At 38.4% G+C, this 108,946-nt stretch overlaps 4 protein-coding genes, 1 long non-coding RNA gene and 1 other non-coding gene across 10 annotated transcripts; 4 read left to right on the top strand and 2 right to left on the bottom strand.

Annotated features, from left to right (window-relative positions):
* Positions 1-8,479: 8,479 nt before the first annotated feature.
* Positions 8,480-10,994, bottom strand: LOC113273491. 5 transcript variants are annotated; one of them, XR_003322432.1, is made up of 5 exons: positions 10,755-10,994; positions 10,509-10,575; positions 9,418-9,502; positions 8,979-9,311; positions 8,480-8,751 (listed from the first exon to the last, which is right to left on the bottom strand). It is a non-coding gene; the product is annotated as an uncharacterized LOC113273491 (long non-coding RNA). The 5 variants fall into 5 exon arrangements; XR_003322431.1 differs by having other exon boundaries at positions 10,480-10,575; XR_003322430.1 differs by having other exon boundaries at positions 10,509-10,611.
* A 26,630-nt stretch (positions 10,995-37,624) lies between these two features.
* LOC113274686 (kinetochore protein NDC80 homolog) lies at positions 37,625-40,868 on the top strand. Its single transcript, XM_026524081.1, has 4 exons — positions 37,625-38,929; positions 39,589-39,832; positions 40,217-40,363; positions 40,450-40,868. The coding sequence occupies exons 1-4, from the start codon at positions 37,752-37,754 to the stop codon at positions 40,684-40,686; spliced, it is 1,806 nt and encodes a 601-aa protein (XP_026379866.1). The 5' UTR covers positions 37,625-37,751; the 3' UTR covers positions 40,687-40,868.
* A 16,264-nt stretch (positions 40,869-57,132) lies between these two features.
* Positions 57,133-71,162, top strand: LOC113271918 (pyruvate kinase 2, cytosolic-like). The gene is made up of 5 exons (XM_026521842.1): positions 57,133-57,186; positions 58,366-58,521; positions 58,746-58,823; positions 59,043-59,122; positions 70,964-71,162. Exons 2-5 carry the CDS (start codon positions 58,369-58,371, stop codon positions 71,160-71,162), a joined length of 510 nt encoding a protein of 169 aa, XP_026377627.1. The 5' UTR covers positions 57,133-57,186; positions 58,366-58,368.
* A 6,786-nt stretch (positions 71,163-77,948) lies between these two features.
* TRNAN-GUU lies at positions 77,949-78,022 on the top strand. Its single transcript has one exon. It is a non-coding gene; the product is annotated as a tRNA-Asn (tRNA).
* A 564-nt stretch (positions 78,023-78,586) lies between these two features.
* Positions 78,587-80,686, top strand: LOC113271919 (L-type lectin-domain containing receptor kinase IV.1-like). Its single transcript, XM_026521843.1, has one exon. The coding sequence runs from the start codon at positions 78,587-78,589 to the stop codon at positions 80,684-80,686; it is 2,100 nt and encodes a 699-aa protein (XP_026377628.1).
* Positions 80,687-93,766: 13,080 nt separating this feature from the next.
* On the bottom strand, positions 93,767-94,509 carry LOC113271920. Its single transcript, XM_026521844.1, has 3 exons — positions 94,432-94,509; positions 93,917-94,323; positions 93,767-93,828 (listed from the first exon to the last, which is right to left on the bottom strand). Exons 1-3 carry the CDS (start codon positions 94,467-94,469, stop codon positions 93,767-93,769), a joined length of 507 nt encoding a protein of 168 aa, XP_026377629.1. The 5' UTR covers positions 94,470-94,509.
* Positions 94,510-108,946: the final 14,437 nt, after the last annotated feature.

The following is a 108,946-nucleotide window of genomic DNA, read 5'->3' on the forward strand; positions in this document are numbered from 1 at the left end:
TAGTGTATTGGAGAAAAATCATCAATTTAGTTAACCATGCAGAATTTTTTTGAAGTAGATCGACAATTAAAAAACACGGAAGTAGCTCATAGGCGTAAAACACAAGCAGAAAAGGCAGTTGGGTAGTATGAGGTTTGCACTTCATTGGATTTTCTTCTCCTTCTTCCTCTGTTTTTTCTTCTTCTAGATGTAGCCTCTTATTTAGTGTATAATTGGTTTGACTTCAGGCTGAAGCCATAATTATTGGTCAACATTTTAGCAGGAAGGACAATGAAGATAAGTTGCAAAAGCCACGGTAAGAAATAAGCATGCAGGTACTGACCGAATATGAGAATTATATGGAATTTTCATTAGGATAAGGTCCAATAGTTTCTCAACCAAAGAAGAAGGATGATATCATGATAGATATTTTTCTATTTATATTATACCAGACCGATTTTTCTTCTTCTCGAATGGGTTTTCTCAATCAAACTAATAGTCTTTATGAATATTATAGAACGAACATATGTAATTATCAGAAAAAAAAACATATGTAATTGTGATGGTAATAACTTCTTTTTATTTTATTTTATTTTGTAAGGGTAATCCTTCTCTTGACTTTGAAGAATAATACAGTTAAATAATGGATGATATACGATCATTACTAATTTAAGAAATTACAGATGAATGAAATTCTGTTCTAAAGAATTCTTACAATTGTTCTTTATTTGTTAAATTGTATTTGTTTTTTATGAGGATATTTTAGACTATGGATATTTTACGATTAATTTTTCTTATGTCATTGCAATATGATTTAAAAAAAATATATTTGTTGTTTTATAATTACAAACATAAGTTATTTGTTTCTCGTGAAGTTATTCTATATGGAACCAAAGAATTTTATATGATTTAAAAAAAAAGTTATTTGCTCTTAAAATACTTTTTTTTTCCGCCGCAGACTTACCAATTTGGCTCAAATAGGCTGAACCCGTGCAACGCACGGGCGCAAAACTAGTTCAATAAAATACAGAATTTCGAGTGAACTTATGCTTTGTAATCTAAAATGACCCACTGGCTAAAAAATCGGCCTTAGACTCTGATTTAGGCGGTTCTCATATTTTTGGGATTTGTAAATTTTATTGCATAAAAGACTAACGCATCAAATAGTTTAATTGTAAGTTATATGGCTATCGAATTCCAGATGGCCCAGAATCCAATCAATCATATGTAATGTTCTCTGACAAATCTTTTTTCTTTGTTTGAATAATCATGCAAAAATTTCGTCAAACCAATCACACATTTAAAATAAAAAAAATCAAAAACATTTGATACTTGTGAAAGCTTGATTCTGGCTGAAGTTCTGAACGAAGACACATAAAAAACAAAAGAAAGGTTAAAGTTTTGTTTCCCATCTCTTGCCGAGTTCATATGAATGATGGATCAGATGATAAAAGGACAGGCGAATGAAGTGTTACAAAATCAATAAATATTAGTGAACAATGATTCTTTTAGTTGTTGCACTGTTCCTATAGTACACCGAATACTAATATTTTAGGTCAGGCCTATCAAAGTATAAATACCCATCTTCTCATAAATAATTATTTGTCTCACTCAAGCAAACAATTACGTCGAATTTGGCTCATTGAACCAATTACTTCGGATTTTATATAATCCACTGCCTAAGGGAAGAAACTATGAGATGTTGGAGAAAACTAAATACCTTACTGGAATAATCGAATTTGTTCTCTTGTTAAACAAGAACTTGAATAATAGAATTTGTTCTCCTGTTAAACGATAACATGATAGGTGCACATACTACGTACCAGGTGTGGTTAACTTTTCTTGACGATCTTTTTCCCGCTATGTGTATGCTTTTGTTATACTTTCCGAGCAATCCCTAAGAAAACTGAAATTGCTGAAAGTTGCGCATATTTTTTTGTCCGAACCTCTAACTCAAGTTCTTATTTTTTCCCCTTAAAAAGATGATATTGACAATTAACAATTGCTCGTAGCTTTTCGTCATATACCTTCCTACCAAGTTATTTTTTTTTATTAAGATAATTTATTAGAAAAGAGAAGAATGTACGGGAGGAAACTTACATACCTTCCGACCAAGTTATATTTCAATTTTTCATCAATATAATTAATACTTTATGGAAATTGATTGTTGCGTGTACTTTTCGTCCGAGCGTCCAACCAAGTTCGTTTTTTTCCTTATCAGAATATTGTTGATTATTAATAGTTGCACATATCTTTTTGTAATTCCTCCAGTAAAAAAAAATTAATTTACCTAATAAAATGATGTTGATTATTGATAGTTGCTCATAGTTTTTTGTTATATTTTCAAACCAAGTTATTTTTTATCAGAATAATAGGGCGATAGAATTCACAGTTGTCCTGTCAACTAAGCTAACTTTCTTATTAAAAAAATAGATAGTTTCCCGTATCAATTGATAAAGTACACATAGATGATATTGTTGTTTTTTTTTTTGAGGAGAAAGGTTAATTGCATAGATGATATTGTTATTCATAGTTGTATGTATCTTTTGTTATACCAGCCATTGGCGTCCAATTTTGGGAAACAACGATGTTTACTATATATTGTATGTGTTTTATGGGAGTCGATGATGTTTACTTATTTGGCGTCACAACATTGATATCCAAATAAGACAGTTGCAATACGATTTGCTCAAAGTAGAACTGCTATTTAGAGGAGTAACTTTATAACTTGGCTCCGCAAGAATAAGATCCACCACATTAAAAGTAAGACTATCAGCCCGAAATCTTAGTAATCATTGTTCACTGTCAAGAATACGTTAAATCCGGCAAATCCTAGAAGCAACGGCGCAATGCTGCCATCATATAATTGAAGTAGAACGAAAATTGAAAAAATAAAAATTCACATCTACTCAGATCACTCGGTACTACTTGTTACCAATGTAATACCTATAATAACTTAGAAAATCAATAAGGCAACCCATATGGAAGTTTTAAACCGTACATAAATTTCCATTGGCAGCTAAATTCTTATGTCACTTTACTGACAATATGTCTTCCGCTAACAACCAACCTGCACTTCTTGAAGACTTAGTAATCCACGTTTTTACGTACTGTTACCCTGTCACAGAGACTCTAGATTTTTATGTATACAGATTTATTTATTTTTAATTTTTATTATTTAGGAATGCAAAGTTTTATATTAACCATTTGAAACAATCAAATGTAAGCCGTCGATCTTAAGTGTACATAGTACAATTAAGTATTAGGTATAAAGGAAGTGTAGATAGTACAAATAAGTATTAGCTTGTTCAGATTCATCTTCAACAAGAGAGATTTAGAACATCCGAATTGGTTTGGATTTACAAGATTTTTCCCAAAATACTCCATTTTTTCGGAGCTTATTGAAAAAGACAATTAGTTTAAATAGTTGGAATTGATCCCAGTTCACACCATCAATCATCACCACAATTTATATAAAAAATTGAATATCTTTACGGTTCATGTCTCTTTCTCTTTGCAATTTACTTACAATTGATGTCGTCATTTGTATTCGTATTTTGAGTGTCTAGTATTTTTTTATTTTTAATAACCTTGTGCGCAATCATATAATCACTTTTTTGGTTGATTGAATTGAAATGTGAATTCCATGAATAAAATAAAATAAAATATATTCAGGTTGTTAGTTAGAATAAGACGTATTTAGTCATACATAGATTACCACAACAAAGAAATAGGTTCATTATTGTTTTGAGTTATCCTACTAGATTAATTTGAAGGAAAAATTGCACTTTCATTTTTTCATCTTTTAACTAATATACACCGAATTAATAAAGTGAAAGTATCACTTTTATCACTTTATTCTAACGCAAAGAGTATTGGTTTCTTCTTTTATCTAGTACACATGAATTAGATTGTGAATGATCAAGCAAATGTGGTGTTGCAAACTACGGTTCAATAAGCATCAATTAACGTGATATACTTTTGTTTTTTAAGTGAACTGGGTTATATATAAACACATGTCATATTCTTGTGTCGGTTAAGTAAGCAATTATGTTGATGTTTTATTTATTTTTTGGGTAAAGGGAAAACGGTGAGATGTTAGAGGAAATAAGAACACTTATTCATGGGTCAAAAATCAAGTTCAAGGAAGATTTATCGTTGTAAACAGAATCATGGTTACAATAGCTTTATAGATTCTAATAAATGAGATTGGAGGTTTACATGGTAATCTAATCTGTTTGTTTCCTATATTACTGTCACCCAACGTCCAACCAGGAAGATGAGATAACACTTAGAAAAACAAGACGAGGTATGACGTAAAAATTAAACTTAAGGTATAAATTAAACTACATGTTATTTTGAATGGGCTTTTGAGTTTACCCCTAAACGAATTAGTGATCGAGCATTCCCTAAATTATTAATATTAGCAATTCCCCACCTAAGATAGAACTTATTCCAAAAATACCCTTACTATACATGTGTGAGAATCAAGTTGGTCCAATCATTGTATAGTAAATTTGAATTTCCCCTTAAATTGTAAGCTTTGGATGAGATATTTGGATTTAATGTATTTTTAATCAATAAAGAATGCAAATATTAGTAAAAATCAAGCTGGTCCAAAGACTTTGCTTCAAATTCTGACCAAACCTATAGTCACTCTAGAAAAAAAAAAGTTTGCAGAGTGTTTATCGTCTCTTAATTGGAGTTATTCTTTTTATTGAGAAAATACGAATGTATACATTTTAATTGAGAAAATAAAATAAGATTGTTTTTATTTTAATTTTGATAAATCAAAAATAAAACAAGCTGGAGAATTAAAAATTCGAATCAAGATGACTAGTCTTACTGCAAATGACTCAACTTTAGTTGGGCATTTAAAAAACCATTAGCCCAACTATCTTTCAGCATTAAATCGTCAGAAAATCAACTGAAATTAAGACCTATAATTGGGTCGCTAATACAAAAAGTAAGACCTATAATTGGTAATTTTGACTTTTGGTTTTAACTTATTTTTTTTGGACTATGATTAATAAATGCATGGGAGAAACCTTGTTTTAGACATGGTCAAGGTGAATGTCAAGTTTTCGACATTCACCTTGACTATGTGAGGCTATCCTAGTAAGCTTTTGCTTACTAAAATTAATACAAATATATTAAATAATCATTTTTAGTTCTAATAAAAATTTTAAGTTTCTAAAAATAAAAAATGTAATTAATCCATAAAAAATCACAACACAACACGATTGGAGATTAGATATCTTTTTCTTCTAAATTTAAGGAGAAAATGGTATGAGGATATCTTATTTGTGTTGCCACGTAGGAAACACACAACCACCGTTTGAGAAGATAGTAAATATCTCATTTCCAAGTTTTTCTCCGTTTTAATTTCTATATAACTAACTGACTTTTTAACCGATTTTTTGGATCAAGTAATTTATGATAATTACATAACGCACACGTGTTGCGTTTTGATTAGGGTGGACAGAGCTAACCATTCGATAAGTTGGATTGCAAATAATTTTCCGATATTTACATCATTATCTCATCCGAAAAAATATAGAGACACAAGTAAAGCTAAAATTGCAGGAGAGTACCAAATTAAATTCGATGCTAACGTAATACAGAAACCGCCATTAGCATCATCGATACCTTCATCATCATCTGCCGTGCCGGAATCCGCTTTCTCCGGTAGTCTCAGCAAGCGGCCGTAAGAACAATCAGTTTCAACTAAAGCAGAAGTAGCAGTATCATACAAATCACTATCGTCATCATCATAATCATAAGTGTAATCACTTGTACCTAACCCTTTCTCCTGCTCCTCTTCAAAGGTTCTCGTCCTTGTTTCACTGTTAATTGCATCAACAACAAAAACATATTTTCTTGGGCCGGTTCTGCTGAGAGACATCACTTACCTAGAGAATTAATTAGGTATTAGGAGTTGCGAAAGAAAAAAAAAAAACTTAAAAAGAAGATTTTGAAACGACTTCACTCTTCTTAAATAAACAAACAACTTTCCTAATTCTACTCGAATAAGTACTACTAGGTTAAAATCACACGCTCTAAAAACTTGTCCAACAAAAACAGGCCCCGGCCGGGTCCTACCCCGTCAAATTCGAGCCATCGGGAATTGATGATGAAAATCCAGACCCAGAATTCATTGACGACCACGGAGATGATAATGAATAGTTATTGATCTCATCATACTGTGTTGCAGATCTACTGTATAATTTTGAGCATCACTTACACAATAGTGCAACTTCTCTATAAAATATAACGGAATGCTCCAAAATTTACTGATTAGAAGCCTCGTTATTGATCATCTGAATCGGAACTAAAGAAGTTCTTTAGAGAGGACAAGATTAATTATCGAACGACATTGAGAGTCAAGAATGGTGACTACTTCCCATTTGGAAATATCTAATACATGGTGGGTGGAGTAGGGTCCTGCTAGATTTTGTAAAGCACATATATCAAAATAGTTTCGTATCCCATTCATTCATTCATTCAATCTGCCTCTTATACAAGATATACAACCCTAGAGTTCGACCTTACAATGGACTGTCCATAATAGTTGAACCATTGGACTGTCCATCACAGTGGAATCATTGGACTGTCTATAACAATGGTGATAACTGTGAACTGAGACTGTGGTCTTGGGTCTCAAACTGAGACTGTGAAGATGGGTCTCGAGCCCATAAATCTAACTCTCCTAATACCCTCCCTCAAGACGGAGCATGGAGGTCACACATGCCCATCTTGGACATAAGAAACTGAAACTGAGCTTTCCCTATAGATTTAGTAAAAATGTCCGCCAATTGCACTGTTGTAGGAGTGTAAGAAGGCGTAATAAGCTTCTGCACGATAGCATCTCTAACCAGATGACAATCAACTTCAATATGCTTTGTTCGTTCATGAAAAACTGGATTCTGAGCAATATACAAATCCAATTGACTATCACAGAGAAGACGCATTCCATGTGGATGATGAACTCCCAAATCACCCAGTAATTTTTTCAACCATTTTAATTCACACGTCGCCGCTGCCATAGATCTATATTCCGCTTCAGCTGACGAATGAGAAACAATATGTTGCTTCTTAGTTTTCCAGGATATTGGAGAATACCCAAGAAGAACAAACCAACCCGTCAACGAGCGTCTAGTTAAGGGACAACCAGCCCAATCAGAGTCACACCATCCTTTCAAATTAAGACCACTATCAGAGCGCAACAGAATTCCTTGCCCAGGATTCTTCTTCAAATATCGAACCACACGAAGAGCTGCTTCCCAATGTGCTATTCTCGGCAGTTGCATGAACTGAGACAAAATATGAACAGAATATGCTAGGTCTGGCCGAGTCACGGACAAATAGATTAAACGCCCAATCAATCTTCGATATTTTTCCACATCCGTGAAAAAATCTCCTTTGTCCAAAGAAAGACGGTGATTAGTTTCCATTGGAAATTCTGCAGGTTTTGCACCTAATAAACCTGCTTCCATGATGATATCCAACGCATATTTGCGTTGACACATATAAAAACCTTGTGCACTCCGTGCCACCTCCAAACCCAGAAAATACTTCAATTTTCCCAAATCTTTCATCTTGAAGCATTGTCCCAAGTAACGTTTGAATTGATCAAGCGCAACCAAATCATTACCCGCAACAATCAAATCATCCACATAGAACAAAACATTAAGTTGGGTTTTTCCCTTAGTCATGATAAAAAGAGAATAATCAGAATATGATTGCCGAAACCCATAATTCTTCAAAGCTGCAGACAATTTTGCAAACCAACACCGAGGTGCCTGCTTTAAACCATATAAAGATTTTTTCATCCTACACACCATATTAGACTTACCTTGAGAAAATCCAGGTGGTATTTTCATATACACTTCTTCTTCCAAGTCTCCATGAAGAAATGCATTATGTACCACTACAAGAAAGTTGGTCTATTGCAGCACCCTCTTCATGTGTCAAGAACCCACTATTTATGTGGAAAAAGCCTTTTGCCACATAAAAACCTTTTTCCACACCGTGTGGCAACAACCTATGTGACAAAAAGTTAATGCCACATCTATAATATACTGCGGAAAAAGCTGAGTTTTATGCCACACCAAATGGTGAGGCAATAACTTGAGGCAAAAAGGTATTTTCTAATTTAATTATTCTTTTATTTTATTCTAAAAATTTGTTGCCACACCGACTTGTGAGGCAATAGACCAAGGCAAAAATGAGATTATTTTATTTAATTATATTTGATATTTGATTTTATTTTGTTTGCAAAATACTTTTCCACACCATTTACTGTTGCAAGCCTGCGAGAGCTACATGTGGCAAAAATGTATTCACAAGTTTATAACCATTGTTTTCTAGAAAATTTTATATGCCGCTATTCCCATATTAATTCATACACAGTATAATAATTACAATAAAATTAAGCATTTCATTCAGAAAAATAAATTGATTCACAACAAATCTTTTCATATACAAAATTTGATTCAAAACCAAAACACAGAATTTGATTCAAAACCAAAAACTCCAAGTCTGTTATAGGGTATAATGAATTCCAATTTTAACAAAATGTAGAAGAAAAAACCTGCCACGAGAGGTGGTGCAAAATAGGTAACTCTGTATCATCCAATGCATGACCCAAACGTGAAGAGGAATAGACTTCAATATTAGCTTCATTTGAAAGTAAATAACCTTTATACTTCAGCCTAGATCAATTCCATGATAAATTCCTCCAGCCTTCCATTCTTAGGCCCTGCATTGCTGCTAAATAAATCAAAACAAACACCACGGAAAAAGAACATCAGTTCTTCAAGAAATGGTAGAGAATCATCATGTCTAATGGAAGCTTGAGTTGTAAAAGAAATATCTTACTACGTGTAGAGAAGTATCATACTAACTTACCGATAATTAAGACCATACAGTAATTTCACATGTTTGTTTAATAGATTGTCCAAATTTTATGAATTAAAAATCAAGGAAGAGATACTTACATATAGTTTGAGATCTATACGGCCGCTCCCCAGGTCTACAGAGTTGCTTCTTGGATCAGTAAGGATGTTGCCTGGATCAATTGAGCTGCTCCAAAGGTCTGTAAGGCTGATACCAAGGTGAAAATAGTTTCTTCCAAGGTATGAAGTACTAATCTGAAGGTCATGAGAGTTGCCTCGGTGTTAAAAATTTCTCTGGCCTGGAGCACAATCTGACAAACACCAACATTTGGTTTTCAACATATCTTAGCCTCCTTATCACGTGCTTTCGTTCGTCTCGCCCATTCTGCATTTTCTTCTCTCATTTGCCAGCCCAGATTGTTCCCTCATTTGAACCTATGTATATCAGAATTTTTTTAGGTTAAAGGATCTGATCTTCTATGAGTAAGAAGTCCATGCACTTCACTAATGATGTTTTCATTACATTAGAGTCGATACGTACTATGTAGCCTTGTGAAATTGGGCATGAAGATTTTCTGCTGGCTTTATTCACCATCGGTTGGTGGGTTCCGTCCATTCTCTTGAGCCTGTACAAATTTTATCACATACTATGATATATGGTAATTTAAAGCAAACTCTATATGAAAAACTACATAAAAAAATTCTGACAAAACCTTATGGTGTAGCATTATCAAAGCCTTAGAGAATAAAATTTTCATACCACTTTTGAGAGAATAGTGACGAAGTAGTGATGCTGAATGACATTTGACAAGATGTAACAGCAAGATAAGTTTGGTTCAATCCATGTCAAATTTACTGATATAGTTAATCAGTTATATCTAATAGCAGTACACAACATTTCCTCCAAATACAATGTGGTCTTGCAAATAAAGCTTTGACACAGATCCAAGTAAGAAGAAGCATAAACAAAAGGAAAAACCGTCTGCAAAAATTACCATCTCTACATTTGTGTTCAAATTGCCTATATAAGTTGATAAAACACAAAAATCATGAATCACACAATTTTATCAGATACAACTAAAAACAAAAGTTTTAAGAATTTGAAGCTTAAGTCATCCATGCTGACTAGAGTAAGTAATCATACTAATTGTTTCAAACACAACGATATCTCTAGCTAATGTGATTGGAGTTCCTTGAAATAACAGTTCTCACATGACCAATATAAATTTAGGAATGCGTACCCAAAATTGTATTTAAATCTAGTTCTACATTCAAAATAAGCACGAGTGAAACCAGTATTGATTGTCCAAAACACTATTCTTGAATAAACAGATATTACAGGAATGGCAAAACAAGGCACTAGGTCTGTCTCACCTCTAGTGACAAGAGTCATATGGATAAAAAGCCTAACTTGAATCATATCATACAATGTAGACAAATTACTTTCAATCTTTTTATATACAATCATACAAAAATTCAAATGACAAACAGAAGGATGATCAATCAAATCTACCAAAACAGGGAGGAACATTACACGGCTTCCAAAAATCTAGTACAATGGAAATATAATGAATTGAAAAAATCAGAGTGATTGAAAACCAACCTGTGGACTATTGTAACAAATTGGGTTACCTTATTTCCCCTGTTACGGCTAAAGTTTACATCCGATTCTTCAATCTCATAGTGGTTTGATTACGGCCTTGAGGGAAAAAATCAAAGGCAAAGGCGCAAAGCCCTATTTCAGATCCCATAAATTTAGGGGAAAAGCTAAAACAATGTTAAAAACATAAATGACAAAACCCTAATTTCGCAACAAGATTAACAATGTTCTTAAGCTCAAAACGAATCATCTACAGATAAAACTAAAATATCAATTACCTTGATTACGAAATTTGTTTCTTAGGGTTTCGATAAAGATGGAATTGCAGGCTTCGATCGATGGAGAAAAAAACAAATTGGTTTACGCAAAACAGGTCTGAGAATTGATTGGTTGCTGGTTATGAATGAAAAAAACTAAGTTCTGGTTAAGTTGCAGATCCAGAAAAAGAAAAAGAGTGGAGGTAACGGGGGTTTTCGTTGTCGAGAATCAGGGATGTATTGGACTTAGGTTTTTCCGCTAGGGAGGCACGCCATCCACGTAAACAACTACTTTTCATTTCTTTCCCAATTTAACTACCAAAAATAAAAATAAATTATTAAAAACAATATAATAAATATATTTTCAGACTCAAAATTTTTATAAATTTATTATCAATATTTTTTACCACATGTATGTGGCAAGAACTATAGTTATTTCCGCATCACTAAATTATTTGAGGCAAGAACTGAACTTTTGCCTCAATTTATCCTAGATGTGGCTAAAGGTCTAGGCTAATTCCACACTTGTGTTGCAGTGAGGTTAGAAGTCACCTATTGCCGCATTATATATGAAAGTGTAGCAAAGAAGTGCGGCAAAAGACTCCTTTTCTTGTAGTGTACATCCATCTGATGTACTTCCCAATTCTGAATTGCTGCCACAGCTAGGAAAGTCCCACTGTCGTCATTTTCGCCACTGGTGCAAATGTCTCATTGTAATCCAACCCTTCTACTTGATGATTCCCAAAGATCACCAGTCTAGCTTTGAGCCGCACCAACTGTCCATTCTCATCATACTTCTCTGTGTAAATCCATTTACTACCAAGAGCTTTCTTTCCCGGCGGTAATTCTTCTAATTCCCATGTTCCTTGTTCTTCCAAAGCTCGTATTTCTTCTGCCATTGCCTTACGCCATCCTGGATACTTCATGGCTTCTTTGAAATTTTTAGGCGCAGACCCAGCAGTAATTGCTGCAAGAAACTTTTTATGAACTGTAGAGAATTTATCACAACTAACATAATATGTCAAAGGATACGGCGTACCTGAGGATGACGATTGTGGAGAGTGAGCATGAGATGGACTATTTTGTCGTACAGTGTGCATTACAAAACCTTTTAGCCTACTAGACGGAATCTTCTGTCTCCTTCCTTTACCCATACTAGCATCCGTCACTTCCTTCGAGACCATAGGGTTCTCAGTAATATATTCTGGGTTCTCAGTATTATCTGCAGGGTTCTCAGTAATGTCTTCCGGGTTCTCAGTAATGTTTTCTGGGTTCGCAGTAATACCTTCCTGGTTCCCAGTAATATATTCTGGGTTCGCAGTATTGTCTTCTGGGTTCTCAGTAATGTATATTGGGTTCTCAGTAATATCTTCTGGGTTCTCTTGCTGCACTATTTCTTCATCATCACTCCAACACACGTCATTATTAGCCTGAACTGTCTCAGTTGGCTGATCAGGTACCCTAGATATGTAAGGAAACTGATGTTCATGAAACTCTACATCCCTTGAAACTAAAAATTGTCTCTTGTCTAAGTCATATAATTGCCATGCCTTCTTCCCAAAAGGATAACCCAGAAAGACGCATCTTCTTCCTCGACTTGCAAACTTATCCCCTTTGCTACTTTGATCATGCGCATAACACAAGCAACCAAATACTTTCAACTGACTATATGGTGCCGGTTTCCCAAATAGAACTTCATATGGAGTTTTGTTATTTAGAACCGGTGTAGGCGTACGATTAATCAAATACGCTGCTGTCAAAGCACATTCTCCCCAAAATCTGATCGGTAAATTTGCTTGAAACCTCAAAGCTCTTGCCACATTCATTATGTGCTGATGTTTTCTCTCAACTCTTCCATTTTGTTGAGGTGTTCCTACACAGGATGTCTCAAAAACTATTCCATTAGTCTTAAAGTAGCCACGCAATGCATTAAATTCGGTTCCATTATCACTTCTGACAATTTTGATTTCTTTACCAAATTGACGTTTCACAAGCGCAATAAAGTTAAGAAATATTGTTGCAACCTCAGTTTTGCTTTGAATTAAATAAATCCACACACCTCTTGAAAAATCATCTACTATTGTCAAAAAATATTGTGCTCCAGAAGACGAGCACGTCTTATAAGGACCCCATAAATCTATATGAACCAAATCAAAACTACAACTGGATTTGCTCAAACTACTAGCAAAACTACTTCTACGATGTTTTGCACGTGGACAAATATCACACGCATCATTATTTTTCTTCAATAATCTACCCAGACCTGGTAACTGTTGTAACACTTTCTCTGATGGATGTCCCAATCGCTGATGCCACAGCTCATACGTATCTTCACTCACCGTAAGCACTTTAACTGGAGGCACACCACAGAACATATATAGTCCACCTCGTCGCTCACCCACTCCAATCACCTTCCTCGTCAACCGGTCCTGTATAAGACATAAAGTGTTAGTACATTGAACATTACATACTACCTCATCAATGAGTTGTGTAACCGAAATCAAGTTACAAGTTATCTGTGGCACATAAAGCACATTGTCCAATCTCAAACCACCAGGAAAAATAACTGTTCCTATTTTCTCAGAGTGAGCATATTTTCCGTCCGGCAGTCCCACTGAACATGCTTTAATATCTTTTACATTTATCATATCATCTCTTTTACACGTGACATGATTTGTAGCTCCTGTGTCTATAATCCAGGATGTTTGATTTGTCTTACCTTGGAGTTGGGAACTGATTTTTCTTGAATTTAAATATTCAAGAACCTGCTGAACTTGACTTGCAGTCACGCCTGTCAGTCCTGATGCATCTCCTGAAGATCCAGTGGCAGGATGAGATGATGCTGTTGCTCCCGAGATGTTCAAATTATGCGCACGTATATTGTCTTGTCCTCTACCTCCTCTGCTGTTCACAAAACCGGCACCAGCACGTCCTCTACCACCATCTCTACCACCAGTTCGGCCTCCTCGACCATATCCTCTTCCACCTCTTTGTCTGTCACCCCACCATTCCGGGTATCCAATCAGCTGAAAACACCCTTCCTGTGAGTGCCCTTCTCGGCTACAATGCTTGCAAAATTTGTTAGGATCATACATATTATTGTATGGACGCTGATCTGACTGAACCTTGAACGCCATAATATTTTCCTGTGTCTGAGACGACACAACTACTTCCCCCAATTTTAGACGTTCCGAATTAACCACAGCTTGATAAGACACATCTATAGATGGCAGTGGTTCTCTTGCCAGTAATTGTTCACGTAGGGAGCTATACATGGTATCCAAACCAATCAAAAAATAGTGTAAGAAATCTTCTTCTCTCAACGTACTAACCTGTGTTGCAATGTTACACGTGCACTGGCCACAGCTACACTTTGGTATCTTCATGTACGTCACCATCTCATCCCATATCTTGTTCAATCTCCCATAGTACACTGCAACCTCCTCAGTTTTCTTCTGTTTGCATTCACTTAAGGCAACTTTCAACTGGCAGATCCGAGTTCCACTTACAACACAAAATCTCCTCTTCAAGTGCATCCATAACATGCTCGCATCATCATAATCCCCCAACGTTGATCTAATATTTGTCTCCAATGTATTGCTGATCCAAGAGACCAGGATCGAATGCACTGCAATCCACTCCTCTAACTCCTCAGGTTCTGTTGGTTCTTTGATGGTTCCATCAACAAAACCAAATTTTCGTTTGGCTATCAATGATCTTCTCACTGCTCTAGCCCATTCATCATAGTTTGCTCCCTTTAATACAACAGGTGTGATGATAATCCCTGGTCCATCACTTGATCCCAGATGATATTCTGGTTTCTTCTTTTGCATGTTGTTTTCTACCTCTTTTCCTCTTTTAGATGATTCTGTATCATCCGCCATGGTTACTGTTCTAGGGTTTATTCGTGTTAATCAACTCTGGCTCGTGATGCCATGCTAGATTTTGTAAAGCACATATATCAAAATAGTTTCGTATCCCATTCATTCATTCAATCTGCCTCTTATACAAGATATACAACCCTAGAGTTCGACCTTACAATGGACTGTCCATAACAGTTGAACCATTGGACTGTCCATCACAGTGGAATCATTGGACTGTCTATAACAGTGGTGATAACTGTGAACTGAGACTATGGTCTTGGGTCTCAAACTGAGACTGTGAAGATGGGTCTCGAGCCCATAAATCTAACTCTCCTAATAGGTCCCTACCGCCACAAGTGTTTGCCAATTTTGAGGATAGAATGATAGATGGCTGCTTACAGGCTACCACTCACTTGACTACAGCACTACACTTTTACCAAAAAATGCTGTGAAGCCAAAACTGGAGCGCAGATGGCTACATGGGTATTATCTGTAGAGGTTTTGGCACATGTACATCCAAATTAAAGTGTCGATTGGTGTCATTGGCATTATATTTAGTATAGTTCAGGTTTAATGAGTCAAGTGGAATATGGTGTCCAATGACACTGTAAAACAATGTAATACGTACGGAGCTGTACCGACAGGGTAGAAAAGATGAAGATTTTGTATTATCAAAAACTTAAGATTATAATTTATTTCTCTAAGGCTAAATAGGGAGAAACCCAAAAACGAATTTACACCAAAATAATATCTTTCCTAGCTAACATATAATCTCACCATCTATAGAATATATGTACAAATATGCATATCTACTAATACTCCCTCTCAAGTTGGAGCATGGAGATCACGAATGCCCAACTAGCGAATAAGCAGCTCAAACTGAGGACGTCCAAGAGTTTTAGTGAAAATGTCTACAAGCTGAGCGGTTGTGCGAACATGAGAAGTAACAACAACGCCGGATTGAATTTGATCGCGTGCATAATGACAATCAATCTCAATATGTTTGGTGCGTTCATGAAAAGCAGGATTAGCAGCAATATGAAGTGCAGATTGACTATCACAGTAAATGCGCATAGGCTGAGAGTGAAACACACCTAGAGATTTCAATAATTCCTTTAGCCACGTGAGCTCACTACAAGTATGAGCCATGGAACGGTACTCGGCCTCAGCAGAAGAACGAGATACAGTATGTTGCTTCTTTGTCTTCCATGATATATGTATAGCCTCCCAAAAAAATAAAGTAACCGGTAAGCGAATGACGACTAAGAGGACAAGAGGCCCAATTAACAGAGTCACAATAAGCAGTAAGTTGAAGAACACTATCCTTTCGTAAAACAATCCCTTGACCAAGATGGCCCTTCAGATAATGAAGAACTCGGAGAGCAGCTTCTGAATGAGACACCCGAGGAGTCTGCATAAATTGAGCCAATATATGCACCGAGTAACACAATTCAGGATGCGTAATAGTCAAATAAATCAAGCATCCAATAAACCGACGATACTGGGATGAATTAGAATACAGAGGTCCATCATCAAGAGCTAAATGATGATGTTGATCGATGGGTGAAGTAGTTGGTTTGGCTCCAAGAAGTCCAATCTCAGACATAATATCTAATATGTATTTCCATTGAGATAAAAACAATCCATCAGCTCCTCGAGACATTTCAATGCCAAGAAAATACTTGAGATTTCCCAAATATTTCATATGAAAACAACGGCTTAAATATGCTTTAAAAGCAGTAATAGCAACAGAATTGTTCCCAACAATAATCATCCACATAGACAAGCACATTAATAGAGTTCTCACCTCATCGTAGGGTAAATAGAGAATAATCAACATAAGATTGTACAAAGTCAAAAGTCTTAAGAGCACCTGCAAGCTTAGCAAACCAATTACGAGGAGCTTGACGAAGACCATATAGATATTTATGGAATCGACACACTTTACCAGAAGAACTAATCGAATATCCTGGAATAAGTTGCATATATACTTCTTCATCAAGGTCCCCATTTTGTAGTCGAATATCCTGGAGATTTATGTACCCCTTCAAATGCTCGGTGCCTATTGCGCTCCATATTAGTGTTGATTTTCATCGTTTGAATGATGCAAAAATTCCTCAAAGCATTCTGACACTAAAAGGGGATCACAATTAGCGAAACAATTATATTGACTTTTTACATTTCATTGGAAAAGGAAAAAAACTTCAAATGTTGGAACAAACTTAACTCACTTACTTGTAAGTTGTAACTACAAAAATCGAGGTGTTTTTACTCCAATTTCATAAAATTATCCTTTTATCTTATGGATTTTTTCTTAATTGAACGCAAACATTAACGTTTTTTATGATTAATAGCGGCTGGTTCCAAACTATTTTGGTTGTTGTAAGTAAAATTCTGTAAGGCAAGGCGAAGATTTTCTATAGGCATTTATTGACACCACTCCTTTCAAGGCTCAAATATGCATTGGTTAGCTCTATAAAATTACATCCCAGAAAAGGATAAGATAATCACAACACTGGGACAACAAGCAATTTAATTCAATAAATTGGATAAAATCGACAGACATTATCTCATTCGGAAAATATACAGAGATACAAGTAAAACTAAAAATATAAGGAGAAATATGGAATCATATTCGATGTAAACATATCACATAAACAACAATTAGCAACAACGACAACATCAGCTGCTCTGACGTTGTCCGTGTCCTCCGAGAGTCGCAATGTTCTACTGAAAAAACTCAATTTTATTAAACATATGCAGGTTCAATTACTTGTTTAACCAAAATATAAGAGTAACTTTAATGGGCATGACAAATTGGCTAATTTGTCTATTATACACTTACAGTGGGACGGATAACAATTAAAATCGATGGAAAAATCCCGGCTAAAAAGTTTTATCCATCGTGTTTCAAGTTGAATCGATAAACCGGCTTAAGTCAAGACGGTCGTCTCAATTTGAGACAATACTCTATTTTAAAACAAAACAAAAACTGTAAAGTTAGTGAAAATTTAATCTTCTATACATTTTTATTAAATTTATGTTTTGAGAAATAGGTCCCATTTGATATTATAAAAATATCTTTTAATATTAAAAACGGTACCACAAGTTAAAGAAAAATATTCGTTTACACAGTAAAGTTGTTTGGCAAGTTAAATTTGCCTACTACTTTGAAAAATCACACTTGCCCGTCCGCGTGGCCCAACAAATGCTGAAAATTTGCCATGCTTATAAGAAGTATACCCTTTTCAGAATTACTTGTCTCGCTTGGCTTCATCAGGAACCCCTAAATCTCAGGAAACTCCACCAAGCGCTATTAGCCGTCAGTCCATACATTTTGTACCATTTAGTCCACCAGGTCCAACAATTATAGCCCATACTGAAATTTAGGCCACCAAGTAAAACTGCTGCCGCTTGATTAAATTATATCAGGAACACCGACTCGTACAGCTTCCAAACCTAAAACCTTAGATACTTCCATGTCACTGACCAACTAACCAATTGGCCGTATGCTTTACCATGATAAATGGAACTTATCTTCTAGATATATATACTAACTCATTTTAAACCATGATATGTGTCTCAACACTAACGCGCGTCTCTCTTTAAAAGTCACGAACTTATGGCGATGTATATATAATTTGAATACAAATTGCTAGCCTCACATTGAAAGTTAGGCCAAAAACTTGAATTCTAGAGCTCCTGGTCCCCGACCAATAAGAATTAAGGATTTTAAGAAATTTACGAAATCATACAAAACCCTAATCTTCATCCGCCACTTTTCCTCTCCCATTTCTCCGTTACTTTCTTTCTTTCTCATGAAATCCTACACAGCCAGCAGAATCCATATTCTAGCAAGTTCTCTTAAAACAAGAAAACTTAAATCTCAACGGGTTTACGATAACAATCATGACAATATGTAGTCAACTCAGTGGAGTTTTTCTTGATTCTGATTTTTTTTATTGTTTGGTGAAGGTACTACTAGTAACGGAACCGAGATCTAGCTATTCGTGATTGTTTTTGGAATCAATATTTGACATTGAAGGATTGGCACAAGCAAACATATAAGGATTGGCATAGTTTTAGAAACGGCGACGTAACTCATTACACAGGTGATTTATCAGTAGTCATATATCCATTTAATTAATCTCTTTTGTCGTGGACTGAAGTAGTATTGTACTATAATTTCTTTTGTCATCTGTAATGCTATTCGCTGTTATTTCGTGTATATAGATGTGATGGAATACTGCTATTCGTGTATTAATTTAACTCTAGCTGAAATCTCCTCGGCTAGAGTTACGCTCTGGGGAGATGCTGGCGAGAGGAAACAACAAAAACCAATCAAAGAAATGTTTTTCAAATCAAATTGCATTAAACTATCAAAAAAACTAACCGGAGAAATACTTATGCAGGTATAAGCTAGAATTGCGAATACAAGATGAGTCTGGAACGGGAACATTTGTTATCATAGGATCTGTTACTGACGTTCTATCTGATGACAATGAAAGGGTCTCAATGTTTATGCGTATTAATGCGCTGATGGGGAAGGTATATATACCCTTCCCTCAAAATAAAAATTAAAAAACTTAAAATCAAAAAACAAAACATATCCCACATTTCCATCTTCACCTCTTATTAATCTCTTTTAAGGTTAGGGCTTTGAAACCAAAATATTCCCTACTCCCTTTCAAATTCTAGATTTTCCCCACTCCCTTTTAAATTCTCTTCTCCTTCTCTGCCAGCTCCTCACTTTGAAAACGATTATTTTTTTTTAACATTCGGGAGTAATGAAGATCATGTCGGAAGTGATGAAGATCATGTCGGAAGTGATGAAGACCATGCCGGAAGTGATGAAGACCATTTCAGAAGTGATGAAGACCATGCCGATATAGATGAAGACCATGCCGGAAGTGATGAAGACCATGCCGGAAATATTTTTTTTTACATCGCTGGAAGTGATGAAGACCATGCCGGAATTGATGAACACCATGCCGGAAAATGGTGCCGACATGCTTGGTAACTAACATTCAACGCCGTAACTTGATGGCAGCATGCTCGATAAAAATATATCAATGCCGGTATTCAAGTGAAAAAAAACAAGTTTCTGGATACTTTACATCATATGACGGCATAGAAATTTAAGCATCATACCATGCCGGTAGCAGTACCTGCATGCTCGAAAATCAACTAACTGTGCCGGCAGTGGACTGATTAAAAGCAAAAAAATAGGTTTTGAAGATTTCCAACAAATGCCAGCATGGTTTTTTCCAACAAATGCCGGACTCCCCCGGATAGTGGCAAACATTTATGAAAATTTTCAACAAACGCCGGCATGGTTTTTTCGGTTGAATACAATGCCAGCACCGAGTTATTTCAGCTGCAACAACGGTGGATTCAAAGAAAAAAAATCAAATTTTCAACCTCTTAGCAGCAATTCTCTCTTCACAATCATCCTCCATTTTCACCAAAAAAAATTCTCTCTCAAATATTTTTCCCTCATTCTACTCTCACCTCACTCACCCAAATTCAAATAAAAATACACACTAATCATTTAACAAAAATTCTTGATTTTACTAATTATTATTACCCATTAAACCTAATTAGTGAGGGGTAGATTAGGAATTAAAAAATAATTAGATAAGGGATGACCCTGATTTGATATTTGGATCCAGTTTATGTCTTTTTCCTCTATCCCCAATTAGTTTTGATGAAGGGTAATATGATTCTTTTACATGTTGACACGGTGCACAAAATATTAATTATATTATTGGTCTACTGGTATAAATATTTTTGCTCAGAAATATCTCGCTCAAAGAAACAATTATATTCGGATTTTTTATATATCACGGGGAATTGAAAATCCGTGAGATGTTGGAGCAAACTGAATTCTGTCATTACGGACAATTATTCATTTCTCAAGTTTAAGAGAAACACAGTGGGGTATATTGGATTTTGTTAAATGTAATTCTTTAAGAATGTGTTTGTTTGCAATTTGATCAGTATAATGATTAAAGGGAAAAGTTTGTATTAATGGAAAAACAAAGACCCAAATACAAACAATGTTAGGGCTACTACATATTCATGAGCAGGTCCCAATTATTGATCCATATGCAGGACTGGAGTACTTTTTTAAAAATATCATAATCACAAGACCACAAAACGAAGATCTGTTTCACAAGCTCTAATAGTTTCAGATGATTAACTTGCATCTAGCTCCGAAAAGGCGATTGTTTCCCTCATTCCCTATGAACCAAATCACTGCATAGTGAGGATGTTCCTCCCCTCTTTACCTCTTCTTTTTAGCTCGTTGCAAATTTAAGCATCAAACAAATAAAGCAAAGTTCCAATAACTGGCCAAGCTATTCTGAAAGTGAAAGCCTTAATAAAGTAAGACCAAACCTCTCAAAGGAAAAAGTGTAGTGAAGTAGCGTATGATCCGCAGGATATGGCCTTGTTAATACTAGGGTAAGGCTGAAAAGGCATTGTTTATTGTATGTTGTTATTCATTGGCTAGTTAAATTAATTACATCGGAGACATTTCATGGACAATTAGATTACTAGAGCCACGCGCGGTACTGATCAATCGAATTTAACCACAAAATTCAAGAGAAATAGAAAAGAGAATAAGAAAATTCAAACACCCAGCACCATGCATTTTAATTCACCATCTGATTATAGCATAAATTGCAGAATAGTAGAAATTAAATCAGCCATCAGCATCCTCAACAACGTCATCACCGATTCACCTACTATGCCGTTATGCTCTCTCCGAGACCGAGAGACTCTCATCTCTCATCGTTCCTCGGTGAAAACAATCAGTTTCAAAGAAGCTTCGGAGGGAATTTAATTTGGGTAAGATGTTGCAGTTTGAGTTTTTATGCATGTGCTCTTGACCAAGAAGGGATTCTAGCTTCCAGAACAATACCAAAACCGGTAGGCAGAAATCTCATGCCTGTATACAGAAAACGGCCTTGTTTTTTTCCAAAGCATTCCATTTTTTTTTTTTTTTTTTTTTTAAAGCACTTTTGTAACATGGTGGTACTGCTGAAGTTGGTGGTATATTGGAGAAAATGGTCCGCTGGAACCAATGATTATGTGAAGGCACTACGGCCATTAACTTTTCTTTTTTTATTTATTTTAATCATCTGGTTTTTGTGAAGGTTTGAGTCTGGATGTATATATTGAACTGAGGTCTTAGATGAACAACCAAATCAAGTCTGCAGATTGTTTTACTTGTTTGTGTAGGGTAGCAAATGCGGATTTATTGGTTCGTATAAATACCCCTCACTCCTCAGTATCGGCAAAATGAATACAATTATGTTTAAAGTTTAATGTTTCATGGGGAATGGAAAAAAAAATGAAATGTTGGAGCAGACTAAACACACTTACAGGTACCTCAAAGATAAGGTGGTGGTTCATTTTTAAATTTAAGAGCATTCTGGTGATAAGTGTCTTAAAGATTTTGCTTAACAAAACTCGTGAATCGTTAGGGAATTCTTGTATTGTTATCTTGCTCGTCTTTGACATGATTTATATGCGGATGAATATTTAAAGAATTGTTGTATTGTTATTTTGCTGTCTTTGACATGATTTAAACGGGGATACCAAAGTTAACAAAGTGATACACCCATAATTTGCACACAAAATTGGTTAAAAAGACCAAAATCGATAATTCCTGGGTGAAATAGATATTTAGATTTTAAATGGACAAAAATGTAAAAATAGACAGGATGTAATCAGTTTCATCCTGCCCATTTTCAAATACTTTTTCTTATTTTTAATTTACACAGGATGTATCCAGTTTCATTCTTCCTATTTTTTAAAATTTGTTAAAATATATTTGTCTTGTATGTAATAGTATCAATCCCGCTATAATCGGTATCAGCTTGATAAACCATAGAAGTATGTTCAAGAAGTTATCCTGTGTAAATTTTGAATCAATATATAAAGATTTATTAATTTATCCCTACCTTTTTGATGGCTTACCTTTGCGTAAACGGCCATGTTATTTTTTGCCTCGTTGGTTCAAGGCTCAAGTTCTTTATTTGTGCCGACACAGTTGATAAGTAAGAAGTTAGATCAACATGCCGTAATAAATTTATCTTAATTCGGTACTCTTTATTTTGTGTTACAATTTTATCTACCATTCAATAAATTGGTAAAAGTTAACAAAATTTTCTCATCCTAAAAAATACAGAATTACGAGTAAAACAATAAAAGCGGAAGAGTAAGAAAATAAATTATATAAACCACCCTCGGAGTCATCGTCATCGTCAACATCATCTGCCATGCCGTTATCTGCTTTCTCCGGGAAGCTCACCGTTTCTCTGTTAAAACAATCAGTTTCAGCCAAAGGAGAAGTAGCAGTGTCAGCCAAATCATTATCGTCATCATCGTAATCATCGGTGTAATCACTTGTACTTAATTTTTTCTCCCCATCATCTTCCGAGAGTTTCATCCTTCTTTCACTGTTATTTGCATCAACAACAAAAACAGATTTTCTTGGGCCGGTTCTGCTAAGAGCCATTACTACCTAAAAAATAAATTCGGAACTGCAAAAGAAGGAAACAAAAATTATCGAAGAATTAAAAGACTCAATTTTAGAAGTGAGCAAGGACTCTTCTTATATAAACCCCCCAACTTTCCCAATTCTACTCAAATAAGAACCAGAAATATCACGAATCTTAAAAAAATTGTCCAGCAAAAGCAGGCCCCCGGTAACAACCGATGATGGAGATCCAGACCCAGAACTCATTGACGACGATGATTATAGCTAGTGAACACTTATGGTTCTCATCATATAGTGTTGCAGTTCTTCTGCGTAATTTGTCTCATCAGCACTAACACAGTAGTACAACAACGTTCTCCGTAGAATTTCAGAACTCGTAACTCTCAAATAATAAGATTATCAAGTTACACTCTTCAAAAGCCTTGTTGATCATCTGAATTAGGACTAAAGAAATTTTTTACAAAGAAGATAAGTTGAAACAGTTGAGAGTAAACAATGGTAAATTGCTAACCACTTCCCACTTGGAAGTATCTACTATCATAATCACATGGTGGGTGGAGTGGACTCCCTACCAGGCCACCACCACCAAGTTTGCCAGTTTTGAGGATGGATAGCTACAGCCTACCTCGCAGTACCTCTCAGTTTTGGTAAATATCTACTATAACCAAAAACACTCAATATTAGTGTTTACACATCATTGGAATGGCACAAATTTCTTCAAACCAATCACACAAGAAACGGCTTAAATCATTTGGTTTCCATGAAAGTTTGATCGGTTTATCCCCGAACTCAAAACACAAAAGTGACTAAAAGTAAAGGGATAAACTAGATTAGTTTTTAGTTTCTTTGTTAATCTAGTACATATGAATTAAGCGACAAGCAATACAAGCAAATGAAGTGTTGCAAACTCGAATCTAATGAACATTATGGTCATCTTAGTTAATAAATACATGGCTTTTCTTGTTATTGAATCGACTACGGCTATGTACCTTTTGGGAAAAGGAGAAGGTGTGAGATGTTGGAGCAAACTAAATACAACTATTCAGACATCCTAGACCAGGAGTTTTATGGGTGTAAATTGAAGTATTATAGTGTCTTTAAAGAAAAATTATGTTCTCAACTTTTAGCTTTAGAAGATAGATTTTACTGGTATTAGGAGATTTACGGTGAAGTATTTTGCTAGTTAGGAAAGATATTATTTTGTGTTAATACCCACTAAAATTTTTTGGGGTTTTCTCCTATTTAGTCTTAGAGCTTCTCCAATGGTTATTGTGTGTGCTTCCTATGTGGAAACACAAATAAGACATCCCGATGTGTTTTTCCTTAAAATTAGGGAGAAATTTTTTTTTCATCTCCAACGTTATTGCAAGTAACCTCTTCATTTAATTAGTATAATTTTTATTTTCCATAATTAAGAGTTTGCTAAAACTAAATGACCATTGGAGAATGTCAATTTAATTAATTAATGGTCAGTTAATATATTAAAGCCAATTTAATTAATTAAAAGCTGACTAGGATGGTTGACAATGTCAAGGGGAATGTCTAAAACTTGACATTCTCCTTGACATTGTCTACCCAAAGTCATCTATACATTGGTTTAAGACATCATGGTTGGAGAATTATTTTAGAAAAAATGGATGTGTATTTATGTGGATTTTGACATTTATCTCCACGACATGCCATTGGAGAAACTCTTAGAGAAACCATTTTGTAATCTCAAGCTTTTGATAATACAAAATCTTTATGATTCTCTATATTGTCGTTTCATGGCATCTGAGCTAGAAAATACTGAATATATTTTTAATTTTAAAATCAGAAATTTGTGTTGAAGATTAACACCATGATTGTTATAGCTAATTTAGCGATCACAACCACTAATACTAGTGGAGGGTTTCTATCGTCACAAGATCGACTGGGTCTTGCTAATACTCTTACCGATACCCAATGAGAATCCATTGTAAAAATGCTTAGAACTTCAAATAATGATTCGAAGGAGAAGATTTCTGGTAAATGGATACTTGTTACAGGGGCTTCACGACATATGACAGGAAGTAAAGAATTTTTATTTAAGACTCATGAAATAAGTTTTTCTTCCGTAAAGCTTCCGAATGGCACATACTCTCATGCTCAGTGGGAAGGCACAGTGGTGTTTGAAAATAATATGAAATTATTCCATGTTTTATTCGTTCCTGATCTCCACTGCAATTTGATTTCTTTAGCATGTTTAATTAAGGATTTAAAATATATTGTCACTTTAACTGATAAGTTATGTGTGATACAGGACCGTACTACGAGGATAGTGATTGGTGTGGATGCGGAACGAGACGGGGTCTATATCTTCCACAGTGGAACAATCATTACGGCAAATCAAGTTTTTGCTAAAGAAGATTATTGTTTGTGGCATAGACGTTTAGGTCATGCGTCTAATAAGGTTATTTCTTTACTTCCGGGTACGAATAAAGCTAATTGTCAGATTAATGAACCGTGTGATATTTTCTTTAGAGCTAAGCAAACTCGGACTACTTTTCCTGTTAGTGAGAATAAAGCTGATGATTTCTTCGATTTAATTCATTGTGATGTGTGGGTTCCTTATCGTGCTCCATCTTCTTGTGGTGCACATTATTTTCTTACCATTGTCGATGATTATTCTCATTGTGTTTGGGTTTATTTGATGGCACATAAAACTGAGGTGGTGCAGAATATTCAGAATTTTTGTGTCATGTGTAAGACGCAATTTGATAAACAAGTTAAGAAGGTGCCCAGTGATAATGGTACGGAATTTCTTCTATTAATTTCATTCTTTATTAAACAGGGTATAGAATTTCAAACTTCATGCGTGGACGCGCCTCAGCAAAATGGACGAGTTGAACGTAAACATCGTCATATACTGAATGTGGCGCGTGCTTTACGATTTCAAGCCAATTTACCTCTTCGGTTTTGGGGTGAATGTATCTTAACTGCTGCTTATATTATTAATAGCACGCCTACTCCCTTGCTCAATGGGAGAACTCCGTATGAATTGTTACATAAGAAGCCTCTTATTTATAATCTTATTCGGGTATTTGGATGTTTGTGCTATGAAAGTATTGTGCCTCATGACCTTAATAAGGTTAATCCACGAAGTCGGATATGTATTTTTGTTGGGTATCCTTTTGGAAAAAAAGGTTGGCGGTTGTTTGATTTGGAGACAAAACAATTTTTTGTATTTCGTGATGTAGTTTTCTTTGAAAATAAATTTCCTTACGTGGTTGTTTCTTCGGATAATAATGATGAAGGTACCAATAATAAATTTGGGGTGGATGACTGGTTAGTGATTTCGGCAGAACAATCCAGTATTTTAGCGCCTGACAGTCCTCGAACACCAGCCACTGTGAAACAGGGAAGTAAGGAGTGTGTGTCAGTAATACTGAATAGAGAAATCAAATCTACTAGTGTGTTAGCTGCGTCAGAAGACAGTACTCCACAGAGCAGCAGTTCAAGAGACGGTTCGTCTAATAATCCTTCATAGCACGTGACAGGTGGGAGTTCTCCACTGAGCTCGAAAAAGAAGTCACAGAAAGGGCAGGCATTTTGAACAAAACTGGCATCCAACAGTTAAACGGGACAGAAATTCTCGAGAAAGAAATAAGTGCAGGTGGGGTTTCATCCCCTAGAATGCTGATTGATAACGGTTGATGGTGTTTTTTAGCTTAGGGTTAAAATCGTAAAACTGTACAACTGACATGACGTCACTATGACCATTAGAACATTTATTGAATCAATCAGCATGCCTACGCAAGAATTACCGGGATACCTTTTTTTAATGGGTCATGTTCTACGGCAGAACCATTAACATCGACTGATATCATCTACCCAAACCCTAATTCTCATGCTACCGCGCCAAGGCATGCCAACTATGCCAGCCGCACCACAATGGAAAACCATGCCAGCCACATCTCCGCGCCAAGGCATGCCGACCATGCCAGCCACATCTCCGCGCCAAGGCATGCCGACCATGCCAGCCGCACCACTTTGCCAATGGAAAACCATGCCAGCCACATCTCTGCGCCAAGGCATTCCAACCATGCCAGCCGCACCACTATGCCGATGGAAAACCATGCAAGCCACATCTCCGCGCTAAGGCATGCCAACCATGCCATCCTCAACACTGTGCCGATGGAAAAACCATGCCAGCCACATCTCCGCGCCAAGGCATGCCAGCCGCACCACTGTGCCAACGGAAAACCCTGCCAGCCACGTCTACCGCGCCAAAGCATGCCAAACGCACCTTGCCTTGGCCCTCCATGCGCCAATGGCATGCCAAACCCTTGGCCCTCCATGCGCCAATGGCATGCCAAACCCTTGGCCCCACCATGCCAAGCCAACCGCACCTTGTCTTGGCCCCAACCATGCTAGCCGCACCATTTCTCCAATGGCATGCCAAACCCTTGGCCCCACCATGCCAAGCCAACGCACCTTTCCTTAGCCCCAACCATGCTAGCCGCACCATGCGCCAATAGAATGCCAAACTCTTGGCTCCACCATGCCAAGCCAACCACACCTTGCCTTGGACCCACCATGCTAAGCCGTCCTTGCCAAACCCTTGGCCCCACTATGCCAAGCCGTCCGCGCCATTTTGCCTTGGCCCCACCATGCCAAGACAATCGCACCTTTCCTTGGCCCCACCATGCCAAGCCGTCCGTTCCAAACCCTTGGCCCCACCATGCCAAGACGTCCGCGCCATTTTTTCCTAGGCCACCATGCCAAGAAAACCGCACCTTGCCTTAGCCCCACCATGCCGCGGCCTTCCCTATGCGGCTACCAAAAAAGAAGACGTGCGACGATCAACGACCACCCTTCAATTCTAGATGCAAATCCTAGCCGTCCAAGGTCGCCAAACAACGCATGGTGACCTTTGGCCCAAAACCCTAGTTTTGGCCACGCTAAACCGCGACAAGGCATGCCATGCCACATGTGCTAATGGCATGCCAACCACCTTGTCGCGCCACACCATGCCGGCCTTCCATATGCGGCTACTAAAAACGAAGGCGTGCGACGATCAACGGCCACCCTTCAATCCTAGATACAAATCCTAGCCGTCCAAGGTCGCCAAACAACGCATGGTAACCTTTGTCCCAAAACCCTAGTTTTGGCCACGCCAAACCGCGCCAAGGCATGCCATGCCACATGTGCTAATGGCATGCCAACCACCTTGTCGCGCCATGCCATGTCGGCCTTCCCTATGCGGCTACCAAAAACGAAGGCCTGCAACAATCAACAACCACTTTTTCATCTAAGGTGCAAATCTTAGCCGTCCAAGGTTACCACCTAACGCATGGAAACCTTTGGCCCTAGTTTGGTCGCGCCTAAACAAAGCCAAAACCCTAACTTTTGGCCGCGCCTAAACTTGGCCATATTAAAGCCATACTAATCATTCTTTCATGCCACTGGCTACCAAACGAAGGGTTGCAATAATCAACGGCTACCTTTCCTCGTAAGATGCAAAATCTCGACCGTCGAAGGTCACCCCCGAGCCGGCAAGTCTCCCAAGATCAACTTGCCAGACAACAACAACGTGCTACATGTTTTCCATGAAAACACTCGAGACATCAAAGCATGTCACAAACTGGGGAATGCTCATTGGGTATTGGTTTGGCGGTTTACAACATGCGGCGTACACTACGCCCGTTATATGAAAGTGTCATAAGGATGAGGCGGTTAGTAAATACATGAGTAATGGTGAAACGCTTTCTTTTATGGAACATCAATTCCAGGCGTTACCGGTTACCACCTCCTCCCATTTACTCACTCGTTTTCCATTTCTTAATGAGATCAGAGTACGTTTCATTTCGACTTGTATAAATAAGCATTACCTATTTCCATCGAACAACAAGTTCAGGTTAGGAGCATACAACACTCAGAAAACATTTGCTAGCTTTCCATTTGTTAGCTTTCCACTTTCTGATACAAGTCGTAGAAAACAACTATTCTGGTCTCAACACTTCCTTCGCTTCCCTCCCCAAAACCAACCCTTCTCCTTCACTTTGTGACCGAAGAAAATATGGAACGACCATTTCTTGGTTTAAATAAGGATTTGTACAGATTGATCTCTCGAATCTAAAGTACTCCTTTGAAGTACATTGTTTAGGGTTTAAATTCGTCTCTCATCCACACACCCGAAATTACCAAAATCAGCAGAAACCGTTTTCACCCTCAAACAATTGGCGACCACGGTGGGAGATTGATATTTCGGTCACGACGTCAGTTTTCAATCCTCGATCTCATACCTCGACCCAGACGTCAGGACAGTAGAATCAAACGATCATCTTAGGACTCGACCACTCAGCTACCAGGCAGCTCGATTACCAGTCGTAACATGACAAGGGACGACTGGGGACTTCCGATGGGTTAGAAGCAAACGATCCGACCAGAAATCGGCAGAACGACAAGGAATGACTGGGGACTTTCCATAGTCACGGTGATGTTTCCTAGTAAACTCAGTATTACATCCGGGAGATTCCTTTTTCACCAGAAGATCCTAAAAACCGAGTAAGTCTTGCTAGAAAAAATACATGGTCTACTACCTCAAGTCTTCACAGGGGGAATAAAAACCAATAGCCATATTTTCCCGTGCTTGATGCTTTCTACTACCGCACAACATTCACAATTCCATGACTCTCCCGGGGTACTCATGACACTTATGTTCATAACCAAAACATCATTATTCCAACACGATTCATTCTAAATAATGATTCAAAACCCTCAGGGTAACATTTGTCTACCAACCCAAAAATCCTGGAAATCAAAACCATAAACTAGGCGTTTCATTTTCCTTTCAAAAAAAAAAAAAAAAACCCTAAAATAAGAAGTTCAGAAGACAGAAATACGTTCAAGGAAAGTTTTTCAACAATGTCTTGCTCTTATTGGGGAAAGCCTCCTTCGTTCTTTGGAGAGCCTCCCTCTTCAACTTCAGCTTCCTGGACAACTTTTCGACTTTCGCTTCCTGCTTCTTCACCGTATCCGCGGAAGGACTTTCGACTGTTTCGGCCAGAAACTTTTCAACCTCAGAGAGACCTTCGACGAACCAAGGAACATTGAACTCGAAGTTTACACACACGTCACGATGAAACCTCCATCTCGAGACTACATCCTCAGAAACAATATGACTAGTCACGTTGCGCATGTCGTCAATCGAAGACAAAGCTTCCTCCACACGCTTAACCAACGCAAATCGACTAGTAATTTTCTGGTTTGTGGCGATATGTCCATAGCTTTCCCATATCTTGGTGTATAGTGCCGCATGTGTGGCACGCTAAATCCCCCGATTAACACATGATCTGGATGAGGAACCAGGTATGGAGGATTGAAAGTGGCGCCCGCGACTGCATCAGCGACCAGCAAGGGGTTCTTAACGACAATTGCACCTGCGGCCACTGTAGTACTCTCCATTTTCTGAGCCACAACGATGTTTTCATCTCGATCAACATCCATTTCAAGGTCACCCGGTGTGGCTGCCACAGTTGGAGACAAAGTTGTATCTCCGCCAGTCTCCATCTCAGAGCCATCTTCAGAAACGGCTTCTCCCTGTGATATCACGGATTAGATATTTTCCAAAGAGAAAGGGATATAGAAGAAAAAAACATGCGGGAGGCTCACTGATTCTCTTTCAGACTGACTAGAGGAAGATTCAACACTGCTGTCGGAAGAACTACTCTCTCCATCACTTGACTCTGAACTTTCATCCTTCTATGATTCCCCATCACCATGGATAGGCTCAGCACCGCCACCCTCCGTCTCGAGAAACGATGTTTTCTGACTAATTGCAAGTTTGGTAAAGGCGTTCACGCTGCTGAGACCCTACGCAAGATACAAAGATGAATACTCAGAAAAGAAACAAGGATATACGCGATCTAACTAAAATCAAGAGGAAAATCATACGTACCCGCATATTAGACGAACTGAAAGTCGGTAGGGCCGTCGAAACTGACTGGGAACCATCTGCACGACTTTTAGATCTTCGCTCCTTCACTTGGGGACTACTTGCATTCGGGCTAACGGATTTTCGCTTGGGAAAACAAGGAGTCCTCATCAGTGGATGCGCCGCTAAAACCGCAGGTTAAGGCTTACCACGACGGTTTTCTGCCACATCATTCGCGAATCCACGGAAAACGAGAAACTCATCCTGCCAAAATATGTTATATTTGGAGGTTGTTGGTGGATTTCGTTCCGCAAGCAGGAAAGAGAGATTTTTAGCCGACACAAGAATAGTAGCATCGAGAACAGTTGGCAACGAGACTTCTGGAACAATCGGCTGACGAACAAGTGGAACCCCTTGGTCAAAACCCATATGCCGAGCCTCCCTATCGATATTGTAAGAGACTGCTTTGCAATATCCTCGAAAGAAAGACGGCACATGACTGGGTGTGCATCTTCGCATGAACACCATCTCTCCAACACTCATATCCTCTTTATCAGAAGACAAAGACATGCTCGGAGCAGGAGAAAATGTACTGATCTGAGTTATGGACGCATGCACCAGAGCCCATTGAAGAAAATTGACCGTGTGCGAGTTGTCAAGGAATCCAACCAGGTTCGAACCAATCTTTGGGCGCCTATTCGAAGTACAACCAACGGTTTTTTAGCATACCTTTCGAAGTGCTCCCATAGCCAAGCTTGGAGAAAGAAGACATGAATATACGAATCCACTTTCGTGTATCCATTTGAAGCGCACATATCCGCGACCAGCTGATCCAACTGTGTGTACAGAGAACCAAGAAACAAGCCGTCAATAGGGAGAACGACACCTTTTGCTAATTTTATGAAAAACTTGATAGGTTCCTGTCTTATCTCCTTCTTACCCGAGCCGTCATCGAAAACATCTCTGGATAACCAAATATCCAAGAACGCCGCGACATGAAGCGTACTATTCTTCTAATTCGGCTCCAACTCATCAGGAAACCACTGAGACACCCACCAGCCATAGAAGCACCTCGTCTCGTTTTCTTTCCGAACGAATCCATTTTATTTCGGAACCATAACGGCGCACATTTCTTCTTCATCTGCAGACAATTTGACATCGAGATTTCCTATTACGGGAAGGTTCAGCAACACGGCCATGCTCTCTAAGGAGATAGTCATTTCACCCCACCTGCATATGGAAGTGAGTGTCTGGAAACCATCTGGAAATAAAAGCAACCAAGCCTGAAATATTTTTCCTAATTTGAAGCTCTGCGGAAGCCACGATAGCATCAATTATCTGCGCCTTGGTCAAACTGGCTTTTACCCATTCCTGGCTCATCATAAATCGCATCCATTTCTCAAAGGGACGCAACAGACACACAGAGATTTTAAAGTCAATATGAGAATCTTGATACTATTTCCTCTGAAGAAAAAACCTTATTACACCTCCTGGCCGAACCGACGTGCCTCTCCTTCACTTTCCGGACCAGTCAGAAGAATCAACACATACTTGGGATGATTTTCCTAATCGTGGAGGATGTTGTAAAGAACTCATCATCTATGTTTGGATTGGTATTGCCAACATCATTCGGTGCGGCAGAACTTTTCTAAAATGACATCCTTCGAAAATTCTTTCACGCTACTTCCACCTTCGAAATAACTACAATGGAATAATATGAAGATAAATTATTACGGAAAGTGCATGGAAATTATTTTATCAGACATAGGAGATCCATCCTGGACGCAAGACAATTTGTTTCAAAGTCATAATGCGCATAGGGAAAAATGGGGACTGATAGACCCTGCATCACCACCTCATGCCAAGGCCGTACCCTTCAGCGGGAAATTTGCGCCCGAGCGAGGAGGAGCGCCCCACCACGGGAACCATACACATGGCCACACCAGGAAAAGAGGAGTAAACCCTAGAAGCTAGGTTCTCAGGGAAGGGAATGACAATTACCAGCTCATGCATGCCTACTTTGCACGGTAGTTCAGGCGGCCAACAACACTACTGTACCTAAATGTTACTACAAGTTCGTGCAAAGCATACCTACGGCTAGGATTCATACCAACGCAGAAGCACAATATTTCTACAAGTTCATGAAAAGGTACGCCTACAGCTAGGGTTTGCACTAACACAAAAAAAACAACAAGAAAAGCAAGTTAAAGAGGAAGTGTTGGGAGACATACCTGGGATTCGCTCGTCCGCTTTACTGTTACCACACGGCCAGAATAAAAAAAATATAGGTGTGAAATAAAAGGAGAGGCCGACCCTCCTTTTATAGGCGTGATACTTGGGAGTTTGAATAAGGAAAGGACTTCCTATTTCATTCAAGTAAGGAAAAGAGGCAACCGGGTCCACGAAGACAAATCACCATGCCAAGACCGTCTGTGCTATTTCCTTGACCCCACCACGCCAAGTCGTCCGCCATGCTTTCCTCACCAGGACAACGCCATTGCGTTGGCCCCACCACATGCCAAGACGTCCGCGCATGCTTTGCCTCACCAAACCGCGCCTTACCTTGGCCCCACCATGCCAAGCCGTTCACGTCTTGACTTTCCGCACCAACACCAACAACTCGCAAGCCCGCATCATGATGTTCCCTAACCCAGCCAAGGTGATGCATTGCCATACTAAGCCGACGATCTTCATCTCACCACTTCACGGTCTACACCACGAATAGAATTTACGTAAGGCCGCCAAACACGAGGATCATGGACTCTTCTTACCTCTCAAAAAAGGTTAGTCGGACCTTCCTGACCATCTTTGCATGACTTTTCGTTTCGATTTTTATCCTTGCTTGTCACCATCTTATGCTTACCTCACAACAATGCTCTTGTTCCGAGCTAAGCATGGGACTTAATGTTGATGGTGGTTTTTATCTTAGGGTTAAAATCATAAAAATATACAACTGACATGACGTCACTATGACCATTAGCACATTTATTGAATCTATCAGCATGCCTACACAAGAATTACCGGGGTACCTTTTTTTTATGGGTCATGTTCCATGACAGAACTATTAACATTGAATGACATCATCTATGCCAAACCCTAATTCTCATGCTACCGCGCCAAGGCATGCCAACCATGCCAGCTGCACCACTGTGCCAATGGCAAACCATGTAAGCCACATCTCCACACCTAGGCATGCCAACCATGCCAGCCGCACCATTGTGCCAATGTCAAACCATGCCAACCATGCCAGTCGCAGCACTGTGTCGATGACAAACCATGCTAGCCACATCTCTGCACCAAGGCATGCCAACCATGCCAGCCGTACCACTGTGCCGATGGAAAACCATGCCACCCACATCTCCGCGCCAAGGCATGCCAAACATGCCAGCCGCACCACTGTGCGAATGGCAAACCATGCCAGCCACGTCTACCGCGCCAAAACATACCAGCCATGCTAGCCGCACCATGCGCCAATGGCATGCCAAACCCTTGGCCCCACCATGCCAAGCCAACCACACCTTGCCTTGGCCCCAACCATGCTAGCCGCACCATGCGCCAATGGCATGCCAAACCCTTGGCCCCACCATGACAAGCCAACCGCACCTTTCCTTGGCCCCAACAATGCTAGCCGCACCATGCGCCAATGGCATGCCAAACCCTTGGCCCACCATGCCAAGCCAACCGCACCTTGCCTTGGCCCAAACCATGCTAGCCGCACCATGTGCCAACGGCATGCCAACCACCTTTCCGCGCCATACCATGCTGGCCTTCCCTATGCGGCTACCAAAAACGAAGGCATGCAACAATCAACGACCACTTTTTCATCTAAGGTGCAGATCTTAGCCTTCCAAGGTTACCAGCTAATGCATGGAAACCTTTGGACCTAGTTTGGTCGCGCCTAAACAAAGACAAAACCCTAACTTTTGTCCGCGCCTAAATTAGGCCATATTAAAGGCATACTGACCATGCTTTCATGCCACTGGCTACCAAACGAAGGGTTACAATAATCAACGACTACCTTTCGTCTTAAGATGCAAAATCTCGACCGTCAAAGGTCACCACCGAACCGGCAAGTCTCCCAAGCTCAACTTTCCATACAACAACAACGTGCTACATGGTTTTCATGGAAACACTCGAGACATCAACGCATGTTACAAACTGGGGGGATGCTCATTGGGTATTGGTTTGGCGGTTTACAGCGTGCGGCGTACACTACGCCCGTTATAAGAAAGTTTCATAAGGATGAGGCGGTTAGTAAATACAGGGAGTAATGGTGAAACGCTTTATTTTATGGAACATCAATTCCAGGCGTTACCGGTTACCACCTCCTCCCGTTTACTCACCCGTTTTCCATTTCTTAATGAGACCAGAGTACGTTTCACTTCCACTTGTATGAATAGGCATTACCTATTTCCACTGAACAACAAGTTCAGGTCAGGAGCATACAACACTCAGAAAACATTTGCTAGGTTTCCATCTGTTAGCTTCCTACTTTCTGATACAAGTCGTAGAAAACAATTACTCTTCCAGAATCAACTATTCTGGTCTCAACACTTTCTTCGCTTCCCTCCCCAAAACCAACCCTTCTCCTTCACTTTGTGACCGATGCAAGTCTGGAATGACCATTTCTTGGTTTAGGCCGGATTTATACATATTAATCACTCGAATCTAAAGTACTCCCTTGTAGTACATTGTTTAGGATTTAAATTCGTTTCTCATCCACACACCCGAAATTACCAAAATCAGCAGAAACCTTTTTCACCCTCAAACAATAACTCACGTGGATATTTTGTGAGTAAGTCACATAATGAGAGAGTTTTAGCAAGTGGAGAAAGTAATAACGGGCTCTACACAGAACAAGACGAGACAACAACTTCTGTTTCACAAAAAATTATCTCACATGAAGTTACACAGACCGAGTCAGAAAGTGCTTCACATGGTAATATTCGGCCTTCTGACAACTTGTTATTAGAAGATATACTACCTACTACAGAAATTCATATACGTTTCAGTGATACTTCTGACACAGATGTTAGACGAAGTGTTCGGTCCCGTGTTCCTAATACTCGACTAAGGGATTATGTATGCAATACTATTGAAGCAATAGACCCTGGCTCCTCCATTCCTCATTCGTCAACGTCTTCAGGTACGCCTTATCGCATAATTAATTATGTGTCTTGTGCAAAATTTTATGCTAATCATACTCGTTTTTTGGCGGAAATTACTACTATTATAGAACTTACTAGTTATGCTGAAGTTGTTCGTCTTCCCGTTTGGCGTGTATCTATGTCTGAGGAAATCAGTGCTCTTGATAAGAATGACACGCTATCTGTTACGTATCTTCCTTCAAGGAAGAAATCTATTGGTTGTAAATGGGTTTACAAAATTAAATATAATTCTGATGGTACTGTCGAGCGGTATAAGGCTCGCTTGGTTGTTTTTGGTAATAGACAAGTTGAAGGGGTGGATTATCATGGAACATTTGCTCTCGTAGATAAAATGGTTTATGTCACAACATTTTTAGCTGTTGCAGTTGCTCGTGATTTGGAGTTCCACCAAATGGATGTTCACAATACCTTTCTACATGGGGATCTTGATGAGGAAGTATATATGCAACTTCCTCCTGGATATTCGACTAATCTCCTGATAAGGTGTGTCGACTCCATAAATATTTGTATGGTCTTCGTCAAGCTCCTCGTAATTGGTTTGCTAAGATTGCAGGTGCTCTTATGGCATTTTTGTTTGTACAGTCTTATGCTGACTACTCTCTATTTACCCTACGACGAGGTGAAAATTCTATTAACGTGCTTGTCTATGTTGATGATTTAATTATTGCTGGGAACAATTCCGCTGCTATTACTCATTTCAAAACATATTTAAGCCGTTGTTTTCATATGAAAGACTTGGGAAACCTCAAGTATTTTCTTGGATTGAAATATCTCGGGGAGCTGGTGGACTGTTTTTATCTCAAAGAAAATATACATTGGACATTTTGTCTGAGACTGTACTTCTTGGAGCCAAACCAGCTACTTCTCCCATTGATCAACATCATCGCTTAGCTCTTGATGATGACCCTCTGTATTTTCATTCATCCCAGTATCGTTGGCTTATCGGACGCTTGATTTATTTTACTATTACGCGTCCTGAATTGTTTTACTCGGTGCATGTATTGGCTCAATTTATGCAGTCCCCTCGGGTGTGTCATTGGGAAGCTGCTCTTCGATTTCTTCGTTATCTAAAGGGTCATCCTGGTCAAGGGATTATTTTACGCAAGGATAGTGCTCTTCAACTTACTGCTTATTGTGATTCTGATTGGGCCGCCTGCCATCTTAATCGTCGTTCACTTACTGGTTACTTTATTTGTGAAGTTGAAACAGTTGACACCCATCATGTGCAATTTTACGTGATGTTTGAAAAAAGTTCCCATGGGCAATTGGGCATGGTATTTCTTGTCGATGGGTGCTATACTGCTATAACTTACACAAAAGTAAATATCAAAGAAAATATCCTACTCGGAATCGAATCGGTGACGTGTTGACTTGTTTCACAGGTGTCGGTCAGTAGAGTCGGACACAAATTTCAAAATTTCGACCACTTTCCCATCTATCCTGTTCCCCCTTTTTGCTTCTCCGAAATTTGAAAAACATTCCCAATTTTTCTCCGCTCCTTCGTTTTACCATAAACCCTAGAACCCCAAAATCCTTCCTCACAAAATCCCTGAACCCCAAATCTCATCCAAATACAGAGAGATGATGAGAGGAACAGGAAGAGGAGGAAGAGGCGGAGGAGGAAGAAGACCAAAAATCGAACCAGCACCACCGCCACCACAACAACAACACAGACCATCAATTATCAGCTACAACACCAACCCTAGAGATTCCGATGCAAGTTTCTCAAGCATCAACAACGGAAATCACCGCCGCACTGGTTCCTCCACCGGTGGTCGCAACTATGATTTACCGATTAATGATAAACGATTTCAAAATCAAGCCCTAAAGCGCATAAATGCTTATCTCTTATCTCATTCAACTTCAATTTATCTCAAACCACCACTTCCTTCGGCTAAAGATATCACTGATTGTATTCGATTCCTCTTCCTTCGTCTCAGTTATACTGATTCGGCTTCGGATTTGACAGTCAAAATCGATGAAGATCTTCCAATTTTATTGGATTTTATGAGTTGTCCTTTTAAGATTACTAAATCGGCTTTGAAAGCACCAGGTACTCCTCATTCTTGGCCTAATTTATGTGCTGTGATTCATTGGTTGGTTGAAATTTGTGTTTATAGTGATCATGTTAATTCGTCGAATTCGACTTCGACATCCACTGGTATGAGATGTAATAAATTGCTTGATTATGCGTTGAGAAGTTATGAGCATTTTATTGCTGGTGATGATGATTTGGTTGATCAATTGGATAATGAGTTTAGAGAGAAATTGGAGTTGGAGAGAGGATCTGTTGAGAATACGGTGAAAGAATTGCAGGATGAGATTGTTTCTCTTGAGAGGAAAATTGAGGGGTTGAGGTCGAAGCCGTCGGCTAGAGACGCTCTTGAGAAGGAGAAAGCAATGTTGGAAGATGATGTTAAGAAATTTAATGTGATTATTAATGGGCTTAGTAGTGGAATTGAAACGTTGGAGAATGGAATTAAGGAAAAAGAGAAGGAATTGGAGGCCAAGTATGTAGAACATCGGAGAATTTGTGAGGAGAATGAGGAGTTGAAGAAGACTATTGATGCACAGACGGTGAATATGAGAGATGCAGATAGGATGAAGAGGGAGTTACACGCTGTTGAGAGAGATATTGCAGAGGCTGAGGAGGCTAAAAATATGTGGGAAGAGAAGTCGTGGGATCTTGACTCAAAGATTAGTTACACGTTCAAGGAGCTTGTGAATCTCTCTATCGAATGCAATCAGGCTATCAGGAGGTGACATTCTTATGCTATTTTAGATTGTTATTTATTTACCGAGATGCATTTACTTGAAATTTACTAATGAATTTTGCACTGACCCAAACCTCAGCAGATTTCAACTTCGTCACTGTCGTAAAGATTCTTAGGTGTTTATGTCTTTGGTATCTTCGCTAAAGTAACTGAAATCTGTTAACCCAATAGGCTGGTTAACATTTTTATGGTTCAATTGTGTCTGGATGAATACTTTCATATGATATAAGTTGCTCCTGAAACCTTGTGGAGCTATTATTTTCTATGCCCTGCATATTTGGGACCATAATTATGGTTGTCATTTTTTCGAAGTTTTAAGGGGTTGGTAAACATATTTAAGTTAATTTTTTGTTCATTCAGGCTCGAAGATTTAAATTGTGTACTCTTTTAGGTTAACTGTTCCACTTATAGTTAACTGTTACTCATGCTCTGAGTTCAGTATCTCTGCTTCACTAACTTTCTGGGTTCAATGGTTCAAGTAAGGTTGACTTTATACGTGATATGTGAATTAGCTAATTAGGGGAAATGTCAGATACTCTTACCTTCCTTGCAACTTTTTACCCCTTTCTATGTTTACCTCTCTCTGATATTTCCAATAGTTAGGAATTTGAGTTCATGACTGATATCATCCTAATATTTTTCAGGTTAAAGCTTGAAAATGAATTCCAGTATGTGCTAAATCCCAAAGGATCCACTCCTGCGGATGTCATGGGGATTGACTACAAAACTCTCAAAGTTGCACTCACTGCTTTAACGGACGACATTAAAAAGAACTCTGTTGCAAAGTTGGAGGAGCAGATTTCCCTGCAACAACAGTGGACTGAAAATTCTATGAAACTTGAGGCTAAAAGAATTCTCCTTGCAGAGCTTCAGTCCAAGATCGACGCGGTACGTGCTCTATGCCGCATGGCGTGCTTGTTCATTTTACTGCATATTTCTTCGTTATACCCAATAAGTTGTTAGTTGTCCCCTGGATGAGCTTCTATAACAACAACAACCAAGCCTTTAATCCCAAACAAGTTGGGTAGGCTAGAAATGAAACCCATGTCAAAGTTACTATGGGTTTCATTTCACAAGAGAACGGCTGAAATTCAGTCGTTGGCTCGCCACGCCTATCACGACCCCCCTCCTCTATCCTGGCTGGGGACAGGCTATGCAGAAAATACTACAAAGGCATAGTTCCAGATGGGCTTCTATCGCTGTAACTATTTTTCTTTGGCGGTTGATGAGATATCCGATTAGTACAGCTGACATGTTAAGTTGTCATTACAGCTGGAATCCCAGCTAAGCATGATGAAGAAGGAAACAGAAGAGTTCACGATGAAGTGTAATATGGAAGGTAAAAGAATGATAGAAGATTTTGAAAGAGAGACACATAATGTCGAGATTATGGAAAAAGAAGCTGAAGAATATGTGAAGGTATGTACTGACTACATTCTGACTCACGCTAAGGTAAAGACGCAATAAAAACTATTTCCTAATCATCTTAAATTTTTTGTCAGCAGCTCTCGAACTTGAAGTTAGAAGAAACTATTAAACAACAAGAAGAAGAAATCCAGGCATGTGCTCGTGAATTGCTGGCGCTTGTCGATTCTGTTTCAAAGTACAAAGAGTCTATGGAGTCGATAATTTCAGAAATGAAGACAGGTCTTTCTGAAACTGCTGAAGCTGTAGAAACTTCTTTCAGAGGTTCATTACCAGCTAATTTTGATACCTTCAGTGACCTAGTCAACCTACAATGACAAGGATATTGGGGCGTTCTGTAGCTTTAGGCACTAATTATTAGTTGAATAGTCAAGTCTGTATGGGTTAACATGCTTTTGTACAAGTTTTCTTTATGTTTTGGACCTCTGGACATGTCAACTTCTTTCCATCAAGCAGATGTCATTCCTGTTGCATTACATGATTGACTTCCCTCTTTTTAGCTTGTTCTCATGACAACGGGCAACTTATGGTGGATTGTGTTTTGGAACATTTTTTTTTTCTTTTTACGAGTTGCTTCTGATGACTGCTCTCAGACTTAAAAGACTGATATAGGTTGTGGGATTAGTCAACAGAATTGGCTGCTTAGCTTAGCCTTCTGACAAAACTACAATAGCTAAAAATGTTGTTGGGCAATTCAGGGACGGACTTTGGCGTAGTTCTACTCATCCCCTTGGGCCTCTTCTCGTGCTGTCGCACAACATAAGTTTCAAAAGGTGAAAACTACTGTCAAACCCATTTCTTTAAACTTTTCCACCCACAAACCCAGCGTCAAAAAATTTCACGCGCGCACCCATTTTAGGTAAAAAAATTATTTATAGACCCATAATTGTTAAAACCTCCGCTTTTCGTCTTTTTGATTCTTCAGATTTTTTTTCTCTGATCTCGGTGCAGAGAAACAGAAGTTACCGTACAACCGAACTAGTTAGGGTAACAAATTGATTTAGGGTTCTATATATTGCATGTTGTCCAAGAAAAACTCAAGATCTGTTTAATAAAGAGTGATTTTTGTGCTATTTTTAACTATTCTGAATCGTTGGAGAAGCAGGCATGTTTTCTCTTTAACTATTCTCCCTTTTTTATGATTTTTGTTTCATCCATATTGATGTCATCAATTTTATATCAATATTATATTTCTGGTTCGATTTTTGTGTTTTTAGGTTTTTGTTGATTTTTTTCTTTTTCTTATTTTTATGAATTTTAGTTCCTGGAAGGCGTTGCGTGGGGGCAAGTGATTTTGTTGGTAATTCAATTCTAAAGGGTTCAATTCAAGTGGTTCATAAGGGTGATCAATTTGGAAAAGACGGGATCTGTTGGTAATCTGAAATTGACGCCTTGCTAGAGTCACATTCCTTAATATTATTTGTTCCTGTGCTCGTGTTGGTGCTCTCTACGAAGGGAGAATGACTATTAAATAAATGGAATCCAGTTTCTTATTGGTTAATAAAGAGTGCCCTATTGGATGATGTACATGAAACTTGGAAGCATTTGTGATTCTTATATTTCCAGTAGAATTTATACGATGGTATTACATGGGGTACTATTTGAAGCCAATTTTGTTGTTCAGTGGAATGTGGGCAGCCAAATGAGGTTATCTTTTTGGTTTTATTAACAACTTGTTCACATGCAGGTTTGATCCATAATGGCCACAAATTGTTTGAATAATTGAGTTTGTGGATTGGTCGTCGCCTTAAATGGAACATTAAGTTTACTAGCATGAACAGATGCTAGAAGAAGCTAAAAGGTCACTAACTCCAATTGTACCTGACGTCAGCGAATGGGAAGCTCTGCTAAAGTCTTGCACAAATCCACTAGAAGTCTAAGATTGGGGAAATGTATCATGGTAATTTGTGATTTATTATTGCTGTATTTGTTTTGTATTTTACGGTGGAGTGTGCAATCATTAATTTTGAAGTTTTGACAATTAAATTCGCAGAATGCTCAAGATAATGAGTATCCAGACGGGGTGGGACCATCATTAGAATTTGTGATGACTTTTACTGACATAACAACTACTAGTTTCAGATGTCGGATGTTGAAATTAAAACTGGGAATCCTAAAACTTCACCGAATCATGAAGGAGTACAAGTCAGATGAGAAAATTGATGGCGGAATATACGAGTTTTCAGTCACGCTTTTGATCAAATTGCAATTTACTTGGATAAAACTTGAACTCAATTGTAAATAGTGGAATTTGTTTTACATTAGGAAAGTATTTTGTATTCGTATAGTTGAATAATCTGTTATGCATCTATGGAATTGGTTGCATAACCTATTATGCATCTACAAAATTTATTGCATAACTTGTTATGCAGTCCAGAAAACGGTTGCATAGCACGTTATGCATCAACTTTTTCGTCACTATTGAAACCAACAAAAATAAAGACCGCATTACTTGTCATGCACCTACAATAATATCTACATAACATGTTATGCAGTCGTGAAAATTGATGCATAACCTGTTATGCATCCGAAAATATGGCTGCATAATGCATTATGCATCGAGAAATTTGTTGCACAATCTTTTATGCATCGAGAAAATTGATGCATAACATGTTACGCATCCGAAAATATGTTTGCATAATGCATTATGCATCAATTTTTTTATGTACGCGCTAAAATCAACCAAAATAATGGCTGCATAATTTGTTATGCAGTCGAGAAAATGGTTGCATAATTCGTTATGCGTCTGCAGAATGTGTTATGCATCTTTTTTGGTGGCTGCTTCGAAATTTTTCCTAAAATGATGATCACCTCCGATTTTTTCGTGAAAAGCAAATATTTGATATTGTTGTTTGTACTCGTTGCGTAGCTTTCTTAAAAAGATTTTCAACGATATAAAATTTGTAAAATTTTAAGGCGCGGATTTTTAAATATGTTATATCCAAGTTGCGTTGCCAATTATACCCCTGATGCACAACTCGTCATGCGGATGCGTAATCCGTCATGCGGACATTTTTAATAATTTCATATAGTTATGGGTGTCACAGAAATAATTAAGGGTGTCAACGTACCTAAAATTGATTATGGACCTGACAATGAAAATATTTTTTTTTTTGAGCCTGCGCTTAATTTCCCCTTTCCAAAGCCTCTTTTCGACTCGTAATTGTCTTTCAGAACTTAACTTCTCTACTCCAAAAACTTCTCCTCCTCTCTTGAGCTCGACCTCTTTTTTGGCCGACGGAAAGAATATTTGCAACTCTCTCTGTAAGGTAAGCTAGGGTTACCTTCTCAATTCACCTACTTTCATTTGACGAGTACGAATTTGTTAATCAATGTGTTTTTTTTTTCTTTTTACCATGTGTTTTTATGTGCCCGTGTATGAACATGCTAATCGTTTGATTGTACGTTGGGCTTCACGGATTTCTTAGCTTTCTTCTTCCAGTCGTAGTTTCCTTTGACTTTGAGTAAGCTGCTAATGACAAGGAAGCAGTGAACAGCACAGGCTTATGATTTCGAGTATGCTTGACGTTGTTTCATGCCAAATTTCTCTAACTTTCAAATTTCACTTTTGTAAAACAAAACAAGAAAAACATGACAATTTCGATAAACTTATTTGAAGAATTGCGGCTTAGTGACTGCCCAATGCTAAAAAGTGGGAATGTTATAAATACTCTTTATTTTTGTTCACCTTGCACAAATGTCCTCGAGGGGTAAAAAATATTCTCTCCGTTTCACAAAAATAGTCCGGTTTGACTTTGTCAAGATATTAAGAAGATCATTGTAGTTTACATGTCTACCCTCAAGTACTTGCCTAATTTAGTTCAATTAAAATGTTAATAATAAAAACTTCCAAAAATTGATATGGAAATTGTAAATAGGAAATAAAAAAAATAAAATTAAAACATATCCCATTTTTGCAAAAAATAAAAGAGATGAAAAGAATATAGAGATAAAAAGATTATATACTTATGGAGGATAAACTTTATAAGGAATTTAATTTGGAACCATATATATTGTCTTTTAAAAGGAATGTAGAATTAATGTGTTTTCTTAATTATATAGATTTTTAGATTGGATCCCATTAATTTTTTTTTATAAATATAAAAGGTTTAAGGGTATATTTGAGAGATCATTGAAAAATACGTCCATAAACAGAAGTTGGACACAATTTTGAAACAAACCAAAATGGAATAGAGGACGGTCTTTCAGAAACAGAGGGAGTAACATTTTTGGAGTCAACTTGAGAAAGTTGTTTCCACTTTTTGGAAGCAACTTGTATAAAGTTGTGTCCACTTTTGGAAGCAACTTGTGCTAGTTGTGTCCACTTCTGTAAGCAACTTGTGCTAGTTGCTTCCACTTTTCAGAAGGTAGGGGTATTTTTAGAAATTCAATAAGGACATATTTTAAGGTACGGATTTTGAGGGATATTTAAACAATGTTCCATGCTAAAAAGCATGTTTTTTTTATTTTGCACGTATGCATGCCACCACTTATCCACGTTTATTCACCCCACTTTGGGTGGTCAATCCACCGGTGATTAGGACTGCATGGCGTGTGCCCTAGCACCAATAGTGATTAGGGTCTCGGGTTTTACGCCTGGTTTTTTAACCCCTTCATAAGCCGATTCCAAACGCATGAAAGCTGGCTTTGAGAACGCAATTTTACAATCTCGTTGTGCTCTCAGTAAGCCTTTCTTCTTCTCCAATTTTATTGGGTCTATTTTGCTAAAGGAAAGATTCTCAAGTAACTTTGAAGGTAACCTAGGGTTACCTTCTCAATCCTTATTATCTGCTTTCGTTTGTACTTTTTTTCGTTTGGTTGATTCATATATATATATATATCAATACTTCTTAATATAAAGGACAATGTTGCGGCTGATGTGTCGCAACCAAATTTGATGTTGAGTTTTCTTAAAATTTAGAACGCCACGTGAGCAGCATCGTCTGCAATTAACTCCACAAAAGGATATGTCTTTTCGTTACAAACTCATTATTACCTAACAGAATATATGAAGAGACTCGACCATATATAACTGTCAGTTTCCAGAGTATACGACTCTTCATAATGCATAACGCGACTCTTCATGGTGCATAAATATGCTTCATGAACGAGCACTAAACGATCAAACTGATACCATCCAATAAAAAATAAACAGTTCTTCTTCACTTCCATAGGGGAAGTACTACTTCAATGATTTGTTTTGTTGCGATAATAATCGAATGAATTGATGGAATTCCAGAAGTAGGTGGTAGAAGAAAAAAATGAAATTTCATGCACAGGCTCTTTTGAAGCGCTGATTCTCTCAAACGGACATTTAAAAGTCATCATGATCGAAGAGGTAATAACTTCAAATTTAAGTCTCCTTTTGATCAGATTCTTTTCTTACCCCAAATTCGGAAACACGTTTTCTTTTGGCTTTTAGTTTTTGCTCTTTTAAAATGTCATTTCTGTTCACTCGCAGAATCATCCGTTGGAAAGACGAAAGGCAAATACGTGGTGTAAAACAGAAGGAGTACCTTATGTAACAGCAGCTACAGAAAAATAGCAGACACGACATTGTTGTGTCCTTGGTAGGCAAAACAACAGATCTTCAGGAGAAAATTCAGGTACCAATTCACGACATTGTTGCATTAACTATGGCTTTTGAACTGCTTTAGAAAGAACAGCACGATCGTGTATATTAGATACAATATCATGATTTGGCGCAAATATTTGTTTGGATTATGTAATGATGAAGAATGCCCCAGTATGCTTAGAAGAACGGAATGTTCTTCATCTGTTTATTGAGATATCTGCAGAGACAGGTGAAAATTTTCAATGAACTCTTACAGGTATAGTTCTTTATATGATCTGCATGGGTAAGTAAGAGTAATTTAAAGATGGCTGACGTTGTTTTCTCCATTGTTAGAACACGGGCATCCAACTCAAAACCAATTGGTTACCCCTCACGTGTAGCCTCGTAGGGTCTAACACGTGGACAATAAATCGGGTGACGCGGATTATAGGTGCGGTCAATGACTCGACACAAATAGCCTGCTCTGATATCATGTTAAAGTTTGCGGGCATCCAACTCAAAACCAATTGGCAATAAGTTGAGCGGTCCTAAGAGATTATAAACCGAATGATCTTAATTGCCCATACAATATGGGACTAATAATCTCAACATTCATTACCGTCTCTCTATTATTTCCGCAGGAAATCGCTAAAAAACTAACAAGGGTCACTTCAATTTCAGAGTTTCTGATGGCAAAGCAGTTGTTATTTGTAAAGTTACGTCTCTTGGTTAAAGGTTGTTACCCGATGAGAAGATGCGTCTTTTCAAACCTAGGTTGTGCAATAAAATTGAAAAACTTACAAAAAAAAAGAACAAAAAAGGCATTGATAGTTCCTTTTACGCCTCTCAGAGGAAGTTTATCTTCCAATAGGTTTCTTCAAGTTTGGCTAATTACGGGTGATTTACCGAACCAGGAAGAACAACACGAAATGATGCGTTTAAGGGAAGTGAACTAAGGAACTGAAGTTTGCGATGCACTATCTACAAACGTTTGCGTTTAAGGGAAGTCAAAAAATCAGGGTTTGGAATTGCACTCTGATACGTGGTTAAGCATTCGGTTATAGCTTTGTTTGTTTGTTTTTTTTTGCGTAAGTTTGAAGAAAATTCCTCTCAAGGTATAGAGATTTTTCGCTCCTATGATTCCACGAGAGTATCTAAATTTCCGTTGGAATTAGTTCAAATGGGTAGGAAATTAGTGGTCACTCTTTGAGAAGCAAACAAATTGTTTCATCAAATTCTTAATTATCAAGCCATGCTTCACCAACAGTTGTCTCTGTTGGGTGCAATAATCAAAAACAAAGAAAAATCAAATAATCAAAAAGTTATTGATACTTAACTCCTTTATAGTGGAAGTGATTGCTTTGACGAAACGAACAAGTTCCCCATATCTCCGCAACAACAACAGGGCAAAATTTTGGAAAACAGAGTGAGTCGCGTGTTCAAAATATTTTCCTTTGGGGGTCTCTCTAAAATATAGAGAATCCCCTTGGGGGTCTCTCTAAAATATAGAGAAACCCCTTTACCATATAGGGGTCCCTCTAGAATATAGAGCAACCCCTTTTTTCCATACATTTACAAAAGAAGTGAATTTGTTTATATAATTGACAAACTCAAGTTAAGAAGAGCTCCTCCCCTATGTGGGACTAAAAATCTTATATAGTCTCTTAAAAACAACTAAAGAGTGGAAACTCCACTACGTGGGACTAATAAATTTTCATTTACAAAAGAAACACTAAATTAAAATCTTTAAAAAGTATTTTTATTAATCGTTTTTCCAACAATCCCCCACATGAATGAAAACTCAATAAAACGTGAAAAACACAGATAGATCTTGGTAAATCAACAACCCAATCTCACGACCCGAACTGACTGAACAGACAGACAGACCGTGCATGTTGAATTCATACTAGCCATTTCAACGTCCTCTCCTTCACACATTAGTGTGTTGATCCCAGGGTCATACTATGGATTGCATAAATCATAATAGTATAGAGCGCTTTCATCTTTAGTTTCTCACAAGTGAGACTAAAGGTTTCTTTCACCAAAGTGAAAAATCACGAACTAGTGAATCCTTAGTGACCCTTAGGTCCTAAGAACTAGTAATACCAAGACCATAAAAACAACATAAAACTCATTTTCTCAAAATGAATTAAAAATAGATAAAACGAGAAACAGGAAATACCACTATAGGCAGAGGTGTCCATGAGGTCTGGAACCTTTGATTAGTGAGAGATTATCGGAACTACTTGCTAGATAGTGAACGCGATGTCTTGAACTGCTAGCGTTTGGTGTAATCCGCGATAATAACCACGCATGATATCTCCAAGGTTGCTGCCAAGCTCGTGCCGTTGTGTCCGTTTTCGCCCTGGACTTATCCTGTTTCTCAGAATGCTCTAGAGAATCAGCTCATATTCTCATAGGAAGCGACCCACTTCCCCATTCAGATAGGTGATATCCATCAAGAGTGTTTACTGCTACACCCCACTTCAATCTTAAATTGAAACTATAGGACTCATTAAGACTTATTAAAAAGTCATCTTCCACATGCAGTCACACTATCACGTCTACACCATAGGGAAGGGACAGAGAATGAAAATCTCTGATAGTGTTTACCATTACCCACCACAAATTAGTTTCTCATTCGAAACCTTGATCATGGGATCTCCAGTCAGCAAGGTTGAGTATCCTTCATGGTAAGTTTAATATATGAGCTTAAGCCCCAACCCCCTCGATGCATTTTTAACTATCTCTTTGTACAAACCTTTCGTCAAAGGTTGCGCGAAATTATCCTTGGACTTTAGACAATCAATGGAAATAACGCCGATTGAGATAGTTATTACTTAGATTTAACTATTATAGCTTGGCTAACACAATGTATAGATATAGCTGGCACAGGCCTATGCCAGAGAGGAATGTCTTCTAAAAAGCATCTTAGGCACTCGGCCCCCTCTCGTGCTTTATCTAACGCAATATTCTCAGATTCCATAATGAATTGAGCAATTATGTTTGTCTGAAAAACTTCCAGAAACAAACCCTCTTGCTAGAGTGAAAACATATCCACTCGTAGACTTAGACTCCTCTGAGTCAACTATCCAGTTTGCATCACAAAGTACCTCAAGGACAACAAGATACCTTTCATAAATAAACAAAAGGTAATAGAGTATTTTAGGTACCATAATACTCTATTAAGCGCATCCCAATGCTCTTGTTCTGGACTACAAGTATATATACTTAACTTACTCAGAATATAGGTAATGTCTGGACTCTTACAGTTCACTAAATTCATCATACATCCTATAACTCTTGAGTATTCAAGTTAAGATATTCCATTACTCTTATTTTTTTCGAATCTACAAGAAGAATCGTACGGAGTAAGGCATGCTTACAATCAGACTGATTGTATCTCATAAGCACATATTCAACACAATGAGAATGACTAAGACTATAAATGTTAGATTATCTTCTAATTCTGATCCTTATGATTACATCAATAAGGTCTAAGTCTTTCAAGTCAACGTTCTCATTCAACATATGTTTTAGTGGAATTAATTACATCTACGTTTATATCAAGTATAAGCATATCATCAATATACAAGCATACAATCACATAGGCATCCTTAACAAGTTACTTGCAAATATACTTGTCAGATTCATTACCTTAAATCCACTACTCATTATCACATGATCAAATTATCATGTCACTGTTTACGTGCTTATTTGAAAACAATAAAAGATTTGTTCAACTTGCAATCTTTGTCTTCACAACCTTTCACTACAAAGTCCTCAGGTTGGTCTATGTAAATTTCTTTATCTAATTCACGGCTTTATAAAATTTGTATCAACATCCACCTGATGTATCTCTAAGTTGTTTATGGCAGTAATAACAATTAGCATCTCAACGGAACTAATTCTTGTCACAGGCGAATTATCAAGGAAATGTACACCTACTTTTAGTTTATATCCTTTAGATATCAACCTAGCCTCATAATTTTTCCACAGTTTCATCTACCTTACGTTTCCTCTGAAAGACTCATTTACATCCTATGGTCTTACTCCCCGGAGGTAAACTAGCATGATCCCAAGTCTGGTTCAGACGGACTTAGTCCATTTCACTAAATGAAGCTTCTTAGCAGAGTGGGGTTTCGGTAAATGTTATGGACGAAGCTATATTTTTGGGTCCTATATTTTAGGTTTAGGGATGGAAACCTTAGCCAAACACCCACACACTTTGAAGTATGCATAATAAGGTTGTCTACCTTTCCACAGTTCATATGGAGTTTTATCTGATCCTTTAAAAGGTACTCTGTTCAGGATATAGCAGGCTGAGAGGACAGCTTCCCCCCACAAGTTCGAAGGTAATCCTGAACTAATTAACATGGCATCATCCTTAAGGGTACGGTTCTTACGTTCAGCTACACCACTCGACTGAGGTGAATAAGGGGGTAACTTCGTGTATTATGCCATGTTTTACACAGAAATCTCCTTTCGGAATTTTTACTCACCACCACGGTCAGACCTAATGGTTTTAATGGTAGTATTCATTTGGTTTTCAACTTCAATTTTATACATCTTAAAGGCTTCTAAGGCATCATCCTTACCTCTAAGCAAATATATATGACAATACCTAGTACAGTCGTCTATAAAAGTAATAAACCATTTCTTACCACCTCTAGTTTGAACCGGATTCATGTCAACTAGGTTCGAGTGAATTAATTCTAAGGGTTTAGAATTTCTATGAACATTTTGCTAAAAGGTTTTCTATCATATTTTGATTCTACGCGAATTTAACTTTTGTGTTCAATATCCAAATTAAATTTGGGTACGTAGCCTATGCTATCCAGTTTATGCATTGACTTATAATTTACATGTCAAAGTCACAAAAAAAAGCACAAGAATCAACTATGTTCATTTTATCAGATTTTTTTTAAGCTTATAAAGACCCTAAGTCTTATAACCGTCGCCTAAAAAATCACTGCCTTAGTTACAACAAGTTTTCTAAATTCACTTAAGATCTTCAATCTTTTACCATCTACAACATAAAAAGATACAAGATTCTTGCATATGCCCGGAACATGAAAACTTCATTCAATGTGAGAATATTACAGATATGAGCTTCTGCTCGACCTTTTCCTTTTATGCAACCTCTGTTGCAGATGAGTTACTCATATAGAGTTTCTCGACATCCCCTATCCTCTAATAGGAGGTGAACAGGTCTCTGTTTCAGCATACATGCTTAGTGGCTCCAAAGTCCACCCTTCAATATCTCTCACATTGGTTATTAAAATAGCTTCCGACATCATGACACTGAACTCGTTCTAGTTTGTTTCAACTAAATTAGCATTAACTTACTACTTATTAAGGTTTTTACGTTGTCTACAATTTACTGCCATATGGCTAGGAATTTACAAACATAAAAATCACCCTTAATTAAAGTAATGCTAGATTCAGGTTTACAAAACATACCTTTATTATGAAGACCACGCTTAGTATTGCGTTCGATGCTCTCACCTTTGCCATCTTTGAAAGATTTGTTTCCAACCACATGCGGCTATTAGCCATGTCCCTCGGAGATGACACCTTTATTCACAAATCACAATTCCAAATCAGAAAGTAAAATATGAGTTTTGAAGATAACATCTAGATATAAAACTTCGTTTGAATCAGCGTTTCAAAAAACTCATGGTTACCCCACAAAAATTAATTTAGTTAACAACAAATTTCTGCTCGTCAGAATTTTTCAGAAACGTTTTTCTGTTTTGTAAAATATCAAAAAATTATTTTTACAACTCCAAAAATTCTGAAATTTTAAGCGGGTAACTATCAGGATGTCTACTACGTTGTGCCAAAAGGGGTCATCGAAATTCCTTCTATGTTGAGAGATAAATTTGAAACTCTACAGCTGACCAAAAATTCGTTTTTTGTTTTTCACTCCACAATTAACATCCATGATTCACAAGACCAACCATTTACGATTATTACAAATAGCTAATGTCTTAAGATTGTTGGGTGCAATAATCAAAAACAAAGAAAAATCAAATAATCAAAAAGTTATTGATACTTAGCTCCTTTATCGTGGAAGTGATTGCTTTGACGAAACGAACAAGCTCCCCATATCTCCGCAACAGGGCAAAACTTTGGAAAACAGAGTGAGTCGCGTGTTCAACATGCTGTCCTTAAGACATTAGCGTCCGGCTACACTCAAGAGTGATGCTATAGCCCTCACAGGACGGATATCTCCAGGATAAAACACCCTAATACACCTACTACTAGCATATGTAGTAGATGCTCAACTTGAGCTTGGCAACTCCGAAAAAACATTAAGGAAAATCGCGAATGCTAAAGAAAGCAAAACAAAATATTTTCCTTTGGGGTCTCTCTAAAATATAGAGAATCCTCTTGGGGGTCTCTCTAAAATATAGAGTAACCCTTTACCATATAGGGGTCCCTTTAGAATATAGAGCAACCCCTTTTTTCCATACATTTACAAAAGAAGTGAATTTGTTTATATAATTGACAAACTCAAGTTAAGAAGAGCTCCTCCCCTATGTGGGATTAAAAATCTTATATAGTCTCTTAAAAACAATTAAAGAGTGGAAACTCCACTATGTGGGACTAATAAATTTTCATTCACAAAAGAAACACTAAATTAAAATTTTTAAAAAATATTTTTATTAATCATTTTTCCAACAGTCTCCATTATTTGGTGAACTTATTTGAGTTTCTTATACAGGAGAAACTGAGAAAGAAATGTGGGAATATATGTTCAGTAACAGATTAACATGAGATGATGTCCCTTTGAATTAGTTGAAATTCTTGGAAGTGGTTCCAGAGTTTTGTACGTTTATTTTTGCATCGCGGGGTGGTCTCCATTCTTCTCCACCGAATTTACAAAAATTTTAGAAGTTTTTCTGCTTTGTTTTGTTAAAATAATCGTTTTATGCTTGATTTTCATCAGAAAAGACGAGACCAATGGATTGGATTTCATCAGCAGCCACAACTCTTAATTACAGAAATACTTTATTTCTCAAGGAAAATCGTCTCACAGATGTTGTTAAAATCTTAGAAGTTCTTCTGCTTTGTTTTGTTAAAATAATCGTTTTATGCTTGATTTTCATCAGAAAAGACGCAACCAATGGATTGGATTTCATCAGCAAACACAACTCTTAATTACATAAATACTTTATTTCTCAAGGAAAATCCTCTCACATATGTTGTGATTATTTGTTAACATTAATGCAGTTTTTTTCTTTTGTGCAACGTCAAAAGTTGGAATCGTTTTATGGAAATCACGTTTTCGGACGTGAGTCTCAAGAATGGGAAAAGTAAAATTTTATTTGAATGCACGCTAAGAATGTAAAGGGAGACAAAAATGGTGACTGACTGAGTATGTTTGAATGTGTAATGAACTAAGAACGTCGGCTCTTGAAGCTTCTGAAAAGTGGTAAGAATTGGATCATAAACTGTATTATCTCTTCCTATTTCTTTTCCTTTCTTTCCCTTTCTTGGTGATGGAAGCTATTGGTCGTCCATTTTCCAAAGTGATTGTTGATTTTATCTAATTTCTTCCAACAAAGAAAGTGAACTCATGCCTGACGGTAGTTTTCGTAATCTTCTTGATGGTTGTTGGCGGGTTGTGCTTTAAGCTATAAAGCTGACATGCACACCAAGTTACTTCCTTTTGATTATTGTCTATGTGTTACATTTCCATTATGGTCTCATTTCACACTTTTCAGAAGTCTTATTATTAGAAAGGCGGAGAGAAACAAAAAGCTCCGTAGCAATCTAAGAAAACATTAAGATATGATTTGTAAGTCAAGCCAACAATCTATTATAATTGGGCATCAATGTACATTAAGAAATATTTTACGAGTAACGTATAGTTTTCATCCTCTTTTAGCAATTGACATCAATCATATCTTCTTTTGATTCAGTTAATTAACATTTTTGTTTCATTCCGTTAATGAACTTGCCCGTCCATTTGGACGGGTTTACATAACTTGTATATATATATATATGCAGCGATCGGGAGTTGATTCTACCAATTGTGTTTTTTTTTTTCCTTTTTGAAAATTTGGTTATATTAAAAAGAATGAAAATATGTACATAGATACAAAAGAAAAGAAGGATAAGAAGATGCTCCTCTCTTTCAAAAGACCAGAATAATTATACAAATTACTGTTCATGAATATTTTCTTGTTTCTAGATACTTTTTGTTGGATTTAGTCGGTCATGAGAAGTTTGACTTTTGTTCAAACTCTACCTTGTATAAGTTGTTCCAAAAGTTGAGGAACTTAGGGTCCAAGTTAGCAAACCTTGTTTCTAAAGTTAAGGTTTCTTAAGGGCTAAGTTGGTGTTCTCTATATATATATGATTAGAATTGTAGGTTTGTAGAAATCCAACCTAGAAGAGTGGTAAATCTTTGTGCTTAGGATTTTGGTCTCTTTGTTAGAGAGGATCGTGTGCCACCGTGGAGGTCAATATCGTTGTGAGAGAAAAGCTTGTAGAGAGAGGATTTTGGTGCTCTAGTGTTTAGGGTTTGAGTCTTTGCCCTAAACCTAGTTTCTAGTGTTTCCATGTTTCTCCTCTGTTACTAGCAGCTATGAAGACGGTGTAGAACAGAAGACATGAGGCTGGTTAGAGAGTTGGTTTCTATGGTTTCTTCGATGGTGTTCTCGGGTATGTCTTGTTAACTCTTTAGTCTTGTCTTGGTTTGCGGAAAGAGCATGTAATGGTCTTTGATTTAATGGAAATTTTTCTGGTGGTGTTGGCCGTGGATGTAGCTTGTAAAGGTGAACCACGTATATCTTGTGTTGTGGTTGTGTGTGTTTCTTTATCTTCTGTCTCTTTCTTATAATTTCTCTCATGTTTTGTTCAAATCACCAATTTCCCTTTGTGATCCTGATTTCCGCTGCGCTCAGGGTGCCAATTTTCCTAACAATTGGTATCAGAGCCATTGGATGGGATTGTGTGATTAAACATGGAATTGACCGATGATTTATTGTTCGGTGGAGAAATATGTTTTGAAGATGATGTTTCAACCCGTGCTTCCACAAAGATGGATTTGTGATGTGATTTAAAAATCCGAGGTTCAACTTGGTAGAAGTGCATGTTTTTCGTTTGGTTTTATGACGTAGTATGGGATACAAAATAAAGCGGAATGAGGTGGAATACATATATACTTCTTGAAGAGTGTTAGTAATCATACACTACAAAGAATGGGTTACAAAGTTTGAAGAAAGGATGGGGTTGTGAGGTCTCATGTAGAAGCAAGTCCAGCAAACGCTTCGAAGTTATGCACGAGATGTTATAGATTTATGTTCATAAGTCTATGTTAAAGTATTCTTGATGGCTTGCACGTAATATCAAGAATGTGCCCGATCTCGAAAGCATGTACCACGGTAATATGGGCATTCACACGGTATATATTCTGAGCGAGTAAGTTGGGTGTGATGGTGGTAAAAGTATGTCAGATTGCTGATGGCTTTGGGAATCGCTCAAAGGATTAAGCATGTTAATCACGGTGGAGATGTCTGATGGTTTGTTTCAGATACACGGTAATCATGACATGTGCTGGAGTATGATATTGAAGCTAATTCTTCCTTTCTGGATTAGATTTCAATATGTTTTTAGCTTACTGATTAGCTGGAGCTAATGGTGATTCTTCTGGATGGTTCTTTTGGTGATCAATGGTGGAGTCTGTGCAAGGATTCGTTGATAGTGACTAAAGATTTTCGTGGTATTTGTGAAACATGATCAATTTCACAAGTCTTCTTCTGAAGAACCTGATTTGAAGACTTTTATCAGTGTCATGTGTTTTGGTCGAAGAGATGGTTCGATGAAGATGGAAGTTCGGGTTTGAACTTAAAAAAATAATTATACGGGTATATAGAGATGGTGAATAACTCTGGTGAAAGACGAAGGTGATTTCCCGTGATTGTCTCATGCTTGAAAGCATGATCCGAGGTGGAGAATTGTTGGATTTAGTCGGTCATGAGAAGTTTGACTTTTGTTCAAAAGTTTAGGAACTTAGGGGCCAAGTTAGGAAACCTTGTTCCTAAAGTTAAGGTTTCTTAAGGGCTAAGTTTTTGTTTTCTATATATATGATTAGAATTGTAGGTTTGTAGAAATCCAACCTAGAAGAGTGGTAAATCCTTGTGCTTAGGATTTTGGTATCTTTGTTAGGGAGGATCGTGTGCTACTGTGGAGGTCAATATCGTTGTGAGAGAATTTTGGTGCTCTAGTATTTAGGGTTTGGGTCTTTGCCCTAAACCTAGTTTCTAGTGTTTCCATGTTTCTCCTCTGTTACTAGCAGCTATGAAGACGGTGTAGAAGAGAAGACATGAGGCTGGTTAGAGAGATGGTTTCTATGGTTTCTTCGATGGTGTTCTCGGATATGTCTTGTTAACTCTTTAGTCTTGTCTTGGATTGCGGAAAGAGCATGTAATGGTCTTTGATTTAATGGAAGTTTTTTTGGTGGTGTTGGCCGTTGATGTAGCCTGTAAAGGTGAACCACGTATATCTTGTGTTGTGGTTGTGTGTGTTTCTTTATCTTCTGTCTCTTTCTTATAATTTCTCTCATGTTTGGTTCAAATCACCATTGCCCTTTGTGATCCTGATTTCCGCTCCGCTCGGGGTGCCAATTTTCCCAACACTTTTATGTGCATGTTTATGAAATTTCATCTTGTATGGTTGTTGATGAGCACGTAATGTTTTTTCCTTTAAATTCTATATACAGATGCAGATCTTTATAAAAAATCGGCAATACCATCACCTTCAACGTTGATAGTTCAGACACTGTTGAGAGCCTTAAATCTAAGATTCAAGAGAGGGATGGAATTCCGGCAGACCTTGAAATATGTTTGGTTTACGGCTCAAAATACTTGTACGATTGAAAAAATCTAGCCGACTATAAAATCAAGAAGTAGGAATTACCAATAGGTACCATTATAGTGTTCTTAGTTAGTGGCAGGTCCACCCATTAAAGCCCAATAATCAAAGGTCCATAATTAAAAGAAAACATGAAAATGGACCAAATTTTTTAAGCCCGGGTCCTGCACACGTGTGGAACATATGAGGACGTATTTTTAAATACCGAAAACAACCTTAAGTATATAAAGCAGTAACCAAATCCATTTCTTCTTCATTTCTCGATCTATTCTTCATCTTCTTCTTCATTTTCTCATTTGTGGTTCGGTGAAAAGCTCCGGCTATGAAGATCTTCTGAGGTGTTGATCAATTCGTGAATTCAAAATAAGATTAATCGGTAGGTTCACTTCCTTACTGTTGGTATAGTTTAGGTTTTCATTTTTCCTTTCTTCTTCAAAAGCTAATTTTAATTTAGGTTTTTTTCTTCTCGGATTAGAGAAATTTTTATGTTTATAGCAAAATCTAATGTTTAGGTATTAGATCTGATGTTGATTCGGTTATATTCAAAGTTTTGTCATTGTTTTTGGATTCTATCAGCGTTTTTTAATTGATTTTTGGGTTCGATCCATGAGTACGTATATGTAATACTGAAATATTTGTTTTGATTCTGAGGTATTTCATAAGTTGATTTACCTATACTGATCTTTATTTTAAGTTTTTTATTGATTCTATCTTAATCTTAGATCCAAATCTCTTGATTTCATGGGAAAAAGAATTCAAAATTCAGATTTTAAGGTTCCGAAAAGAGGAATTAAATTCAGTTTTTGTGTGTTTATGATCTTCATGCTTGATTCGTTAATTTTTTACTTCAATTTTGGTAAAAATACTTTAGATCTAGATAGATAGTGATGTTTTATGTTCATTTCATTATTAGATCTGATGTTTTAACTCGGTTTTGTTGGTCTTTGGTTTTTTTTTAGTTTGCTTTTGTGTATTAATCATCAGTACATATACGATGTACTGAAGGTTTTTGATGAAAATAGTCCAGATCTAGTTATAAAATCATGTTTTACGTTTGTTTCGTTTGTAGATCTAGAATTTTAGTTTCATTTTGTTGGATTTTGGTTTGGTTTCAGTTTAGTTTTATGTATTAACCATCAGTACGTATATGACGTACTGATTTTTCTGTGTTTACTATGCTTCTATATGTTTGGTTTCAGTTTTTGCTTGTGTATTAAACATCAGTACGTATATGACGTACTGTTTTTATGAATCTTGATCGTAATTATTCGATTTTTTGGTTAGATTTTGATGGTTTTAGCTTATTTGAACTCTCAATTTGATTTTCTAGTTATTTTATTTCTTTATTTTCTCAAAATCATACTAATCATACTTGTTAAGAGTACTAAGAAGCTCTGTGTTGTAAGTTTTGTTGATTTGAATTGGATTGTTTAAGGAATTGTCATGATCTTCGTTGTTGTTGCAGTTTTTGAATCGTTTTTTTGGAATTGCTATTATGGATTATAGAGTGAAAATTGATAATAAATGTGCATATCTTGTTGTTCACTTGTTTCAGGTTATGCTAGATACAATAGGCCCTGAATTGCAAGTTCTTAATAAAAGTGAAAAATCGATTGCACTGAAGGCTGAATCATCGGTTGTTTTGACTCCGGATCAAGATAAAGAAGCAACTTCAGATGTATTTCCAATCAATTATGATGGATTAGCAAAGGTGTGATGAAATTTTGGTTAAATCATAGTGTAATTTCAGTTTGGGCTTGGGAATTGTTGTCACATAATTCGAATATGTTTGCGTTCTGTTGATGTATATCGTAAAATTGGAAAACAATGATTAGGAAGAAGGATGACAGTGTAGATGTTCCCTTGAACCTTCCAATTGTTATCTTTGCGATACCTGTGTGACTATGTTATCCTAAGCTATATGATTCTGTGCAGGCAGTAAAGAAAGGAGACACCATCTTTCTAGGTCAATACCTGTTCACAGGAAGTGAAACTACATCAGTTTGGCTTGAGGTACGGCACTGAACTCTGACATTTGGAGGATTCATCAATTCTTTTTTACAGGCAGTTGATTTTTATTTCATGAATGCGCAGTACGTATAAGGCGTACTGATAGAAACTTCTTTTGATTCTGTTTTATTCAGAGTTTTGTCACTTTTTTTTGTTTGATCCATGAGTACGTATGCGCAATACTGAAATATGTGCTAATTTATTTATAATTGATTCTAACAGATATGTACTTTACCTGGAAGCGGTGCAGCAGATATGTACTCGAATTGTAAGCAGCGGATATATACTCGAATTTGTAAGCAGTGCGACAGATATGTACTCAGATTTGTAAGCAGTGCGGCATATATGTACTCAAATTTGTTAGCATATATGTACTCGAATTTGTGAGCAGTGTGCCAGATATGTACTCAAATTTGTAAGCAGTGTAGACACACACGTTTGGTAGTAGGGGGTATTATGGTCATTTCTATTTTTTTATTAATTTTAGACCTCCGGATAAAAAAAAATTCTGGTTGGACCTTACTATAAATAACTACATGGGCTTTGGACCAATCAACAAATTTTCCAATCAAGAATGAGTCCACTATTCATCTCGTGAGCCTTCGTCTACTCTCTTGCACTACTACTCCTAAGAAGACATCCGCATCTATAATTCATGAAAACAAAACAGTAGATTCTCAAAATTGAAATCTGATGGTTGTTATCGAAGCTAAGAGTCATATTCATTCATGGGAAGGAGTAGGAGCAGCCATGAGTGAAAGATTCAAGTTTGCAGGTGATTTCCATCTCCAACCAGTTTCATCTACTCGGTCTCTATTCTACGTTTAGAACAATAAAGAACAAGAGTATTTGTTTAAGCAAGAACCATGGGTTTTTGAAAACAATAAGTTCCAGTTTGTCAGATGGTCCTCTAGCATGAACCTACTCTCAACAGCCGATATGCTAAAACGACAAGAGGTAGCGGCCACTAACTCAGGAAAGAAAAGCAAACGAGACCTGGCTAGGAAGCCCAGAAAGCAAACAAGATTGCAAAGCTGAAAAAGGCCTTGCTAGTTTAATTGGTAATTTAATGTTTAGATTATATGTATATTTTAATGAATATTAAATGTTTGTGCCACGACTCTGAATTCATCTAATCTATCTAGATTATTTGTTTATTCATCTAATCTATCTAGATTATTTGTTTTTCTTTTGTTAAAGTAGAATTTAAAGTTGAAACCTGCGACCTTTAACTATAAGATAGATTAATCTTTTAGAAAAGCGGATTATAGAGAATGCAAGATGACTGTAAGTTTAGTGTTCCTTACTAAACAAGCGGATTGTAGGTATATGATAGCGTCAAATTATGAAGTTTCCATACTAGTATTTGTGCATTAACTAGAGATTTTGAGGTGGTGAGGCGCTATGCCTGTGACTCCTAGGGGAGCACCTTACAACATAGCTGCATGTAGGTGTAAATAATCCACAGGTCCAGGTGGAGCAATCCTAGATAGTGAAGCATCGATAACAAACGAAGTGTGAAACACTAAATCATCTTATTTGACCTTGGCGCGAGAAAAGAGACACCAAGGGAACTCGTGAAGACAATACGTGTAAAGATCGGAAGTGACTGAAGAGATAGCCATCGAGTACAAGAGCAATAAATGCACTGACGAAGTAGTTGAGAAGATAAGAAGAATCTGGTCGAAGTAAGACTCGTTCAAACATATCAAGGGCGACATCGACAACACTCATTAAGCAGACGACGCCGGACAAGGGGACATCAGGAGAAGGTATTACTAGGCTCGTCCCAGAATCTCGGACGGAACCTTACTCTTGACCCTAGAAGGGTATCAAGAAATATGTACCAAAACTTACACTATAACTTAGATGTATCATCACTTACGACTATAAATAGAGAGCTGTGTAGAGAGTTAAAGGGTAAGTAATCAGTGAGGGAGGAGAGAACACCAAGAGCTTAAGAGTGAGAATCGTGAGTTTGTTATAAGATACATCCTTTGTAACCTTGAATCAAGTAATTAATAAGATCATCCCTCTACCCCCGTGGATGTAGGTAATCATACCGAAACACGTATATCTTGTGTTCTTGTGCTTCTCTTGCTTGTTACTTCATTAGGAGTGTGTATGTGTATATTTAGATGTAGTTGTAGGATTTTCCACATCTACATTCTGGCGTCGATTAAGGGGAACGTGTAACATCTTGTGATACCTTGCATCAAAACCATTAAAGAGAGATTCAAAAGCTCCTAAAACATCTTTTAATGTTAGTTGACGCTAAATGAAAGACTCTTGTGGTTGAGGCATTTCAGTTAGTAGATGAGTCTTTTAAAGCAACTTTTCCTTCAAAACTTGGATCTGTTACATTCACTTTTATTTAATCTTCGTTGAGTTTGTAGAATCCTCATTTAGAATTAACGAATCTCGTCAACAGTCTGAACTGTTTTGCTCTTGATGAAAAAAGGTTCTCGTCGCCTGTTAAACAAAATTCTTCTCGACTTCGAGCTAAACAAACTTGTGACCTTAGTTGTTCTGAAAACATTTTTATTATGTCAAAATCCTTGAAACAGTTTTGATTAAGATTTCAGGTTTGAGTTATGGTTGGTTGTGTTTTCTTTTATGACTAAAACGAGTGGTTAGAAAGATTCAAAGCTCCCAAAAGAATCATCTTTGATGCTTGGTATAAGCTAGAAAAAACTTCATCTCGCTGGTCTTGTCACGTCGTGGGTTACTTAATCACAATAGTAGCAGCATAAAAACCAACTCAAAATCATTGAGTTAGGGTTTTCAAAAGCTATGGCTAGAAAGGGTACGATGAGCACTTTGACGATAGTATCATCTTAATCCTATCACAAGATCCTTACAACGTCATCACAAAGCCAAAAGGAAGAGAAATTCGTTTGGGAAACCTGTGTTGTGGAGACACCGAAAAAACGATTGACAGAAGTCAACACCACAAACCTTAGCCAAGAAAGAAAAAATTTCAAACGTACGGACGATTAATGATTTCTGGCACGAAGAATGTTAGTACAAATAATGATTAATGCATACGAAAGTACCGAAAGCGATATAACAAAACAATATTTCAAAAGATTGTCTTATTAGTCAAAACAACCTTTTTTGATGAGTTCAGCACGTTGAAGTAAAGAGGAATCGTACTTGGTTGAACTTTTTCTTTTTCTAAAATTCAGAAGTGCTGCACTTCGTCCTTAGCTTTTTCGAAAACAGTCCAAAGTAAGGTGTTGTCTATTTTTCTGACGTAGGTCTGGAGGGCGAGCCGAAGAGTATCAATCATACCCGAGCCGATGGCAAGTACTTCTAGGACGGGAAGGATCCTGAGGAATCGAAATGTAATAGGAACTAGCGCGCAGGAAGTAGTAACGGACTCTCGACAACAAAACAGTCGACATCATCAACAAGAAGAATCCCGGGAACCGGGTGGAGGTATGGTAACTGTTAATGAGGATGTCGACCTAAGTAAAGACGATGATCTTACCCCGAGAGAAATAAGGATCCACCCGAGCCAAATGAGACCAGGGGAGATGATAGACGGAATGACTGCATCAGACACATAGGAAGACGAGAAAGCACGAATGATACGAGAGGACCATAGACGAGCTAGGCAACGTGCAGAATATCGGATGGCTTTGGAACAAGAAGGGGAGAGGCTTAGGTGAGTGCATATAGAATTGGGCAACACAATCCGAGACATCCCACCAATCACAACCTCTCCCCCCGTGGCTCCTCCTGTGACACCACCAGTACCACCACCCAACATGGTAGGGAACTAGGCAAATGGTCATTCCAGTCACGAGAGCACCGAACCGACACTGCTAGCAATTCTGGCCAATCAGAGAAGACAGGAAGACATGATGAGGGAACTACGGAGAAGGAACCTGGAACTAGAGAACGAAAACTATCAACTTCGGAACCAGAGGTCTGGGTGACGAGGGTCATCGATCCGAGGAGCTTCCAGCAGTCACGCCCGATCAGGACGAACCCGAACTTCGCCCCTGGTCCGAGGATGCATACCCGACCCTAACCGAGCATGAAGCGGGTATGGTCCTCCCGGGAATTCCTTGCCTGATAGAGAAGTGCGTAATGGGAGACCTGAGGCGGCAACTGAGGCTAAACTCAAGCAACTTGAGGAGATGGTTAAGAAATTGGCTGGAGACGACGAGGACGACAAGTTGGCAGAGGTCATTAGCGAATCACAAAAAACTCTCTTCACCAAGGAGCTTGAACGAGCACCGTTTCCTCCACAGTGTACACTCCTAATCTGTCTCACACAGACAAGTCTATCAAAAGATCAATCTGTCTCCCACAGAAAAACCCTAAAGTTTTTGTTCCGTCTTTTGATAATAATCAAGGCGACCAGGAACCAATTGATAATCCGGTCTTATATTACCGAAGAACAACCAAGATTAATCAATCACCTCACAACAATCTTAATCATATGGTAGCGAAACAAGATATCGTGGAATCATAAACGATGAGACGAAGATGTTTGTGATTACTTTTATATCTTGCCTATCGGAGAACTCGCACGATCTCAAGCCAATCAATATCGGTCTGGGTTCACAATCCCAATGAAGTCTTTAAGTCGTTAACCTGGTTTTATAAGAAGAAAACCAAAGGTTAAAGGAGAAACGACTCTAGTACGCAAACTAGTATCACACGTAAGGTGTGGGGATTAGTTTTGCACAATACTAGATGTCTCCTTTATATAGCCTTTCAAATCAGGATTTTGCCTTAGTTACAAGGAAATCAATATTCACCGTTAGATGAAACCCTGATTTAGATTCAAGCTAATATTTTTCAACCGTTAGTTCGAAAACTTAGCTTGTCATACACAAATGACTGTACGCTTCTAGGTTTGTTAACCGCACCCAAACGTGTACATTGTTTGTTCAACCATGTTCTTCTTCACCATAACTAGTTCAATTGACTCAAATGAACTAGTTAAGAGAGTTGTTCAATTGCAAGGAAATCTTATGTAACTACATAAGACATAATTGAAGCAAATATGATTTGATTCACTAGAATCGGTTCATGAACTTTAATAGCCATGTTTTGCACGTGCATTCCTTAGTCTTTTAAGATTAACTTCAGAAATCATCTTTAGATATATAACCTTCTCAAGTTCGTAGACTAGGTTCGCAGAATTGAGACACCGGATAGATTTTACAAACTCCAGCAGAAATTCTCGGGTTCGAGAACTTCTCCGGTTCGCGGACTGGGTTCGCGGACTTGGCTCACGCAAGTATTTTGTCAACTCCAGCAGAAATTCTCGGTTTTGAGAATCGCGGACTGAGTTCGCGGACTTGGCACTTTCCATACTTCCGGTTCTCTTGATCAACAAAGTTTGAAAACTTCGGTTCAAGGAATTCATTGGTTATGTAATCTAAACTATCATTCCAATCATTGAAACATTCTTAGAGGACGTTATATAGTAGTTACACTATTTCTCGTCAAAGCAATTTTCAAAGTGATTGAAACATTCATGGCTTTCGTCACTAGGTAAAGATAAACTTGGTCGAAGCAAAAATCTTACCAACACATATTTCGAGATATAGATAGGCTAGGTATACTCGGCTCGAAATACCAAATGTGTATAATCTAGTTTATATATATAACATACGACTTTTGTCTCAAAGAGTAGGAGATAAAATAGATAGACTTTTGAGTGACAGATAAGTTCAAGTCTCCACATACCTTTTTGTCGAGAAGTTCCACCGGTTCCTTGAATATATCTTCTACTTGTATGATGAATCGCCATAAAGTCCTTGAGCTCAACTTCACTTACTATCCTAGTCCGAGACTTAGCTATAAGAGACCAGAAATCAAGACTTATAGTTTTGATCACTAACATTGACAAACATGCTTGAGATAGCAACACATGCGAGTTTGACCAATCAGTGCTCTAACAATCTCCCCCTTTGTCAATTTTAGTGACAAAACTATCAATACATATGGAATACAAAAAAGATATTGAAAGATTAGTAGCTCCTATTCCACATGTCTAATCTTCAACATTCCTCAAAATATTCGTCATTTCCAAGTACTCTAATGATCCCAAAGACTGTAAGTTTAGCATCACCGTTGTTGAAGATCTGTAGCTATAACAATGAGAAAGCATCGGTCTCGATCATTGTTATACAGTGTCATAGTATTATTACGCAGTGTCAAAGTCCAATTGTATCACAACTTCAACAATAATACTATGGTGATATGTATCACTCCCCCTTAGTCAATATTCTATCTCACATGAAAACCACTCCCCCTTGCACAATGATCCGAAAACCATATGTATTTGTAGTGTGAACTACATATTAATTTCCCCCCTTTTTGTCAATAAAATTGGCAAAGGTACAAAAACGGGATCATAATGAAATTTCCGTAAGAGACATTTCATGACTGAGAGAAAGAAACACACATCATCTTATTTAGATGCAATCATATAGCCGAAGATAACAGCATTCATCAAGGAGTTTAAAGATACAAGATAACCCCTCTAAAATTCCACAGCCGCACACCCCTCAAGATATGACCGTTAAGCACAAGTTCAAAAGAACTCTCCCCCATTAGATGTCATTCCCGAAAGAACAACAACGAGCGACCTTAATTTCAAGAGAAAACAAGGATTTTTATTGGACTCCAAAACCATGAGAATGATTTTTATATCCAAAACTCAATAAAACTATTCATAAATAAACCCATGAATAATTTAATCGGAATTTATAATTAAAATAAACACAAAAGTGATCAATTTAATTCATTGTGCTCAACATAAGTAAACTTACGGAGCAACGACTAAGATAACCATACAAGAGAGTGATTGGCTTAATCGTTCATATACTCAACACAAGAGAACTTGTGGAGTAATAACTAAATAACCAAGAAGATGATTAATTTAGTTCTAAATGCTCAACATAACGTACCTTACGGAACAACCAACCAAGCTAATCAAGAATAATAAACTTAGTTGTATCGTGCTCAACATAAGATACATCACAGAGCCTCACGGTAATACAAAAAGGATGGATCAATGAAGATCAATACCGTGGAATACTCAAGGATTCATTCTTTTGCACAAGAATATACAATAGCAATAATCCTTGGATACAAAAGATTTTAACCTATGTTCCGTCAAACATTGACAATATAGGCTTAACTTTTGTATATGTCAAAAGTCTATTCATTCTTAAACCAATACATGAATTCCGATCGTGAACGACTTTACTTTTGACAAAATATGGGACAAGACGTAAACACAAGAATCCCATAACAAGTTGCAATATAACAAATCATAAATATTGCAAAACATCATCCTCCAACTAGTTTCAGAATTTAAACCAAAAAACCTAAAAAAAAAGAAGATGAAAAAAATAGCTGTGTGTAGTCACAATCATTGTTATTCAAAGCACTAGTTATTCTTACAACTAAGCCAAACAGAAGACTTCCTAGGAAACAATATCTTTGAGAAATTATTTATCATTCACGAACTCCTTGTCGTCAAAAACGATTGGTACATAAGGTTCGTGAAGATAAGAGTTAATATCAACAAACTTTATTAGCTGATGATGTCGAACAAGGGCTTTCTGAATTTCCAAAGATCTTAAAACGCAATCCTTAATATCACGAATCTCCTTTCTTACTTCCTTCAACTCCTCAAGAACATCGAAAAACTTCTGAGAGTTAGAAGGGACAGCCCTTGGCTTTCTTGTATTCCTCCCTTTTCTTTTCAAGGACGAAATTACTGGAGATTTTTCTTTTTCCTTGATTGATGGCTTAATAATCATGTTGACATCCTTTCCATCTAAAGAAATGATGCTTATGAGAACAACTATAACCAACTGATATTTGTGATTGGAATTCACAATCTCAACAAGCAGTCTTGAAATAAAAAGAATATCAAAGAGGAAAAAGGAATGTAGGGTTCGAAACCTTTAAACAGGTTCGTGGACGTCCAACTCTAAACCCTATAAAGAGTAGAATTGTAGAAAGTAACCCTTCCTTTTTTTTTGATAGACAGAAAAGAAGAAACCTAAGAAAAATTTTCCTAAAGCTTGTGCGTTCACAACCTTGTCTCTTTTGAACAGGCACATGAGACAAGATTTACCAAACAACACAATTAATTTGTGTTGTGGTAAACAACAGTTTGTCCACCAATTTCCTCTTGAGAGGAATCCTCTGAATTATGTCTATCAAAACGATTTGACCATGCCTTCTTCTCTAATGGTCTTGTTTTGTCTTTAGAAACTAACTTCTTAGACGAAGATAAAATCCTACATGCCTCAACGGTCTTCTGAGCAAGTTTAAGCTTCCTTGCTAGATGATTTGCTCTCCGTTGAGGTTTTTTGGCGTGCCTCAATTGATGTTTGTACTTGTAATATCTTGATAGTTCATGACCCTTCTGAGAACAAAACGAGCACGTCAAACTTGGATAATGATCAGGCATCTGTGGTGCAACTGCAGCTAAACACAAGGTAGATCCTGAAACATTACATACAGAGTTTCCAAAGAATGGGTCAATTGATTCTTCCAGCTTGATTGGCTTCTCATCTTCACCGAAACCATCAAGATTGATATATGTATTGCTACAGTTATCAAAATCAATGTTTTCACATAGAAGACCGATACTTGATTTCCTATCTTCATGAGAATCATAGTTCTCAGACATCTCATCAAGTGTTACAACAAGAACTTTGTTCCCAGTGTATTTTCTACGATTTGGGCACTCATTTGCAAAATGAGCAAAACCTTTACACTTAAAGCACTGTGGAATATCCTCGTCATCAGCGTCGTCAGCATCCCTGTTTTTAGGAGGGACGCGATTGTGAGGTTTATCTAACGACCGAGGTTTGTCTCTTGAAAACAGTTTACTTCTCTTCAATAGAAGATCCCTAAACTGTCTTGTGATAACGGAGACTGATTTTTCAAGATCTTCATCTGAAAAATAACCCTCAGACTGATCATCCTTAGAGACATAAACACTTTTACTCTTATCAAGTAATTTAGTGTTCTTCTGCACTTTAAAGGCAACATCCTTTCCGATTTTGGATGTATGCTCATGATAAAAGATCTTTATCTTTCCGACCAATGTATTTCTGGAAAGATTATCGAGGTTATTTCCCTCAACGATGGCATGCTTCTTAGACTCGTATCTAGATGGCAGCGATCTGATAATTTTCAACACAACTTCCTTTTCAGGAATAGTCTGACCCAATGCAAAAGATGCATTAACAATTTCAGATACTTTGTGATTAAACTCATCAAATGTATCTTCACCTGCCATACGAAGGTTGAATTAAGGTTTTGAGGCCTAGCTTCCTTTTCACTGGAGTTACCTTCAAATACGGTTCCTAAGATATCCCAATCATCTTTAGACCTAGTGCAATTAGACACATGGTGCAGAAGATTTGGGGTAATGGCATTCAAACCGTCGGAGTTTTGCTTTGCAGTAAGTATCTCGGCAGGGATGTATTCACAAATATTCTTGGGAACGTTTACATCTCCAATTGCCACAATGGGAGCATCATAGCCATTAACAACATATACCCATGATTGAAATCACGTGCTTGAAGGAAAGCTCGCATAACAATTTTCCACCATATGTAATTAGATCCATCGAAGACTGGTGGTACGGTAATAAAGATAGCACCTCTGTCCATAGAGTCAGATCGCTAAAAACATAGACTTGTAAGGTCTTGAACGTGTTTGCCTTCTCTGATACCAATTGAAAAAGCGGAGGTCTAACAACACCACCCAATATTTCTCTTAGCAATCTGTATGGACTAACTCCAAAACACTTTCTAGAGAATCAACTAAACAGTCAGACTCAATCTAGGTAAAAGTATCTCAAGGAGTTAATATCTCTCTCTTGTTTTGATTTACTCAAACTAATAGAAATCAGCGAGTCTATAATCAAACACAAGGAATAACTTGGACGGTACCAAAGACCAATGTCCAAGGATCAATCAATATCAATCAACAACCAAAGGTCGGATTTCCAATTGATTGATTCAAGCGCACAACATGTATTATTTTAATTATATAAGCAAATATAATGCGGAAATAGAAATAACACAGACACCAGAATTTTGTTAACGAGGAAACCGTAAATGCAGAAAAACCCCGGGACCTATTCCAGATTGAATACACACTGTATTAAGCCGCTACAGACACTAGCCTACTCCAAGCTAACTTCGGACTGGACTATAGTTGAACCCCAATCAGTCTCCCACTGATCCAAGGTACAGTTGTACTCCCTACACCTTCGATCCCAGCAGGATACTGCGTACTTGATTCCCTTAGCTGATCTCACCGACAACTAAGACCACAGACTTTTATAATAACCAAATCTGTCTCACACAGAAAAGTCTATCAAAAGATCAATCTGTCTCCCACAAAAAAACCCTAAAGGTTTTGTTCCGTCTTTTGATAATAATCAAGGCGACCAGGAACCAATTGATAATCCGGTCTTATATTCCCGAAGAACAGTCTAGATTAATCAATCACTTCACAACAATATTAATAGTATGGTAGCTAAACAAGATGTCGTGGAATCACAAACGATGAGACGAATATGTTTGTGATTACTTTTATATCTTGCCTATCGGAGAACTCTCACGATCTCTAGCCAATCAATATAATTGTACTATTACGATAGAAGATGCAAGATCAGATCACACAACTACGATAAAAGTAGTATCGGTCTGGCTTCACAATACTAATGAAGTCCTTAAGTCGTTAACCTGGTTTTACAAGAAGAAAACCAAAGGTTAAAGGAGAAACGACTCTAGTACGCAAACTAGTATCACATGTAAGGTGTGGGGATTAGTTTTGCACAATACTAGATGTCTCCTTTATATAGCCTTTCAAATCAGGGTTTTTCCTTAGTTACAAAGCAATCAATATTCACCGTTAGATGAAAACCTGATTTAGATTCAAGCTAATATTTCTCAACCGTTAGATCGAAAACATAGCTTGTCATACACAAATGACTGTACGCTTCTAGGTTTTTTAACCGCACCCGAACATGTACATTGTTGGTTCAACAATAGTCTGCCCAAAGAGGTTAACCATATGAGCGTTTCATACCAACCATGTTCTTCTTCACCTTAACTAGTTCAATTGACTCAAATAAACTAGTTAAGAGAGTTTTTCAATTGCTAGGAAATCTTATGTAACTACACAAGGCACAATTGAAGCAAAGATGATTTGATTCACTTGAATCGGTTCATGAACTTTAATAGCCACGGTTTGCAAATGCATTCCTTAGTATTTTAAGATTAAGTTCAGAAATCATCTTTAGATATATAACCTTCTGAAGTTCGCAGACTAGGTTCGCGGACTTAAGACACCGGATAGAGTTTACAAACTCCAGCAGAAATTCTCGGATTCGAGAACTTTGCCGGTTCGTGGACTGGGTTCGCGGACTTGGCTCACGCAAGTAGTTTGTCAACTCCAGCAGAAATTCTCGGGTTTGAGAACTTCGGCAGTTCGCGGACTGAGTTCGTGGACTTGGCACTTGACATACTTTCGGTTCTCTTGATCAACAAAGTTCGAAAACTTCGGTTCAAGGAATCCATTGGTTATGTAGTCTAAACTCTCATTCCAATCATTGAAACATTCTTAGAGGACGTTATATAGTTGTTACACTATTTCTCGTCAAAGCAATTTTCAAAGCGATTGAAACATTCATGACTTTCGTCACTAGGTAAAGATAAACTTGGTCGAAGCGAAAAGGTTACCAACACATATTTCGAGATATAGATTGGCGAGATATACTCGGCTAGAAATACCAAATGTTTATAATGTATTCTATATATATAACATATGACTTTTATCTCAAAGAGTAGGAGATAGAATAGATAGACTTTTGAGTGACAGATAAGTTCAAGTCTCCACATACCTTTTTGTCGAGAAGTTCCACCGGTTCCTTGAGTAGATCTTCTACTTGTATGATGAATCTTCATGAAGTCCTTGAGCTCAACTACACTTACTATCCTAGTCCGAGACTTAGCTATAAGAGACTAGAAATCAAGACTTATAGTTTTGATCACTAACATTGACAAACATGCTTGAGATAGCAACGCATGCGAGTTTGACCGAGCAGTGCTCTAACAATATCTAACGGACAGATGGAGGAAGTTGTGTACCGATATCGGGAAGGTACCTGTCGACCAACAGATCTTTGGGTTCGAAAATTCATTAGGAAAGTCTGACCCCATTTGGATAGCAATGTACACTGAGAAACCACAAACATTAAGGGAGATGAGGAAGATGCAAGACCATTACATCGCATTAGATGAGATACAAGAGCAGGATAGAGGAGTATAAGAAGCCAGCGCGTCGGTGGAGCCGGTCCCCCGAGAAGACCCAAAGCGATCAGAAAAAAGGCCGATGGCACCACAACAAGGCTCGAGAAAGAAGGAATGGGTCGATAAAGGAAAAAAGCCTCGTCACGAACCAAAAACGTACACGCCTCTGAACGCACCATTGGAGGAAATTTTCAAGGAGGTAGAAAAGCATAATGACATCAGATACCCGAAGACTAGGGGAATCCAGTTTGACGAGACAAGAAACCATCCCGAGTTTTGCCATTACCATCAGTACCGAGGGCACTCGACTAACAATTGCAGAGAGGTAAAAGACATTATACAACATTTGATCCGAGATGGGTACTTACGACAACGCCGACGTCTACCCATCCAGGCGCTCCCGTGCATCACGTGAGGATCGACCTAGGAACTCAGTTCACCTGAAATACCATTTCACACTCGGCAACCCAAAGGTTCAACTTAGGGACCTTCATTACTTCTAGAATCCACAAGAGAGATCGGGCGGGAAAAGAGATCCTTAGTTTAGCAAAACATTTGCCTATAAAACCCTGGATGATGCAACCGATCACCTACTCAGCAAAAGACGTCCCTTCAAACAGCCAAGCGCATGGATATCTCCTAGTAGTCACCTTGCTCATCGAGGAATGAGGGGTGAAAAGGATATTGATGGACAGTGGGAGATCAGTCGAGGTCCTATTTTACGACACATTTAATATGATAGAGCTATCTGATGACATTTTAATCCCTTCAACTTATCGTATCTACGGCTTCAACGGTACAATGACCGTGCTGAAGGGGGAAGTCACTCTTAGAGTTTCGGATGGACAGGGATATTGGGACACATTCACCACATTTTGTGTAGTAGATGTCGTATACCCCTATGAGGTAATTCTCGGCAGACCTTGGATCGTGGGTATCAAAGGGGTGGCATCGGAATACCATGATAAATTAAGGTTCCCATCTTACCGAGGGGTTGTGGAAGTATTAGGCGATCCCCAGGATACAAGACAATGTATGTAGTTGGATATTCAACAAAATGAAGAAAGGAGGTCAAGACAGCGCCGAGAAAAGAACAAAGCTAAGGAAGCTAAATCAGCGGAATAGTTGGAGAAGGGACTCTGACAAGCCATTGCGTCCTACAAAATAGTAGAGCAAGAAATTTTATAGCAATCAAAGGAGGTGACGTCGGTCGAAGAATCAAAGACCAATTTCTAGGCCTTAGAGACTACCCGACAAATCAACTTAGGGACCGAGGAGGAACCTAAGTTAGTGAAAATTGGAACCTTACTATCAGACGAACAAACATAACAACTAATAACCTTGTTAAAGGAACACTTGGATGTGTTTTTCCGGGCAAGTAACAAGAAAAAAACTAACTGGCGACGCAGCACCCCATCAAAGAAAATTGTTAAAAAGGATGAGGATGTTCAAACGAATTACAACCCAACATAAGGAGCACAATAGTGGCGCAGCACTACAAAAGACCTACCTATCCCTTCGGCGGAACTGATCCCGAACCATCTTTAATAGCAGCAGCAGCGGCTCGCTTCTTGTCCATGACCGCCTTCACACCTTATTTCACCTTGGAGACAAGCTCAGTATTAAACCTCTCCTTCTCGGCAGCAAGATCCCAAGTCAGTTGAGTCGATGTCGCCTCAGCAGTAGCTACATTCCCGGGCAATTGGGATTCCCTCGTCCTCAGCCGAAAAGTCTCTTCCTCCAAAGACTTCACTTTACCTTGTTCAACTACAGATGAGAAAAGACGGTTAATAACAGGGGCACTAACATCATAACATCAAAATGAAAACAAATATAACATATCACAACCAACAATACCTTCAAGCAAGGGAAAAAAAACTTTAACGGTTTCCTCGGACTTAAGTAAACTACACTCGAGGGCCTAGATCTTAGCAGTTAACTCGTTATAGTGATGTTTATTGAACTCATTGGAGGGGAAATGTTTTTTGTGGTCGCTCAAACTAGCCTTATGTCGATCATGAGCCAACTGCAGGCCCGACAACTGAGCCTGAACCCACTCCAAATTTCGGGACACCTCATCAACTTGTCGAAGTTTCTCCCTTAATTTTTGGTTAGACCTCTCAGCAGCATCTTTCTCTTTCAGTATCTGCTTACGATCAACATGTAAATCCCTAACCTGAAGTGTCAACCTACCACACTGACTTTCCAAGTTGTCAGCCAAAAACGTTTTATCGACAACAATCCCTTGGGCTCGAGACAAATTCATCCGAAGATTGTCTATTTCTTCTGGAACATACTCAAATCTCTGATATCGAAGTATCTCATCTCGAAGTTGCTCGAGATCGGCCTTCTGACGATCTATCTTATCGTCCTTATTCACGATTCTTTGGAGGAAATTGTCAACATGACTCAGCTCAATATCAAGTTTTCTATTTAACAAACGATATTCAGAAGCTGCATCGGCATCTATGCTAGACATCTCGGCTAACAAGATAATACTAAATTCAGGATATTGGAACTACGGAATCAATCATAGCTACTTAACTTTTGAATAAATACCTTGGGTCTCGGCCAGTCGTTTCTCTAACTCTCGGGCTCGCTCCTGCTCTTTCTTTAATTGGAGACGAAGACTCTCCTTTTCTGCTAGCTCCCTTCGCCTAAGAGCAACATCCAACAAATCCCTATTAGTAGCCTGAAAACATTATGAGCATTAACAACCATTCCACGTTATAAATGAACGGTTAAAGAAAAACAACTCTCCATCTGATCAAAAGTTCCCTTCAGACCAACAGAGTACAAAGACATGGCATTGATCGTCTGATCATCGGACAGAGAGGCAAAGTCGGGAGAAGTGAGAGCCCCTAGATAATTGCACTTCGGAACCGAGATAGTAAAGAAGGTAGTCCCACCGAGATCGGGGAGGAAATAAGAGGAGGAATATTTTCCAACAACTCGCCCTCAGGGACAACATTTTCTTCACCAGCACCAGACTTTTCTCTCGGCGTCGGATCCTCTTTCTCGCCCACACCACCAGTACTGTACTCCTCATCAAAAAGATATTCATCATCATCACCATCAGAAACAAGAAGCACAACACCATCGGCGAGGGTGACACTTCTACCATCAGATTGTTGTGGCATAACCTCCCCTGGGGAAGATTCATCGCCCTTCGATTCTTTTCCCTTCGCATTAGTCTTACCACTTACAACGGTAGAAGAAACATCAGAAGATTTCTGAGGCAACTTCCTCAGAAAATGAGACAAGGGAAGCCGATTGCCGGGGTCTTCACCATCAGTCGCCGAAACATTCTCCACATCTCCCCTATCAGCTTTCGATTTCTGCACATGAGTCTTCGTTAGATCCATTCAAGGAAACAAATATGGGAAAGTACATGTACTGTAGTTAGAGCAGTATATTCTTTACCTTCCCTGCCTCTCCCTCAATTCCTGTTCTAGGACCCCTATCCCTCTTCTTAGAAACCGAAGCCTTAAATTGATTGCTTTGAGACTGAGGCTGCAAAACAACAATAAATCAAAACATGACCCATCTAGATACCCGAGCCGACAAAGTCAAAACATACAAAACAACTTACCCGATCGATGTTCACCACCCAAATGGATAGGTCTCGGCTGGAGGAGGAAATCAGCCACTCAGAAGAGGACCATAAATAGCAAGAGGGACCCGATCCCAAGCAACATCACTGGTATGACGGGCGTGCTTGTTAGAAGTTCCTCTTTCTGGATCCTCATCCAACACCAACTTCTTAACACCCTCGAGGAGAGTCTTATGACGGGGAGGACTAGAAGCAAAACCAGCAAGATCACCATTAATGGAGGTTCCATTCCGATAGTTGGCAACAAAGCTGTCGGGGGTGTAGTCTCCCTACTCAGAAGGATCATAGGTCGACCAAGGAGCAGGAGTGTATCCGCCTCGTCCTCGCCTCTCCCACTCGTTTAGGAGACGAAAGGTGTTACCATTCCATTGAGATAAAGCACATGAAGGATGAATATTTGAAAGAGCTTCGTACATGAAGGGACGACTAGGATCGTACAACGGGAAGCGCAGCCCGATTTCCAGCTGACCTTTGGTAATGATGGTCGCCTCGGCCGAGTGAGGAAAGTTCACGACATCAGCTTTTTCCAAAACACCCTTTTGGCCCGATAAGAGTCTAATGTCATAACCATGGTGATCAAAATCATCTTTTAACTGTTGAATGAACTGTTCATCAGGCAAATCCTTGGGGACCCTCTTATCAGTCCTACATGAAAACGAAGGAGAACCGTCAGAAAGGATAAAATTAAGGGCGCCATAATCAGGATGAGAAGGGCTATCAACAATAAACAAAGAATCAACGGAAACACCGTCATCATCAGAAAAGGTATAAACGACACACCTCTTCTCTGTCATGGAGGGAGCCGAAGAATCCATGGAACCACTGTTGGGAAGAAACCTCGAATCAAAGAAGATAACAAACGGAAAAGGTCGCAACAGCAACAAGTGGAAAGTAATGGGAGGATCAAAGGATGACTGAAGCTCTCAAAGAATCAGAAAACGAAGAGATATCAGAGCATTAGTTGGAAGAAGAAACCAAGGAAAGAGAGTGCAACTTTTTGGAAATAGTAAAAGAGAAAAACCAAGGGTTTAAGACGTGAATTTATAGTCCCAATGATTGTAACCGGCGAAGAAGGTAGAAAGGTCATAAAGACGAGAGTAGTGGGAAATAACACGACGTGAAATATAACATGGCAACGGACGTGGAAGGTGAAGCAGTTTCTTCCCCTCGTGTCGATCACACGAGTGAAAGAAGGGGCATAAATGTAGGTGTAAATAATCCACAGGTCCAGGTGGAGAAATCCTAGGTAGTGAAGCATCGATAATAGGTGAAGTGCGAAACACCCAATCATCTTATTTGACCTTGGCGCGAGAAAAGAGACACCAAGGGAACCCGTGAAGACAATACGTGTAAAGGTCGGAAGTGACTGAAGAGATAGCCATCGAGTACAAGAGCAATAAATGCACTGACGAAGTAGTTGAGAAGATAAGAAGAATATGGTCGAAGTAAGACTCGACGAAACATATCAAGGGGGACATCGACAACATTCCTTAAGCAGACGACACCAGACAAGGGGACATCAGAAGAAAGTATGACTAAGCTCTCCCAAGAATCTCGGATGAAACCTTACTCTTAACCCGAGATGGATATCAAGAAAGATGTACCACAACTTACACTGTAACTTGGATGTATCATCACTTACGGCTATAAATAGAGAACTATATAGGGAGTTAAAGGGTAAGTAATCAGTGAAGGAGGAGAGAACACCAAGAGCTTAAGAGTGATAATCGTGAGTTTGTTAGAAGATACACCCTTTGTAACCTTGAATCAAGTAATAAGATCATCCATTTACCCCTGTGGACGTAGGTAATCATACCGAACCACGTATATCTTGTGTAATTGTGCTTTTCTTGCTTGTTACTGCATTAGGAGTGTGTATGTATATCTTTGGATGTAGTTGTAGAATTTTCCACATCTACACTGCATATATCTATGGAGGTGAATGAGATATCCAGTTAGTAAACATGTTAAATTATCATCACAGCTGGAGTCGCACCTAAGCTTGATGATGAAGGAAACAAAAGAGTTCATGATAAAGTGTAATATGATTACTGAGAGATGCACATATGAACTTTGTTTAAGTATGAGTTCTAGTATTTTGCTTTTGTGGTAGTCTGCATTGATGGATAAGTTGGTCGCACAAGATTTTAAAAAAATACTGCATAGTGCGATGGATACATAATGAATTGATGTCTTGTATTAGAGAAACTGCTGGTTGTGACAGACATCCACTGAGGTTAGCCAACCTAGTATTTATCACTGCCAGAAGGGGAGCATTAAAGAGTTGGTATACTAGTATTTGAACAGCTAGTGGTACAAATAAGTAGGAATTATCTATAGGTACCTATTATAGTGGTATCAGTTAGTGGCAGGTCCATTCACTAAAGCCTAGTAGTCTCACCTCCTATAGATAAATTTTCCGTATATACCTTGGGAATGAAAATTCCGTTCCAACTCAGGGATGGGCTATAGCCTGGATTGGTCCTTTCAAAGGCCCGATTATGGTGAAGTCGGTTGGACTAGAGGGTAGAGATCCATTAGCTGAGTTCTGCTTCTATAATATCTTTTCTTCTGTTGTCCAAAAATTTTGGGCAACTAAAAGAATATCGTCAACACCTTCCTTTCAAGGTAAGCTAGCTAGGGTTAAATACTGTTTGTTAACATATTTCGTTTTTATATACCATGTTTTTGTTTAATTATGTGCACGTGTATGTACAAATTTGTCGTTTGATTATATGTTTTTGCACTCAATTCAACCCACAGATGCAGATCTTGATGAGAAACCAGAATGGAAAGCTCATTATCTATCGTGAGGTTGAGAGATCAGACACTATTGAGAGCCATAAATCTAAGGTTCAACAGTATAGGAATCCCGGCAGACCAGCTACGTTTGCGGTTTGGTTGTTCTCTGTTGCAAGGTGGAAAAACTCTAGCCGACTATTAAAATCCAGAACGAGTCCTTTTGTTCATCTTGTCTTTGGTCTTTCATGTAAGAACTGTCCGGTCTGCGCTACTCCTGTGAAGAAGATATCCCCATCTTTGGTTCATGATAACCAAACCGTAGATTTCTTTAAACTGGCTTTCAGTCGCATCTGTTGGAAGCCATAAACCAAGTGACAGTAGTAGTTTACTTTTTCTATTAAAATTTGTGAAGAAATACACCAAGATAAAAGAAGATTCTTGTACAACAAAGCTGGAATAGCTCAGCTGGTTAGAGCGTGTGGCTGTTAACCACAAGGTCACAGGTTCAATCCCTGTTTCTAGCGTTTTTTGTTTGCATTTTAAAAACCTTTTTTGTTTGCATCTTTTTAGTTCAATAGAAATGGTCTCTATCCCATCTTGCCTTGTCTTCCAGCCAGAGAAGACTTTTTCTTGGGTTGACATTTACGATGACAGTTACTAGTACTACTAATTCTATCTAAATGAAACATGACTTTGACCATCAATGATCAATCCAAGACTAGATAGATAAAATGTACATCTAGCAATAATAATTCTCACCTGTCTTGTGAAGAGAGTCTCTGACTAGCTAGATATCCGTAATATGATTAAATTTCCCAACCATATATGGTGAGACTCAACCAAGACTTGACCCGAAATACAGGTTCCTAATTCCGCAAGGTCCTATGCGCTTTAAATGTAAAGACTTAAAAATCCTAACTACACTTGCCGGTTCATATTTATATCCCCAATGGTAGAAACATAATAATGTACATTTGTATTCTCTCTTCTCTTCTCTTCTCATCTCATTCCTCTTATGCAGTAGTACAATATTACATTACTTATAATTGTCTATCTAATTTTCTAATCGGAGGGTCTGAATCGCAGCCATGTTATCGGTCAAGAAGGTCTGTGTGCTGGTACTGGTATTGGTGTTTACGATTAATGGTGCTTTGTCAATATCGTTGATAGAAGAAGAAAAACATATTAATCATTTCTATCATGGTGATAGTTTTGTTTACATGAATTTTAAAAATGCAGCTTCTAATCTGAGTTTCGGTAATGGCGCAGCAGCTATCACACCCAACAGATTACTGAGATTAACCAATAACACACATCAAATTGGTCATGCTTTTCATTCTCGTCCACTACGTTTCAAGAACAATACTAAACAAAATTCATCATCCGAAACTAAGAATTCAAGTTCTGGTGGTGGTAATGTTCTTTCCTTCTCTACTTCATTCATCTTTTCTATAATAAAAGAAAATCCACGGGCGGTAGATGCAGGTTTAACTGGTCAAGGGATTGCTTTTGTTCTTGCACCTCAACCAGAGTTGCCTGGAGTAATGGGAAACGGATATTTAGGCTTGTTTAATTCGTCAAACAATGGAAACTCAACCAACCATGTTCTTGCTGTCGAAATAGACACCGTTTATAATAAAGAATTCGATACCATCAATGGTGACCATGTAGGAATTAATATCAATGGCATAAGATCTGTTATAGCTTCACCTCCAGGGTACTACACCGATGGCAATGGTGGGAGTCGCAAACTTGGCCTTACAAGTGAGGATCGGATTCAAGTTTGGATAGAATATGATGGTGTAGGAATGAAACTTAGCGTGACGTTAGCTCCAATTACAGTGCCTAAACCAGATATTCCTCTATTGTATTACAAGCACGATCTTTCCGATATTCTCTTAGATTCGATGTACGCTGGCTTCTCATCATCTACTGGTTCTGTTCCAGTATCATATTACATATTGGGATGGAGTTTTGAGATTAACAAAAGAGAGACTGATGACCGAAATGCAAAAATCTTTGGAGTAGAGCTTCCAATTATTATCCCCGTTTTCGTGTTACTATTTCTCATTGGAGTCGTATTCGTTGTATTAAAAATTAGGAGTGAAAAGCTTGCAGATGTAGCGGTGGAGGATTGGGAACTAAATCATGGAAGGCTGAGGTTCTCATACAAAGATTTATACATTGCGACTAATGGCTTCAAAGAGAAAGAACTTCTTGGAGTTGGCGGCTTCGGAAGGGTCTATAAAGGCATATTGCGAACTTCAAACACCAAAGTTGCTGTCAAAAGAATCTCCCATGACTCGAAACAGGGAATCAGGGAATTTATATCAGAGATCATTAGCATCGGTCACCTTCGGCACAGGAACTTGGCACACCTCTTGGGTTATTGCAGGAGAAACAGTGAACTTCTATTGGTGTATGATTATATGCCTAATGGAAGTCTGGACAAGTTAATTTTTCGCCATTCAGATTCAACCTCAATAACCCCAGTTCTCAGCTGGAACCAGAGATTTCAAATCATAAAAGGTGTAGCTTGTGGGCTGGTATATCTGCATGAAGAGTGGGAACAAGTAGTGATTCACAGAGACATCAAGGCCAGTAATGTTCTACTAGATGGAGAAATGAATGCAAGGGTAGGTGATTTCGGTCTTGCGAGATTGTACACTCGCGGAACCAAGTTTCAGACGACCAAGGTTGTTGGCACACTGGGTTATATAGCACCAGAAATGAGTAGAACGGGTAGAGCAACAACTTGCTCAGATGTTTTCTCGTTTGGTGCCTTGTTGCTTGAAGTTGCTTGTGGTAGGAGACCAGTAGAACTGAATAAATCCGAGATGGAAGAGGGTGAAGTTCTTGTCGATTGGGTCTTAAATTGTTGGAGAAGCGGTGACATATTACAGACAACTGATTCAAATTTATTGAATGAATATGTAAAAGAAGAAATGGAAATTGTATTGAAGTTAGGATTATTATGTTCACGTATTGATCCACAGGCTAGACCAAGCATGAGACAAGTGATGCAATATTTAGAAGGACATTTGCCTCTGCCTGATACTGATCTGTGGGCGCTTAATCTCGGCACATTGTTGATGTCAACGAGTACTGGTGAGTGCCGAAGCTGTGCAGAAATCTCGATGAATCGATCATCATCAGCTCTAGGTTCTGTCCTCTCTGGGCCTCGCTGATTTTTGTTTAATTCAGCTAGATATGTATGTATTGGTAATAGTCACTATAAATATGTATGTATTTGCTAATAGTAATAATAGGAATCCAGCCAGACTTCTGCAAATCTTCAATATCATCAACTGGTTTCTAAAATGTTGCTTGTCAAGTCAACAGTTGACTCTGGTAACTAGTACCGTTGATTATTGGCGAACGTCTCTGTTGCCCAAAGCTCAAGACATTGACTCATTCATTTGAGTCTCTCTTATCAATACTGAAGTTAGAGAATTGAACAGAAAAATAAGAAGCAAACATGCCAGGCCTTTGTCAACATGGAGTTATTGTGATTAGGCTAATTATATTTTTTACTGCAACGGAAAACATGACGTCAGGGCTCTGTCAAGATGCCCTATACAGTGGTCACAAAGCTAATCTTCATACAAATGATGCATATCACTTCCTTTGGACTACAAGCACACATTTGTGTGTCCCTTGTCTTTAGAAAAGGAAACAGATGAAGCAGTACTGACATGATTTCTTGGTTCTGGCCTTGTATTAGTAGTGGAAAAATATATCAATATTCTGCATCTCCCTTTCAAGGTAAGCTAGGTTACTTTTATCAAATTTCAATCATCGACTGATTTCGTATTCTGTTTTTTTAATGAATACTCTTGGTTGATGAATCTTGTATGTTGTAGTTGCGGAAAATCTTACAACTACAACCTTTGTAACGATAATAACACAAATCTTAAGCTATATGGATAAATTCAAACATTAATGATATTATTCATCACTTTAACACTAATATGATCTTCTCTTAAACTTTATATCGGATGTATGGTGCTCTTACAATGGATTCAAGCTGAGTTTGTATACAACAATGAAGAAAATACAAGATGAAGACTAAGTTCTAATAACTTCCTTTTCTCTATGATAACTTCCTTAGCTTATCTATCTCAATTGATCTCTCTATCCTCTCTATCATTTTTGAGCCCTTATATAGGAAAATAGATCAATAGAAGACGATCATGGTTCACGTGCAAGATCTCAGTTGACTGATTCTATTTCAGTTTGTCTTATTTGTAAGGCTTTTGAGAACTGTCTCTATCTGTCGCGATGCTTCTTAGTCCTTCGTGCTTCTTCTGACAGAGTTGGTGATCGTATTACTATTCTTCGTGCTCTTCCTTTGTTATCGCGTAATTGTTTTCTTAAGGTTGTTTTAATGAGAACGAAGTTGCATCTTTATCTTGTCTGATATTTCGCCCCTACATATGCAGTATGCTACGATTAGAAGCTAATCTAATGAGCTACTGAATGTTAATTTTTATTTTTATGTGTAGTAGTATAAAATCCTATTACTACACAAAAAATTTATCTATCAAACTAAGAAGACATTACGAAGAACACTTATAAATAGTTTTAGTAAGTATAGAAATCAATACAAAGATGATAGATAAAACTCTAACTTGGGAAACAAATAACTTTCTCTCTCCTAAAGTTCTATCTCCACTCTCAAAAAGATTTCTCTTCACCACAAGGGTGGCTGGTCCTATATATAGGGATTTTACATAGTGGAGGACAGCTAACAAAGCCCCTATTTTCGGATCTTGCATGCGATGTCTTCGCACCCATGTATCCGGTCTTCTCGCACGTGCTCCTCAACTTCGTACAGATTCCACACTTCACCCGTGACTTTGTGATGTCACTGATTCCGTCATTTAAGATATGCTACGTGCGAAATCCGTTCGCTCCTTAGTAACTCAGTTGTCTCGCATGATTATTCACTTGTGCGGTATTTAACCCCTATATTTTTCCTTTTCTCTTATCGATTTTAATTATGGAAAGAGAGATGAGAGAACTGTTTTCATTATCTTCTTCGTACCCTTTATGCGATTTTTCGCACTTTGTCAACTTTTCATCTTCTCTCTTAACCGACAAGTTTCCAGGTTTTACATGTAACCGTTCACACGTCCTCACATCTGCACTTTTCGCTGACACGTCATCCTCCTTTACTTGGTACAGCCGGTTATCTTCTTCCTTATTTAACCCCCTTTGAGAGAGAGAGAGACTTTCTTTTATAGTTCACCTTCTTCTCCAAACCTTTTCGGATTTTCTTCCCCTTCCAATCCTCGGTTTCTTTTCTTTTGTTCTTATTTGAACTTAATGGATTCTCCTCAAAGGTTCGTCTTATCTATTTTGTTATGCCTTTTGTGGGGTATGTCTTGTTTTTGTTGTTGTCTGTAACTGTGAGCCGCCATTATTGATCTGCTGTTGTTTTCCATCCATTGTTATTTATGCTATGGTTATTCATAATTCCTATACTGGTATTGTTACAGCGAAACCGCTTCCGCTGGAACTCGTTTCACCGTTCCAAACCCTAACTCCTCTCCAGGGAGCGAAAATGAAAAATCTCTCAAGAGGAAGCCTTCGCATGACAAGGTACTAAGAAACACCTTATTCTTTTTAAACAATATTGTTGCCTCCGTTTCTTATCTGCATTGTTATTCGAAGGCTGATGCGAGAGAGAAAGAGAAGAAGCCCAAAAGGAGTAAGAAACCTCCTGCTATTGATACTCGCATGGCCCTCCCGAGTTTCAAAAAGAAGTCTAGTTCTTCTCAACAAGTGCCCTCTGGTGAGACTGTCTCTGTTGTTTGGGTAAGTGTGACCGCTTCCCATCAGGCAACTACTACCACATCTTCATCGTCCCTCATCTCTCCTCCAGCGAACATCATCGTCGGTTCATCATCTCATTCCCCTACTGAGAATACCTGTAAGGATCTTATTATTTCAACTTCGCCACCTCTCTTTTCTTTTCCACCAACAACTTCTACCTCTATGGAACTAGCTTCGGTGACTCAGGCCATAACTTCTACTACTGAAGAAGTTGTTGCATATATGCTAGACATTCCTATTACTACTCCTTCGGCTACTCCCGTATCTGTGGATCACTCCGTCTCCTCTGTTTAGGATGCTGCTGCCGCTATTTCTTCAATGAGCACTGTTCTGACTACTTCTCCTCTTCGCGCAACTGCTACTTCTCAAGTGAAATTTGTCACTCCTGAGGCTGGTGCCTTTGATGCTTCTGGTTCATGGGCTGGGCGTCTTCTTGATATTGTTCAGCTCGCACGCTCATCCTCCAATGACCCATCTCAACTTCGCTTGTGCGAGTATCTCATCAAACTGTTGGGCAATTCTTCTTAGGATAAATCGGACAGGAGCGAGATCTTCGCTCAAATGGACTCATCCATGAATGCTGTGTTTGATTGTTTGGAATCCCGTCGCCGCTTTATTCAAGCTGAAGGTTTTGCAGAATCTAGCTCTATAATTCGTGAGCTTACCCGTTAGGAAGCCCAGTTGAGAGCTAATGTTCATGCTGGGGAGGTTACAGCCGAGAAACTTCGCAGCAAGAATCAAGATCTTAGAGGTATATCCTACTTCCTTTTACTCATTTTGTGATTCTATTACATCTTTCTCTTTCTATTTATCCGTCGGCCTTTTCCCTTCTTTGCCTCTGTTCGTGCGAACATATAGATTTGTGCCAAAAGCGAGTTATGGAGAGACATGAGTTCCAACATTCTACTGAGGATGCTAGTGCAGAGCATAAAGAGCTGCGACATCATTTGAATCTACTGCTTAGTGATCGCTCGTACTTAGTTGATCAAATCGATAATTGGAAGAATGAAAATCATGACCTTAGTACTCAGTTTGACTCCCTGAACTCCCAAATATCCCATATTTCTGGGCTTTTATATGACACTAATTTAAGTAATCAAACTTTATCAGAGAAAAATCGCACCCTTGTGAGAAAGAATCAATCCCATTTGAAGGAGAAGACGAATTATACCGAGCAATACCTTGCTCTTCGACGAACCTGTACTGAAGAAGAGGAATCTCTTCGTTCTCTGAGGAATCGATATGATAGAGATATAAGGAGAGTGTCCTTAGAAAATGGGAAGGTTATAAATAACAAGGTGAAAATGACCGTCGAAATGAAGAAGCTTCGCGAACAACACACTAGGTTGGAAAACTCGCATGATATCTTGAAGAAGAAGAAACATTCCTCTCTTGCTAAAGATGAGAATAAGATTCGCTTGCGTCTTGAAGGCTTGATAGGTGATGACTTTGATAAACACTTGGAGGTTATGAGAAGTAGTAGTCTGGCCCTTTCTCAGTATTATCTTTCTCAGATGGAAGGTAGTCGCACCAAGATGACTACCTTTAATTGTATTTTTAGATTCTTTCGAATGTTGCTTCTTTCATGCGGCTTCCAAGCTAACTCTAGTATTCTTTGTTTTCGCAGTTTCTGATAAGGCCAACTAACTCCTTGTTCAAAAGCTGAGGTCTGATTTGGCTAAATCTCGCAAGGATGTTAGGGATCTCTCCTCTATGCTTTCATCTTCTCGTGATAGGGCGGAGAGGAGATAAATATATCTTGAGAAGCTGATGAGAATTTATGTCAAGAATGCTCAGAAGGATGTCGCACGTGATGCTCATCTTCAGGCTAAGGATTATGCTGATGGGATATGTATCACCAATTCGCTGCCTCTGGACGAAGTTGAACCTCTCGACATTTCTGAAAATGAAGTTATTCCACAGCCTGATAGAGACTATGATTATGTCAGCTGTGACGAGGAAATCCCTCTTCCTGGAGATCAACCTGAGGGAGATGGTGCTGGCGGCAATCTTCTTGATGTACCAAATGCTGAAGCTATTCCTCATGTTGAAGCTCAAGCTATTCCACATGCTGAACCTTCTGCGAAGGCCTCTATTCCAAGTTCTCCTCCTGTTGCAGAGATTGAAGCCATTGATTCACATGATGGAATTTCTCTGAATGACCCTTAACTTCATTCTATTTTTGAGCTTTTTTGGGTCTCACTTCTTTTGTTTTTTGCTGCACATTTAAGGAAAGACAAATTTGTTTCTAAAGGTTATTTTCTAAGCATGCAATTCTACAAATTATTTTCTAAGTATGCGAGAAATATTTTCTAATCATGCGAATAATACTTTCTTTCTGTAATTCCCATACCTGCCTCTATTATTAGTATGTTAGATAATGACCTGTTCATGGATTTATGAGAAAGATGAACTGTTGAAGATATTACTTGTGCGAATATAGGATATTAATTATCTGAATATAAAACTTTATTCATGCTGATGTAAGATATAACGAACATGTGGTAATATGTATGCGAATATGTAAATATGTTTTATATGAACACAACCCCTTTTAGAAAACAATTTTTTTTATGACATGGGCATTTATTTAGGTCTCTTGGTGTTTGATAGTGAGGTCTTATTGAGCCTTCCTAAATAGAGGTCTTAATCAGCCTCTCCTGGTGATATGGCTTATCTTTGCCTCAGGATATCGTTTTGGCCATGCGATAGAGTCGCAGGAAGTCTTTACGTTTTCGCGTATTGACCCATTGACCCTACCTTATCATATTTCGTATTATTGCCTTTGCAAGATATGTGAATATGCATTAATACGACAAGCCTATTTACTCCCATAATTAAAATCCTTGTGATATTAACGTCTTTGACACAATTAAGATCCCTAGTGGAGGGTGCCGTCCTTATCTTCCCCCTGGTTGGCCCTTCAAGGAGACGTACCCCTACCGGTTTGGGTGGGCTCCTCCCATCCAGTGATGCAATAACCAGTTGATTTCGCGGTCTCTTATCTATTACATATGTGGCTTATGGTTTTGAGACCACACCCTAGGTGGGGTTTCTTGAGGACTGAGTGTATCATTGCCAAGACTTGCTAAGAGCGGCGAGGTAGGCTCCAGACGCCCCCAACACCGTTAGCTCAACCATGTACCGCGACGCTCTGGTCGAGTTTCTACACTCCATAATAGAGAACTTAGTACCTTAGCCTTTCGACTAAGGAGGCTCTACTAGATAGGCTTTGATTTCTCCACCACCTTCCATGACTCAGATCCCAGGGATGGTATGGATTTCGCCTGAGCCATGCATTACCAGTTTTTTCCCCAATTATGACGCGCGTTAGGGCTTATTTATTTTTCCTCTTGCACAGGTGAAAACTAGGGTGCACGCTATAATTGGTTACCCAGCCTCCCTAGTTAGAGGTTTTAAATTTTATTGCCCCCAATTGAGGTCTTATTTTGAGGTCTTATCATTGCCTTTTTCTTCTATTTGTATTTTTATAGATCATTGTTTTGAAGGGTGAAAATATTTTCTTTCTATTCATAACTTCGCGCATACATTATTAGATCGTCTCTTCTTCTTTCGGACACATTACTCTATTAAACCTCCTATGGATAATATTTTTTAAGGTACAATCTATTCCATGGATGATGGGGCCTTCTCCCAACATCCTTTCCATCCTTGTCCATCAACTCGTACGCTTCATTTCCTACAATTCGCTTGATTATATATGGGTCGTCCCACTTCTTCTCCAGTTTTCCATCTCCTCCCTTTTGATAAGATGGTATTTCTCTTAACACCAGCTCACCTGGTTGAAATTCCCTTGGTTTGACATGCTTGTTGTATTCCCTTGCCAATCTTTTGTGATAGTTCTCCATGTGTTGCAAAGAAGCCTCTCTAGTTTCCTCCAAGTCATCCAACTTTGCTAGCATCAGGCTTGTGTTTAGATTTTATCCCAAGCTTCTTTCTTTGTCGTTGGTATGATGACTTCGGTTGGTAGTAAAGCCTCCACTCCATACGTTAAACAGAATGGTGACATTCCCGTTGCTTCTCTTCGTATTGTTCGATATGCCCATAAGACATTGTGGATCTGCTCGCACCATCCTTTGTTGGGCCCTTCTAACTTCTTCTTTAGTATATTCGCAAGCGTCTTGTTAGTTGCCTCATCCTGCCCATTACTTTGTGGATATAATGGAGTTGATTTTCTAATCTAGATCTTGAAGGCATTTAACAGCATTTCTATGTTCTCACCCTCGAACTGTTTTCCATTATCAGACACCAATTGCACTGGGATGCCAAATCTGCAGATGATATTCTCGAATATGAATGTAAAGATGTCCTTATAACGTATATGTTGGACTTCCTTTGACCCTCACCATTTTGTGAAATAATCCGTTGCGACAATTAAATATCTTCTTTGGCCTGACCTTGGTATGAATGGTCCCACGGTATCTACGCCCCACCTTGCGAATGGCCAAACACTGGTTGATGAACTTAAGTTCGCGCCTGACGCATGTATTCTGTTTCCATGCCTTTGACATTCATCGCACCGTCTAGATACTTCCCTCGCGTCTTCATGCATGTGTGGCCAGTAGTACCCATGTATCTTTGCCTTGTATGCCAATGATCTTCCTCCGGTATGATCTCCTACATCTCCATAATGTGTTGCCTTTAGTATTTCTATTTATTCTTTTCGCGTCAAGCATCTGAGCGAAGGCCCAAGGAATGATCTTCGGTAAAGTACTTTTCCTTTCTCCAAGTATGAATGAAGCTGCAATCACCAATTTTCTTCGTTTCCCTCCTTTTCTCCATCTTCATCTTCTATCATCATTACATTTGCTTATCCTTCCTTTTTGATTGATGACAGGCAAAGTGTTGTAATCTTTATGTATCGTACGGTCGGATCTACCAGCATTGACGCGAGAAATGCCAAAGCGTCTGCAAATCTGTTTTCTTTCCGGCATATGTGTCTCCACTCCATGTTTTTTTATTTTTGTTGATAATTTTTCCGCGAACATCTTGTATTTCTGTAATGAAGGATCATTCGTGTTGTATATCCCCAATATCTAGTTGATCACTAGTTCTGAGTCACTGGTTATTCTGACGTCATCTAATTCCATTTCCACTTCCAATCGCAGCGCATGCATTACTCATTCGTACTCTGTTTCATTGTTTGTTGATGCGAAATCCAGCCTGAATGAATATGCCATTCTTGCCCCAGATGGCGATATAATTACTATTCCTATTCCATTTCCTTCTCCGTTTACGGATCCATCAACTACTATCTCCCACCTTTTTGAATTTCATTATCTTAATAGATTTTGTGGGTTCCCTTGTTCTTCACCTATCTTCATCGTGTCTTCTACACTCTCATTCCTCCAAGGGGAACTCTGCCAAAAAGGCTGCAATAATTTGTGATTTTACTGATGATAATATCTCATATTTGATTTGGAATTCTCCCACCTGTGTGTTCCATGTTTCTATTCTCCCAGGCCGTTTTGAATTCTTCATCACAGATTCAATTGGTACTTTTGTAAGATTTCTGATTTTATGGGCTTGAAAATACGTGCGAAGCTTTTGAGTTGCATATACCAGTGCGTGAATGAGTCTTTCAATCTTCGTATAATTCTTTTCTGCTGCATTGTAGGTTTAGATTATGTAATAAATCGGTTTCTCGACTCCTCCATCTATGTGAAGTAATGCTGCACTTAATGCATGTGGTGCCGAGGCCAAGTATAATAGCATCTCCTCTCCTGGTTCAGCTTTCTGCAAAATAGACACGTTCATTAAGTAATTCTTTATGCCTTGTAACACCTTTTCGCATTCGGCTGTCCATTCGAACTTGGCTCCTTTCTTTAGAATGCTAAAGAATTGCTTCCATTTATCTTAAGAGCAGGACATGAACCGTCCCAACGAGGCTAAAAGTCCATCAGATTTTGCACATCTTTCAATGTCGCGAACTGCTTGCACTTTCTATGGGTCTACTTGTATTCCTTTTTCTGATACAATATATCCTTGGAATTTCCCTGATGCCACTCCGAAGATACATTTCGCATGGTTTATCTTCATTTTACACTGCCGCATTCGCGCAAATATTTCTTCCAAATGAGTTACATGATTTTCGATTTCTTTGCTTTTCACTAGCATGTCATCAACATACACCTCTAAAGTTTTGTGAATCCATTCTGCGAATACCTTTTCAACCATTCTCTGGTACGTCGCACCAACATTTTTCAATCCAAAAGGAATTCTAGTGTAACAATATAATCCTCTAGGTGCGAAGAAATCCGTGTGCTCCTGATCTTCTTCTGCAATGGAATTTGATTGTATCCTTTATACCCGTCCATAAATGTCAATCTTTTATATCCGAAGGAAGCCTCTACCATTTGTGGTATATCTGGTAATGGATAGCTGTCTTTTGGATATGCGTTGTTCAAATCGCTGAAATAGATGCAAATTATTATCCCTTTGTTCTTCTTCGGCACCACCACCATGTTTGATATCCACTCCGGGTATTTTGCTGGTCGAATTATTCATGTGTCTAGCATCTTCTGTAACTCCGCTTCTATTTGCGGATGGTATGTGGTTGTTATTTTCCTTATTCTTTGCTTGAACGGTCGCACATCCTTCCTGATGTCTAACCTGTGACATGTGATATCAGGATCCATCCCTGGCATTTCATCCATGTCTCATGCGAAGACATCATTGTATTTTCGCAGAAGGTTTATTGTCTGCTCTTCTTCTTCAGCATCCATTCCTGTCCCTATCCTTATCATTCTGGGATCCTCCTCAGTTCCTATGTTTATTTCCTTGGTTGGCTCCGCTGGAACAAAGTTTGCTTTAGGTTCGCTTAACGGGGATGTTTCTTTTATTTCTCTTGCTGGTGCGCCTTCATCTTCTGGGATTTCGGTCGGTATGCCTCTTCCTTCTTCCGCTCGTATCATGTACACCCTAATTTCTTTCTCCTTTCTTGACTGCTTCGCCTTTCTCCAGTTATCTTTTCTCTTCTTATCTCTGCCTTCATAATTCTTCGCATCTAGCTGATAGGAGGCACTGGATCTTTCTGAATCTCCTACAATCTCTCCTATTCCGCTCGGCATTGGGAAACGTAAACATCGGTGCAAGGCAGATGCCACTTTTTTATGCCGTGTAGCCATGGTCTTCTCAATATCATATTATACGATGATTCCACATCCACCACGCATAGTGTTACCTTCACCTCTATTTATATGCTAATTACCTCCCCTTTCGGGTTTGTTATGGCTTTCTTGAAACCATGTATGTTGTATGTAGTTGGTAGTAAATCCGTATCATTGTACCCCATCTCCTTGAACGGGTGATAGAACAAGATGTCGGCTGAGCTCCCGGTATTTATCAAAGTTTTTTCTATCTTCCATTCCTCTGAGCTTTCCGCACCGCCATTCTTTATCATTCTTCGCGCCGGTACAGTTATTACCAATGGATCTGTTCGCCCCCAGCTTCTGTATGGTATGTCATCTGCTTTAAACATGATCTTATGCTTTTGCCACTCGTGTAAGGGAGACATCTTTCCGGTCGTCGAAATCTTCCTTCCTTCGTTATCACGCTCGTGGATCTGTCTGGTGATTCCTGCACTGAAATCCATAGTATTTATACATGACTTTGTTATCATATTGCACCATAGACGTTTGCTTCCTTTTTCTGCTTCGACATTCTTTATTATTTCTCTAAATCTATTCACTCCCTGCATTATATATATGCTTGTTCGCTCCTCTTATCACATCAATTGGTTCTTCTTTCTTTTACATGTAAGCAGCCTCAACTTGAAATCTATGGATAACTCCTCTAACTATTTCTATGAAAATCTTTTTCAGATCTGCAAACTTTTCTTTTCAAAAGGGGATTTATAGCCTCAAAGATTATTCTATAAAACGGCTTTCTTAATTGAAAACTGTGCTTTTAATGAGTGACTCCAAATATTTTACTTTCACAAAAACAATTAAACTTCAAAACAAGAACAATAAGAAACTTCACTTTAAAAGAATTTTTTTAAAACATAAACCTAAACTAAAATTTTCACAAACAAGTTCAATCCAAATCCCGAGCTGTATTCTAGCGCCAAAATGTAGTAGTAGAAAATCCTACTACTATACCCCTTAAACAATCTATCTATCAAACTAAGAAGACATTATGAAGAACACTTAGAAATAGTTTTATTAAGTATAGAAATCAATACAAAGATGATAGATAAAACCCTAACTTGGGAAACAAATAACTTTCTCTCTCCTAAAATTCTATCTCTACTCTCAAAAAGATCTCTCTTTACCACAAGGGTGGTTGGTCCTATATATAGGGATTTTACATATATAGTGGAGGACAGCTAATAAAACCCATATTTTCGGATCTTGCATGCGATATCTTCGCACCCATGTATATGGTCTTCTCGCACGTGCTCCTCAACTTCGTACAGATTCCACACTTCACCCGTGACTTAGTGACGTCACTGATTCCGTCATTTAAGATATGCTACGTTCGAAATCCGTTCGCTCCTTAGTAACTTAGTTGTCTTGCATGATTATTCACGTGTGCGGTATTTAACCTCTACATTATGTCCATGCGTTTACCCTAGCTATGATTCTATGCGATGATCTAAATGTTTCATTCAATTCAATTTACAGAAGCTCAACTTTATAAGGTTCAAGGCAGGAAAGGATTAGTGGCATACCAGCCACGTCTGGTTTTTGCTGGTTCTCAGTTGTGAGATCGTGAAACTATAAAATTGAGGCTCAGTCTTTCAAGTCAACTTTAAAAAAAAAAGAAAAAGGAAAAAAAGGAGTTCTATGATCTATTGATGGCAAGTCCTACGATAGATTATGCTCTTACAAGGAACCGGAGAACTTATTTCTGGAGCATGTACTTTGTTGTGCATCAGTTATTAGATGCCGTTCTTCCCCAAAAAAGTAGGCTATGTACTTTAATTTTGTGAATTAAACCTTTTGTTCTCGTAAACATCATCCATATGATATGGCGCTCCCTAATTGGGCGGGATAGAAAAAAATAGTCACAAAGAATTACTTGCCTGTTTTGCTTTAGAGGTCCAGGTGGATCGAACTAAAAAAAAGGAAAGAGAACGAAAGGTCATTCAGCCCTTCTATCAACTGGCTGGAAGATGACCGCCTTCACCGGCAATAAAACTATTAAAGTATGATCCTGAGCCCTTCTATCAATAACAAGGTTAACACAAATGTCAAGATGACATATCTTTGCATCTGGTACCTAACTTTATCCAATTTTGAATTTGGTGTCCAGTTAAATGATTGATTTTGTTTGACTATGTTGACCATCCAATTTTAGAATTAAAATTGTGAAATGACGAACGAAAAAAAGACTTTCAATTTATTTACTAATGTTACCAAGTTAGACACGTGGGTTCATACAAATATGGTCAATAATTGGGAAATGACAAATCGAAATCTTTTTTCGTTGATTATTTCACAATTTTAATTCTAAATTGAATGGACAACACGGTCAAACAAAGTAAATCATTTGACTTGATCACCAAATTCGAAATTGGACAAAATTATACACCAAACACAAAGTTATACCATTGTCTGGGCACCAAAATCAGAATATCCTTTTCTCTGTGCACGCTGTAGTATCTTACTATTAGATGCCTACAGACGCCCCAAGCTAGTCATCATCTAACTGATACATATGAACTACATGCACCACCTTCGTGTGTCTCCGATCAAGGTTCAAACTTCAAACCTTGATCCCTATCAAAAGATGCACTACAACAAAAGGGGTGTATTGCAACATGTCACAAATGTGGCAACAACCCCTATTTAGTGTGGCTATACCTTTTTGCCACATAAAAATATTTTGCCACACGCGTGGCAACAACCTGGGTGGCAAGAAAAGATTGCCACCCCTTTAAGGTACAGTAGCAAAAGCTGGATTTCTTGCCACACCAACTGGTGAGGCAATAACAAGAGGCAAAAGGTATTCCTATTTATCTTTTTTCTATATTTTAAACTTTAATTATTTACTTTAAATTTTTTGCCACATCAACTGGTGAGGCAATAATGTGAGGCAATTTTTTTATTATTATTTAATATAAAATTATTTTGAATTACATTTTATTTAAAAATTATTTTTCCACACCATTGTCTTGGCTATGAGTGCGGCAAGACAAAGCCTGATGCCACAGCTTGTATGTAGCTAAAACTCTTTTACCGATTTACTGACCATTGTAATATTATATTTTAAATTATGTACGGTAACAAAAAGCAGTAAAACAATAAAAAAAAGTGAATCCAAATAAAGAATTTAAGTTCCATTAAATAAATGTAGTTGTCACAAGACATACAGAATCTCACTTAACCATAAGAAAACAAAAAAAATTACACAATCAAACTACAGAAACCTAATAATTCAAACTTGGCCTAGTCCATGTTAAATCAACTCACAGGCGACCTAGGTATCCGATCCCAGACGTTTGTTCCCGTTACCCACGTACCTCCTAAACAAACCAAAACAAAGACCACCAAGCAGAAAGAATATCAACAAATGTAGAGAATCATCATGTCTAATAGAGCATCAACAAATACCTTTATTATCAAGGATGGGAGACTTGCAATCATTTTGAGGTATGTTCAGTTGGTCCCTGGATATGTAAAGCAGCTCCGCAGGTCCAAAGAGTAGATCCTGAGGTCTTTGGCGCTGATCCAACGGTATGAAAGGAGTCGCCGCGTGTCTATTGTCTATTGGGATGCTCCCCAGGCCTGTAAAGCGGCTCCGCAGGTCCAAAAATTTGCTCCTCCGGTCTGCCAGGCTGCTCCCCAAGTCTTTGGCGCTTCTCCAAAGGTATGAAAGGCGTCGGCCCGTGTCTGCTGGGCTGCTCCCCAAGCCTGTAAAACGGCAAATGTCCAAAAATTTGCTCCTCTGGTATGCCAGGCTGCTCCCCAAGTCTTTGGCGCTGCTGAGCTTATAGTGTTTGATGTTCCAATTACCCTTCCTGCCTTTAAATATTCCACCAACAATATAAATGAATAAAACAAAAAAAATGCCATTCAGTTCATAAGTCACACACACAATCCTTAGGTTCACTGTAGAGTATGTTCACCTTAATTTCGGACCACAACCAATCCTTAGCGCTGTCATCTTGCAAATTCCAAGGCTTTTCCCAGTTCCAACGGCGACATTGTTTGATCAACACACCAATGACACCGGAATATTTTACTTGGTTTTTTCCACAAGGTTTTCCTTTTTTCATATCCCAATCAACTACTTCCCCTTACTTTTTCCTCTTTGATCTTTCCAATGAAAGATGCAAAAGTGGTATCACCTCACACCTTTGTCTCTCGAAGGAAATCAACTTCTTAGAGAGTAACGTAAGCATTTTGTACACGGTTAACTAAAAATACATCTAAACATAACAGTACCCAGAAAAAAAAATCACCAGTAGTTTCGAAATTGGAATGCTCTCCTTGCTCCACAGTTTGTTGATATTCCATCCTGAACAAAATAAAAAGGTTTCCTATATAATCATACATCAGAAGAACACTCAGATTAGAATCTAAGAGAGGACTGTTGGAATATGCTAATTTGTAATATCCACATCTATTCAAGGAGCTCATACATAATACTTAAGCAAGAATATAATAAAAGAGTGAGTTTTGAGCAGCCACACTAAAACTAAGCAAATACATCTCCGTAAACAACATCATTGAGTGTTCCAAGTACTGATGTATACTAACAAAAATGAAGCACCTGAATTCTAACACAGCAAAAGAAGCCATCCCTCTCCTATCCTAAGTATGAGTATGTACAGATGCTCAATAGGATGTTAAGCTGATTGTACCTCAGAATATTAAGGCAAGTGACCAATCACACATGATATCATTAAAAAAAAAAGGGTAAATGGCAACAGAATCAGGAGGGTGGGAATAAATCAAAGAATTCAAACTAGGTCATGCATAAGAACCATAGTTTACGCATCATCATACACTATTCCGAAAAATGGGGGAATATAGTTTGGTATGAACTTTAACAACAACCAAAATAGAGATGGATTTTGCTGTTAATGTATTAATCAAATATAAAAACGCCATTTATTTGAAAACTGATCACTTTACATAGCACAATCTCTATATTGGGGAAAAAAATGTGTAAACAGAAAAGGTAGGCAGGAAAAAGGCATCCATATAATACTTTTCTTTCATTTCCCAGTATGACAGTGACCTCATAACAACTGCTATTATGCTAAATATTCCGCAATCCAAAATACAACCACCAAATAAATAAAGAAAAATGAATAGGACAATATCACCATATCAGGATGAATTGGGCATGCAACACTTCATTGCTTTAACATAGTTTTTATGATACACTAATTCTTTCTGTAAATCACTACAACTGAATAATCGATCAGGAGCAACAATTTGTAAAACACATTCAGCATCTTACAATTAAGTAACACCAATAAAGTAAAATGACCTAACGTAACAAAAGGGAAAAGATAGAAGTACAAAAATAAAGTCCGAACCTGAATGTGTTTACCTGTCAACTAATTCGAATGCAAGATTAAGCTGAAACTAAATTCTTTAGCTCCATTAAATGCTCATCATTAGAAATGTTGAGAGTAAGACTAATATTTGTCACTAGTTCTTCCTGCTCCCAACTTAAAGGTCCAGAGGCATATAAGGCGACCATGGTGCAACGATAAGCATGCAGTTCTAATCTATGAATCTATGCTGCCAATTCCTCTTTTGAAGGATGGGAATCTTATGTTACACTACATGATAAATTTGTAAAAATTTCTTTAAGAAAGGTTTTTCTCTTATTTCTAGCGTTACTATTACAACTAATTTTTGGGGAACCAAGACCAACTTAGGAACGGGACTAGGATAATTAATTTGTATGATGAGACCAATCAAATTGCATCTCAAACAAAGGCAAAAAATACTCTCACCTAAATCAGGTGTACGATGAGACCAAGCAAAATTTATGAATTCATCGCAGCCACGAAAATAGTCAGGGTGGCATCTACCCTTCTGCATCCAACTTGTATCCATCTAACCTCGACAAAGCTTAACAATGAGAAAACAACCAGCTCATTCCAAAAATTAGCAAATCCCAAAATTAATTTACCAATATGATTAAGACCTTAAACTCATCAAAAATTCTTAAAGATTCAACTATCTTATCAAATTATGAAATTGCTTTCACATAAGATGGGTTCCTGTTGTATTTCTGTGTACATTGAGAGAAACTCAAGATTGATGTCAAGAAGTTAGGAAAGAGAAAGCTTATTTCTGTTGTTTAACTCGATGAATGGTTGGGATTGAATGTGTGTTGTTTCAGAATGATGTGTTGTGTTTTTCAGGGAAGGAGACCTGAGAAGCAAGAATCAAACTCAACAATGTTCTCTCTAAATCACCAGTTTGAGAGTCGGGATCAAACTGTTCTTAGAAATGCCTGCCTGAACGAGTATTTTCATCATAACACATTCAGCTGTTACCAATCGGCCTAAGTTTTATGCAGCCCAAAAATGGTTCAAATTATGACAATAACAATCCAAAAAATAAACTCAGATTTCAAATTATCTCAATATATCAGATAAACATCAAAAATTTACCAAACAAACATGAAGTTTTAAGAGTTGATAATACCTGATATTGGGAGGCGTCGAGATTCTCTTTTTCCTTAACTGAGAATACAAAACAAGTCGAGATGATTTTATTTGTGGATGTGGGAAAAAAAAATCAAGTTCTATGGTTCAAGTTGCACAGGGGAAGAAAGATTTTTTGGCTGTTCCACATCACCAAAAATACGTATCTAGGGATTTTCCCAAAAAAAGGCACGTGAATCACGTGATTTGTTTTCTTTTCTAATTAACCGGATATTATTGCTATTATTGTAATAATTTAATCGATAAAATTATTGAAAAAAGATAAAAAAAATAATTTAATAAATGTTTTTAGCCTCGAAAAAGAAATTTAAAATTTATCAATTATACTATTGTGCACTATTTAAACCTGTTGCCACGTCTATGTGGCTAGAAATTAAGTTATTGCCTCTTAAAAGGATAACATGATGTAAAAACGTATTTTTTGCCTCATCTATTCATATGTGTAGCAAAAATTCTTACTTAATGCCACACCTATTATTGCGTGAGGCTAAACCCCCCTTATTGCCACATTATTTATAGATGTGTGGAAAAATAGGGAGGCAATAGAACCAGTTTCTTGTAGTGATGCTTCAAGAAAATGTATATTCTTTCCCAAATTTATATACCAGCCAAAAATGCTTGGCATTGTCATAATTAAACAAACAATGGTTAACTGGCAGTGTACATATGTTTTCCTTGTTCTGAGAACTGGCATAGCAAAAGAGAGTGGCGCTGTGTTTTGAACTTAGGCCCTGTCGGCAGATTTTTTGTTAGTAAAACCTGATTAATATGAACATTGTTTGGTTAATAAGAAGGAACGGCTTGTATCGCGTGCGCCAAGATTTTGAAAGATAATAGTTCCCTATAAGTGCAGGAACACTGCATATAAGAAGAAGATTCGGAAGATCTTGTCTTTTCTGAAAATATTTGTGTTTAAAGTTCGTGTAAATTTATGAATGCAGGATTATGGACTGAATCTTGGACATAATGTTATACCACTAGACTAGACACTAATTAAACCGCGTGTAGCAACTTAATTTTCAAGATCTTAATTAAGAATCTCTACAATCGCGTAAAGATTTTCCTAATCCCAAGTTGAAATGGGTATTTATATGTCAATTCTTGTTTACATCAGAATGCAATTTCTTTGTCACTCTGTGCATCTTGGCGTTTAGTCGTTTACTATAGCAGTACTTGCGATTAGAGAGTCTAATAAAAATCACTACCTTTATAAACGTGTTCTTTCGAACCCAATCGTTACGTGTTATACATCAGTTTTCAGAAAACCTAGCCCCCTTGTGGTCAGAAAGTAAGAATAAGCAACAATGTCAATCCTCCCAGAGGAGATCCTTGAAGACATCTTTTCAAGGTAACAAGTGAAGGAATTATTAAGATGCAGGTGCGTATATATGCTTTCGTGTACACTAATCCATACTCTTAATTTTATTTATAAACATCTCAACGTCAGTATCGAAGAATGTAATAGTTATGCATTCTGCACAATTGATTATAATTCATTGCTGTCATCATTAGCATCCTCATGAACGACATCATATGAGGCTGTTGAGATAGATTACCCATTAATTTCTGCAAATAATATATTCAGAGTTGAGAACTTGGGCTCTTCTAATGGCTTGCTTTGGATACGCACTCCCATGAGGGAATTCATGTGGATGCAATTAGTCTGTGGAATCCATCTATATCTATATTAATGAATGAGGAGTAGCGAATTATGTGCGAAGATACCCGAATGAATGAGGTGTAACATAGAAATGCCGAATGTGTGCTTGCAAGTTTTTGGGAGGTACTATATTTATGATTTTGCTTTAATACATGCCATTCGATTTATAGAGTACTTATTTCGATTCTTCTATCAGTTAGATCTTTACATTTTCAGTTTACAGTTAATTTCTTGAGTCTTAATTAGATTCGCTCTTTTTTTTTGATGAGAAGAGAGAAATTTATTAGAGAAAAGAGAACTTACACGAGTCTATCAAAGCTAGACAAACACAGAATTTTTTTTTTAGGAAAAAGCAGTCCCCAATTGGTTACAGTGTTTGAAAAATTCAAATGCACACTCTTTCCACAGGCAGCATCCAAATCAGTTTTGAAGCTGTATTTTTTTTTCCAAATATGCGACAGTTCCTTGGTCTCAGCACAATAATTAGATTCGATCTTCCTTTCTTAGTCCTCTATCTTTTACTATCTCTGCTGAAAGACTAGTTTTAACAACAGAAATGCAAACCATACTTTCGGTCATAATTATTAAACTAAGGAATCATCAGCGCTGTAAAGAATGGCACCGTTCTGAAACTCACAAACTACCCTCAAATGTGAGACGTTTCGGCAAGATAATCATGGACGAAATGTTTCACATTTTCTGAAGAGTCTATTGCCGAAACCGGTGCTTTGAGGGGAAATATGCGACTTTCAAACTGTTGCCGTTCTTTTGAGCTTATCTCCAAAAACTGTTGCCGTTCTTTTGAGCTTATCTCCAAATTGTTGCAACACTAGAAGAACTATTTTTACATGGGGAAGTCTCTCACACTAAATATGAAAACAATAATGTGAGAGGTGCCTTAGTTTTACTTGATAAGACTTTTGATAATGTTGACGTAAGGGTAACTCGCACGAGTAAAAGAATGCTGAACGAAACGTTTCATATTTACCGAAGAGTATATATAGTTCCAGCATTACCCACATGTCAACTTTATGTAAAGTCTTATGAAGTAAAGACAGGCACCCTCCTAGCACTCCCACATTGTTGTTTTCGTATTCGGTGTCAGAAACTTCCCCATGTAACATGGGTTCTTCTAGTATTGCAACTTCTTGGATAACTCGTCGCTAAAATCGAAAGAAAATATGGTTTGCAGCCATCCGTTCCATGAATAGCCCACTAATGAAGAGCGCTATTCTCTACCACCCCAGATTTTAGTTCACCACGAAAATGAGAACATGATCTTCTTGTAGGGACCTCAGCTTGTACGTAAATGCACCAAACCATAACAATATTTTCAAATTCCACATAATATGAAGGAACTGACGGGTATTCCATCTCAGTGGAATCACGAAGAGGATTACCTATCGATGATGATGATAATTTTGAAGATAACACAATACAATTGACTAAGTAGGATGTACGTATTCCTTGATTCCACTGAGATGGATTATCCGTCAGTTCCTTTATATTATATGGAATTTGGGTTTTTGTCATGGTTTAGTGCACTTATGATACCGAGGGTATCTAGGCATTTCTGTCTTCATTTCTTCCGAAAGAGTTGACATCTCTTCTTCTTGTAAATTGTAACTGAGAAATAAGATTTTTAAGATTTTATTTTTTATATTTTTGGTAAAGAAGAATAAGCAAAGTAATAAGGTTGACGCTCCACCATCCCCAAGTCATACACTTCTTCCAGCTTCCAACCGAATCCATGAACCAATCTCTAAGGCAACTGGCAATTCCATTTATGTAATGAACCGTCAGAATTGACAGAGGTGAGTGGGTTAAGATTCTGTCGCGCTCGTTCAAATTTTTGAATCTGTACCAGCGGTTATAGCCAATAGGTTCGATGAATCATTTTGTATAGCAAGTTGCTTATTCTGTAACAACCCTTAATTTCACCCAAGCCTGACTGGCACTTATGGATCCTAATAGACCGATATTCTTAAAAAAATATATCATAAATGTCACAAATGTGATTCAAAACTTATAGTTGAAACCAGGAACCTATCCCCTTTTAAACTGAAAAGGATGTTTTAGAAAGATTTTTTTTTTTAAATACTAATAAGGGTCAAACTTGATACAATTTAGTGGACGACATTCATTTGGAAGAAAAGTACAACTGTCATAAAATTTCCTATTTTTAAGGGAGTAGATATAAAATTTCCAAGTTCCATTTAAAATTCGCGCCGCCTCACTACCCGTCACTTAGAATATTTATGAACAATAAACATAGATATTCACTGTCAGCTAGACATCTTCTTAATATCCAAACCTAAATTATGATTCTCTAAAAACCTGTAAAATAAGCAACGGGAGTTAAACTCTGAGCAAGTTCTCCAAAGCCTCCGCATTAAAACGAAAGTTAGAAATAAAACTTAACAAGCAACGATAAGTAGTCAAGTTTAGAGAAACACGATGAATCCAAGTACTATAATACGTTAGAAATTTCTTTGTGAGAAAGAGTTCCAGCAATTAACATCTAGCTACCACGTCTAAGACTATACCAACATGCAGTACACACAAAAATGCATAAGAACAAAGACCAGAGCATCCTAAACGGACATATTAAAGTTGTGCCAGCAAAAATGGAAATGCACCAAATTTTTAATGACGTCAAATACAAGGACATCCAACTATAAGATCATACAGACAAATTAGCACATCATAAAATAAAAAAATAAACAAAAAAACATCTAATAAACCCATCGACCTTACCTAACAGGCAATCGTACACGACGCATTCTGTATTTATATCTACATCTTTCTTAGGTAGAGATTGGGGAATGTATCTTGACGTTTCAACCGAATACAAAAATGTACCGAACATATTCAATGTGCATCTCAAAAGAGTTATCAGTTAGGAGTCAGACGCCGGTAATTCACTATCCTTCCCGCACAAGGAAGGCCTACTCAAGCCTTTGGAGAGTCTCATCTACTTATACTTTTCAACCAAATCGTAGTGCGAGCTAAAAATGATACACTCAAAGTCACATTTTTCCACCACTAGCACTGCCAATATGAGAACTCACAATTCACAAGAAAAATGTAACATTTTCATGGTCCAAACTCAAACGGAACAGAACGTATGACCACCACAACATCCAAAGGTCACCAACAAAAATATATGGCACCTAATCTGATTTAGTTAACCCTTAGATCAGTACACATATAATTATCCCGTAACCCTTTCTTGTTTATATAGTAATAATATATGTAGTTGCAGGAAATCCTACAACCACACCGTTAATGAAATCCTAATAACAATTCAAGTAATCATCTTAAGATTCATACATTCATTCATAGAATCTTCAATATGGTTACAAGAGTTGAAATTAACTCTAACTTGGAGAACAAATAATCTTTCTCTCTCCTAAATTCCAAGTCTAAGCTCTCAAAAAGATATCTTCCTTTACATGGTCGCTCGGTCCCTTATATAGGTATTTTACATAGTAGGTGACAGCTAATAAAGCCCTTATTTTCGGATCTGGCGTGCGTCATTAACGCACGCTTACTTTGACTCTTCTCGCACGAACTCTATAACTTCGCATGATCATCACACTTTACTCGTGATCCTTCTGACGTCATCTGATGCGTCATACTTGATATACTGAACGCGATAATCTTCTCCCGTTTATTGAACCATTACTTCGCATGCTTAGTGGGTGTGCGGTATTTTGTATCTACATTTTTCCTCTTCTCATATCATTTCTTTGGAAAAGAGAGCTATATGAGAAACCATCAATTTGTAACACCGCACCCATTCACCTCTTCATATTCTTTTCAACCGACATATCTCCGTAATTTCAGTGTAACCGTCCAGACGTGTTAAATTTTCCCCCCTTTTACCGACACGTTCAAATTTAACCAGTAACCTTCTTCATCTATTTATTAACCAAGCTTAAGGAGAGAAAATCTTTTCTTCTTTACCTCGTCTTCTCTTCTCTTTTCTGTGAACTTTCTGCAAATCTCCCCAAATTTGTTTATCTTCATCTTTTAAAGTCTCGATTTTAACTTTTGATGTTGTTCCTATGGATCTTGACTGGAGGAGAAGTAATCTTCCCAGTGGCAGGAGCCATAACATTCTCCATCGATGCGGGAATATTCGCAGAGCCAGGAGCAATAACATTTTCCATAGGTGGGGGATATTCGAGAACAAAGAAACATTGACGAAGGTAGAAACAGTGTGGACCACAGTTGGTGCGGTTAATGTCGGAGAAAAGGGAATGTCCTTCACTACTTGATCAGTAGGAGCATTCTCTTTAGGAGCGATAGCCTCATTTGGAGAAATAGTTGAATCCAAAGAAATAGAAGCAATCAAGCCTTGTGCAGGAACGTCGGTATTGGCGCGAGAAGTAGCATCAACCTCCTGGCAATCGAAATCAGGAATTATGAGGCTCTTGTTGAGTACTAGAGCTTTGCGAATTCGTCTCATCTTTGGTTTCTTACCACCATCAATCTCGCATTCGGACTCATTCGAATAACAAAGCAGATAAGAAATAAAGGCTACAATATTGTTTATACAAAAGAAAGTATTTCTTACTTCTTTGTTATGCGATGGCTTCCTCTTGAGAGATTCTTTGTCTTTCGAACTTGAAGAAGGATTAGGGTTAGGAATTGTGAATTTGGTATTACAAGAAGAAGAATTTTTGCGGAAACAGAACAAGTATGGAGATTAATATGACGACAAATCGGTAATTTCTTGTGAGTGTGGATGAGAAACAAATCTAAACCCAAAATAATGTACTGCACGGGAGTACTTTTGATTCGAGAGATCAATCTATACAATCCTGGCCTAAACCAAGAAATGGTCGTTCCAGGCTTGCTTCGGTCACAAAGTGAAGGAGAAAGGTTGGTCTTAGGGAGGGAAGGGAAGAAAGTGTTGAGGTTAGAATAGTTGATTCTGGAAGTGTGGGTGTTTTGCGACTTGTATCCGAAAGTTGAACTGGCGAGTTGAATGGAAAGCTATTAGGTGATTTCTGGATGTGTATTGTTCTCCTGACCAAAACCTGTTGTCTGGTGGAAAATAGGTGAGACCTATTTATACAAGTCGCAATGAACGTACCCTGGACTCGTAAGAAGTGGAAGCGATTGAGTGGTGGAAGAGAATGGTAACGGGTAACGCCTGGAATTGATGTTTCCATAATGAGGATACGTTTCACCATTATCTCTTGCCATTACTAACCGCCTCACTCTCATGACACTTTCTTGTAACGGGCGTTTTGCACGCCGCACGCTGTAAACCGCCAGACCAATACCCTGATGAGCATCCCCCAGTTTGTGACCTGTTTTGATGTCTCGAGTGTTTTCATGGAAAACGTGTAGGATGTTGTTGTTTTCTTGGTGGTGCGGCCAAGGATTTGGCGTTGTGGCCAAATTAGGGTTTGGCGCCGTGACCAAAGAATTGGCATCGTAGCCAAGTTGGTGTCGTGATCAAAGAGTTGGCATTGTAGCCAAGTTGGTACTGGGACCAAAGAGTTAGGTTTTGGTACAAACTGTGGAATTTGGCATTGCGGCCAAAAGTTGCCACAAGTTTGGTGGCGAACTTGTATGGATGAGATCTGCATCTCAAGAGGATGGGTAGCCCTTGATCGTGGCTACCTTTCGTTTGGCGTCCAGCGACATGGTGGCATGGCTGGCATGGCTCGTGCATGATTTAGGCGCAACCAAATTAGGGTTTGGCACAAACCGTGGAATTTGGCATTGCGGCCAAAAGTTGCCACAAGTTTGGTGGAGAACTTGTATGGCTGAGATCTGCATCTCAGGAGGAAGGGTATCCGTTGATCGTAGCTACCTTCCGTCGGTAACCTGGCAACTTTGTCGAAATTGGCATGCTGAAACCCTAATTAGGGCCCTTTACTAGAATCGATGTAGAATTCTCGTATCGAATTGGATTTTGACAGTCCGCACCTCCATTCTGATCGAAAAAGAATTTACTATCTGCCCACGCGGGAATATTTAGGTTTTGAGATAGTAAAACTCAGGAAGAATTCAAGAGGGATGTTGCGGGCCCGAGGTGGCATAGCCGCGCCTGTGGAATGGCTGCATGGCTGGAATGGCTTGCGCATGCCTTTGGTCACGGACAAATTAGGGTTTGACGGCACAAACCAAAGGATTTGGCGTTGTGGCTAAAAATTGCCACAAGTCTTGCGGTTTGGTGGCGAACTTGGACGACTGAGATTTGCACCTCGGAGGAAGGGTAGTCATTGACTATGGATAACTTTCGTAGGTGGCCAGAGGCATGGTAGCGTGGATTGCATGTCTCATGCGTGTGCGGCATGTGTGCCCGGCATGTGCGTTTGGTAAGAGCTTATGGTAAGCGTGTCTGGAAGCGCGTCTGGCATGCGCGGCATGTTGGCGCGTTTTGGGAAGCTGGCGCGTTTTGGGAATTTGGCGTGTATTGGGAAGCCAACTTAGTATGACGACCTCTTTTGAGGCTGTGGCAGGTTTGAAGCAACCTGATTGGTCGATAGGAAGAGGGCAGGTATGCTAGGGCGCGGCTGCACTTTTAGTGCACTGTGGCGGGTTTGAAGCGACCTCATTGGTCGATGGAAAGGGGGGACGGCCTTGTTCGGAATGCGCGTGGAGCATTTAAGGCGACCTGATTGGTCGATGGGAAGTAGGGCCGACAAGCTAGGGTGTGGCCACACTTCCAGCGCGCTGTGGCAGATTTAATTAATTTAGACAAGCAAGGTATGGTATATTGCGCGAGGAGCGAAACCCCAACTTCTGCAAGTTAGTCAGGTTGACTGAATTCTATGTGTCGACACAGAGCTCTTTTAAGTTCGTTGTCAGAGAGCAGCATGCTTTTATGATTGAATACCTTATGCAAATATCTTATTCTTGATACTTGGAGATTCATGCTACTCTGTTGCGAGTGAACACAAATCGTCATGCCGTATCAACATTAAGAGTTCAGCCCGAAAACATATCATAGAAGGCATCCAGAGGAAATTATATTAAGTGAATATACGCGAGGCGCTGAAATTTACAGAACATCTGGGATTCGCCAGTCTGGATAAATTTCATGTAAATGTATCGAGCGGCTCAATAATTTTGCCAGTGGAGAGGTTAGCATACGTGGCTCTGTTTCCTTGCAGAGTGACGTCACATCCGATGCAAGGTTTTACGATTTTAACCCTAAGCTAAAAACCACCATCAACATTAAGTCCCCTACTTAGCACGTAACAGTGGCGTTGTTGCGGGGTAAGCATGAGACGGTGACAGACAAGAGTAAAATCGAAAGGGCAAGACGAGATGAGATTGCCGGGGAAATTCAACTAACCTTTAGCGGAAGGCTTGAGGAATCAGTGAATCCTTGTATTGACGACTTGGCGTATTTCCGGCTTGACCAGAGGGTGTTGGCGTAGAGTTTTGCTTCCCGGAAAGTTGGTGCCAATTTGGGCCATGGGGTAGTGAATATGGCGCTTCCGGCTTGAGAATGGTGGACGGTGCGTCTTTGAACGAAGAAGATGGTGCTTCAATATTTGCTGAGCGGAGATGATGTTGCAGAATGGCGAGTAGCGCGGTTAGATTGGAAGGGTCGATGCTAAGGCTTGCTCGGAATAGCGCTATTAACTCGAGCGCAGACTTCTGGCGTAGGCCTGGTGCGGCTGACTTGGAGTAGCGGATGGACGCGGCTAGCTAGGTATGGTGGATGTCTCGGCATTGAACGGTCAAGATGGCGCCGTTTTTGGTTGGATACGGAAAGGCTAATGGCGTGAACAACTTGGAAGGGACAATGACGAGGCTTGGGCGCGTCTTAGATGCAGAGCCGTTTGGATTAGCTTGGGCGCGGCTTGGACGTGAAGACGTTTGGCTTGGATTGGAAGCGGAGCCGTTTGGTTGGCTTGGGCGCGGCTTGGACGTGGAGCCGTCTGGCTTGGCTTGGGATGCGGGTTGTTGGCGTTGCTGGCTTGGTAAAGGTGGGGCCACGGAGCATTGGCGTAGTATTGGCCTGGCCGTGGAAATTAGCATCATGGAACGCCAACACCGCGGGCCCAGCTGCCTTCTTTCGTGCGCGTCCAAAAAGAGAAACCTTTCTCTGGTCGAACTCCAAAAACACCATGCCTATAAAAGGCGTTGCTCATCTTCCTTACTTTCACATTGTTTTCTTTGTTTCCATATCTTGGTGTTAGCAGCAAAGGTTTGGATCAGCGGAGAGAGTAGCAGCAAAAGTAGGCGAGCGTATTTTAGGTATGTTTCTCGACGTTTCTTCTAGGAACGGTGATGATGGTGCTGAAACTTTGGCTACCAAGCGTCGATGACCGCGCTGATGGTTTTAGTCCGTGGAACGGTGTAAATGGTACTTGGAAAGCTTGCTGGCTAGATCACGGAATGCTGGAGCGTTGGCGCTAACTTAAACATGGAGCGCTGGAGCCATGGAGGGTTGGATTGACCACGGAGTGATGGATCCATGGAGAGTTGGATTGACTAAGGAATGCTGGAACCATGAAGAGTTGCAGGTTGAGCGACTGATGTTCCTCGTGCTGTCGCGCCGCTGGTTTGATCATGGAGCGGAGATATTGGCACACTACTTGTTCGGCTATGGAGCATGAGTATGGTGTGCCCAGTCATCTATTCTCATTCATGGAGCAATAAGGAATCCTTATTCTTTTCAAACTCTAGAAACTGCGTTTTTATGAAAAGGGGTATGACCGTCTTCTATTATTGTTGTTCGTTCAGCTTTGTGCTTTCATCTGCAGTATCTGGCTCCTCTTCGTCATTTGTTAGTGGTGGCAGAGCGAGCATTAATGGTAACGAAGAAATCTCCAATAGTTATAATCAGCAGCAAGGCGACCCATGAGAACTCGAGGTAGGTGCTCTCGCGTGTATCCACCAAATAGTACCATTGATCTTCTCCAGAATGTGTAATAAGGTTCTGACTCTAGAAGAATGAGTATCTGACTTCTCCAATGGATTCCAAAATTTACCAAACTTCATTGCACTCTTGGGATGGATAGATGAAATAATGTCAGGGCTAATCTTGGAGTTGTGGTTGCGTTGTTAGTCCATCCTTGACTTTAGGTTATCTGGTGCCTGGACTTCCTGATTGCGATGATGATATGCTGTGGATGCTTGCATGGTCGAAATCTTCCGTATCCATTGGGTGAAATAGATGAGTTGAGAGCCTTTCCGTTCCCAATGTGTTGCTATCAAGTCTTCAAGTACTTTGTTCCAAGCGACATCCTTCGAACCATCTTCTGAATCTTGGACTATCGTATGGAATGGGATGCGGTAAGCAGTCCCCAGTTATACTTTTGTTAGGTCCGATGGCATGGCCAAATATGTGAATGTATCTTTGTGGCGTGCTTTTGGAGTCTTCAATGTGCATGTACGACTTCATGTTGAGAAATCCCTGCGGCTTGTAAAACTTTGATAGCGATGATGTTGAATCAGAAATAGCCTAGTTGAGGGGAGTGAAAGCGTCTCATGCTGGTAGTCCCCATGTGTAGCCTACTTTCATCGCATCTCCTTGAATCCACGTCCACGGTATTTGATACAAGCTTATTGTACTCTTCTGGATGTGACGCTGGGATGCTCAGAATATCATATGGACGAAATATTATGGATAGAGAAGAGGTAGAAATGAGAGAGTTATGTTGTTTATCGTGGATCCCTCTGTTTCTTCAAGAAAATATTTCATCCGCGTCTCTGAAGTTATCTCATGAGTCTTTGATGGTCGTCAAGATGGACTGCGATGAACAGTCCCTAGTCGCAATTTTTAGTTTTTGAAGTTGTTTCCTTTGAGCAGGCTTAGGATCCGTCGTGGCCTCGTAAAGTGTTGCAGGCGCCTTCTAGACAGAGAGGTGATGATATTATTATGTTATACCCTTGAAGGGTAGATGACCTTGTAGTGGCTATGACCTTTTGAACGACCGTGTCTTAGCTTTGATAGTGAAGGGATTCCGTGTAGATCCTCAGTCCCCAAGTGTGTTTTATACGCTTCCATCTTGTATGGTCAGTGGGTTGACCATGATAAAGATATCACCATCTTGTATTCATTCTCGTGATTTTGTTACTTCTTTCATGTGAAACAAAAACATGTAGAAGTACGGATTACCCTTATAGCGTTGTTGCTATGGTGAAGTTCTGGCTGGTATCGACAAACGAGCAGCAATAGTTCTTGGCAGCAGATGTGATCAGAAGAGACTATATCGTGTAGGAACCAAAATAGGTCGGCTGGAATTGCATGGGCGTCCATGGAAGCAAAGGGATCAGATGTATGCGTAAGAGAGTAAACTTTCC

The sequence above is a fragment of the Papaver somniferum genome, chromosome 4 (assembly GCF_003573695.1).
Source record: "Papaver somniferum cultivar HN1 chromosome 4, ASM357369v1, whole genome shotgun sequence".
Taxonomy (NCBI): Eukaryota; Viridiplantae; Streptophyta; class Magnoliopsida; order Ranunculales; family Papaveraceae; genus Papaver; species Papaver somniferum.

Excerpts from the sequence above, each read along its gene's own strand:
- LOC113271919 (XM_026521843.1), top strand. The coding sequence starts at position 78,587 with ATGTTATCGGTCAAGAAGGTCTGTGTGCTGGTACTGGTATTGGTGTTT.
- LOC113274686 (XM_026524081.1), top strand. The coding sequence starts at position 37,752 with ATGATGAGAGGAACAGGAAGAGGAGGAAGAGGCGGAGGAGGAAGAAGA. Across the intron at positions 38,930-39,588 it reads TGCAATCAGGCTATCAGGAG|GTTAAAGCTTGAAAATGAAT; the intron begins GTGACATTCTTA and ends AATATTTTTCAG. Across the intron at positions 39,833-40,216 it reads TTCAGTCCAAGATCGACGCG|CTGGAATCCCAGCTAAGCAT; the intron begins GTACGTGCTCTA and ends TTGTCATTACAG.
- LOC113271920 (XM_026521844.1), bottom strand. The coding sequence starts at position 94,469 with ATGACAGCGCTAAGGATTGGTTGTGGTCCGAAATTAAG. Across the intron at positions 94,324-94,431 it reads GGTTGTGGTCCGAAATTAAG|GAAGGGTAATTGGAACATCA; the intron begins GTGAACATACTC and ends ATTTAAAGGCAG. Across the intron at positions 93,829-93,916 it reads TCCCATCCTTGATAATAAAG|GAGGTACGTGGGTAACGGGA; the intron begins GTATTTGTTGAT and ends TGGTTTGTTTAG.
- LOC113271918 (XM_026521842.1), top strand. The coding sequence starts at position 58,369 with ATGCTAGATACAATAGGCCCTGAATTGCAAGTTCTTAATAAAAGTGAA. Across the intron at positions 58,522-58,745 it reads ATTATGATGGATTAGCAAAG|GCAGTAAAGAAAGGAGACAC; the intron begins GTGTGATGAAAT and ends GATTCTGTGCAG. Across the intron at positions 58,824-59,042 it reads CTACATCAGTTTGGCTTGAG|ATATGTACTTTACCTGGAAG; the intron begins GTACGGCACTGA and ends TGATTCTAACAG.